The sequence below is a fragment of the Girardinichthys multiradiatus genome, chromosome 23 (genome assembly GCF_021462225.1).
Source record: "Girardinichthys multiradiatus isolate DD_20200921_A chromosome 23, DD_fGirMul_XY1, whole genome shotgun sequence".
Classification (NCBI taxonomy): Eukaryota; Metazoa; Chordata; class Actinopteri; order Cyprinodontiformes; family Goodeidae; genus Girardinichthys; species Girardinichthys multiradiatus.
Window position 1 is genome coordinate 40,288,935 of NC_061815.1, and position 144,179 is coordinate 40,433,113.

General features: G+C 40.0%; 2 protein-coding genes and 2 long non-coding RNA genes across 6 annotated transcripts; 1 reads left to right on the forward strand and 3 right to left on the reverse strand.

Annotated features, from left to right (window-relative positions):
- Positions 1-25,952: 25,952 nt before the first annotated feature.
- Positions 25,953-107,090, reverse strand: LOC124860457. Of its 3 annotated transcripts, XR_007036361.1 has the most exons (7): positions 106,844-107,090; positions 61,179-61,234; positions 55,390-58,140; positions 34,470-34,618; positions 31,732-31,788; positions 31,416-31,554; positions 25,953-30,474 (listed from the first exon to the last, which is right to left on the reverse strand). It is a non-coding gene; the product is annotated as an uncharacterized LOC124860457 (long non-coding RNA). The 3 variants fall into 3 exon arrangements; XR_007036360.1 differs by lacking the exon at positions 31,416-31,554; XR_007036362.1 differs by lacking the exons at positions 31,416-31,554; positions 106,844-107,090 and adding an exon at positions 74,732-74,953.
- Positions 31,541-36,330, forward strand: LOC124860458. Its single transcript, XR_007036363.1, has 3 exons — positions 31,541-31,682; positions 32,030-32,180; positions 35,348-36,330. It is a non-coding gene; the product is annotated as an uncharacterized LOC124860458 (long non-coding RNA).
- Positions 95,237-97,086, reverse strand: sox3 (SRY-box transcription factor 3). The gene has a single exon (XM_047353801.1). The coding sequence runs from the start codon at positions 96,888-96,890 to the stop codon at positions 95,985-95,987; it is 906 nt and encodes a 301-aa protein (XP_047209757.1). The 5' UTR covers positions 96,891-97,086; the 3' UTR covers positions 95,237-95,984.
- Positions 107,091-133,304: 26,214 nt separating the features above from the next.
- Positions 133,305-138,120, reverse strand: p2ry4 (pyrimidinergic receptor P2Y4). The gene is made up of 2 exons (XM_047354538.1): positions 137,571-138,120; positions 133,305-135,194 (listed from the first exon to the last, which is right to left on the reverse strand). The coding sequence occupies exon 2, from the start codon at positions 135,168-135,170 to the stop codon at positions 134,103-134,105; it is 1,068 nt and encodes a 355-aa protein (XP_047210494.1). The 5' UTR covers positions 135,171-135,194; positions 137,571-138,120; the 3' UTR covers positions 133,305-134,102.
- Between the last annotated feature and the right edge of the window lie 6,059 nt (positions 138,121-144,179).

Sequence of the window (144,179 nt, forward strand, 5' to 3'; positions counted from 1 at the left end):
AACATTTAGAAGGAAGTTGTTTCTTTTTCATGTGGTGCTAGTTTAATTTAAAAAAATACTGTTCAAAATAGTTGTATCTTATCAATATGTTGGGGTCATTGTTACATGAAATTACATAAAGTCTCACATTGTAATGTTTCTGTATTAAATATTAATATAAATTGAGGTTTTATTTGTATCAAGTCTTGTTCTTTCCCTTTAGTTCCTGCTCATGAGATTTGTAGTATGCATAAGAATACATTTGTTTAAGATGTTTTTTAAAAATACCTTTTGCCTTGAAAAGTAATGTCTCAGATGAGGAACAAGAATACACTGACTGCATAACGTGGTGTAATATTACACACCTTCCACTGAAATATGCACACTTTAAAGTTGAACTATATCTCCACTTTGTGGCTAGATTAAGCATTGCATTTGCAATTGACTGAGCTTTTACTGTGACTAACTCTATGTGCTCTCTTTCAGACTCTAACGTTGAAAACTGGCTCAGAGTTTATTTGTTCTTTCTTTCAAGGTGAAACGACTAAAGGAACTACATCCATTAACATTTACTTTTCCTTCCCATAGAAAGTACTCCTGGATCAGTGCTTCTTTGTTCTCTTTGTGTCTCTGCTCTGTTCTCTCTAACCCCCAGTCGGTCGTGGCAGATGGCCGCTCACACTGAGCCTGGTTCTGCTGGAGGTTTCTTCCTGTTAAAAGGGGGTTTTTCCTCTCCACTGTCGCTACATGCATGCTCAGTATGAGGGATTGCTTCAAAGTCAACGCCAGTGACTGTCCACTGTCTCTACATGCTCATCCAGGAGGAGTGAATGCTGCAAATCTCTGACTTGATGCAATCTGCTGGGTTTCCTTAGACAGAAAAACATTTTATCCAATTTGAATAAATAACTGAATCTGACTGCACTGTTCAATGGTTAGGATTAATTGGAATGTATGTACCTGACTGTTGTGAAGTGCCTTGAGACGACATGTGTTGTGAATTGGCGCTATATAAATAAACTGAACTGAATTGAATTGTATATGGCACAATTATTAAAAATATATAATCTTTAATCCTAATAGGTGAAGCCAAGGATACAATGTTAACGTATCTAGACACGATCGTATGTTGAGACAGAGTCCCATTTCTTTTGGAACCTCTTCAAAGTGGGACAGACAAGAGAACAGGCCACTCAAGTAAGGCAAAAAATTTGTTGATCTTCATTAGTCAAGAAGAAACACGGAAATATCTTCTTGACTAAACTTTCCTTCTGTCAGAACAATAATTAGGTTTAAAACATTCTGAACTGTGACAAACATGAGTAAGTGAGAAATCAAGTTTGTCTTGTCAGTCAGAAGGATGGTAAACGATCAGTAAAATCTCCAAAGTTCACTGCCGGAGAACTATAGCAAAGGATGACATCTTTTGGTCACCAAGTCTCCATAACAGCTGTTTATTTTAAGGCTTTTCCCAGAAAACTTTACCAGTGGTGTCATTGTCAATATTACTGGAAGGCCCTGTAAATCTGTTTCAACTACAAATATATACAATACTGGAACATGTGCCAAAACCTGACACCATAGCATTTTCAAATTTTCTGAAATGGTCAATATTTGTTTCAAATATCACGCATCAGAGCCCAAAGAAGTCTTACTGGCTCTAATAAAACCCCCAAAGAACAGGGTTTCTTCTGTACGGATTTTAAATACGTTACTCTTGGATAAGCACTGCAGAGAGAGAAATGTTCAAATCATTTCCAATATTTTTTAAACTATACATGATGTCCTTTAAACATATAAATGTTTTTTTCAGGCGTATTTTTCCAACTAAATATCCCAGTTCGGCTCAACAAGTCTCTCTTCAAGTAACTCTATTTCTCTTTCTTTTGTGCAAAATGCTTTGTATCAAATCCTGATTATTGACATGTTCAGTTCTAAAGAACGTTCTGCTTTAGGCTTAAATGCATGTACCCCAACTATTCTTAAAACACACTGCAACAAATGCATACATTTTAGAATCCCAGTGTAAAACATCAAAAATATCTACTGGCAGAAATGTCTTAATTAGCATACAGTTATTTGAAAAAAAATACTTGTAATAACACATGGTGTTTACATTTACAGACAACACAAGCATCATTCACCGGAATCTACAAGACTGTGGTGCCATTTTAATGATAATTATTTGTGACACTAGAAACTACGGAGAGACTTTGGGCTATGAAGGAACACACGTTTAATCAAAGTTGGGTTGAAATCAATAGCAAAAGTCAAACAGGTTGTACCTTTCTTATACACTAACCTTACACATAAAATACTTTATTTCTATAACCATTTGCTTTTTAATTAAATGGCACTATTTCAATTATTTGAGATAGTAGAGCTTTCTAAGGGCGGTACTGCTTTGACATGAAATGTAATTAAACAGAAAGAACATAAAAGTAATATAGAAATAAATGTTCATACCAACTGCCATGTTTGGCCATATTAAAGGAAGAAATTGTCATATTTTTAGTTTTACACAATAATTATCTTAGTTGCAGTGTGATGTTTGACCAGCAGATGTCACTAAATCTTTTACATTGCTCATTTGGCCCCACATTACGTAAATGTAAATACAGTTATATAAAAATAAATTTTAAATAAATTATTTGTGTTTTTTACAGATTTTCGAAATTGAGTAGAGATTATTCATTTGATTTCAGCAAAAACAGACATAAATGTCGGTTTTTAGCATGAGATTGAAAATATTAAGCACTTTATGGTGGCAAAGTGCTTTCACTGTGATCCGTGGTATGCATGTATCAACAAGCATAAATGCTATATTTATGCCAAAGTAGCCACAATACTCTGCAAGCATTTAACCCATTGAGTGAAAGTGAAAAATCTAAATTTAAAGTATCTCAGGTCAACCTTGCACCATAATAAAAATTAGTTCTATTTTTCTGTTCCAAAGGGTAAATGTTATCATAGGTGAATTATTTTAAATGTACATAGTACTGTTTAAACCAAATGTTTTTCAAACCACATTGTAAGCATTAACAATTTCTACAGACATACTCACAGCTATCCAAATAATAATCTGCCCTCTTTAAATAGTGCAAATGTTCACAGATATCATTTTGTTTAATTGTACATGATGTTACCATTCAACCTGGATTGGATGCATTTTATTGGCTGGTTCCAATGAATGCAGTGCCAAAGAGTTCAACAAGTACTGACATCATACTTATGAACCTGGTTAAAAGTCGAAAAAAAGGAAATTAAAAAACAATGTAAAGTATTGTTTTATTTAAAACTTTTTTTAATGTTTAAAATTAAAAATGCATATCAGTTTATTGTTTTCTCTTTCTCTGCAGAGCAAAGGTGTGAACAACTGCTTGTAGCCCAGTTTAAACGTATGTCCACATGGTGGCACCCCTGGAACATCTATGAGAAATCACACACTTGCTGCACAGAAAATAAGACTGAAAGTAAAGTGCTGATTACTCCTTGTCCACAGGTAAATTTTCATTTACGGTTAAATATAAATGTGCAATTTGGAGTAAATGAAAGATTTGTCTGAACAGATTGCAACTAAGTAAATGATGAAGGTTACACAACATCAACAACAAACTAACAAGTCTATGATTAGATCTCTGAGGTCCAGTTTGGCTATTATTTGCATGGAAAATTTTCAGGTGAATCATAGAAACAACTAATGACTGAAAGTAAAATATAATAGTTAGATTTTTCCAATTTTTCTAAGGCGCCTTCCTCGGGAGGTGTTCCAGGCACGTCCCAAGGGACGGCCCAGGACACGCTGGAGGGACTATGTCTCTCGGCTGGCCTGGGAACGCCTTGGGCTCCCCCTGGAGGAACTGGAGGAGGTGTCTGGAGAGATGGACGTCTGGGCGTCTCTGCTGAGTCTGCTGCTCCCGCGACCCGGTCCTGGATAAGCGGAAGACGATAAGTACGAGTACGAGTACGAGTACAATTTTTCTACTGTTACAGTAAATGTTACAATGAATAAATTTAAGACAACAGCTAGTTTTTCATGAACATCTCAGATTTATTTGAAGATTCAGCATTCATATGCTGAGACACCTGAGCAAATAACCATATTTCTCACTGTCTGAGTTTTTTTAAAATAATTTTTTATTACTTTCTTCAAGTTCATAGCTTTACATAATTGAGAAGATTTGAGTTAATTACAGGCAGACCAGTGGATGTACTTTAGGCACATTTGATACAGTGCTTCCTTGAGTGACGTCGTGGGAAAATCAATAGAAATCTGGTGAGATATCAGTGATATCAGTGTGGACTTCCACAAGTCTGGGTCAATCTTGGGTACAATTTTCATATGCTTGAAGGTGCTACATTCATTTGATGAAGCAATTTTACAAGTATAAACACAATGTGATTGTCTAGTCAACAAATTGATCAGGAGGGACTCTGTTTATGTGTAATTTTCTGTCACCTAGAAATTCACACATTTTGGTGTGAAATGTGTGAGTCAACTTCAGAACAAAAGCAAAATGCCTTGTGGAGATGTTGACTGCATCCAAAAGCAGATAACAGTTTGCAGATCCACTCAAGACCTTAATTTTTGGAGACATGTACTGTGTGCCGATGACACTAAAATAGTTTGGCCATAATTTTGAGAAAAAAATGACACTTGCAAAGCTTGAGAACATCATCCTGACTGTGGAGTTCGAGGGTAATAGCATCATTTTGTGTGGTTGTTTTACTAAAGGAGGCACTTATGCACTTAATAAAATAGATGGCCTCATGAGGAAAGAACGTTATGTGGAAATATTGATGCAATATATCAAGCATCAGCTAGGAAGTAAAAACCTGGTCACAAATTGGTTTTAAAATGGATAATTAAGCCAAATTTGTAACAAAGTGAATTAAGGACATCAAAATCAAAGTTTTGGAGTGGCCACAACAAAGCACTGATCTCAGTTCATAAATATTTGTGGGATGTTCAGAAAAGATGTGTGAACAATCCAACCTCCACACCTGATCCAATGACAGCAGTTCTGTCAGGAGGAATGGGCCAAAATTCCAGGAAACTGCCAACATGATTGACCCAGACATTTGACCCTGGTCATGCAGTTTCAGATGCCCCAAATTTCTAACAAATACTAAGAAAATGTATGTGAACTTCTGAATTGTAAGAAAGCGCTAATAAATAAAAATGTCTCACTCAATTTTCTGGCGTTTGGCAAATATAAATAATGTTGGTAATCCTAACTGACTTAAAACAGGAAAAATTCAATCTGATTTAATGTCAGTTAAGGAGAAAAATATGAATTTTTATACAATGTATGTAAATATCTGGTGTAAAATGTAAGGATTTTTCCACCAGCTGATCATAGACAGCTGGAGATCTACCTCTCTTCCTCTCTGACATTCAGAGCATCACCCCAGGGTGCTCTTCACCCGTGCCTTTTATCACCAACCCAGAGCAGAAGCCCTTTCTCTAAGTTTGCAAATGACTGTTGAAGTTGAACTAATCTAAAACAAGGACAGAGTCTGCAGACAAACAGAATGGTGTTCCACCAACAACCTGAAACTGGAACATCTTCAGAAAAAAAGGAAGCGATAATTAGCTTTTGGAAAATACTTCAACAAACATACTTCTGTGTTGGAACCCCTTACTTTTAAATGTTATTCTCAGGCTCTAAGCTCCACAAATATAGAAAGCACACACAACTTCCTTAAGACGTTAAAACCAGCTGGTCCCAGCAGGTCTTTCTGTATTTATAAAGTTGTTTTCTTGGAGGTATTCCTGTAACATTCCTGCTGTTGTGGTTTTTTGAGGTGGACAGACCCACAGGGGACAGGAAAGAGTGGGATCATTACTGGCTCACCTTGCCCTGCCCTTTTTAACCCCAAAAAGGCCACTTAAAAGCTGCTATCAATGCCGCACTAAGAAATTTCTGCAGAGTGATAATTGTTATATTTAAACATCTACAATATGTATATAGGTACTTATATGTTCTGTGTAGTTTCTTTTATTTTATTGTGGGGTCTTTTTATGTTTTATTGGTGAGTTTCCATGTTCTTTATAAGGAGACTTCTATTTTTGTTGTCCAGCTTTGGCTTTGAAATGTTTTCTTTTCTTCATCTTATAAAATAATTTTAAAAACTTTGAGTTACAAAACGTATATACAATACGAAATTCAGTGAAAGCATCAGGATGTGTTTTCTTATTGGCCAGAAGTTCTGAGTGTAATGTACAGTTGCTGCTGAGTTTAGTGGGCATTCCTCTAGTGGTTCTAGCCCTGGTTGTCTCATTCGTAGATCTGAATTCAAACTGACAGCCCCTGCAGAGGAGTCGGGAGACTTCCCCAGCCATCTGTCTTAGAGCGGCCCCCCTCTTCACTCCCTCCACACATCCCTCATTCCCACACTGGGTCTTTGTCAGCAGTTCCTGTCCCTGGACTAGGCGTGGCGTGCGCTGAGGCCAGGGCGACCGTGGGTGCTTTCAGAGGCACCTGCAGATGGGACAAAGGGCCAAGGGTGCTGGGGCTGAAGACAGATTGATGCTTTGTGCGCTGAGGATGGAGAGAGCCCGAGTGGGAGAGAGGGGGGATAGTTAGATGAGAAGTTTTCAGGGAGAGGATTTTAGGGGGAACAGGGGGTGAAGGAGGGGGAGGTCTGTCACTCCGGTCTGTGTGAGTCCAGGCTTTGGAGGACCCGGCAGAGATTGACAGCTTTTGTGGACTGCATCCCTGCACAATGGTTGCGCTTTAATGGGCGGTAAAGCTGGAGCAGGGCTTTGGGGAAGTTCGGAGGGGAGGTGGTGCTCAGTTGTGGTTGTGATGGTGGCGGTGCAGGGAGGCTAAGAGATGGGGGGCAAAGGCTTTACTGCTTTGCTTGGTGGGGACCAATTCATGGGTATTGAGTCCAAGGCTCGTTATTCACTGAATGCATCCAGTGGAGGAATGCAGTAGCATCAATTAGAATGTGTTAGCAGATAGCAAAGCAGAGAAGAAAAACCTTTCTTTCCCTTTTGCTCGCAGGACAACACAGTTCCACTATAGGAGGTGTCAGAGCCACAAAGCCTTTTTTTTAGGTCTCTCTCCATTACACTACCACCGCAATATGTAAGGTGGGGACTCTTTTGATTTAAATTAAGTGGAAAAAACACTAAATCCCATTTTTATTCAGCAAGGATAATGGTGTTATACTCTATAAAGGTCTTTAACTACTTATGTGTGGCTTAAAATCTTCCCCAGCTCCCTTTTCACTCCACCTCAGTGTCTTATTCTCATTGAGGGCATTATATTTATTCAGTGGTGGAGGGTCAAAGACAGACTGTTAAACAAAGTTGCTTGTAGCCTTAACTGCCGCATCACTTCTAATTGTGTATCAGTGGGTCAGCGGTTTGTTGTGTTGTCCCTTGGTAAGAAAGGAAGAGCGGATATGAATTTAAACAGTGTCTTGTAAGGTATTGTTTGGAGTGGGCACAGGCCGCCACTTAAGAAGCAGAGGGCCTTTTAAAGGAGAATTTTCTTTAACCTTTAGGACAGTGATATAAAAGAAGAGGATGAAGAGGAAAACTGTTTGATGGTGATCACGTTAGGACTGACACACCATCCAGGTTTACGACTGTAAAAATGGTCGCTCGCACATATCGTCCTCATTATGGTGCATTTAAATTAATGATTTTTCAGTAACACGTTATAGATTTGTAAACAATAAAAGTGGTTTGAAAAGTATTCATATCTTTTAAGCTTTTGTTTTTATTACATTTTGGAACATTACACCCACAAACTGTAATTTCTTTTATTGGGAATTTATGTAACAGAGTAGCACATAATTATGAAATAGAAGAAAAGAGATAAATGGATTTCTAAAATGTTTCAAATAAAAATCCGGAAACTGTAGCATTCATTTGTATAAAGCCCCTTTTACTTTGATACCCAAAATAAAATTGAGGGCAATCAACTGCATGCAGAATTCACCTAATTAATAAAGGAAGTGAATCTTGTGTGTAATTCAATCTTGCTATAAAATACAGCTTTTCTGTGAAGACTTCAGAGGTGTGTTAGAGAACATTTGTGAACAAACAGCATAATGAAGATCAAGGAACACAGCAGACAGGTCAGGGAGAAAGTAGCAGAGAAGGTTTAGGTTAGAAAACAATATCCCAAGCTTTGGACATCTCATAGAGCACTGATCAATTCATAATGAAACAAGTAGAGAGAGTATAACAGGCTGGGCAGGGAGAACATCAGTCAAGGATGAGGAGGGCCAAGGTAACTGTGGTGGAGCTGCAGAGATCCACTGCTAAGTTGTCAAACAGTGACCATTTGCACACTCCACAAATCTGGCCTATTTGAAAAAGTGGCCAGAAGAAAGCCATCAAAAGCCATAAGGGGTAGTGTTCACAGTTTCCCACTAGTCATATAGGTGGAACAGCATGTGGAAGAACGTGCTCTGGCCAGATGAACCCAAAATATCATCCTGAACACCACATTCCTATGGTTGAACATGGTGGTGTTAGCAGCATCATGCTGTGGGGGTGCTTTTCTATAGGAGGTTAGGAAAGCTGGTCAGGGTTAATAGGAAGATAACGAGCTAAATAAAGGACAATCCTCTGTTAGCGGCTGCAAGAGACTTGGTACCGGGTTGGAGGTTCCTCTTCCAGCAGGACAACGACCCTAAACATAAAACCAGAGCTCCAAATAAATTATTTAGATCAAAGCATGTTGACATATTAGGATGGCCCAGTCAAAGTCTAAACATAAATCCAATTTAAATCTGTGGAAAGATTTTAAAACAGCAGTTTTAATGGCAAAAAGTCCAGTCTCTAGATGTGAAGTCTGCTAGAGACATGCCCTGAATTATTTAATAAGGATATTGGCTGAAAAGGATGAATACTAATGCATGCTACACTTCTATTCGTAAGAAATTCAGTAAATAATGAGTTATTTTTATTTGTTTAAAATCAAAGTAAATACATTTAGGTTTGTAGTTGTAACACGGCAAAATGTGAAAAAATTCTAAAGATATGGATACTTTTGCACAGCACTTAGTAGTATTTGTCACGAAGTTTAATTGTGAGAGATTTGCACAACAGGCATCACTGTGGAGAAGGTTACTCTTAACTGACTAACTTGTGCAAATTGATTTTTCCATTTTCCATTCCTTCACTCTGCGTCCATTTAGTCTCAGATTTCCTAGCTTTACCAAAAGAAGATACAGATGGCATGTGTGCTGAAATGAAACTGAGTTTTTGTTCTCCTTCAGTTTAATGAGAACTAACTGGAAGGAACCTCTCATAGAAAGGTGTGGATTTCAATGTGAGCAATTATGGTTCATTTGAAGCCAAACGAGCCAAATTTGCATCCTCTGAAAAGACAACCAGAGTTAAACTGTATGAAAAGTGCAGTAAATTGGGGCAAACATCGCAACATGCAGAAATGCATCTCCGCTGTAATTGTGTAATTGTAGAAGAGCTCTAAATGCACAGCCCAATTAAACTTGCTTCTTCTGCAAGGCAAAGAATTGGCAGGTTATTATGTAGGAAAGTATCAGCACGTTTAAATAGCTGCCTCCTTCATGGGTGGGGATGGAGGGTGAGATCATTTGCAGCAAAATGGAATATCTGATCAAATATGGACAGATGTCTTCATACATGTCGAGCGGCAGTGAATTGGATGGAAGAGGCAAGATAGATGGATGGCCTCCTCTAAGAGATAGAGCTTCCTGCCCTGAGTGCCGAGAGGGCACAAGAGGAAGAGGGTGAGAGAGGGGGAAGGTTAGGCTTTCAGTGGGGGGAGACATTTCTCTGAAACACCAGTTGATGGGTTTCTCCTACAAAGGGTGGAGTGACGCAGTCTGCACTGCTGCATAACAGCCTGGTCTCTGTCTGGATTAGGCCCTGCATCACACAAAGGAGAGCTCAAGTAAACGGTTCATGAATGTTGATTAATTGATGCCATTTTTTGCAGCGTGCCATGGAGATTCAGAGTACAGGGTGCACAAGGCCTTGAAATGGGGGTTTTATGTAAATGTATTTTATAAAGATGCACATCTGAAATGGTTACTAAAGATCATGAACTGACATGAGTTTGATTCACAAAGATTGAGGAATTTCCTCAATCCTTTTGACTTTGATAAGAATGATGGTTTGCGGGTAAAAAGTTCAAAAAGTTACGGCTTTCTTTGATGGCATTGACTCCCGCAGATGCCTGTCAGATGTGCCCAGCTGGCATGGAGAGCAGCTCAGGTGGCGGAGGCAGCGAGGAGGTTCCCACGATGAGGTTTAGGGGTACAGGTGTCCTGGGAGAGTGAGGGTGGCCCACGGCAAGGAGGGGGGAAGCACTGGCCCATAGCCCACCTCAATGGAAGGATCCCAGGGGCCAGCTCAATAGCTTAGGTTCCACTTGATGGAGAGAGAAAGGAACGTTTCAGCCGCTGCCCAGCAGGAAAGATCTGGTTGTGGGAGACCTCTTTCAGGACTTACTGTTTGTCTGAAGGCTGTCACAGCAGATGAGTACTCAGCAAACAGCGTGAACAAGGATTTGAACCAGAAAACCAACAGAGCCTTGACAATATTGTGATTGGGCCTTGTCTCTTTAGAGGGGGCTGAAAGCCGAATTGAGAGCGGTAACAAGTGCACATTCAGCTCCGGACGGGGATGCCTATGGGTTGTGTTTTATGGTTTTGTGGCATGTATGTGGTGGCTAAAGCAAAATCATGTTAATCTCTCTTTTCAGCCACGTGAAAGCAAAAGGAGTAAACCTGTGGCACTTTAATGGTCAAACCAAAGTTTTACAAAGTCATTCTTCAGTCAAACTTGAACGAGACCTCTGTAATCTCTTGACCCAAAGCAATGGCACTTTTTATTGATGTAAATATGAGAAACAGGTTTTTTTTTTTTTTACCTTTTCCTCAACTCAACCTTTTCATGAGTTTTAAAACTCTGCAGCTTGCAACTCTCCTGATATAGCTGAGAGATTACAAAGGGGACATAAAACTGAATGGGGTTTTCATACATTTTTGTAGGCACATTTTAGAGATATGCATGCAATTACTTTGTTACTAAGGCAGACACATACACATACAGTTATTTGCTTTCTAAATTGTTGCAACTTTTTTAGCCACTGTTGCTCCTTATTTTGTCCAAAAAGAGTTTGGAAGGTAAGGAAACTGGTCTTCCAGCAATGAAAACAACCATTCAAATTTTAATGCAACATCTCAAGACACTTTCTTTCTAAATGTTTTCTCTGTTAATATCCATCCATCTCCTCCTGGGGAATCGGTGAAATCCAACCAAACTTAAAACAAACCAATTATATGCTTTGGTTTTGTTTCCCATGTGACTTTGTATACATTTATTGACCTATTTATCCATCAAATGGCAAGTGAAAAGGGGGCGCAACAAAGAGCGATGTTGTCTTTTGGAGGAGTTTGGGCTAACTCGCAAGGTTTCTGAAGAGAGAGGGGCTTGTGATGGAATGGGCCGGGAAGGACTGTGACTTCTCCATTGAGAGCAGAGGGGCACGGTGGATTAGCTTGATTTGCTTGTGAATGGGCACTTTCCATTATTCTTGTTAGGGAGCTGTCACATCGAATTGAGAAAGTGAAAACCTCCCTTTATCAACCTTTTCCAAGTGAAACTGAACAGGCAATCAATAACTGAATTCAGACCCAGGAGAAAGTCAAGCAGAATGATATGGGACTATTATAAAGGGGGGATTTGTCATATTGCTAATGTGGAAAGAGGATAACTGATGTAAATTTGGCTCCAAATGCTTGTATTTAGGACATAATAAGTTAAATTGCTTGGTTCTGAGCAGCAGTTTGCGCTATTTAACTCTTATCAAAACAGCGACTGCTACACATCTACCAACTGGCATTAGTAAAAATTAATAGCATTGATATTTAATATTTTCATACAGTATTATTATCAAAATGTAGCCTTAAGTCAGAAAAAAGAGGAAAACAAAAAGGAAAAGGAAAAAAAAAGCTATTTCAGACATTCAGATTGTTCCCCTAAATGTATTTTTCAATAAAAACATTTAAAATAGTTTTACTGCATAACCCAAACAACATTACAAGGCTAAACAAATCAAGAGCGTCTTGCATTTTATTGTACAAATGGCACCATATTGTTTTGGAGTTTCATTATATTGACCTTATTGTGCCATTGTACTTGTTCTGACACCATGATAATGCTTGAATACAGAGGGAATTATGCCCTGTATAAATAGATCCCATAGTCAAAGATCGCTTCAATTATCCCTCTACACATTGACAACACGAACAGAATAAAAACTAAAGCCTCAGACCAAGCTGGTCTCAAGGCGCTCTTCAAACATTGTTTGGCCCATTGTTGGAGGGTAGAGGAACATCATCAGCATCAATAGCAGGAGAGAAAAGAATTATATTCATCTGATACATTAACCTGTTTTATGCAATGCAATGAATTGAAAAGATAAATGCAACAAAAATATGTATATTACTCCACTTTAACAACATAAACTCTTATTTGCGGTGCATGCATGATGATTATAAACCTATAAACTTATTCAAGGTATAGGTGGGTATAGATAGAGGATGGATGAATGGGCCACTTAAAAAACAGTTTAACTGTATGCTTTTTCACTGTAAAGAACATATTTTATTCTGGAGCTCTTGCTACACATTCGAACTATTAATCAATAAATTTCCTCATATTGCAGCTCCTCGTTTTTTCCGCTGGATGAAGAAAATGAATTGGATCATTTAGCCTCATCAATCAAAGTGGTAATTGATGTCTTAATAATTATACACTTAACTGAACCGAACTCAACACTTAACTAATCCTTTTCAAGGATTATTAAGGAAGTGCAAAATATATTACCTATCCCACATTTAATAAACTGAGAAAAAGTTTAAATTCAACACAATTCACAATTCTGGTGGACTGCTGTTGTTTTTAAAAACTAATGGTGACAATAATTTTGTTGAGTGTGCGAACCCTACCCATGTGAGGTTGTTATCAACATAATTGTCATCCATCCATCATCTGTGCACAGTGAAGTGATAACAGCCTATGAAAAATGTCTCATGACTGTAATGAGTATCTCACCTCTTACCTCTAAGTAGGTTCACAGCCCTCCATGGAGCACCGATTCCCCATTTATTCCACTTCACTGTCTATACTTCACCTCATATATATTCTTACCCGTAATTTTTCATATGAGAACAAAAAAAAATTGCTCTTTTTTAGCATAACCATTCCTAACATTAGTGAAACACCAAATGCCTGGGTGATTTAGGAGTCAGCTTTCATACAAACAGACTCTATGTTACAGATCGCAGTTAGAGCTTTTGAAGAAGCATAATCCTTAACTGAATCACAGAATACTTTAATTATGACTGTTTCCAACCTTCCCGCACTGTAACACAATATGAGCAAGCAAGGAAGAAGGAAAAACCCTCCCAGTTTAAGCCCTGGAGTGCAGCTGCAAGGTAATTATCATCAAGCACCCCTGCATCTGTGTACAAACAATCTCACAGCTGCTGCCTTTGATACTGTACATGCAAAAGAGAGCAGGCTGACCCCCGGGTCTCTAGCGCCGCCTTGGAGACCTGTGAGACCATTCATTTGGGAAGAATCTGTGACACCTTCAAACCACTCAACCTGTGTGTTATTTTAAACGGGCTGGCATCTGTGATTTACCACAATATTTGCTGCTGTTTGTTGCTATAGAACAAGAACAGTAGCAGGTTTATGTTCTGAAGAATGATGGTATCGCTAATTATATGGTACCTACTAAGGAGCAGGTTTAACGTGCGAAAAATCCATCTGTGCAAAATGTTACCTTTACACAGGACTAATTTGGAAAACATCTTTGAAATGTGGAGAAGTAAGAGAATCACTAGCTACATATAGTGACATATTTAAAAATCAATGTTCGTTTCCTTTAAAGCGATAATTCAGACTTTCTGAAGGGACGTTCTTGAACGGTTCCCTACTCGTTGGAGACAGATGCCATATTGTCGTGAGTTTGGTGAAAACTTTTAAAGCCAATAAGACTGATCCACTGTTTCCACTGTGTGATTGGGGCACAAATGGCAGCCATTGACTCGCTAATGTTAAACGGTATAGTTATATCTATGGAAGTATATTAAAATGTAATTGAAGGTCTACACTTATTTATGAAGCTTGTTGCCATTTTCCCAGCTAAACAACTACTGTGTTATTACGTTAAAGTTTCGTGGATGTTCCTGATTGTCCGCATCAGCTGGTCAACCTGATCAGCTCATCTTGGGCACTGACATTGTTCAACTCATAAAACTCATAACAAATCTAACAACGGTCTCTTGTGAAAGAGTAGTTTAGTAAAATCCACAAACAAATAACAGTACATAAACATTTTCAGTTGAGTCATTTGAAACTGCTAAAATACGCTAAAATAGAAGATTTGTCTTATTAGTTTTAAAAGTCACCCAAACAGGATAATAGTCTACACAATGGTTCAATTATGCCTTTACACTTCCAGACATTTCTATATTTTGTCATCAGGTTCATAAACATTAAAAAACATTTAATCACTGCTCTGGGATTCTTTGTTCACCGCCAGGGTGGGCAAATGTGTGTCCAAGATGGATGAATGTGTGTGACCAAGAATGTGAGTGGGTCAGTGAGAGTGCTTGAGCTGTGAGGAGAACGCTGTGGGATAGAAGAGAGACGGAGGATGACTTTATGACACGGAGGGGACACAATCTGAGGCAGCAACATAGACAGCTCGGTGGAGGCATTGGTAGTTTGGGGAGAGGGTCTGCCCAACCTGTCAGCTCTGAGGGGCTGCTGGAAGGCTCAGCGGGAGCCCAGCTTGGCCCCCAGGATGCCTTGTCACCACGGCGAGGCCCTGGAATGTGCTGGCACACAATGAGCTCCCGGGGCTTAGAGGGCACTCTGATTTGATAACCACATTAAAGTCCTAGCAACATCTGTTGGGGTGCCGGAGAAAGGACTACTGGCATGCTTTAACCCCCGAAACTGGAATCATTAACCCTCACCCCTGTGAGAGAAGGGGGACAACAGCCCCCTATTTGTCAGCAGCTCTGCACAAGGGCCGTGGGGGTTAATATTTTACCAAAAACAGCGTGAGAAGAGAAGCAGCCCTGGGTACCATGAGGAGTGCTTCTACAAAGTGTTTACACACAAAATACAGTCTGTCTTGTTTCAAGCAAACATTTGCCTCATCTTTAGAAACAATGCTCTCGGAGCATATTTTGGATTTATAAGATGGACAAATAAAGAAGTTTTACATCCTGTTGTGATTTTGTTTGTTGAATGTGTCTAAAATGCCATTATGATTTAACGGTGTAGGGGAGTGCAAGCAAAGTTGATGGAGGATAGAGAAATAACAGGTGTCCTGTCACAAAGACGAGTCTTAGGCTGCATGATGCTCTGTGTTTCACGGGTCAGTCCCGAACCCCATCCACCTCCACAGGTTTCAAAGCAAAGGCCACCTCTTAGTAATGAATAATTAAGAAAACAAAAGCCACTCCCCGAAAGGGTTAGAGCTCAGAAGAGGAGATGGAAGCATTGGAGGGCCTAATGCAACTAGACCAGATGTGATGAGGAGAGCTGAGGTTTTTGGCCCCTGCGCTTCATGAAAAACATCAACCTAAATGTATTCCCTGGAGATGAGAGCCTGCAGGAGGTGCCCCAATGTGCAGGGTCTTCAAGTACCTCCACACAAGTAATTCCATTCACTGCAGCTCATTACATGGGCAATTAAGTGCTGGGGTGGAGGAGGGAGAAAGGGTGGAAGGGGCAATGGCAGGGAAGTATGTATGTGCGCATGTTTAAATGTAAGTGTATTAGGGATGGGTTTAAGGATCCAAACCCCCTACTGATCTTGTTCCCATCATCTGGTGTTGTCTTGCACACCAACCCCCTCCCTGCTCCTTCACCTGGGCTGAATCTCTGTGGACACCTGCCTCTCCTAATGAAGATCCATGTCTTCATTTCCATTTCTGGAGTCATATCAGAGGCTGCCAAGCACAAAACAGGCCTGTTTCCTCAGAGGCCTGGAGAGCCGGATAGAATGACACCGCTAAGTGCTCTGGCAGAGCAGGGCAGCTGCAGAGCCTGAAATGGGATTTGGTTGAGGGTTCTGAAGTGGGGGGCTTGGATGGAGAGAATCCGATGTTTGGATTGGCCACAATGGCAGCCGTGTGCTACCTCAGCAGCTCCTTGGTACTAATGAGGCTTACTGGGGAGATGGAAAGAGGAGAGGAGAGGGCGTGAGGAGGTGGAGATAAGGAGAAAACAGAAGGAGTGTACCATGCCCGTACCTCCCACACCTTCTTCACCTCGTCTGCTGATATACGCTAACTCTTGAGAACAAACACCAAAGATCCTCTCTTTGACACAGAGAAATGTATTCACTCGCTCATAAACACTTAAAGGTGTCAAGACTCATGTATTCTCTGGAGCACCTGGTTTGCCCCTGTGTTGATAAACGTTCTTTGGCAGAGTCGCTGATAAAATTTTGAAAGATTAGGATTTGTACTAACAGTTAAATTGAATGAAAACAGCTGAGATTTTAGATAAATTATTAATTACTAAAAACATATTAGTAGTTGGATAACCATGGGAACTTTAGGCCACAAAGCATTGCAAAAATATTTATACCCCTTCAGCAGTTTCATTTTTGTGATGGTATAACTACAAACTTCAGCCTACTTAGAGAACAACACAAAGTGGCAAATAATTGTTCGTTCGTTCGTCATCTTCCGCTTATCCAGGACCGGGTCGCGGGGGCAGCAGACTCAGCAGAGACGCCCAGACGTCCCTCTCCCCAGACACCTCCTCCAGTTCCTCCAGGGGGAGCCCAAGGCGTTCCCAGGCCAGCCGAGAGACATAGTCCCTCCAGCGTGTCCTGGGCCGTCCCCTGGGCCTCCTCCCGGTGGGACGTGCCTGGAAGGCGTCCAGGAGGCATCCGGTATAGATGCCCGAGCCACCTCAACTGGCTCCTCTCGATGTGGAGGAGCAGCGGCTCTACTCCGAGCCCCTCCCGGATGGCCGAGCTCCTCACCCTATCTCTAAGGGAGTGCCCGGCCACCCTACGGAGGAAGCTCATTTCAGCCGCTTGTATCCGTGATCTCGTTCTTTCGGTCATGACCCAAAGTTCATGGCCATAGGTGAGGGTAGGAACGCAGACCGACCAGTAAATTGAGAGCTTTGCTTTTCGGCTCAGCTCTCTCTTCACCACAATGGACCGGCACAGCGCCCCCATTACTGTGGCAGCCGCACCGATCCGTCTGTCGATCTCCCGCTCCATTCTTCCCTCACTCGTGAACAAGACCCCGAGATTCTTAAACTCCTCCACTTGAGGCAGGAACTCCCCTCCAACCTGAAGAGGACAAGCCACCCTTTTCCGGTCGAGTACCATGGCCTCGGACTTGGAGGAGCTGATCCTCATCCCAGCCGCTTCACACTCGGCTGCGAACCGCCCCAGCGCATGCTGTAGGTCTTGGCTAGAGGGGGCCAGCAGGACCACGTCATCCGCAAAAAGAAGAGACGAAATCCAATAATTGTAAAGAGTCAATATGTCATAGAGACACTTTTTGTTGCATTTACAGCTGCAAGTCTTTTGCGGCATGTCTCTACCAGCAATGTAAGTCTCGAGACTGAAATTTATGCCCATTCTTCTTCTTCGTAGCTAAAACGCAGGGAGATTTGATGGGAAGCATCACATTCACAAGTTTGTAAATCTTGCCACAGATTGTCATTTGGATTTAGGTCTGGACTTTTACTGGACCATGAGCTTGGATATAAACCCTTTCATTGCAATTTTGACTGTATGTTTAGGATCTTTGTCCTGCTGGAAGGACCTAGTCTCAGCTCTAACAGGTATGTTCTAGGTTTCCCTGAGTTTAGCTCAATCCATCTGTCCTGCTGTTAACCTTGAACAGGTTCCTGTCCCTGCTGAAGAAAAGTGTTGACACAGCAAAATACAGCCACAATTATCATCATGAGGGTGGTGTGTTTAAGCATTAGTTCTTCAACACACGTAGAATTTCACTAGCAAGAGCCATGCCACAAAGGTATGAGTTTAAAGGTCTGAACCATCAAGATAATTGTTTTATCTTGAAGATTTGGGAGATAAAACAATGACATATTGTTGAGATAATGTTTCATAACCTAAAATCGCTTCAGACTTCACCACAACATTCTTCCTCACCTGTCTGCCGTGTTTGTGGTCCTCGTGATGCCTCTGAGGACGTCACATAACTGCATGGAAGGTTTTTCTAATTTTAAAGAAAACCTTGTATTTTTCCCTTCTATTTAATATTTATGTACTACTTTGTGTGTTAAGGTGTTATACATTGATACATTAAAGCTTGAAGTTGTAGCATGACAAAATGTGAAAAAGGAAACCAATATAGCAACTTTTTCCAAGCACTCTACATATTCCAGTTCAGCCTATGAAGAGGTCACTAATCACAAAAACATAATTCTGCTACAGAAATCCAAACAAAACACATCAGTGCATGAGCTACATGTTTTCATAATTTAAAATGATTGTAAGCCTGTAGTTCTCCTATCACTGCCTTGTGTCCCCCCTCCCTTATACAGCCAGCAAGTGTGTCTTTCAATACAGTGGTTAAGGTTGGGCTTGTTAACATGTTCTAGCTCACTGATTCCTCTCAGCACCCCGGGGTAGGGACGCAGAGCAGAGCCAGGTGAGGAAGAGGAAGAAAGGAAAAACAAACAAGGTGACACCTTAGTCATATCACAGCTGCTTGCTTCAGCGACACACTTTAATGAAGTTTGTTCAGAATGTACAGTTAAATTTAACCCAAAATAAATATTTAAAAAGAGAGCAAAAGCAACAGCTTAATAAAGAAGTTGTTTGTTGATCTTGTTTTTGATCTTGTGTTTTTAATCACAGTTACTTCTGATTGGCTAAATACTAATCAAACTTAAAATAAACTTATATCCAAATTTAAATATGCATTTTTAAACCACACATATATGTGAATATCTATCTATCTATCTATCTATCTATCTATCTATCTATCTATCTATCTATCTATCTATCTATCTATCTATCTATCTATCTATCTATCTATCTATCTATCTATCTATCTATCTATCTATCTATCTATCTATCTATCTATCTATCTATCTATCTATCTATCTATCTATCTATCTATCTATCTATCTATCTATCTATCTATCTATCTATATATATATATATATACATATATATATATATATATACACATATACCAGGTCATTCATGAAGCATAAAGGTGACCTGTTTGTGGCTATATAGGGCGGAGCCTGAAATGGAGGGAGGGGGTTTTAGGGAAGGATTGTATATGGTGTCATTTTGCAGGCCCCTCTGCACTCACCTGGAACAGAACACTTCCCCTCCCTGAGTCTTATCAGTTCCCAGAGGAAATACCTGCTTCAGGTAAACACGACCCTTCGACCTCGCTTCCATCCACTTTATCTGACTCTGAGTGGACCAACGTCCATGTCTGGGAGCCCATCTAAGTCCAAATGTAGGGATTAGCTCTTCGACAACCTTTAACACCCAGCTCAGAGACACATGTCCGTGTTCAGAGCAGGTCTGCTGACAACCTCTTGTCCCCATGCCCAATCCACCTTAGATGTTGTTCTTCATGCACGAGTGAGAAAACCCATTTTTACCAGTTCTACCCTAACCCATCCTCCAACCCTTCATCCCTCTGTCTCAAATTTAATCTTATCTGCATATCAGCAGGTGTAACTGAATATCCCTGTTATCAACCATGGTCTGCTCAGCTCTGTTTAGCATTGTCAGAGGAGTGATTTATTCAGGAGGAAACTGAATTAAATACTACATCATGTGTCAAAGGAGTGGTTGTGTTTGTGATGGAAGTTAGCTTCATTAGAGTGTGAGGATTGTGATAAACTTTCAAAGTGAACACATTAAAGAATGAATGTAATTAAAGCAGAGACGTACTCTACTTTTAATGACTTTAGAGTATAATTAATTCTCCTCCAGTATCGCTAACAGATTTTTCTAATAAATGTGTGGGTGGTGATTTATATTTAATTACTTTCCAAAGAATTCTGAAATAAGAGTTGATCTATGAAATTGGACAGATGTGATGGGACAAACGCCTCACCATCATTACTTCAAGGATGACATGCATGCAGAACATGCAGGCAGACGTTTGCACCCATGTGATTCAACATTGTTTAACACAGTGATCAGGAATGCTGGCAGAAGCAGTATTGGTAAAAAGAGAGTACAGCCACTTTTAATTGTAACATTTTACTTTTCAAGGCATAACTAGAATGATCTGGACTTTACAAGGGTTCAAAAAATATTTAAATCTAACCTTAATTGCATGAAAACGCACAAAGTATTCTACACTGGCAGTTTTTATGAACAAAAAATTAAGCTAAAGTGGAGAAGATGCATGTGGAAAAACACAGTACCCCCTTGCTGTTTGCATTGGACTGGCAAGGAGGATATGAAGCATATAGAGGTGTGTTACCACAATGCCAGGAGGGAAGGCATCAGCAATGACCTTTGAGAAGTAATTGTTGGTTTCCATCAATCTGGGAAAGATTGTAAGGTAATTTTCATTTCCAAACTTATCTTCATCTTTCTACAGGGGAGAACAATCACAAGATTAAAAAAGTTACAGACAGTTCTTAATCTTAGGTGAGTGCTTAGATGTAGATTTTTATTCAGAGAAAATACAAAGAAACTGAGCATGTTAAATGTTAAAGTTCCTGACAGCAAAATCCAAAAAAGAGCAAACCTGTTTGGGTTGCCAAGAGAAATTGCTTTTTTTCTCAAAAGAGTTTATGGCAGCACCACTTAGGTTTCCAAGTTATGCCTGAATGAACTGCAAGACTTCAGAAGAATATTCTGTGGACAGATGTAGAGCTGTTTGGTTAAAATCTTCAGTGCCATGTTTGATAAAAAAAAAAAAAACAAACCACAGGAAATCAGAAAATACAAATCAGTCCAATGATAGTGGAAGGGTGATGATTTGGGATTGTCTCTGGGCCACAGGAACCGGCCACTTTGCAGTCATTGGAACTACTAAAGAATTCTAGATATGAGGCCATCTGTCTGACAGTTGAAGTCTGGGCCAAACTGGGTCAACAACAGGATAGTGATGGCAAACACTGCAGCAACTTCCCAACAAAATGGCTAGACAGGAAAAGAATCAAAGTGTTGCAATGGTCCTGTCCAAACTTAGACTCAACCTGAATAAAATGCAGTGAGAGATGCAATGTGAGCTACTGATTAATCATACAGAAAGCAACTATCTCATGAGTCATGGGCTTTAGGATGTTAGGTTAAAATTATTTCAGAACCTGGTAAAGGATATATCATTTTCATTATATCATGATATAATAAGACATTCAAATCAAATCTGAAATTTTCCTGCACATGATGCGTTTAAATGGGTTGAATTTATGTAGCACCTTTATAGTCATGTATCAAAGCAATTTAAACCAGAGTCATATTCACTCATTCACACTCACAAACGTGCACATAGTCATACACTGAAATGCAGATTGGTAGGCAACTTGGGGTTAAGGGCCTTACCCAAGGGCACGTCAACAAGTGGACCCAGGAAGCTGGAGTCTAACCAACAACTTTTAAGATTACAACAAACTACTTTTACCATTGAGCCATCAATCCAATCCTGCGATGCTGTCAACTAGAAAAGGAGAATAAGGTGAGTTTAGTGGGCTTTGTTGATGCCAACAAGATAAGGTTTGTGGATCCGTTAGCAAGTAAAATTGTCTCAATCACCTGACTGCTCCTATAACAGCCACGCAGGACAGAGGGGGCAACCCGCCAGCCCATTATGACGAGGTCCTCACCCACCACCCAGCACTACTGTAACACGGGTCAGGGTTACTTTCTCACCATTCGGTCAACCAACATAACTCAACATTCCAGTCCCCGGCCCCTCCTCCACTGTCACCTGAGCCACACAGGTAAATGCTTGACTTTATTTGATGGATGTGGCTTCCCATGGTGACAGTGATGTATGCAGGCACATTGTCTCCCCCCGTATTGGAGAGGTGATTTCAAGATGATAATCCCCTTGGCGCACCCGTTCGCCAGCAGAGGCGAAGGAAACCGGAGAGGACAAGACGTCCTGTGTGAAGCACCTGAGTGTATGGCTCATCAGGCTAAGACAAAGCGATCTCTTATCTTAAAGACACAAACAAACATGAAAAATAACTAATTTAGGTCATGGTGGTGCAGTTGGTAGCACTGTTGCCTTGCAGCAAGAAGGTCCTGGGTTCGACTCCCAGCCAGGGGTCTTTCTGCATGGAGTTTGCATGTTCTCACTGTGCATGTGTGGGTTCTCACCGTGTTCTCCGGATTCCTCCCAGAGTCCAAAAACATGACTGTTAGGTAAATTGGTCTCTCTAAATTGCCCTTAGGTGTAAATGGAAGTGTGCAGTGAATTTGTCTCTCATGTCTTCTTATTTTGCCTCCTAGAAACCAGACATTGCTGTAATCCTTTAAAATTCTTCTTGAGCAATAAGGCCCCTCTTCTCTATTTAAGTCAGGACTCTGGCTCCAAAACATTACATTTACTCTTAGTTAGAAGAAACATGGTAAAATGAAAAGATCAGTTTAAACCCAAATCTGCCAGGGGTATAAAGAATTTTTGCCTTTTGGAAAGAAATTGCACACCTGAGATGTAATATAGTCATAACAGAAACAATCAGGTTGCAACATAATATTTAACCTATTAGAAAGATAATTTAATGCATGTTTATTTTTTGCAGGTATGAGCTGTACAGTCTAATGATCACAGGCAGAAAGGATTTCCTGTGGTGCTAAGTGGTGTTACAGTCTGTTGTTAAAAGACCTTCTGCAACCAACCCTACATGTAACAGAGAGAGTGAGAGGTGTTTCGCATTATTGTTCTGAGCTTGAACCGCATCCTTCTCTCTAATCTATCAGAGAGTTGAGTTCCACCGTAGCAACATTACTGACCTTTGGGAACAGTTTATTAAGCCTGTCAGCATCTTCTACCTTCTGCTAAGGGGACGATATAAACAACATGAAAATGTGGTCAAGCTAAAGATTTGGTTTATGTTTAGGTCATTTTTTAGGATGGGTAGGTTAAAAAGGTCAATTCTCACTGCAATTTTCTGGGCTAAAAAAAATTTAATGGTCTGGTCAATCCATAAGAAAAGATCTCCATGGATGTCCAGTGTGTGAAGGGAACTGAAGAATTATGCATCTCTCCAGTCCTGTGTCAGCTCTTTGCTGGATTGAATACTACTTCTCCCTTTTCTGCACTTCTTTTGTCTTTAACCTGTCGACTTTACTAATTTTTAAATAGCGCATTATAATGGCTGTTATGGTCAAATATGAGGACTGGACAGAAAACAAGTTAAAAAAACAGCCAAAGTCCAAAGAAAAACTTTGAAAGACCTTCACAAAGCCGTGAGCATTTCAAAGTATTCCAAGAAAGCCTTGATTCTTGAAAGAAAAGTGAAGAGGACTGAAAACCTGTTGAACAGGACTGTAAATGTGTATGTGCTGATATTTACGAACAAATTACGATTTCTAATGAGTTCACACTTTCTTTGGGGCGTACAGTGCTCAAACTATAGCTTAATTAACGAAAGAAATGTGTTTTGTTCGCTATCGGAGACAAACTCTCCCTCTATCTCCACCTCTCTACTCTTTGTCATTAGCAGAAAGCCTCCCATTAGAGATAAGCAGCCACAATGGCTGGTGTGAAGGCCTAGATCACAGTTGTTTTTATCTCTCACTTCATCTGCAGCCTGTGGTGTCTCTGTCAGAGGATGTTGTTTAACCAAGTCAAACATTCAAACATCCTGTGGCATCATCCTGCCTATATAGCCGTGCCCCAGTGTGTCAAACACACACTTTGACACAACCCTCGTTTGCTGAGGTCTGGCTCTGTGGATAGTTCACAGGCTTGGGAATACTGTTGGGCACATAAAATGGGATTATTATTATTTGGAATGAATGTGTTTGTTTTATGTTTATCTGTTTACTTTATTTGTACATAATTCAACCAGGAAAAAAACCCATAAGGTTTTAAATCTCACTTATGAGAGTGTCTTGGCCAAGATAGCAGCAGCTCAAAAAAACAATAAAATACAACACACACACAAAACAATGCAAATTACAAATAAGAAAAGGTCATTAAAATGTAAACAATAAACACTAAAAGGTATGTTTCTAGTTTAATCATAAGCTAAATAATCCTCCAAACATTTACCTCTAGATAACTGATATCGGTGATAATGCTTGAAAGCTGTTCACTAAGACTTCAAATTCAGTTATTCTGGATCTGATTCCAGCAGGGGAGGAAAGAAAATCCGAATGCTTTTTTTAAACTCAGTATAAATCCTCGACATGGTTAATAAAAACAGGATATGTGAAAGAATGGGGTAACTTATGTTGGAGGATCTAAGGTGCCTGAACTGAAGGTAGAATGTCAATAATAGTTTCATTAACAAGGATATATAGGTTGATCTTTGCACTGACAAAGCAGATCAACTTTTAATATAAAATATTTGATGAGTTTTAGTTTGTGAGGAATCACAAAGCTTCGTGGTCAGTATCAAATAAGCACTCTGAAGAGGCATTCATAAACGTTGGAGAACAGCACAAAATTAGTTTTATTTTAACATTCACAGCTAGATTAAAACAGCAAAAGTGCCAACAGGTCATAAAATCCATAAAGATATGTGAATCTAATAGAATACATCACAGTATTCTCAACATCAAAAAAGCAGAAATCAGTGTTTTATACTCTTTGACCAACATTGCTAATGCATAAAATGAATGAGACCAACCCCAGGACAGATCCCTGGGGAACACCTTTGGATACGCAGTATTTCTTTAGCTTGATGTCCTTTCTCCCTGAGCAAGAGTATATTTGCAAGTTTCTCTCTTTTTTTTTTTATTAAAAACTCAGTTTTCACCTCAGGCAGTCTTTGTTCTTGGGTCCTTCACAACCTAATCATGACAGATTGAAACAAACAAGAAGTTTGCCTTACAAGATTTAATGAATAAACAAAGAATATAAATAAAGTCATATTTTATAAAAACCTTTCAAAATTTTATCTGTGGATATGTGTGTTAATTCTGTTTTTGCAAAGCATTAATTTGAGGTCTGCAATGTCTTCTTTTGCTTTTGGAGAAAATATGTGTGCTTTTATTTGATGATGAAAATCGATTAAAATGTTGAACTGACCCAAAGCAGTATTCCCACAGCATTATGCTGCCGCCACCATATTTCTTTGTGAGAATGAGGTATTTAGTGTTGTGTGCAGTGGTATTTTTGTTACATTTTGCATGTAAGGTATATTGTAGATGCTCTATAACAGAATGTAGAAATAATAATAATAATATTCAATGAAACCCATTGGCAGTCTAAATATGAAAGAAATTACAGCATTAAAAAACACAAATTGCTCATTTTAAGTTGGTTATCGGTTAAATTAAAATTCAAAGTTTGGCCAGTTTTTGGCAACTTTCATCTATGTTTTCTCCAAAAATGCTTACAACATTGCACTTGCTCACACACACACACACACACACACGCACACACACGCACACACACACACACACACACACACACACACACACACACACACACACACACACACACACACACACACTCTTGTTTTGCTATATGTAGTGAGGACCATGTGTTGACTCCCATTGACTTCCATTGATTTTCAGTCATTTTCAACCTTTTCTATGCCCTAACCCTGACAATAACCCTAAACCTAACCATTACCAGTGCATGCCTAACCCTAACCTTAACCTAAACTCAATTCACATCTTAGTCCTAAACCTAACCGTTAGCAAAATAGGTAGTGAGGACCAGCAAAATGTCCTCACTTTGGTACAAACGGTCCTCAATTTGATGGTGAAATCGGGAAAATGGTTCTCACTCTGATGCCAAGACAGGAACACACACACACAGACACACACACACACACACACACACACACACACACTTCCAGCATGAAGGGAGGAAGCCCATGAGCAAGCAGGTTAATATCAGGAGCACTTGACAACAATGGTGTGTTATGAGGTGCTGCAGTGGTAATAAGGTCTTTGTTGGGACTTTAAAGCAGAGCCACATCACATCATTACTCATCCTGGGAGACCGGTCGCAAGTAGGCATGGCAACCGGGACTTGGCAGAAACCTGAAGCAAGACCAGAATCTCAATGCAGAGCGAACACAGTCACACAAACAAACACAACAATATCTGGTGGAAGGAAAAAGTTCAGAAGCAGCCACAGTGACCACAGACCAGAACCTTGAAAATGAGAATTTATCAAGTCAAAATAAAATTACTTTTTCTAATAAAATGTGTCAGGTCAGTTGCAGTTAAAATTGTACCCCTCCACCACACTTCGATTGTAGAATATTTGAAATAGTAAACTTGATTTAGTTTGGATGAATCAGACTAAACGGATCATCTAGTTTGACAGGAAATGGAATCAGTTAGTCCACACTGAGTGTGTGAATGGAGAGATTAGGAGTGGACAGTGCGGTGCACAGAGGTATGCAGCGGTGTGAGAGCTTCCTCCTGCAGGTTGCTGGGAGTGTTGGGTCAGCGCGGAGCGGTCAGCAGCTGCTGCCTGGCCTAGGTCCCACAGTTCCCAGGCTGGGGGGATTGACAGGCCAGTAATAAAATCAGGCGCCCTGGTTGGGCTGTGTGCGGCCCATTGTTCCCCCAGCAAGGCCCACGGCTGCTGTTTACTTTCTCCCATATGCATTATTCAACGGCACAGGAGCTCCCGGAGAAAGGGGCCCTATTCAGGGATCCTCTTGCCCTTGTTTTGTTTAGCTAATTTTCAATTAAAATAAACCTCTCTTGCCAGTGCCATGGCTGAGTGGGGAAACAGAGTGGGACACTGTCCCTGCCATTTGGGCCGTCTGAGGAGATTAGACAGAACGTGTAAATGGGAAGAAAGTGGGATGTATCACTTATACTGTCAGTGATATGTTTTCTATAGAAGGATTTAAATAGAGACAGTGAATAAGGTTGCTGTTAAAGATTGGAGCATACTTGCCCCCTGTGCATGCTATTGTATTTGAACCTGTTGTGTGGTGTGACCTAATTATTTTGTAAAAGATTATTATACATGCAAACAAACTGGAACATCTTCAGATTTTCAATAAGTAAAGAAGTGAACACGTCTTCAATTGAGGCAGGTTATAAATCTCACCCTTAAGGTTGCAACAGGAGGATTCCCATATGGTAAGGAAAAGTGTGAACTGATCATAAAGACAATAATGACTCCCAGAGGTCATTAAATGAAGCTGGCCAGGGCAAGCTGGACTAATCAATATGTCAAGTGATAGTTCCCTCTTTAGCTAGATATTATTCTCACAGGAGGGGCTGGGTCATCCTCACAGAGAGTGGAGACAGATGCAGTGACAGTGGGGAGTTAGAGGAGTTAAAGATTCACCACACATCTGTCACTTCAACCAGAGCAGCAGCTCAAAGTCTGCCCCTGCTGACTGCCTGCCTCATGCCATGCCTACCTGTGGCTTAGGTTTACCATATGTCTTCTCTGAGCTCTCTGTCTGTCTGAAATCCCCACAGGGCCCACTTATATTTTGCTTTAACTAGGTAAACAGTTTAATAAATCCCCAACCATGTACTGACACAAAAACACTTGCCACGGTGCGCTGCAAAAGTATTCAAACCTTCCAATAATTCAACCTCAACCTTCAATTTATGTTTTTTGGGATTTTGTGCAATTGACCAACATAAACTGATTCGAAACGGAACCAGTTTATGTTGGAACCACCTCCTGATCAACACAGGGAAAACTAAGGAGCTGGTGGCAGATTTCTGCAAGCGTAGACCCAGCACACTGACAGCGGTTAACATCCAGGAAACTGACACTGAATATAAGTTAGCTCTCATAAGTAGGTGGGTGTTCAGCTGAACAATAAACTGGACTGAAATCACAACATTGATGCTCTTTACAGGAAGGATTAGAGAAGATTCTACTACTTTGCTGAGGAGACTGAGGTCTTTTGGAGTACATCAGCCATCTTCCATGTTGTAGTATGTTGGCGCATTAGCTTAACTACAGCTTAGAGAGAGAGGTTGGATCAGCTCATCAGGAAGGCCAGTGGTGTCCTAAGATGCCCCCTTGACCCAGTGCAGGTGGTGGGAGACAGAAGGACTAGCAAAAATAGCATCATTGTTGGACAAGGTCCCCCACCTCATGCATGAAGCTGTTGCAGAACTGGAGAGCTCCTTTAGTGACAGACTGTTGCATCCTAGGTGGACAAAGGAGAGTTATTGCAGATCCTTCCTCCCAGCAGCTGTTAGACTTAATAACCATCACCTCTCCCAACCAACTCAATGAGTTTACATCCCTGCTGTCATTTGCACAGGTTTCCACTTCTAATTACACTATTTTTAATAATCGTACAGTATTTTTTTTCCAAAGTTATAAATTATCCTTTACTGTACAGTCAAAATTATTCTGTAAAGATAGTGACTCTCCACAATCGGCTGAGTTTTACATTTTACCAATTGGCATACTGGTAGAAATGGGAATGTTTCTTCCAGATTGACACATCTAGAGATTGAAATTTTTGCCAATTCTGTTTTATAACAAAGCTCAAGCTCTGATTAATTGGATTAGGAGCCTGTGTAAACATTTATTTTCAAGTCCTGCCTCACATTTTTAGGATTTTGTGCAGCCCCCGACAGAGGTTCACAAACGGCACAAGTTTTGCTAATGCACATGGACACCTTTTATTCTATAGGGTCTCCTTTTCATTGATGCAAGGCCTTTCAAACAAGATGCAACATTCAAATCTTAAATTGAAAAATGTTAGGTAAGACTCAAAATATTTCTTAATTTCAGTTTCATTGTATGACTTTTTTTTAATAAGACCCTTTTTATGTTCACAAATCCCTTTTGTATGAAAATTGGACCATTTATTTGTGTCATTATAATATTGGGTGCTTATTTTTATGTTGAATGGGTTAAAAAATTCACAAAGGAAATTATTCTTGTGTTTTTAATTTTTAAAAATATATTTTTTGTGACCCATAAGTAATTTTAACTGAATGATTTTAGGCTATGGGGCACCATCTGAACCACTCTATTGTAGCTTTAGCTGTATTTTAGGGTGATGGTCCTGCTGGGAGGTAAACCTTCATCCCAGTCTCACATCTTTTGCAGCCTCTAACATGTTTTCATGTGGGATTGTCCTGTATTTAGCTCCATCCATCTTGCCATCAACTCTTCCCTGTCCCTGTTGAAGAAATGCATGATGCCACCACCATGTTTCTCAGTGCTTTCTGCCACACAGAGCATTTTGTATCCAGCCAAAAAATAATAATTTGGCCTAATGTGACCAGATTACATTCTTGCACTTATTTGCTCTGTCCATTAAATTCTTGTGGTAAAGTGGAAATCTGACATTTTAAGGCTTTTTTCAATGATAGTTTTCTTCACACCACCAAGAAAGTTGTCAAGGTTTGTGACAGAGTTGGACCAGTGCAGACTCTGAGACACCAAGGAAACTGGAGACTAATGGCAAACAGGTGAGACAATGGGAGCTGATTAGCGACATGGGAACCAGGTGTGTATAATTAACCGAATACAGAGAAGCTTGGTGAGGACCTGAACTAAGGAGCTAAGGGAAAATGTCTCATTAACACAGAAGTAAACACAGGACACATAAGGATCTACTGAATTAAAAACTAAAGATTCACACTAAAATAAGAATCCAAATCAATGCACAAAGAACAGAATACAACAAAGACAATACAGTCTTACTAAATCATTATTTTTAACAAAGTTGTATAAAAGTATAAGTTTCCTTCCACTTTGCAATTATGTGCTCTCCTGTGTTGGCCTATGAAATAAGATCCTAATAAAATACATTCTTTGGTATTGGTACTTTTGCAAGAAAATCAATGTTAATCTTTCTTTTTTTAAAAGGAAACACAAATCTGCGTAGCAGGTCCAAGAGTCGACCACCATCACTATCAATTTTCAAAGGTTGATAATTACACAATTTAGCAGCAACTTGTTACAGGATGTTTTACATATTGCAGAAGCCAAGTTTGTTCGAACAAAACATTGCCTACATGTACTGTCATATTTGACGCCGCTGGCGGATGATTTGCTTCAGTCTAGAAAGAGAAATAATTTCTCTTTGGCTTGCCATCTTAGCCCATTAGTGCCTGGTGAGTGGGGTTGTGAATGTGGAGGGCCTCTTGGCATGGCTGGACGCACTATATTCCCCTGCTGGGTGCAGGTGAGCACTCAATGCAGTCCTCAGCACCTGCCCTCTTTGTTCCCCTTGTTGATGGCTTTACGGCGTGAAGGGGATCCGTCTGTCTGGCTCTCGTAAAAGCAGCAGTACAAGGCCCAGTAAAAGCCACACTGCTGCCACGGCATTGTGTGGGGCCTGCGTAGCTCCCAGAGTGACCCCACCAGCGATGGAGGGAGCTTGACATAAATGATACAAAGAATTTAACAAATATCACAAAAAATGCAGATACACAGATTTACACTTTGACATATATTATGGACAAATATATGGAAGAAAAAAACTAACATCTTACCTAATAGATAACTGGCTTAAAGGGCATTCATTGAAAAATAATGTAGTCACACGGGTATTTCCCGGTATTATAATGCCACTTATATTGCACATTACAGTACCAGTCCTGCTTAAAAAACTTAACAATGATTTAAGAAATATGGATTTTAAACTATGTTTATGTTTTTGAAAGTGAAAGCTTTTTTTAAATTTGTTCTATATAATGCAGGTTATTAATAGATATTTAAATTTAGCTAAAACATCACAGTTCTGTTGACAAATAATTAAAAAAACAAGGCAAAACAATTATCAAAGTAAACAAAACGACCATGTAGTAAGTATGAACACAAAGATCTGAAGTACACATCACATATTTTAACCACTTCCCCCAATTAACCTTTGAAAAGATTCTTGGTTGTAGCCATAGCAACCTCTTATCTTTAGCCAGTGGTATGTTAAATCTTTTAAATATTAGATTGTTTTATGATATATAGCGCTATACGAAATCCTCATTAATGTCTGTCAATATCTCAAACTTCTCCGGTATTGTCAGGTTCTGGGTGTTGCTGACTTTATTTTGTGCCTGCTATTAACTGTGCTTCACCCCTCGGTGCCGCGTGTGCTCTGTTGGGTTAAGGACAGGTGTTTTCCATCTCCGTGATCAGCTGGGAGGTTTAAAAGGAGCATGCTGCCAGCACTTCGACACCTGAGTGTTTTGTCTCTGCAGTACATTCAATTGGCCAAAGTAAACGAACTCCATGTTTATGCTCAGCCTAGACTTATTGATCTTGTCCTTACTTTCCAGGTTCAGTTTTGGACACAGCTCAAGTTCCTTTGAAGAACCTACCTGCCTTCACCTTTTTATGCCAAGAATTCGAGTTTGGATATTCCATCAAGCTCCGCTGGCAGCAACCGGACTTCATAACCTCATCTTCCTCCGAGTGAACCCTGTCCACCATCAAACAAGTGGCACCTCTGGACTCCATCTGAAAGAACGCACCGAACCTAAGTTCTGATCCTTGGGAAGGATCAGTCAAACCTACGTAACCAGGCTTACCAAGCTTACCAGGCCCAGAACCTTATCTCCTCCAGTGAACCATCCACACCTACGACTGTAAGATACATTACACAACAAATCCTAACTGTTACAATCCTCCACTTACCTGTTACTTCTCCATGCAGCCAAGGAGTTCCTGTCCCGGACCATGCCTTCCACGATCCTGTGATAAAATAATCGCTTTACACTTTATAATCTTTTTGAGTGTTTTCTGCATGTGGGTCAAATCAGCAACAAACAAAATGACAGAACACTCAGGTCAAAAGCAACTCAGCAGACACACTTAAAAGAACTCTTTCCGAACATAGTCACCAAATTCAGGCTCAAGGTTCATCTCTCCGCTCACTCCACGAACAACAGAAACAAACTAACTGGCAGCTTGAACAAATCTCTCTCTCTTGCAGCATATCCTCAGTACCAAGGACTCCCCTTCGCCTGGTGGCGCTACCGAAACTCCGCTGTCTCAACAATTACTTCCTGGACGTGACGTAACTTCCCCTAATCCGGAGACATTTTCTGGAGAAATCAGAGACTGTGGAGGGTTTCTGCTAAGGTGTAAGTTGGTGTTCAACTGGTCACCTCAATCTTTTCCTCACGATGATGTCAAGATTTTATTCAGTGCCTTGCGAAAGTATTTGGCCCCCTTGAACTGTTCAACTTCTTCCCACATTTCAAGCTTCAAACATAAAGATATAAAATTCAAATTTTTTGTGAAGAATCAACAACAAGTGGGGCACAATCGTGAAGTGGAATGAAATTTATTGGATGTATCAAACTTTTTTAACAAATAAAAAACTGAAAAGTGGGGCGTGGAATATTATTCGGCCCCCTTGCATTAATACTTTGTAGCGCCACCCTTTGCTGCAATTACAGCTGCAAGTCACTTGGGGTATTTCTCTATCAGTTTTGCACATCGAGAGACTGAAATTCTTGCCCATTCTTCCTTGCAAAACAGCTCGAGCTCAGTGAGGTTGGATGGAGAGCGTTCGTGAACAGCAGTCTTCAGCTCTTTCCACAGATTCTCGATTGGATTCAGGTCTGGACTTTGACTTGGCCATTCCAACACCTGGATACGTTTATTTGTGAACCATTCCATTGTAGATTTGGCTTTATGTTTTGGATCATTGTCTTGTTGGAAGATAAATCTCCGTCCCAGTCTCAGGTCTCTTGCAGACTCCAACAGGTTTTCTTCCAGAATGGTCCTGTATTTGGCCCCATCCATCTTCCCATCAATTTTGACCATCTTCCCTGTCCCTCCTGACGAAAAGCAGGCCCAGACCATGATGCTGCCACCAGGGGATTGTGTGTTCAGGGTGATGAGCTGTGTTGCTTTTACACCAAACATATCGTTTTGCATTGTGGCCAAACAGTTGGATTTTGGTTTCATCTGACCAGAGCACCTTCTTCCACATGTTTGGTGTGTCTCCCAGGTGGCTTGTGGCAAACTTTAAACGAGACTTTTTATGGATATCTTTGAGAAATGGCTTTCTTCTTGCCACTCTTCCATAAAGGCCAGATTTGTGCAGTGTACGACTGATTGTTGTCCTATGGACAGACTCTCCCACCTCAGTTGTAGATCTCTGCAGTTCATCCAGAGTGATCATGGGCCTCTTGGCTGCATCTCTGATCAGTTTTCTCCTTGTTCAAGATGAAAGTTTAGAGAGACGGCCGGGTCTTGGTAGATTTGCAGTGGTCTGATACTCCTTCCATTTCAATATGATTGCTTGCACAGTGCTCCTTGGGATGTTTAAAGCTTGGGAAATCTTTTTGTATCCAAATCTGGCTTTAAACTTCTCCACAACAGTATCTTGGACCTGCCTGGTGTGTTCCTTGGTCTTCATGATGCTCTCCGCGGTTTGAACAGAACCCTGAGACTATCACAGAGCAGGTGCATTTGTACGGAGACTTGATTGCACACAGGTTGATTCTATTTATCATCATCAGTCATTTGGGACAACATTGGATCATTCAGAGATCCTCACTGAACTACTGGAGTGAGTTTGCTGCACTGAAAGTAAAGAGGCCGAATAATATTGCACGCCCCACTTTTCAGTTTTTAATTTGTTAAACAAGTTTGACACATCCAATAAATTTCATTCCACTTCACGATTGTGTCCCACTTGTTGTTGATTCTTCACAAAAAATTAAAAATTTATATCTTTATGTTTGAAGCCTGAAATGTGGCAAAAGGTTGAAAAGTTCAAGAGGGCCGAATACTTTTGCAAGATACTGTAGTTGAGGAATGTTGGAAAATATTTAATTTCACCATGTTTGGAGAAAACTAAACACTAGATACTAGCCTAAAGATGTCAAAACAGTTGACAAGAGCAATAGTTTCGTAGTGAAAGGACTTGAAGACTTTGCAGTCAACAAGTCAACCAAAACATTTCTGAGTCTGTATAAAAATAATCTAGATTCAGATTTAATGCTAATACTGATGTCCAACAGCTAAGGCTTGGCTTACACTTGCTTATCAACAGGACAATGAAACCAAACATACATCTAAAACAGAATAGTGGAAAAGGAAGCAAGGCGTTGCAATGGCCCAGGCAAAGTCCAGAGATCTACATGACTGAAAACTGAGATGGTTCCTTAATCAAGCCATACAGACACAAATGCCTACAAAGCTCTGTGAGGTAAAGCAGCATTGGAAGAAAGAGTTTAGACTGATAAAGTCATACAGAAAACAAAAGCTTTTTCTGCTAAACTAGTTGGATGATCTCTCACAGCTTTTCCGTGTTTGCTTCATCTTTGTTTAACAAATATTGATAGTGTGGAATGTGTTGTGTGTCACAGGTTACACAGTATTTATAAAAAAAAACTAAACGGGAGTGGTTCACTCACGCTCTTTGATGCCGAAGCAGGAGGCCCACTCCTCCAGGGCGATGTATTTGTCGCTGTCAGCGTCACACGCCTCGAAGAATCGGGTGGTGCAGTGCTCCATGGGAATGAGGGGAGCGCGCAGGGGGGCGAGCTCTGAGTGGGCCAGGTATCTGATGAAAAAACAAAAGCAAACCTAGTCAATAAGATAAGAAACAGAAGCAGCATTCATGATCAAAGGTTTTGATTTCTGGTTAATCATGCTCTATAGTGTAAGGCCAAGACTCAACAGAACTAGGGCAGATACTGTATTTGGACTCATATTTTTCCCTCCAATACATACATTATCATTTGTTTATCTAAAATCGGGAAACAGAATCCGGAATCGTCCAAAGACACTGAAGTACTCCCACATGGTGGTAAAAATGTCAATATTAACACACAAGGGGGGATCCTGATCTGAAAGACAGCATGGCTGCTTATTGTCCTAAAACAACTCCAGTTTTATTTTTTATACAAAGTTTATAATAATTTTAGCTCAATAATTAAGCTTTTAAGTCTGGATTAAGCAAGCCAGAGAGGAGAATAAAAGTAAAAACTACATCATTATTGCAGCTGCAGATTTAGCTGTCATTTGGGCAAAAACAGTGACATCAAAACAAATTTTAGCCAAATCAATATGGATGCATTTATTTTTTCCTCCAAACTCTCTGATGACATATGGATGAGAGGAGCCGAATACTTTCGCAAGGCACTGTATATTTCGCTTCTTGTTTTTCCCATTTCTCAAGAGTTCTGTAGTCCTAGGCTTTCCCTGCCTGCAGATTCATAATCCCCATCTTAACTGGGCAGAAGTTCAAGTCGAATCCTGGTCATCTAAATGTTTGTCTCTTTGTTTACAGTCAGCTGTTTCACCTAACATCCCGGTTATAGACCATAAGGGGGAGGAGCCTTCAGATCTCACTCAAGTTCCCTCTGAATATCATGACCTGAAAATTGTTTTCAGCAAATCCAGGGCCCTCTCTCTCCCTCCTCACCGGCCCTATGACTGTGCAATTGATCTTCTTCCTGGAGCACCTTTACCATCAAGTCGGCTATAAAATATTTCTCACCCTGAACAGATTACCATGGAGAAATATATTTCTGAGTCTCTGGCAGCTGGAATCATCCGCCCATCATCCTCTCAACTTGGTGCTGGTTTTTTCTTTGTCGGCAAAAAGGATGGATCATTACACCCATGTATTAATTACCGTGGACTTAATCAAATCACAGTTAAGAATAAACATCCCTTACCATTACTCTCATCTGCTTTTGAACCAGTCCAATTGTGTTCAATGGACTTTGTTAAGTTGGACTTACGAAATGCTTACCACCTCGTCCGGATTCGCAAGGAAGACAAGTGGAAGACAGCACTAATGATGCCCCTAGGGCATTTTGAATATTTGGTTGTGTCATTTGGACTTAGCAATGCGCCTGCAGTGTTTCAGGCGTTAGTGAACAATGTGCTGAGAGATTTTTTGAATATATTTGTTTTTGTTTACTTAGATGACATTTTCATTTATTCTAAGAACATCATCGAACATCGCCACCATGTCCGTCAAGTTCTGCAACGTCTCTTGGAAAATCGGCTTTTCATTAAAGCAGAAAAATGCAAGTTCCGTAAGAGTTCAGTCACCTTCCTGGAGTTCATTCTAGAGGGTGGACAGGTTCGCTCAGATCCGGACAAAATCAAAGCAGTCCTGGAATGGCCACTCCCAGATTCACGCAAACAGCTCCAGAGATTCCTTTGATTTGCAAATTTCTACCGGAGATTTATCCGCAACTACTGTTATGATTTGGTGTTTGTTTGGTTTCGGGGTTTTTCTTTATGTTTTTCACAGTTAAGGTTTTGAATTGTTCTTCTGTTTATTATTATTATTATTATTATTATTATTATTATTATTATTATTGTTGTTGTTAGATTTTTTAATCATGTTTCTGTTTGTTTTTCTGGTCATGCCTTAGTTTTGTCGTCTTGTTCATGTTTTGTCAAGTTTGGTTTTCAGATCTGGTTATGCTTTTGTTTCATGTTTTTCTAGTTTCTGTTAGTTTGTGTTCAAGAGTCTCTGTTTTGCTCCAGCCACGTCTTGTTCTTCTGTCAATCAACATTATCCGGTTCACCTGCACCTAGTTAATCTGTCTTCTTGTTTCACCTGGTCAGACTCCATATATACACACCTGTCGTGTTTATTCCTTGCGGAAACATTCCCAGATCATGCTCATTCCTTGTTTTGTGGATCATGCCAAGCCTGTCCTGCCTGTCCGTTTATTGTTTTGTTCCTGCCTCTTCTGAGAGTGAGTTTTTGTTTTTTATTAAATTTTGTTAAATTGTGTACCATCATGCTGCCTGCTAGTCTGCATTCCGGGGTCCTCTATCTCGCTAGTCCTAACAACTACAGCCAAACTGCTGCTCCTCTAACTGCATTAACTTCTTCCAAGATTCAATTCAAGTGGAATCCAGAGGCCAATCGAGCTTTTCATCTATTGAAGCAAAAATTCTCACAAGCGGCCATTCTGATCCACCCTAACTCAGCCAAGCAGTTAATTTTAGAAGTAGATGCCTCAAAAATGGGAGCGGGTCGGGTACTCTCTTGAACTCTGACCTTGATGAACGGCTTCATCCTTGTGCATTTTTCTCCCACAGATTAACAAACGCTGAACGAAACTATGATGTGGGGGGCAGATAACTACTAGCCATCAAACTGGCGCTGGAGGAGGGGCGACATTGGCTGGAGGATGCCGTGCATCCTATTTTGGTATGGACGGATCATAAAAATCAGCTAAGCGGCTTAATTTACGTCAGTCCCGTTGGTCTCTTTTTTCCCCCGATTTAACCTCTGCATTTCTTACAGACCTGGCTCTGAAAATCAGAAGCTTGATGCCCTTTCCTGTCAGTTTTCACTCCAGAGATTTGTTCTGTGTGAATTGGTGTTGCCCAGCAATGGACTGGTGACCTGTCCAGGGTGTATCCCTCCTCTTGCCCATAAACCACTGGAGAAAGGCACCCCCCACAGCTCCCCCCTGGTATAGAATGAATGGATGGATGGTTAATGTGTATTAAACTCTGAATGGTACATTAAGTGTCTCTTTGTCTAATCGAATGATTACATGTTTAAAACCAGGAGATGTTGCTTTCTTTCTAGTGACAGTTCATTGCATTCTTGGTCTCTCTCTAGTCTGAAGAATGTGATAAAAAAGAAAAATAATTTTACAGACTGCGTGTGACATGAGATAACCTGCACATTATCCACAGCCTGCTTCTGATTGGTTGATCTGCACCCTATGACAGCTCTTGAGGTAGCTGAGACAGACAAAGATGATACAGAACCAGCAAGAATGTTTTGCTCTACCAAGTAAGCCTGATCAGCTTTTTGAGATTCAGTTGCAATAATTGTTCTGTTTGCTATGGTGCGTTTGTCTAAGTTGGTGTAAAGTTCCTGCAAAGAATTTTGGTTTACTTTTTCTCAGTATCTTCTAGTTACAAAGTTACAAAGTGAGGAACCATCTGGCAATCCAATGAAGTGAACAAGAACCAACAGTTTTCCAGTGTGAGTGACCTTTCGGCTGGAACATCAGCTCTTGGGCCAAGATTTCCGCTCAGCCACACTCAGAGACACGAGCCACACACCCAGTTTGTTCAATAAGTGAGCTATCAGCCCGATTTCTGGTTGAAAGTAGGCACTAGTTTTTTGTTCCATTGTAGCTGTTCCGGTGTTAGAAGCTGAGAGATAAAAGGTGACTCACAAACTTGAAACTCCTGTCTTTAAACTCCCGAGAAGCAATTCAAAAGTACATCTTTAATCATTTTAAATAATATTCAGAATGATTAGTTTCTTATTTATAAAGCTTTACTTCTTAGCTTAGAGTTTATATTAGTTAGCTTTGTTTTCTTTTTACCTAATGAAAAAAAAATAAGAATAATGCTTGATGACATTAATTACTACTTCCTGGTAGGTCTCCTCATCATTATTTGAAGTTTAATTATCCTTGTTTGATGTAAAATAAATCTTAATCTTCCTAATACCAAAAATTCTCTGTGCTGCTTCAAATTTAGGAAAAATATCTTTCATTGGAAAGGTAAACAATTAATCCTTCAGAAACTCTTTCAATGAGTTATGATAAAGATAATGAGACCAATTGGTTTATGTACATTAACATAGGTTAGCGTAGCTTATCAACACTACAAGAAGATGGTTTAGATTTCTGAAAGGAATTTAAATTTGTGTAAAGTCCTTATGAGCAGTCAAAATCATATATGCAGCAGAAAGTGTGAAGAGCGATTTCAATTTGGGGAATCAAGGAGAATTTCTCATGAGCAAGTAAAGCTCACCACTCAGAAGACAGTCCATGACAGAACAATTCAATCTAATATAACTGAAGAAGCAATGTTGGAGTCATATTTTTATGAAGTGTGGGAGGAAGTCTGAATACCCGGAGAGAACCCACAAATGCACAGGAAGAACATGGAAACTCAGAAAGATCCCAGAGGAGGATTCAAATACTGAACGCTCTTGCTGCAAGGCAACAATGTTTCCAACTGCCTCAGCATAGAGCCTATTAAACTGAACATTTTCTGGGATATTTTTAACCCAACAGTTTTTAGAGTGCAAGTGAATTGTTTCCAATGCCTAGACCTAACCGGATGGGTTAGGTGTATAATTATTTTTCATTGTTTATTATTTCATTGTTATATTTTCTTGTAGGGCTGCATGGTAACACAGTTGGGAGCCCTGTTACCTTGCAGCAGGAAGGTCCTGGGTTCGACTCCCGGATGGAGTTTGCAAGTTCTGCCCGTGCATGCATGGGTTCCCTCCGGGTACTACGGCTTCCTCCCACAGGAAGGTGTGAATAGATGTGTACATGGTTGTTTGTTCTGTGTGTTGCCCTGTGATGGACTGGTGACCTGTCCAGGGTGTTCCCCGCCTTTGGCCCGTAGATTGTGGGAGATAGGCACCAGCTCCCCTACGACCCTGTACAGGAGAAGCAGGTATAGAAAATGGATGGATGGATATTTTCTTGTTCGAACATTTAATTAAAATGGTTTATGTTACTTTGAGAACTGAATTACTCAGCAATGTAAGAGCAGGTAACATTTTTTTTTACTTGTTGGACCACTTGTTTGCTGAGTATTGGATTATCTGCCCGTTGTTGGACGTCACTGTGCCCCTCCAATGGCATCGGCCATTTTGTACCCAGGACAGCCCGCTCCTACATATCCCATCAAGCATTGCGACTGATATGACTGGGCGTCCCCAGTCTGACGTCACAGGATGCTATATAGGAGGCGCTCATGTTTGAAACACTGCCTTCAGCTGGAACCCCACATCCAGGGATCGAAGAGCGTCACTTTAAGAGAAGAACTCTGTCCAGAGTTTCATTCATTCTCTCTCGTTGGACAACGAACTATTCATAACTGAAGTTTTTGGACTAGGAAGGCCAGAGATTTCACTTTTGCCGATCGAAGACGTGAGTTAACACGTAACTGGAGACACGGAGTTTCGGAGAGACGAACCGCTACCGTGTTTCATTTTCAAGTCGACTTTGGTGGTCAGATCATATTTTTCCTTTTTGTCAAGAAGACCAAAGGACAAAGACTGACCGTTCCCCTGAAGTTAATTGTGGACGCACATTAACTTAACCCCACGTTTCCTCGCTCGAATTCCCTCGCTCAGGAAGAAGACGACACAAGTAAAATCGATTTCTTTTTTTTTTATTTCTTTATTCAAGTCCTGGGCAGGGTCAGAGGTTGTAGAAGCGATCAGAATCGCTGGTTAGGATCTCACGTGTTCTGAATAATATGTGCATGTAACCTTGCTTGTTGAAACTTTGATGTGTTATGTAATATCGGGATCCGCCGTGTTCCCCAGAGCTGTCTATGTTTACTATCTGAACGCAGGTGCGTTGCAAAACTGGACTGTTAAAATGACCTCATGGTAAAATTCTCCATTTTACCTTTGTCTTCAATCTCACTGTGCTAGCTTGCCGCCAAAAGTTATCAATCCTTTGTTTCAGGAGTAAAGGGGGGAAGTTTTATGATCAGAAGATCATAAAAGACACTCTAAGCTGCGCTCCAAACCCCCACCAGTCATCACCACACCCCCCTTTTCATATCTTCTCCTTTCCTCTGTTGTGCCATAAACTGCTGGTTGACTCAATACATACCCACTACCGTTTTGTTGATTTTGGTTTATTTAGATGTGTTTACCCCTGTGTATGTAGAATTTTGCATGTTGAGTAGGTGAAAATTAATAAATATTCACATAGATAAAGAGAGAGCGTTTGGTGTTTCATTGTGTGCAAAAAGTGATGTGTCAGTCAAAATAAGGTTCAAGTTCCACACGTTTCGGCAGAAACGGTCGATTAAACAGTGACATCTCCGGCAATAGTTATTAACTATTACGGAGTATTTAACGGTTGTAATTGTCAGAGGCGTCGAGCCACAATTACAACACCAGAAACCTCTCTGGTCTCGATTCGTAAATGAGGATTTATGGTTAAGAAATTGATTTTGTCAGATTATGATTTGTAATTATAATTATTGATCAAGATTATCCAATCAATAATCATACTCCCAACATATGGCGTCCCTGGGTGGGCCTTAAAAAGACAGACATCAAATCACTGTTGCACAGAATGAACGAACAGTTGTGATCTCCGTTAACAAGACGTTATTGGGAGACTTGAGTTTCGCACAGAACGTTTGTGAATTAGGGGATTTCGATTAGGTTGTGCTCAGTTCTACTGCAAAGGATAACATTAGCTTTCAGAGGTGTTTGTTGTGGATGCAAGGTGAAAGTTGGTTTAACTTGTGGAAAAGTTAAAGTTAATTTCCAGTCGCCAGCCTGCTGCTGCAGCTGTAAAAACCTGCGCTGATAAGCAGCAGACCTGCCCCAGTGGCCACTGAGCGTAATTACAGTTGTGACCAACATTCTCCCAGTCAGTTAGAGAACAACACCTACATCTGGTGGCCATTTAATAGATTACAGATTGCAGCTGGATTTCCCAAACCGCAGACCTGCACTCAGTACCATCTGGTGGTCACTAGTGCGAATTGCATTTCCTATGTTGATTTTTTTTTTTAAATCACTCAATTCATTAACACAGGCAGATTATTCCATCACCTATGATCAAAAGGGCATAACTTAAAGTTGAAAGTTGAAGTTAGAGATCATTCATTACCACTTTTGAAAAATTTTAAGCATTTTTGCTGGGTTTTTTTAGTGTGTGAAGCATGTTTTGACCTGACTCATAAAACTAACTTAGTTGTTTAACAGGAAGGTAGGTGATTCATATTAGAGAACACTAACATTTATTTGAAGCTAAGAACAGCATTGAATGTTTAGTTTCGTTTCCCATTTTTAAAATTTTATTTTGAACTTGGTTTCTGGGTTATTTCAAAAAAAAAATTCTTTCCTTTTTCTTTTTTTTTTTTTTGCATGTTTGCTTGATTAACCCCATTAAAGCATAGACTTGGGTAAGCCACAGTTTGAACGGTCAAACCTGTGTGCCCATTTTAAGCAAACCCATACACCTGGACGAGACAGGTATGAATCAGACAGCTAGCTGAATAGCTTAGCCTGTTGTGTGCAGCTAATTAAGTTTAGCAATCCTTAATCACTGAACAGCTTAGCCTGTTGTGTGCAGCTAATTAAGTTTAGCAATCCTTAATCACTGAACAGCTTAGCCTGTTGTGTGCAGCTAATTAAGTTTAGCAATCCTTAATCACTGAACAGCTTAGCCTGTTGTGTGCAGCTAATTAAGTTTAGCAATCCCTAATCACTGAACAGCTTAGCCTGTTGTGTGCAGCTAATTAAGTTTAGCAATCCTTAATGACTGAACAGCTTAGCCTGTTGTGTGCAGCTAATTAAGTTTAGCAATCCCTAATCACTGAATAGCTTAGCCTGTTGAATTGGTGCTAATTTCTTTAGTGGTGGTTCATAAATAAACAGTTTGTGTGTTTGCATTGTGCATTTTGGGCCAAAGATGGAGGGAACATCCCAGACTGCAGCTGGAGATGTGTGTATGGTGGAGGACCCCATAGGAATGCAGGCACAAGAGGTGATAGGGTCATTGATTCTGCTGTCCCCCGAGGAGCGTAAAGGCCTCAATGATTATGGCATTGAGCAATGTGAAGCCAGGATTCAGGAGTTGCTCCAAGTCATTAGAAACCCACCGAAAGACAGACGGGTCTCAGATGTGTTAGGACAGCTCACTCTGTTGTATCAGCGAAGGTTAATGTTGGAAGTTGACCAGCGCGTTAAACTGCAGTTCGAGCTGAATGATACGTTGCAGACGGTGGATGTCCTTCGAGGGGAAATAACAGAAGTGGGAAATAGATTAGAAGCAATAGAGGGTAGCCATGCCACTCCGCCCCCCCTGGAAGAATGGAGGGACGAACCGAAACCCACCTCACAGGTTGAAACCTTGAGAGGTGAGCCACACCTGCGAAACCCTGAGAGAACTTGCAGGTCAGATCTGGAGGATGTAGAAGCTGCTCTCCAGAGATTACCTTTCCAGGCTCATGGGGTTCCCCAGACATCCACCGAGATAAGAACGGGGATAAGTAGTCAGAATAGGTTCAGTGGTGCGGTGCCCCGCCCCACTGCAATCAGCAGCCATGAACGGTACCTAGCTGGGGACCCAGCAGGTGTAAATAGTTCACGGTTCAGATGCGAGCAGCCGTCAAACGTGACTCGCAGTACGGTCCTCTACGATCCCTCACCTCCGCCACGGCGACAGGAGTGCCGCCCCTGGGATTCAGGTAGCTCCTACCGCCCTCAACCGCTGCCCAGGACCCGAGTCCGGGAAGCACAGGGCCCACAGTTATACCGGGAGCAGCCTCCACTGCCTCCTCCGAGGATGAGGCGTGATGCACCGATACCCTCTGAGTGCAACCGGAGTGAACTCTCCGATGATTACTCAGATGGGCCGGGACCAATCCCTGAAAGTGGATTGCGCACCCGCCAGCTTGAGTCCCTTGCTAAAGACATAGAGCGTTTCGACCCTAATAAGGCAGAATCAAACATTGATGATTACCTTAGGGAAGTGGAACGCTGTCTTCTAGATTTGTACTGCCCATCAGCACGGGAGAAACTGAAGCTCATCTGGAAGACAACGTCCAGGAGCGTCCATGTTTTCATGGAGAGCCTGACACCCGCAGTCCGAGACCGTTATTCAACCCTTTGCGAAGCTTTAAGGGAGGAATATTCTGTGTACACGGACCGGGCCTCAGCCACACTTGGTGCTTTCGCGATCCAGCAAAAGAAAAGCGAAGCACCCAGGGAGTATTACCGGCGCTTGAGAGCCGTTTACTTCCAAGGACGCAATGCGCCAGGCATTGAGGAGGAACATGCTTTTAAATCCCTGTTCCTCCACAACCTTCATGAAAGTGTGCGATACGAAGTTACTATGTATTGCAGGACCAAGGCCATGAGCATGCAAGAGATCCGCAAATATGCTCAGATGGCGTGGGAAACACGTGCTCGCCCGACCAAGGGATCGGAGAGCGAAGCTAGGGTTTTACAGGCCCAGACTGAAAGAACCAGCCATGCATTAGAAGGTCAGGAAAGGCCTTCAACCAGAACCTATGCGAAGAACAGGTTCAGGGAACAACATAGGTTTGGTCAGCTGGACTGGGGGGGTGGTACTGAATACCAACCACAGTCAAAGTTGCCAGACCATTTCCGGTCAAACAGACGACCTGACCATCACGTGAAGCCTAAAGGTAAACCTGATGGAAGAGGGTGGAACCCACACGCAGAAGGGATTATGGGGAAAGAGATGCAGGAGGCCCTGCGTAAGATGGTGATGGAAGCAGTGCGTCAGGCCACCATGCCCCCACAACCCTTGAAACAGGAAGCGGACCTAGTTAAACCAGACCCAAACTTCCCGTCAGCATGACTAGGCGTGGACCCAGTCTCCACAGTCATCAGAGTCTACCTGATCGGATGGGGAGACAAACCTGGGAAACTCCAAGAACCCCTTGGGACGTCTCCAGGAGAAACACCACAAATCATTGCTCCAAGGTTCTTAGGTAAACTGAACCATAATGAACATATAGGTCACCTATACTATCTCACTAGTATAGGGGGACAGGTCAAACTGAGGTTCCATTTTAAAACAGGATCAGAGATCAGCCTGTGGTTCTCGGTCTCGTTTGAGGAGGCGAGTAGAGCCATGCTCTCCCTCAGTAAACCACTTCAGGCTGAATTTCGTGATGTAAGTATCACCAGCTGCACCCAAAACCGATCATGCATCACTAATTGGGTGGAGCTGGACATTACACCCGAAGACACGGCTCTGGTGCACCCCATCTATAGGTGCACATTAAACAAAGACCTTTGTCTTGGTGGCCAGGACCTGCTGGACAGGCTGGCCCCACTCATTGACGGCCACCAGGACCAACTCTGGGTCCAGGCGGAGGTGCAAAACCCACGGGGTGCACGCAGCGAACGAGTCGTTGTGACCAATCAGGTCAGCAGCTTAGAGGAGCCCGAAGGACCTCTCAGGCCCTCATCAGAGCCGGTCATGTGCACCTCCGAGACACAGCTGCACCCAGCCATCCAGGAAACTCCTGCCAGAGGCGGTCATGCATTGCTTGGCTCTTTAAAGAACCCAGGTGTGGACACTTACAACCCCAAAGTGGTGGAAGATGTACACCTGGAAACCATGTTCATACCAGAAGTGCTACTAGCATTCTGGCTGGGACATCCATCAACCATTAGAGAGCTGTATGACCGTTTGTGCCAAAAAGACCCCTTTGTAACTGAGGCACAACACAGCCTCACACTCCTTTTAGTAGACGGACTCCGCCCTCTCCTCAAGACAGCCAGTGTGCAGATTGGCATCAAACAGCTCTCCCATGCTGTGGACATTGTTCCAACAGACCAAAGGGGGGTCACGTTATCCGACGCCCATTACTCTCCTGTTAGGTGCCATAGGAGCTACAAAGCCACACTCCACACCCTCCAGCAGATGGCGCACTGGCCTCCAAGGTCTCACGACACCCAGGTCTACATCAAAGGATGTTTAACCTGCCGCCAGTTTCAGCCATCCCAGCCAACCAGTAAACCTCCGCTTCAGCGAAGGGGGGTTAACAGGAGGTAACAAATTCCTCCTAACTGCGACATGCAGCTTCATCAAGTGGGTTGGATGCTTGTCAGAAAAGGTTGACACCATCATCCCAGCTGCTGCTCTTTAGCTGAACCAGATGAAGTCCTACATCAAACTCTCCTCCCCAAGAACAGAGCTTGTCTCAATGTCCGGGAAAGGAGAGGCCAGTGCGTAGGACTAGTTAAATAGGTGCATGTTTCATTAACTCACACTAACATGCACTAATCACTAACAACTTTCTTCAACAGAAACAGTTAAACATATAACTACCTCCTAGGACACAGTCTTAAGCTGTAAGTTGACACGATAATTTTCCATAACACTGTATGCACAGCAGACCTCACAAAAGTGTTTAAGAATGATGTAATGGACACACCCATGCTGCCCGAGATTTCATGCAAAATCGTGGTAAAGGAGGTTGGTTCATCTATAGACAGTCCCACCGAGGCACAGATACCCATTGACCTAGTTCTGCTGAACTTAGTAGAGAAATCCTAAGTCCACCACGACAGACACCTTGCAACCTCCACAAACACACCTGGCTTATAGCCTAAATACTGCAATTCGTTTATTCTTTTCTCCCTCTTTCCACATCTAGATAGTTTAGAGACAGGAGTCCTATTAAAACCCATCATCATCCGGAAGAGCCAATGGTTTAAGCCTAAACCTGTTTTAACCATTCGTTTTAGATTACACACCGCATACCAGCAGGTTAAGCGTTTACAGGTCAGGATTGATTCCCTCACATTCATTCCCTCACGGTTCATAGCACCACCTTTGCCAACGACACAGCCAGGGTCCAGTGCCTAATAGAAGTTGGATGAATAAGCTATGAACCATGATTTTGTTTGTTCCTTTAATTCTTATATATGCATATATATGTACGATATCTGTTATTGTTTCACTTTGTCTCAGGATTACCAAAGCTGATGACCAAAGAATGTAATGATAATGTGAATGTATTGTCCTGTATTTGTCTCATTGAACAATGTAGAAAGGGATGAGTTTAGTCAGAGTTAGTCCTGCCCAGGCTAACCTCTATCCTGCCCAGTCGTAGGTTTTGTCCTTTGCTGATTGCTCAGCAAAGGACAGAATGGTCCCAGTAGCTTCAAAGACTGCGATTCATCTCACCCTTTGAACCTAGGGGGGAATGTTGGACCACTTGTTTGCTGAGTATTGGATTATCTGCCCGTTGTTGGACGTCACTGTGCCCCTCCAATGGCATCGGCCATTTTGTACCCAGGACAGCCCGCTCCTACATATCCCATCAAGCATTGCGACTGATATGACTGGGCGTCCCCAGTCTGACGTCACAGGATGCTATATAGGAGGCGCTCATGTTTGAAACACTGCCTTCAGCTGGAACCCCACATCCAGGGATCGAAGAGCGTCACTTTAAGAGAAGAACTCTGTCCAGAGTTTCATTCATTCTCTCTCGTTGGACAACGAACTATTCATAACTGAAGTTTTTGGACTAGGAAGGCCAGAGATTTCACTTTTGCCGATCGAAGACGTGAGTTAACACGTAACTGGAGACACGGAGTTTCGGAGAGACGAACCGCTACCGTGTTTCATTTTCAAGTCGACTTTGATGGTCAGATCATATTTTTCCTTTTTGTCAAGAAGACCAAAGGACAAAGACTGACCGTTCCCCTGAAGTTAATTGTGGACGCACATTAACTTAACCCCACGTTTCCTCGCTCGAATTCCCTCGCTCAGGAAGAAGACGACACAAGTAAAATCCATTTCTTTTTTTTAAATTTCTTTATTCAAGTCCTGGGCAGGGTCAGAGGTTGTAGAAGCGATCAGAATCGCTGGTTAGGATCTCACGTGTTCTGAATAATATGTGCATGTAACCTTGCTTGTTGAAACTTTGATGTGTTATGTAATATCGGGATCCGCCGTGTTCCCCAGAGCTGTCTGTGTTTACTATCTGAACGCAGGTGCGTTGCAAAACTGGACTGTTAAAACGACCTCATGGTAAAATTCTCCATTTTACCTTTGTCTTCAATCTCACTGTGCTAGCTTGCCGCCAAAAGTTATCAATCCTTTGTTTCAGGAGTAAAGGGGGGAAGTTTTATGATCAGAAGATCATAAAAGACACTCTAAGCTGCGCTCCAAACCCCCACCAGTCATCACCACACCCCCCTTTTCATATCTTCTCCTTTCCTCTGTTGTGCCATAAACTGCTGGTTGACTCTATACATACCCACTACCGTTTTGTTGATTTTGGTTTATTTAGATGTGTTTACCCCTGTGTATGTAGAATTTTGCATGTTGAGTAGGTGAAAATTAATAAATATTCACATAGATAAAGAGAGAGCGTTTGGTGTTTCATTGTGTGCAAAAAGTGATGTGTCAGTCAAAATAAGGTTCAAGTTCCACACGTTTCGGCAGAAACGGTCGATTAAACAGTGACATCTCCGGCAATAGTTATTAACTATTACGGAGTATTTAACGGTTGTAATTGTCAGAGGCGTCGAGCCACAATTACAACACCAGAAACCTCTCTGGTCTCGATTCGTAAATGAGGATTTATGGTTAAGAAATTGATTTTGTCAGATTATGATTTGTAATTATAATTATTGATCAAGATTATCCAATCAATAATCATACTCCCAACATACTTTTTTTTTTTTTTTTTCAAACAATACTGAAATACTGTGAAAAACCCCTTTCCAGTCTGATTCCACCAGGATGAAGAAAAAACATATCCTCTGCATTTCAAAACGAAATCTCAATCATAGCCTGAGCAGAAAACTGAAACCTTGGATTATACATCCTGGATTTTACTTAACATTGTTTGTTAATCTTGGCTCATGTTTTTAATCCTCAGTGAAAGTACTGTTTATTAGGTTGAGATGATGCAATGCTCACTATTTTTCTTTTTTTTAAATACTGAAATGCTGTGAAACTTCAGTTGCACAATAAAAAAAAAGAATCTTTATGATAAAATCTAACCAATTATGATTTCCTCACAGTCAGCATTAAAGCCGTTATATCTGACAAATACAAAGCACCAAACTCGATAAAGTGGGTCAATGCGTAGTGGAGGTCAATGATCACACCGAAATAAGCTGGCATTAATGTTTCATTTATATGATTTTCCAGGATACGAAATCTTACTGATAAGCTAAAGCAAATGAAGTGGCTGAAAGGAGGGTCATGAGCAGCTTGGTATTTAAGATCCGGCCTTTGAGTGGGAGCAACATAGAAACCAATTACCAGACAAGAAATAGATCATTATTTTTTCTTAAAAGGTTGCAGGGTTTGTGGGGTGGGGGCAAAGGTGGTGGCTAAAAGGAAAGGAGGGCTTTCTAGATTGAGGAGAGAGACCACAATAAAGACATAATCATCTACCCTCAACTTTTCCTATCCAACTTTCAGATTTTAATTTGCCGTCTGTGAAGTGGTACCTAATTTACTTTCGCCTCATCCCTTCAATGCACCATTGTTGCAGGCGCTGAGATTCAGAGCTTCCTCTCTTAGCTCACCTCGGCGTGAAATTGGTTTAATGAAGCTGAAAGGTATGGAGCTCTCACAACACTGTGGATTCCAGTGACACTGCTTGATCCACCCATCCCACCCCTCCGCTCCACGCCAACCCCAGCTTCAATGCGTCTTTCCGCGCACTCACTCACATTATGCTACAATTTATAACGCAGCCACAAAAGATCCCTATCTAGCACATTACATCAGAGCATATTACTGTCCCTTTGAGGCCCCAGACCTCGGGCAAATACTGATACGGAAAAAACAGTGACTCATGGGGCATGCCTGAGACACTTTCTGCATTCAAAATGTATCTTTCATTTGTGGAAGTTTAAGTGTGTCTTAAAGTGAAAATGAAAGATTTGAAAAAAAACATGCAAATGAACCAGAGAAACCAGATATATACTGCGGAATATAATCAGAGAGTAACCTCACCTGTTTTTCCCACCTCTTCCAATCTGACCCTGTGAAAGGTGCTCTCGTGTTACCTGTCATCCTGGGTGTGGCTTTTAATGGGAATGGGAAGGAAGTCCTGTGGGATTAAGGTGTGTGTTAGTTACATTAATATGATCCCCTCAACTCATATCGCTTACTTCTACTCGCCCTCCTTTAGGACAATCAAATGGAAATGCATCCGTAACCGAATATCCCAGCATTTACTACTTCTTTCTGAACTAAGACAAAGTTTGGAGCTGGTAAATTTCTAACCAAAAATCAATTGCAAAAAGAGGAACAGAAATCTGGTCACATGAAAGTTTAGAGACCATGAGGAAGCCGAGATTTTAACAGTAGTGATCTCCAATGTCAGAGGTGGGAAAAGACAGAGATCTGCAGTTACAAATGAGATGTTTTCACATTTTTGGAAACAGGTGCAGAAGCTCAGAGAGTTGGGAGGGGCAAGACCATTTAAAGACTTAAAAACAAATAAAAGAGTTTTAACATGAACTTTAAAAAGGACAGGCAACCAGTGCAGAGTATAAAACGGGAGTATGATGTTCTCTCCGTGTTCCATTTAAAAATCATGTAGCAGCGTTTTGTACCAACTGAAGGCGCGACTTACTAACTCCCAGGTACAAAGAAAGCAAACAAGTGAAAGAAAGTGCTCTGGTTAGATTAAGCAGAGCTCTAACTATGCACAACATGGCCACAGTGAAACATGCTGGTGGCAGTGGGTTGGATACAGTGGGGGATGCTTTTTTTCAGCAGAGAAAGGGAAGCTGATTAGAACTGATGGGAATTTGGTTGGAGCTAAATTCAGGGCAATCCTGGGCTAAAACCTGTTAGAGGGCAGAAAAGACTTGAAACAGGGATGGAAGTTCACCTTCCAGCAGGACTACAACCTGAAACAAAGCTGCAATGGAATGGTTTAGATAAAAGCAAATTCATATGGTCCAGTCAAAGTCCAGGCCTAAACCAATTTATGATTTAAATTTAAAATTTAAATTTGCAAAGAAGAATGGGCAAAACTTTTAGTCTCTGGATGTGCAAAGCTGTTTCAGACATGAAAAAAAGACTTGAAGCTATAATTTGGGCAAAACATGGTTCTCCAAATGTATTGTTTCTCAGGGTTAAAAATAAACACACACCACACTTATTATTTGTAAAAACATTTGCAAAATATGTTTAATTATTCTCCCACTATGGATACACCGAATTTTCTTGAAGAAAAGGTTGATCAGTGTGAATTCTGTCCAATAACAATATCTTACACTGGCTGTAAAACATTTAGAGCCAGTGGTTCTAATAATTCCTTCTGACGAAAGAGTAAATGATGAAAATACCTGTCTGATTCCACCAGGATGAAGCACAAAAATATCCTCTGCGTTACAAAAAGAAAGCTCAATCACAGCCTGAGCAGAAAACTGAAAGCATGGATTATACATCCTTGATTTTACTTTACATATTTTTTTAAACTTGGATCATGTGTAATGGATCTTTTGAATCCTCACTGAAAGCACTGTTTATTAGGTCGATGCAATGCTCACTATTTGATATATGAGTGAATAGTTACTTTTATTTACTTACAAAACAGTTTAAGACTGACTGTTTTCACACATTTTGGGACAATGGTTGTTTTCCGTATTTCTATCTTGTATCTACTTACAAATTAATTCAATATCTCATTTAATTGCATAAAAAACCTGATATCCCAGACTGTGTTACAAAAAAAGCACCGACATTGATTGCACAATACAGAGCAATGTTTATTCAAACAGTATTACACAGAGCAGCTGAAAGGAAAGAAAGAGGATGAGCAGATTTAAACACTCTAAGGCATGGAGGGACGGGACAGGTCTGTCTTACAAAGGTTCCTTCACACTGTAATGACACGGGCATTATGCTGAACTTTGGCTGCCGTATGTCAGAAAGAATGAACACTTTCACCTCTGTGGCGCTCAGACCAGCAGCACGCACTGCTGTTTGTCTTTCAAATGCCATTGTGGTTGAGGCTACTAGGGTACACACAAAGTGCCTGTTACAACTTTCCATTCACCGTGGGATTCTGAAACCCACAAAGGAACGTCAAATTATTATCCTGCGATTTTGTGCAATTTTGAATGAGCAACCGTCATCTAGTCAGAGTTGGCAAATGATTTCCTTTAGACTCTGTCTTGTTTCCTGTGATTTCACTGCCGACGAGGCCCATTTAGAGGCAGTACGAAGGTGGTTATGCAGAACAGTAGCTCACTCACATCAAGTGAGACTGTTGTATTTTTTTTGTTCCAAAGTAAAATATCTCATCCTCAGGGGATTCAAATGAGAAAATTACTGCTGGGTAGAACTACAGGAGTGCTATCTTTTACAGGTAATTACTCCATTATCTGTAAACACTGTTTCAGGAGAAACAGTACAGTAAAGTGGGTCACACAAACTGTTGAGTGATCCACAAAACCTGCACTCTCAAAGAGGAGAGGCATTTAAAAATAGAAAAAGCAAAAGAAAATAAATAATAACTTAAACAAGATAAATCCCATGTTTTCTTATTAGAAATTTTTGAGAGTTAACGTACAAATTAATTCTATTAAACACATCCTATCACCTGACCTTAATACTTTTAATGACAAACCGAGCACATACTCCTTAATCATCATTCTCTGTGACAGTACTGCTTTGCTACCACTAGTGGGAGCTATCAAGCAGAAAGGGATCCAAGGATTCCCCTGCAGGCTCCAATCTGAGAAAAAAAAGTCAAGTTTGAACAGTGTTGGGAACCAACAGTGATTTTATAGGTTTGTTTAAAGACACAGGTTAAGCCTTAGGGCAGCCAGGTAGTCAAACAGATGACTGTAGAGAAGCTGGGTGTTAGATTACACTGATGCAGGCTAAAAGGATGAGTCTGTAAACATTTACTGACAGAGCAGATGAGATATAACACTTGTCCTGAAATACTGAGCTGTCACCCATCTGACTCAGAGAAGCAGAGGAGACAGATTAGAGGTTTTTAACCCCTCAGGTTTGAATTTTTTCTATTTTAGGTTCCTGCTGCCATCTCTTACCTGCAGCACGAAACCACACACATACACATACACACATAATCAAGGATGAAAGCTGCATATGGTGAAACACACTTGTGGTCGGCGGTCACACACCTTGCCTGAAGCGGTGGGCGACTGCAAGGCTCTCCCTGTGGTCCTGCTCTAACCACAGTTAACACACATGGTGAGTAAAACCGCTTTTCCCCACCGGAGCAGCCCTGCAGGCCTTCTAACCATTGCCTTACATGAGGTAATGAGGAATTAGAGGGAAGGAAGGAGGTTTCCTGAAGATTTACAGGGTTTAAATCCCCGATACTGTCACCCTGACAGAGCCACAGGTCCTGCAGGTATTAGTAACACCAGCAGCTGCTTCCTAACCAAGATAACAACACGACAATGCCTCACAGCTAATGGAAGACCTTTTATTGGGCACGTAGAACACAAATCCAACTTATAGTCAGATGTTGTCTTTTCAGTTTGTCATAACCTGTCAGTGGTCTATTTAAACCTAATATGTAAGTATGTTCTATATTCAGCGTCACTCTGTAACTTCAAATATCCAGATGTCACACTGATAGAGAGCAACATCTGGCCTGATGGACACATGTGCAGTAAAATGAAGTTGTTGCCTATGGAACATGTGCATCTTAAACATGGAAAGTTGAAGATCCACAGTTCAGTAACCAGTTTGGCTACTCCGGGCACTAATATATCAATGTTTGGTGGGAAAACTTTGTATATGCACCAATAAAGGTTTGCATTACACTAAAGCGGTGGCACACTCGGTACAATCTCTATTTCTGAGCATTTTCTTTACTGTTTGAATTAATAATATGGAGATAAATGTGGTATTATTGGCTGGTATTGTTAATAGCAGAACACCTGGTTACATGGAACAACAATGAACAAGTCCTACTTTCTTTCCAGTTTGTAACTAGAATGTCAAAGTCAAAGATAATCTTAATAAATACAAAATGCAGTTTTCAAATGATAATTTACTACGAGGGCGGGGGAAAGCTATCCATACCTGTGCCTAAGTTTAAATTGTGCTTGTACGACCTCCAAGAATTAATTGCAAATAGCCACACTTTTGGGTTCAAGCTGTAACGAAGCCTGAATACTGTCTAACCTGAAGAATCAAGAGCTACCTTAAACAAAACCTGTCTGACAACTTAAAATAGTTGTCACAAAGGAGATCCCAAGAAAAATCCATTACTGAGCAAAAAGAACACAATCTTATTTCACAAACGTATTTCACTTTTGCTGAACAACATCTTGATGACCCCTTGAGAATGACTTTTGGGAGAATATTCTGTGGACCGATGACTGATCTGGTTACTGTTGCATCTGGTTTGAAACTTAACACAGCACTTCAGAAAGGAACCTTATCAACAGTGAAACATGGTGATGGTTGTCTGATGGTCTGGGGCTACTTTGATGCTTCTGTACCTGGAAAACTTGTTATTACTGATGAAACCAATTATCCTGCTAACAGAAAGTCAGACCATCCGTTTGTAACCTGAACCTCAAGCTCTCTTGGGTTATGCAACACGCCAAGGATCTAAAGCACACCAGCAAGTACATCTTTGAATGGCTAAAAAAAACCAACAAAATTGAGTTTTTGGAGTGTCCTATTCAAAGCCCAGACTTAAATCTGTTTGAAAAGCTCAAGCGTGTCCTTAAAAGTGTGGGCTAAAAATCTTCCACAGTGATTTAAAAGACTCATTGCCAGGTATTGCTAACACTGAAAGACACTTAAACACATCGCAAACACTCACTACCAAGAATGGCACAGCTACTTATTAGGCTTGTTTGTTTTTACTCAGGTAGTCTTTGTCTGTTCAGGCATGATAATATGACTAATTGACAGGAGAAGCGAAAAACAGTTGATTTCTTCACCTGTTAGTAGGTGAAATATATATGGGAGCACGTTAACATTTTGTCCTCAAAGGTGATGTATTAGAATGAGACAAAATTGGTAAACATAAGGATTTGAGTGAGTTTGACAAGTCCCAAATGCTCTAATGGGGACTTCCCAGTCTGCAGAGGTCAGTGAGATTTTAAAAGTGGAAGAACCTGTGGCGAACTGTTGACACGGTCATAGACAGCCATGGCTAATTAGATGCAGATTGAGAGCAATGCTTAACGCTGAAAGCACCAACAACAGACACCTAAGCATCAGAACTAGACCACAGAGCAATGGAAGAAAGCAGGCCAGTCTAAAGAATCACCTTTTCTTTTGCATCATATAGATGGGACCAGGACGCGGTGTGTTGCTTTGGGCAAATTTTCACTGCCTACCTAAGCATTGATGCAGACAATGTGCATCTTCCCATAGAAACTGTATTCCCTGATGACTGTGAACTCTTTCAGCAGGATGATGTACTCCACCACAAAGCAAAAATAGTTCAGGAATGGTTTGAGGAGCAAAATATTTTTTGAGGGGTGTTGACTTGGCTTCCAGTTTTCTCAAATCTCATTTAATCCCAACTAAGCATCTCTAGGATGTGTTTGACAGATTAGTGTGATTCATGGAAGGCCCCCTCATAACTTAAAGGACTTAAATACCTTCTTAACAATAACCAGCCACTTTGACGTCTTCCAGTCAGGTTTCCATGCTCACCACAGTACCAAAACTGCCCTTGTCAAGTTGTTCAATGGCATCCAAATAAATGCAGACAGTTGAAGAACAACAATGCTGGTATTATTGGACCTCAGCACAGCATTCAACGCTATTGATCATGGTATATTACTGGAGAGACTAGAGAACCGGGTCGGTGTTTCTGGTACAGCACATGACTGGTTTGAGTCTTACTTGAACTTACTTGAACAGCCAACTCCCGCTGAAGCCGGCGTCTGATGTAGGCCTTTAGGTCTCTGAAACCGCCACAGTGAATCTAAAAGCAGGCTCATTTTGGACTGAATCAATATATGGCATTTAAAGGTCATATTTCTTATCAAAAACTTCCCAAAACATCTTTTATAACCAGACTTATAGATTTTTAAACATAATATAACTTAATGGACTCACATTCACCTAGCTGGCTGTGCCACCCCTTTTATGAACAGAAGGGGAATTTAAAAAGTACACAATGAGACACAATATTTTTTATTAGTTGCCTTTCCGGGCTTTAGACAAAAAAAATTAAACTTAGAAAAATTAAGCGAGAATGTTTTTCCTACTCTGTTAACTGAGGTAAAAAAAAATAGTTTACTTCTCCCAATGAGTTCTTATTCAGCTGTTGTCATTAATATATTAAATAGAAAAATATAATTAAATAAATACATACATATATAAATCATTAAAGGGATCATATTTTAATTTTTGCCTAGTGATTTATCATATCCCTTTCTAATTTACTGTGTGAAGGTATGGTAAGCATGTACTGACAGCAGGTTTTCAGCCAATTAGCAAAATAGAGTCTTGGTCCCAATAAAGAGCAGTCATGGTGGGCGGTTGGAATTTGTCCTACAGATATCCTTGATCAATGCTTTAGTTAATTCAACGTCGCACATGAATATACAAACTTGGTATTATAACAACATTGCATGGCCAACAAATACACTATTTACCTGCTTTTACTGTATTTTATTTTGCTTTACGAGAATCTCATTTAGAACATGAGACATTGGTTATTGGGAACCAGCCATTTGACTATCTATTTGAACAATAAAGCTGTTAGTGAAGGCTGGTGGATTCACTCTAGTGCCTCTACTGGCGGAGCAAGGTGTTGCAAGACCAAACATTTAAAAAAGCTACTAAAATTTATTTTACTTGCAGCTAACCTTTAAGGTATTGAGAAAAAAGTAATTTAGCCAGACTAAAAAAATTATTCTATAATTCTTTTTTTGTTTTTACTTGCCTTTTAGGGCTTCAGTACTTTTCTTATGCGTTCATTGTGTAAAGCACTTTGAATTGTCTTGTTGCTGAAATGTGAAATGCAAATAAACTTGCCTTGCCTAAACTCTAAAAATGTGCAAATTTTATATGGTCAGAAACAACTTAGATGCAATAATACACTAAAGCAGGAGTAGTTATCCATAATATAAATGCATTTACACAATTTTTCATCAGGCATGCAAGGGTTGAATTAAAGGCTTAGTGTTTGAAAAAATTAGCAAAGCAAACAATAACTACTTGTGTGACACATAGGAAAAATAAAATGGACTTGCATTTCTGCCATGCAGGTATCTTATAATCTGCTGTGTTTAATCAGTAATATGGTTAAATTTGCTAGCATAGGTTTAATTCTGTGTTTTGTTTTGTTTTGTTTTTTGACAGACCTTGTGTGACAACCTTCTGTAGCCACTCCTCATTCCAATTTGCTTCTCTGCAGAACAGCCAGGTAAATACTAGGCAGCTTAATCTCCTTTTCAGCCTTTGTTTGCTCCCACTTTCTCTCACTCTCTTCCAGTTTTTTTTTACATAAAGACCTAAATATTTCTCCTTTTCATCCATTTCCTCAAAATGATGAAATTAGCTTATATCACACAGCCATGATAATTTTTGTGTGATGTTTAGATGCCTTCTAGCTGCACTATGCCCTCCTTAAAGGCGACATTGTTGGCCAAACACATGCACGCGGCCTGACTCATGCAGATGCCATGAAAATAATCGCAGGATTAAAATCTCTACTGATTCACATGGCAACTGACAACTCAAAACCGTCATCACTTAACCTTTGATGCTCTGATCTCATGTCTAAGTGTTATTTTAAGCATTTAAGAACTAGCTCCTTGACATTTAGGGTTTTGATTTGAGAAAAAATAAACATCTGGATATGAGCTAACCTTTACATCTATGGGACACATGCACAGCAGAATGAGTTGCATAAAAATAACATCTGATATAGAAAAGGTAAATGCATCGTTTTACCCATCTAGTAGAGGGGCCCAATGTTCAGTAGATGGGATAACGCCCTGGACAGGTATGTGCTACGCAATTACAAGACTAGCTCAGAGCATGCAATTATCAGTCGGTGCTGTAGCATTAAGTGTACGGGCAGCGGTGAAAACAACTTCAAAGAGAGATGGCAAGTTTTAGGTGTCGAGATTTACTTCACCTGACTAATTATTCTCCCTTATAGTCGAGCTGAGTGTCCTCGGCTATGAGGGCCGACCCACTGTGTGGCCTGTGCTGCAGTGGGTGTGACCAAGCATGGGAGAATGTGTGTAGGTGTGTTTACCTTTTTAAAACTAGGGCATGCCTGACAGACAACCGACAACTCAAATTTGTATGTTTACGGTTGACTCTAGAGAGGGACCTTGTGAATGTGGCTCTGATCGTGACTAAGTGTGCACATGTGGTATGACAGTCCCATTATCAGAGATAAACTGACTGCAGAAATGGTAAGAATATCAAAATATGATCGCATATTTCCAAGGAGGTACAAGTGAGTTCAGTGTTTTTTGCAATCAGAAAACACCAATAATAGATTCACGTTTATCCCAAGTTGTACATATATATAAGTGTCAGTGAATGCTTGCATATATGCGTGTGTGTACAGCCATGTCTGCAGGGTGAGGTGGAGGCCAAGGCTTTGGCAGCAGGTCTGGCACGTCTTTCAGGCCCAAACCTGCAGAGAAGAGAGGGGAAAAAACTAAAGAGGCAGAAAGCAAATAGGTGTGAGTCTACCTGCCTTCATGTGACAAGCTTCACTTATTCCTCACCATCATTATAAGCTCCTAACACTGTTTAAGCAACCTAACAGGGTCTCTGGATTTACTCTGCAACCATTAAAAGAGCTAATCAGCAAAGCAAAAAACATGTTTTAATTTCATGTAATCAGGGTACACAAACTATAATCTCCAGTTAAACCTTTGTGCATCTTCTTTACTTGTTGTTTGCATCTTGCTGGGTGGCCATAGTTTCCACTTGTTACACTTTTATTATGTTCTCCCCTTCATGTTTTGAGTTCAGATTGGTATCTGTACATATCTTCCACCACAGAGCAGGCAGCAGGCATGTGGGGCATACTTGTTTTTGACTCGCCATGTCAGCCAGGCGCATCGCGGCTGATGAATTCATTGTATTTCAGTAGTCACGCATTCTAGGAATGCGTTTAAAGCCTATTTGCGGTTCTCATGTAGTTTGTCTCTCCTCCAGCTGTCCACACAATTTGACTTTATTTTCATTTGAGCTTCCTGAGGTTTAGTTGGTTTGGGTGTCAGTTTATTAAACATCATTGGAATAGGAAGTACTTAGATCCCTTATTTAAGCAAGGGAATATATAAACTGTGAATGTTTCCTTTCTGCTGCAGTTAAGATATAGCCAAAAAAGGGTTTTTGGAGAATTAAGTACAGAGCACAAAATCATCTTCTGTGGCTGTAATATGATATTTTCTTCATTAATTTTTTAATTCATCATTAAAATGCTCACAATAAAGGAAACTGTTGTCAGAATCTGATTAAGCAAATTAAATTTGCTCAATTAATGGTTTGCATACATTCATCATGGGCAGAAATGTATTAATTTTGGTTTTTATTTTAGCAATTCAATTGAAAAAGTAAAACAAATAGATTTATCACACAAGGTGCAATATTTCAAGTGGCTATTCCTGTTAAGTTTAATGATTATGGCTTAGTTCTCATGAAATCCCTAAATTCCACTCAAGCACAGTGATTTCACAGTTATTAAAGCAGATGTTGGTACTTTTGGCTGCATAGGCAGGTACCATGTCCTGTTGGAAATTTAAAATCAGCATCTTCTAAAGCATGTCAGCAGAAGGAGTCATGAAGTGCTCTAAAATGATGACTTTGGACTTGAGAAAACACGGTGGACCAACATCGGCAGATGACATGGTACACCAAATCATCACTGGGTGTGGAAACTTCCCAGTGGACCTTAAATAACCTGGATTTTGTGACTTTCCGCTTATCCGCCAGACTTTACTTGGATTGGAAACAGGACTTTGGACCACAGAGCACCAGTTTAGTCCATTTTTCCTCAGTCCAGTTAAGACTCTGCTGACATTGTCCCTGGTTTATGTGCCATTTATAGCCCATGTCCTGGATCCATCTGTGTGTAGTAGCTCTTGAAGCTCTAACTCCAGCTTCAGACCAAACCTTGTAAATCTTTTCTAAACTTTTGAATCAGCCTACCTTAATAAAGTTGTACAAACTTTCTTGTTGCTTGTGCACCTCTTACTGCCACACTTTTTCTTCCACTCAACTTCCTCTTAATATACATGCATACAGAAGTCTGTGAACAGCCCGACTCTTTAGCAATGACCTCTTGGCTTTACCCTCCTTGTATAAGGTGTCAGTGACACTGTTGGACAGCTGTCGAGTCTACAGTATTCTCCATGATTGTCTCAGCCATGGCAATCTTACGTAGTTGCTCAAAGTGGATTGAGAAATAAAAATGGAGGCCTTCATCGGGACAAAATTATACCAACTTTTTTTATAAATTATTTTACTATTTTAAGCATTTTAGAACCACTTCTCATTTCGAACATTGGACCACGAATGAAAGCAAGGCCTATTTCAGGAAAAAAAAAAAAAACAATCTGAATATACTCTACCATTTCTTAATGCAAGAGTGGTCATCAAATATCTAACCAAAATGATACCAGAAGCTTGGTAATGTCTGCAAAAAGTGTCTAGGTCCTCTGCAACGTGCTGGGAGACATGAATATTATGGAGATTGAATGTATAATTCTGACCCTGTGTGATTTCAGGAAACTCCCCAGTAAATTTCACACGTGTTCACCCAATTCATGTTGTTTCGTGTGGGATCATTTCACTTTGAAGAAAGAATGTTTCAAATAAAATATTAAAGCTTTTAATTTATCTGACTTTCCATGGTAGGTGTAAAAACCTTTTACTGGCACTGTATTTCACAAATACTGGAGATGCTCTGCAGCTACTGCTTGTAGATAAATGTAGTGCTGGACAACACAAAATTAACCACAGAACCTGAGGAGATTAGAATACATTTGAAAGAATAGTAAAGAATGAATAAATGTATTCAGTTTAGCATGCCACCATCTAGGCTCCTTACCAGCTGGACTTGTTGGTCCTAAATTTGATTTATTTACAATGATAGCCATTGTGGGTTGCATTTTAAATTCAGTTGAGACTCCACGGATACTGGTAGATAAAAGGATTTCCTTTATAATATCCAGCTAATTCCTACACCTACACGGAAACACTTTTGAAGAGAGGATGTGTCCCCTGAGGGAGAAAGTAAATCACTGTCCATTGTGACCACGACATAAAAGTGGCATTACGGAGTGTATCATCTCCATAACCTCAAAGGAAATCTCTATTCAGCAACTATAAAAGAAAGCCTTTGCTCTCTATTGCTGTCGGGCCAGTTATGAAAAGAAAGAATGGATTAAGAGAGAAAACAGTCAGAAGAAAAGTGGAGAGCACACAGGTGAAGTCCTATGGCGGTGGAGGTTTGCTCAGCTGTGCTGTATTCTTTTCTGCGCCCCACCCTGCAACCAAAGACTGGGATATCTTTCCATTTCACTCCTCCCCACCCTCCCTGCCTTGCTATATCGTTCTCCCGCTTTCGTATTTGCACAGGTGAAAGGACAGCAGTCCAATGAGTGTGGGTGGAAGACCTGAAAGTCTGGTTTGCCTGGCTGGTTGGTTGAAGGAGTTTACCTGCAGACTTGTGGATTGATGGAGATCTGATCACAGGGGCCCAGCCAGTCTTTTGTCTGGAGAGACAGACAGCAAACATACAAACATGAAAAAATAAACAATCCAGAGTTAATTAGTCACGAACCACAGTGAAACATTAACATATAGGATATGAACTGCATGAAATTAAATATAAGGGGCTAGCTATTCTAGTAGCAGAGAATGGAGGCAGGTGGAGCAATACAGGAGTCATAATGGGTGGGGAGGTTTTGCCACCAGTGCTGAAAGTTCAGAGCAAGAAAAGGTAACTCAAGCCACCATGTGCCAGAGTCTCACGTGTTTCCATCCCTGTCTTAACAGACTGGAGCTCGGGTTTCTGGCTCATCCAGGGCTCCTTACTGCCCCACTCACCCCCTCCTACCCCCATACCCCCATGTTGATCGTTAACCTCTTGAGCCCTTTGCCACGCCCTCCAATACTAAACACATAGACTATAGGCAAACACATACATAATGCATCAACTCCATGGATGAATTTGCAAACACAGGAGTGCAGGCTTAATCCTGACAAACTCCACATTACTGCACTTTCACAAGCAAAGCAAGGATTTACTCAAGTCCAATAGGATGAACCATTTGTGCAAATCATAGTGGTTCCCTTTCTTATCACGCTACTCTTGAAGGTTTTTTCCAGGTCTGTTAAAAATATATAGTCCATGTAATGTAATAAAACCAGCCAGAGGAACAAGTTGTAAATCACCTTACTATCACTGCACCCTAGTCAAGAGTGTTGCTCAGACGCATGAGGTGGGATTATCTGACATATGTAGACCTGAGGCCATTCTCTCTCTTTCTACCTCCCTCCCTCCCTTCTCCTCCGTGTTTGTGTAATTCCTCCAAGGGAACTTTATCTGATTCATAACTTTCTCAGTGAGACCTAAATTATTAATGAGTAACAGAAAAAATATAGTTCAAGGTTCTTTTCAGCAGCCATTTTTACAAACTTAGGTTTTAAACTGTATGTGGATTATAAGCGTAATTACAGTATAGGTACAGTTGAAACCACGTATTTACATACACTGTATAAAAAAACAAACTTTTTTTCCTCAGTGTCTGACATGAAATCATGTTTCCTGTTTTATCCCAGATAGGATAACAAAAATTATTTATATTTGCTAAAATGCCAGAATAACAAGGAAGTGAATGTTTTAGAGATTTTTCTATTGCTTTTTTAAAATTCTGAAATGTACATACAGTACAATTACTTTGCTTTTAAACAATTTCTAAAAGCTCAGACCCATGGATTTTGGGAACTTCTGGTTAATGCACAATGCTTGATTGAAATGGGAGAACACCTGTAGATATATTTTAGGGCAACATCCCCAACAAACTGCTTCCTTAAGTGACATCAAGGGAAAATAATAAGAAAAGCACCAAGATATGAGGAAGAGAATTGTAGACCTACTCAAGTGAGTTCTGTGTCCCAGAGATGAGCGTTTTTCTGTTGTAAAATGTGCAAATCAACCCCAGACTTTTGGTCTGGATTTCTGAATTAACCCCAGAACAAAAGTGCCTCGTGAAGGCACTGGCTGAGGCTATTATCCACAGCGAAACAAGTCGTGTTCTGACATGGGCAAAAAGTCCTCTCAATGAGGAAGAAAACATTATTCCAAAAGTAGCATAAAAGTCCAGAGGACAGTATGAAAATGCACACCGGGGCACTGACCGGTCATTTTTGAAGACCTGTACTGTTGGCAGTTTAAAATGGAAGTGCTTGGCTACAATAACCGACCTGTCCAGGGTGTACCCCGCCTCTCGCCCGTAGACAGCTAGAGATAGACATCAGCTCCCTGTGAGCCAGTATGGAAGGAGCAGGTATAGAAAATGGATGGATGGATGGCTACAATAATAAAGAAAGATTGCAAGTCTGAGAACACCATCCAAGCTGTGAAGTACACAAGTGTTTGCTTCATGTTATCCCCAATAGCATAATGCTCACAGGAGGGACTGCAGGAGGGACTGGTGCACTTCACAAAGTAGATGGCATCATGAGATAAAACCTTCATGAAAAGATACTAAAGCAACATCTCAAGACATTAGCCAGAAAGTTAAAGCTTGGGCACAAATAGGTCTTAATATAGACAATGACCCTTAGTATACACCCATCTTAGTTACAAAATGGCTTAAAAACAACAAAGTCAATGTCTTGGAGGGGTCTTAACAAAGCCCTGATTTCAGCCCCATAGACAATTTGTGGGCAGAACTGAAAGGATGCTTGTGAAAAAAGGTTGCCATCAAACCTGAGTTGGTTACAGCAGTTCTGTCAGCAGAAATGAGCCAAAGAAATGTTTGACCCAAGTCATAATGATTAAAAAGCAAGTCTATCAAATCATATTGAAATGTGTGTAAATTTTGAAGAAAGTTAAAAACAAATTCTCTCCCATTATTCTTGCAATCAGCATCAAGAAATACTTTAGGTAACTGAACTGAAACAGGAAATTACGTGTCTTTTTTGTATTTTATGCACCTTTTTAGATAACTTTAGACTGCAGTTTTTTGGGGTTTTTTGCCTTACGAATTAAAACTCTTCACCATTCATCTGAATAAATAGAAGCAAGTAAAAGTTATGCAAATGATGCTCCCTTTTTGTTGATGAATAAACAGACCTGTGCTAGCACTCTGTTTCTGTGAGGGTAATTTGGTTTGACTAACTGTAAATGCTGAGCTTGCAAAGGCACTATATTTGCATTAAAAAGGTTTCATAAGACAAAAAAGGCTCACCGATTTTCAGGGTTTGCATTAGTGTGTGGAAGTAAGGTTAGACTAAAGGAAGAGTTTTTTGCTCAGAACAAAGAACAAAACAGTAAAACATACTTCTTCATTGAGTTTCAGACCAGACATTTCAGATACCAATATCTATAGGATTTATTCATTAAATCTGCCATCGAGATATTACTGATTAAATGAACAACATTTTTGTGTACGGTTGATTTAGTAATTGATTTTTTGCATGTTTTATTTTGTCTGTGTATATTGATTGTTCCGCATTGTGCAGGACACATTTCCCACTTGGACAATAAAGGATCTTTTGTTTAAATTCTGTTGAATATTTTATTATTCAGGGCTGCACTGTGGTGCAGTTGGTAGCACTGTTGCCTTGCAGCAAGAAGGTCCTTGGTTCAATTCCCTGCTGGGGGTCTTTCTGCATGGAGTTTGCATGTTCTCCCCGTGCATGCATGGCTTCTCACCAGGTACTCTGGCTTCCTCCCACAGTCCACAGACATGCCTGTTAGGTTAATTGGTCACTCTAAATTGCCCTTAGGTGTATGAATGAGTGTGTGCTTGGTTGTTTGTGTGTTGGACTGGTGACCTGTCCAGGGTGTACCCGCCTCTCGCCCATAACCTGCTAGAGATAGGCACTGGCTTCTCCGCAACCCACAATGGAATAAGCAGAAGAAAATGACTGACTGATTTATTGACTAACCGATAGTAAATTGGTGATATATAAATAAATTGAATTAAAATTTAATAAACCATATTTTTTAAAAGATTTTTTTAAAGATTTTAAACTTTCCTGTCTTTCTGCAGCAAGAAGCTTCGACAAAGTAGACTTTAGTTTTGTTATGCGTCTGATCACTGAAAGCCTGAAATAACTCTGATGTCATCAGGAATTCCTGACGCATGGACAATGAATATCTTTATAATGACATACCTCAGGTTACACAGGACTAGCATTTTTGTGAGCCAGGATTTCTTTATACTTTGAAATTAAATGGCTTCACCTCCTTGTATTAAAAGCGGTTCAATTAGGAATTGGTCTGTTCGTAGTCAGTTAGGAGAAACCTGTTTAGTGCCAAATTAAACTCTTCACAACAACATGAAGGCTGCTGATTCAGTCAAGTATTTCTTTCATTTAACAATACCAAGCTGTGTTGCATTTAATATTGCTGGAAAGCCTGATTAGTCACCTTTTGAGAAACAACCTGTAAGACTGGGATCTGATTGGCAGCTAAGTGACAGCAATCGGGCACAACCTGTGAGTGCTCTTTGCAGTAGTTTTCCTGCACAACACTTTTACTTCTACGAGTAATATTATTTTGAAGTAACACTACTCTTACTATGATACACTTTGGGGTTTCTCTACCTACCTCTGATTATTTAGCTGATTAGGATCAAACAAGTTTTAACTAAACATGCACAGACCCACACAGGTAATAGTGAAGGGAAACTTTATTTAAACTTTTATTTATACAAGCTTCTTTTTTCTATTTTTACTTTGTATTTGCTGAGTCTGCAGTGCTATTTAGAGATGTACAGTACAGACCAAATGTTTGGACACACCTTCTCATTCAAAGAGTTTTCTTTATTTTCATGACTATGAATATTGTAGCTTCACACTGAAGGCATCAAAACTATGAATTAACACATGTGGAATTATATACTGAACAAAAAAGTGTGAAACAACTGAAAATATGTCTTATATTCTAGGTTCTTCAAAGTAGCCACCTTTTGCGTTGATTACTGCTACGCACACTCTTGGCATTCTGTTGATGAGCTTCAAGAGGTAGTCACCTGAAATGATTTTCCAACAGTCTTGAAGGAGTTCCCAGAGATGCTTAGCACTTGTTGGCCCTTTTGCCTTCACTCTGCAGTCCAGTTCACCTCAAACCATCTCGATTGGGTTCAGGTCAGGTGACTGTGGAGGCCAGGTCATCTGGCGCAGCACCCCATTACTCTCCTTCTTGGTCAAATAGGCCTTACACAGCTTGGAGGTGTGTTTGGGGTCATTGTCCTGTTGAAAAATAAATGATGGTCCAACTAAACGCAAATCGGATGGAATAGCATGCCGCTGCAAGATGCTGTGGTAGCCATGCTGGTTCAGTATACCTTCAATTTTGAATAAATCCCCAACAGTGTCACCAGCAAAGCACCTCCACCCCATCACACCTCCTCCTCCATGTTTCACGGTGGGAACCAGGCATGTAGAGTCCATCCGTTCACCTCTTCTGTGCCGCACAAAGACACGGTGGTTGGAACCAAAGATCTCAAACTTGGACTCATCAGACCAAAGCATAGATTTCCACTGGTCTAATGTCCATTCCTTGTGTTCTTTAGCCCAAACAAGTCTCTTCTGCTTGTTGCCTGTCCTCAGCAGTGGTTTCCTAGCAGCTATTTTACCATGCATTTTACCATTTTCTTTAATTTCTCCAGTGCATGTAATGCAATCCAACCTGATTTGCTTTGTCAGAAACTCCAGAAGACTCAGGTGGAGGCCTCAACAATCTCCTGGATCAAAGACTACCTGATAAACAGACCACAGTTTGTGAGACTGAAGGGTAATGAGTCTAACCAGGTAGTCAGCAGCACAGGAACACCACAGGGGACTGTACTCTCACCATTCCTTTTCACTCTGTACACCTCAGACTTCCAGTACAAGACAGACTCCTGTCATCTGCAGAAAACTCGGATGATTCTGCAGTCGTGGGGTGGATGAGAGATGGACAAGAAGCTGAGTACAGGAAGGTGGTGGACCGCTTTGTGGCATGGTGTGGAAACAATCATCTCATTTTGAATGTGACTAAAACAAAGGAGATGATTGTAGATTTTAAGAGAAACAGGAATAAGTCAAAAACTATTTTTATCATGGGAGAAGAAGTGGAGGTGGTGGAGGAGTATAAATACCTCGGTGTTCACCTGGACAACAGACTAGAGTGGAGATGCAACTGTGAAGCCATCTATAAGAAGGGACAGAGCAGACTGTACTTCTTGAGGAAGCTTAGGTCCTTTGGTGTTTGCAGCAAGATGCTGCATATCTTCTATACGTCTGTTGTGGAGAGTGTGATCTCTTCTGCCATCATCTGCTGGGGAAGCAGCATCAGAACCAGGAACTTAAAAAAGCTCAACAAGCTGATAAAGAAGGCTGGCTCTGTTCTGGGGACTCCTCTGGAACCTCTGGAGATCATTGTGGAAAGACGGATTCTTCATAAAATGAAGAACATTATGGAGAACCCTGAGCATCCTCTTCATGAGACTGTCCTACAACAACAGAGTGTCTTCAGTCAGAGGCTTCTTCAGATCTGCTGTAAGACGGAGCGCTACAGGAGATCCTTCCTGCCCACAGCCATCAGCATCTACAACGGCTCTTTGAGGAAACCTTCATAATATGAGCTATAACAACATTTAATTTCCCTTTGGGATTAATAAAGTATTTTTGAATTTGAATTGAATTGAATGAAGGCCTGATTCACACAGTCTCCTCTTAACAGTTGTTCTAGAGATGTGTCTGCTGCTAGAACTCTGTGGCATTGACCTGTTCTCTAATCTGAGCTGCTGTTAACCAGCGATTTCTGAGGCTGGTGACTCGGATGAACTTATCGTCCGCAGCAGAGGTGACTCTTGGTCTTCCTTTCCTGGGGCGGTCCTCATGTGAGCCAGTTTCTTTGTAGCGCTTGATGGTTTTTGCGACTGCACTTGGGGACACTTTCAAAGTTTTCACAATTGTTCGGACTGACGGACCTTTATTTCTTAAAGTAATGATGGCCACTCGTTTTTCTTTACTTAGCTGCCTTTTTCTTGCCATAATACAAATTCTAACAGTCTATTCAGTAGGACTATCAGATGTGTACTGTATCCACCTCCTGCACAACACAACTGATGGTCCCAACCCCACTTATAACGTTTGAAATCCCACTTATTAAACCTGACAGGGCTCACCTGTGAAGTGAAAACCATTTCAGGTGACTACCTCTTGATGCTCATCAACAGAATGCCAAGAGCAATAATCAAAGCAAAAGGTGGCTACTTTGAAGAACCTAGAATATAAGTCATACTTTCAGTTGTTTCACACTTTTTTGTTCAGTATATAATTCCACATGTGTTAATTCATAGTTTTGATGCCTTCAATGTGAAGCAACAATATTCATAGTCATGAAAACAAGGAAAACTCTTTGAATGAGAAGGTGTGTCCAAACTTTTGGTCTGTACTGTAAATACACAGTATATTTGGTCACTAGAAGTAGTTTACACTGTTAAATCATACATATGTTAGGCTGCCTACCTGCTATAAAAATTTATTAAAATTTTTATATTTTGATCAAGGTTTTGCCTGTTTTATTGTTTGTATTTTTTAACACATTTACTTTATTTTTTGAACACAATTTTATACCGCTGTATTTCTGATCACATTTAAAAAAAAATAAGTTACGCAGTAGTTTAGCAACAAATATTTGTATATTGTTGAGTTATTTCTTTCAAGTCTACTTTCCACTTCTACTTGTTTTGAAGTAAGAAGTCAAGATTCTCTAGACTAGAACCATGAAAGAAGCATTGATCAAGCCTATTTTAAAATGTCACATGGAAATCTGTCTCCTTGAAGCAAAATATACAACAAACAGATGATCTAATTCTGTACTGTAGATTAGAGTGCTTGGATAACATCAAACACCCAGCTAAGGATTGCTTTCTATAGACTCAATTTTATAAACATTATAGTGAGATTTTTACCAAACTGCTGACCGAAATCCAAACTTTATTTAATGCCAGCCATGGCACTATGTCACAGAATACTGTAAATCTCTGAGAACTGCATAGACACACTGATCCATGGGGGGCCATGGCTATCATGTCCCAGACATTGGTCTCTCCTAAGTTCCTGCTGACAAGGTGATCAGGCTAATGGTCCCCCACTGGTAGAACAAAAGACCCCAAGATTTATGTCTGCATAAGCGGCTGTAGGTGGGGCTTTCTGCAGGTACATGCAGTCCAAGCTGATTAGCTCATAAGTGTAGGTCAAAGATACATTAAAAAATAGACAAATGATGAGGGCGACTGACTTGTGTGCCCTGCCAAACTGAATTAAATGAAATGAAACATGATTTTTAAAGGTTGTTCTGTGGCTTTTTAAATTGCAATAAATTGCTTTAACTGAACAAATTAAATAACATATTTATTGTAACTCAGGGCCCAAAGACAAACAGGACACAGATATTCTTGATCCCTGCTTCAAATATCCCCTTTGCACTTAATGGCACTTAAAGAGCGGATTATAGTATATGGTTTATATATATTCTAATGAGGTTTTTCATGTATACCTTATACAAGGGAAATATTGTAATTTTTATGCAATTTAAGCAGTTTACAGATTAGGCTACAAACCCCTCTTATAATAAATATTGGCACAATTGGTGTCGATGTGTAAAAACCTTGAAAATAATTCATATTTTATTACAGTGGTATTATCTCACACTAAAGAAATGATGAAAAAACACATTTTAACCGGAGTACATTCATTCAAAGATGAAAAATGTTAATGATAAGAAATAATCGCTCTTTCCTAAAAATAACTGGCTCAACAATTGTTTGCACACTTAACAATTCCATAAAATAAACTAAAGCATTTTTAATTCATACTTCACGCAATTCATACATACGTATCTTCAAACTTTTGTTTGGTAATCCATGACTTCCTGTGTTCATAAGTAATAGTTATTTCTTTTAGCCACTGGCCTGCAGGCTCATGTTCATTTAGCCACACAGTAATCTGGACACCAAGAGAGGTTAAGATTAACCTTGTTAGCAACAAACCTCCCCCCAGGTAAATATGCTGAGAAATACAAGATGAATAAGTGGAAAACCCCATTATGGTCCCTCTTTAGCATGGTGGAGGATCCACAATGCTGTGGATCTGTTTCTCTTTAATGACTTTGGGAACCTTGGTAGAGTTCATAAAATTGTAGACTCCTTGAAATAGCAAAACATTGCCCATCATACAATCTTTTAGGTGGATATGTACACCAAATGTGGCCAAATCAACATAATAATGGCTTAGCAGACACAAAATAACCTTTCTTCCATCTTAGTCCTCAGGCCGGAGTCCTAAAGAAAACCTGTGGGATGAGCAGAAAGGAGGAGAGCACAAAATAAGTTTTGACTGTGAGATGCAGAAGTGTCAAAACCGGGTCATTCAAGTGAATTATGTCAGCAAACACTGAGCATGCAATTAGTCAGTAAAACAGAATTATCTGTTTTACTGATTCTGAACACTAACAATTTATGACTTATGTAGAGTCAATACATATGACATGAAACAAATTTAAAGCATTTTCGCTGAAGCAGACTTCCAGGTTCTCTCTTTTAAAGCAAGAGAAGAAGACACTGCTCCAGTTGGAATAATACTGTGTTTTAGCCATAACTTTTGATAATTTTACAGCGTTTACATTGTGAAACTTAAACTGTTAAAAACTCTAAAATATTATTTTGACTGAAGGATTTATCCCCCTTACTCCGCAGATCGCTCAAAGAAGATATCAGTGATTTACAATCTATTACAGTTAATATTAACAGAACAAATGCCCTGGAGATTAATTTAATATGATATGAATCAATTATAATATTTTACAAATTTGACCAATTCAAATTCTTAGGATGTAATTTTTCTTCCACTAGATAAATGTACTTAATTTAAAGGTTGAATTTTTCCCATTTTTGTCAGTGTGAGATTAGACTTCTGCTTAAAAAGATTAAACAACTTTGAGGGCTATTTTACAAATATTCACCAGGGGTGCCATTAAGTCAGGAGGTGGTTGTGGATGTCGTAATGCAACTTCACTCCCTAGGTTATCATTGGACAAACAACAACGCAAAGATTTTTGCCACTTAACTATAATATATATTATGAGACATAAAAAAGGCATGTTATAGATGTTATTCTTTGTATTTCTTATGCCTTTTTGAAAGTAAAAATCATCCACTAAGCCTAGTTTCCCTCTGAATTTTCAAGCCTCCCAAGAGCTTTGGATGTGAAGGTGTGAATGTTAAGAAGGCCCAATCTGTGTGCCACAGAAGAAAAAACAATTCATGCTAATCTGCTGCCACAGACAGGAGTCCAGTTAGGCCAATCAGGAGAAGAATCATCTGGAGTGGAGAGGTCTCACAGAAGCCCAGATCAGGACCCTGATTGCAGCAGGGTGAATTACAGCTCGAGAACGATGATGGCTGCCTGGGTCAGCTCTGATGGAGCTCTAACTGCAATGACATAGACATCTTAAACTCACCTGATGTTCCTGCACCGATGTGCATAAATGCATGATTTCAAACTCAAACATTGACATATCCACCGACACCACCAGAATACCTAAAAAAAATTTCTATTAGTCTAAAGGTACCGAGGTCAATCCTTGCCTGGTTTACTTGGTCTTCAAAGCCTCCCCTCAAGGCTCGCATTTGACCCTTTGCGTCTTACTAACAACAAATAAACCAAAACAATTCAGCAAGCAACTTCCTATCAACTCAGTACAGATAAAACCGGAAACTACCTTTGCCCTGCAGCAGCGCATGTAAATGTATCAGGGGAAGGCTAATGTTTGCATGAATGAAAGGAGGGAGTTTAAATCTGAGGAGTTCATGGGGGGTTGGGGCATACTGGAGCCAGACTGGGGGAGCGTGATTTAGAGCATACAATTTGATGTGATACTTAGTGGAGATGAACTAACCCGTTCCAGCCTAGGTGAATGGTTTTATTCAAGATGAAGGGAGCATATGTCGGCCTGGGCAGTGGCTCTACTGGGAACGGACTGAGCCTCCCTACTCTGAGTAGGTAGTTCTAGTAGGGATGATGTGAGCATCCCAGCCTGGGATTGTTGTGCAGATACACCAACTATCTCCAGCCTTGGTTGGTGGTTCTGAGTTGGGATGAACTGGCCATCTGAAGCCAGGGTACTTGGTTCTTAGTGGGGATGGACTAAGCATGTCCAGCCTGGGTGAATGGTTGTAATTGAGATGAACCGATGCTTTTCAAGCCTGAATCAGCAGCTTTGGTAGGGATAAATACTGAATTCCAAGTCCATATTGATCATTGTGGTGGGGATGGACTAATTATCTCCAGCATGGGTTGATGGTTTGAGTGGGGATGAACCAAGCATCTGCAACCTGGGCTGGTATTAGCAGGGATGAATGAATTGTGTCCATCTTGGATAAGAAATTCTATGGGTATGAATTGAGCATCTCCAGCCTCAGTCAGTGGTTCTACCAGCTATGGACCGACCATCCCTAGCCTGAAAAGGTAACCCTGAGGAATATGGAGTGACCAAACACTGATGTGTTTGGTCACTCCAGTGTTCATCTGATCAGTGTATAGAATCCAAAAATGAGAAATAGTTTTTTTTACTGGGGTTTTTCTGCACTCTTTGTGGATAACTTAAAGAGATAATTACACATGAATAAACACTGAAATTAATCAGTCAGATTAGATCTGCTTCTACTTGCAGTGAATAGTGATTAAGAAATAGTTATTTCAAGATTAGTTTTCTTAATTTTGAAGTGGTTGCCCTTTTGCCCTGGGTTGTTTGTGGGAGCCGAGGGCCTGGCAGTGATGTACAATACTACCCAGGCGAGACTGCTCTCAGCTTCTAGAATAGACAGGCAAGTACAAGCACATGCATGTGCCCCCTGTTCTGTCATGCTGACCCGCTAAAAACACGGATACAAAGCCACATGGATAATCAGGGTCATGTAACCATGAAGGGATCTGTGCATTGTGAAAGCTGAACAACACTGAGGGGAGATTTACTTGTTTAAAGAATATTTGATTCGTTTATTAACCTGAAAAGTTTGAATTTAAGATTTGTCAGTAGCAAATCGTCTTGAGGACACATCACCAAGTCCTGGCAGTTAAACATTTTAGGACAACCCTGACTTACGACAGCCTGGAAACCATGACTACAGTTACCAAACGGATCCTGTTTTGGACCTTCAGGGCATGACTCACAACACCTAACCCAACACTTAATAGTGTGAAGGTTTCATTGTTGTTGATTCTCTTCTTTCATGCTGCTGGGAATAGACGAGCAGCTTCCAGTAAGAAATTGTACTGTACACCCCAGAACTAAGAGAGGCACCTCTGCTGAGGGTGAAGAGGCAACGGGGGAGGTGGGAAAAGATTTTGAGGGTGCCTAGAGTTTTGGGGGCTGAGTGGGTCTATTTAGCCCCCAGCAGATTGCCCCCTCTCTCCTTCCAACCCCCCTTCTCCTCCTCTACCCCCTCCTCCTCCTCCCCTCTCCTCCCCTGGCTTTGTGTGCCTTGAGCCCACTCCTCCCCCTTTTGTCACCCGGGCATTCCGCTTTGGTTAGCACACACAATGGGCGCTCAGTGCTCACCCTCCTGACACTGCATTCTGCCTGTGCACTAGGGAGTGGGCACGGGAGGGAGAGGAAAAGGGGTCCAGGGGGGAAGGTTAAAGGATGACAGCAACTCACCCCATGTGACCAAAATGCCATCAAGTACCAACCACCACCCCCAGCTCTCCGCATCTTTCAAAGACCGCCGTCCAACTTCACCCATCCGTACAGATGGGCAGTAAAAGTAGAGCCAGTGGGCCTGTTGGCACGGTGAAAAACAAAAACCTCGACCTTACCAGCCAAACAAATGAACAGGTGTTTCTTATGGCTGACTTGAAATGCAGAGCCCTGCCTTCATTGGCTTGCGTTTCTGCCCACACAGCTACATGTGTGTTCCCTTCTTTTCGCTGCTGCTGGGCACACATCCTAAATGGAATTTTAAGACCTGGCTTCAGATCATTTTTGTCTGAGAAATAATCCCCCTACATCATCAACGGTAAAAGTGGATCTGGCATACTTACAGAGCCAGGCATTGCTGCTTTGTTTATCAGAGATTAGGTATTCTTCCTGGCCTCCAGCAGGTTACCCTGCCTATACTGTATAATGATTCCCTTTATTTGGAGATGTAATGGAATATAGTATTTTGCAAACAGATGCATTTACAAAACAGATAAAGATAAGTCACTACATATCTGGAGTGATAAAAGCAGAAATTCCCAAAGCAAATGAGTAATAATGCTGTGCTGCTTCAAATGAGACTGAAGCCACAGAACTTGTATGACTTTGCATAGACTTAAAATTTAATGCCAGTATAAGGAAGTAACTAGTTGTGAAAGAGAGGATTATTGTGTGTGTGTGTGTGTGTGTGTGTGTGTGTGTGTGTGTGTGTGTGTGTGTGTGTGTGTGTGTGTGTGTGTGTGTGTGTGTGTGCGCGGCGGGTGTGGGTGTGTGTTTGTGTGGCAGAAGCTTGGAGGCAGGTGGGGGGTTAGTTTGGGTTTCAAAGACCCTGCTTGTTCGCCCATATTTCACACCACGGTGACATCTTAAAGCCTAGACAGGCCTGGTTGCTTCACCCTCTCTTTCACTTTCTGAGAAAAAAAGGGGGGAATTGGGATGAGAGGGAGGGGGCACTGAAATATATGCAAATGGTTCCCCAGAGGGGATACGAATTTTATGGGTTTAGAATGTAGTTCAGCCAACCTGAATAATCAAATGTGGGAACAAAAAACAAGCCCCCATCATTCCACCATCATAGTTCCATATACCTCGAGATTAAACAGATACCACCTCCCTGCAACTTTAAGGCCTGGTCTCAGTTCCCTCCGGCCAGGCCTTTGCATGGGAAGAGCACAGAGCATCCAAACTTTTATTAGGATCTTACGGGGCAAGACTTAGAGAGAAAAATTACAGGGGGGGAAAGAGGAGGAGGGGAATGAGGAAACAAGAAGAGAGGCTAGTGTACCTGATCAGGCAGAACTGCCGGCTTCTGATTACGACACCATTTTCTCAGCAGGCTTCTCAGCCTCATCCTGCTTTTGTGAATATGGAGCGCAGGGCCAGCCAATCCCCACAGCGCTCGCTCTCGTCTAATGGCAGAATTAAGACCGTTTAGAGTGATTTCCTCTGCCTTCATGGCCGCTCCCTGAAAGAGCTGAATCTTTTTTCCCCTAGCGCCGATTTACAATGTGGGGGGTCTGGCATGCAACTGGTGAGAGAAAAGTTCTACATGACTGAACATAACATTACAACAGGTGGGGAAATGAACAGAGACTGCAGAACATTTTACTATCATTTATACATCGTTAAAAAACCAACGTTTTATACTTACTTTTTTTTTTGTTTAGTTTTTTAGCAAACTAGCAATTCAATTTAATTCAGTTTATTTATATAGCACGAATTCACAACACATATCGTCTCAAGGCACTTCACAAAAGTCAGGTTCATACATTCCAATTAATCTTAATCATTGAACAGTGCAGTCAGAGTTAGTTATTTATTCAAATTGGATAAAAAGTTTTTCTGTCTAACGAAACCAGATTGCATCCAGTCAGTGACTTGCAGCATTCCCTCCTCCCGGATGAGCATGTAGAGACAGTGGACAGTCACTGGTGTTGACTTTGCAGCAATCCCTCATACTGAGCATGCATGTAGCGACAGTGGAGAGGAAAAACTCCCTTTTAACAGGAAGAAACCTCCAGCAGAACCAGGCTCAGTGTGAGCGGCCATCTGCCATGACCGACTGGGGGTTTGAGAGAACAGAGCAAAGACACAAGGAGAACAAAGAAGCACTGATCCAGAAGTACTTTCTATGGGAAGGAAAAGTAAATGTTAATGGATGTAGCTCCTTTAGTCGTTTCACCTAGAAAGAAAGAACAGATAAACTCTGAGCCAGTTTTCAAGGTTAGAGTCTGAAAGAGAGCACATAGAGTTAGTAACAGTTAAGCTCAGTCAATCGCCATGTCTAGGAGAGAGAAAGGGTTAAACACTAAAAGACAGGGCCATATGGATCATCAGTAGAGGGTGAGCATTAAGTGGTTGCCAGCAGAAGCTCGGACGGTTCCCCTCTCCAGAAAGGTGTCACAGGTAGACACTGAGTCAGGCCAGGTGTAGCTTCTAGGAAGAGAAAAGAGGGAGAACAAAGTTAAAAGCTGAAATAACAACAAATAATCCAAAATTGGAGAGTAGTGTGAGAATGTAGCGAAGAGGGTGAAAGTGGTCATTATGTCCTCCAGCAGCATAAGCCTATAGCAGCATAACTACAGAGATAGCTCAGGATAACCTAAGCCACTCTAACTATAAGCTTTATTAAAAAGGAAAGTTTTAAGCCTAGCCTTAAAAGTAGACAGTTTGTCCATCTAGAGCCCACTGATAGCCATTGTTATACTAAAAACCACAAGGATTGGGATACCTCCCTCTGTCAGACTGATTATAACCATTGGAAAAGAGAAGGGGTCATACAGGTAGCAGAAATGGAGGGTGTGTTTGCACCTCAACCATAACTGAGCCGGTTTAGGCTAAACCTGACTCCCCCTTACTCCATCCAACAGGGAGGGAAGAAGACGGAGGTAAAAAAATAAGGAAGATAGTTCAGGATAACCTAAGCCACTCTAACTATAAGCTTTATCAAAAAGGAAAGTTTTTGCCATTAAATTGAAGAAAAAGAAGAAGAAGAAGCAGCAGCACTAGCGCCAAGATGATGGACCAAGAAACTACGGTACAAAGCCAGGTAATGTTAAAAAGTTTATATATGTCTTAATGTCGTTAATACATGCTCTTGGTCCGTCATCTTGGCTGCTGCTTCTTCTTCTTCTGCTGGCGGTTCGCAACAAATTCTGAGGTGCTTACCGCCACCTACTGTACATCATTGTATAACTCCACCGACTATATTCTATGTTTTAGTTTTGTATTTCATAAAAATAAGAACCATGCTTTATTTATAATACTCTTGATTCCCCCCTATCCCCCCTCTGTTCCTAATAGTCCTTTTAGACTGAATTATCTCCCATTCTGGCACTACGTTTACTGGTGGTGAGGAGTGTGACAGCGCATGCGCAACGCAAATCGACTAACTCTGTGCCCCACTAACCAGCCTGAGATCACGTGATGCCAAGTCGCTGATGTAAATTCGTATTCTCATAGAAAAAAATTCGTATTCACAAACTGTTATAGCATATTGTATTCATAAAGAATAAACCACAACTGTAAACTTGAACTTTGTGTTTGTAATTTCTTGAAGCTGTAACATTTTAGTCTGTATTCTTATAGAGAAAATATACAATACCTCTTTTGGATTTTACTTATGCACAACTATTGACTAATATGCACACATTTCCGTCTTTACATACACATTGTTTTTGACAGCGTTCTGTCAACACATTGTAATGCATAATTGGAGAATGTAAAGAAAAGGACACAAAGTTTTTAAAAATGATTAAAAATAAAAAGTGTGGCATACATTTGCATTCTACCACTCAGTCAATATTTAGTTGAACCACCTTTACTGCAGTTAGATCTTTTGAGGTATGTCTATACTATCTAGGAACAAAAAAATTGCAAATTCTGCAAAATTGCTCAAGCTTAATTCAATACAGTTCAGTTGATTTCTTTATTTAGTTACAGTGTTTAGTCAACTAAGTTACCCTGACCCTAACCCCAAGACTAAGTTTTCACCAAGTTTGCTAAATTGTAATGGATGCCATAGGGAAGAAGTATAACACCCTACATATGAGAGATACACCATAAAAGAGTTGTTCAAGGACTTGAAATGTTTGTGAAATAATGCAACAAAATTACTAAGTTGGAAACACTGCTTTGAATATTTAGAGACTATACTTTTTAAACATCCTTCTCTGCAAAATGGCTTAAGATGAGTCAGATTGGTTGGGGAGTGTCAGTGACTTTTAAACCGTGCCACAGATTCTCATTTGGAATGGGCCATTCTAACACATTAATTAGCTTTGATGTAAAACATTCCCTTGTAGGTCTCACTGCAATTCGTCGTTGTCCAGCTGGCAAGTGAACCTCTGCCCCAATTTCAAGTCGTTTAAAGCATCAAACGGGTATTCTTCCAGAAGTACTTTGTGTTTACCTGTCTCCATCTTTTCATCAACTCTGATCAGCTTCCCCTATCCCACCACCATGTTTCACAGTGGAGATGGTATGTTCAGGGTTATGTTAGTTTGGCATGTAGATGAAGAAGTTCATTTTTGGTCCTATCTGGCCAAACATGTTTATTCTACATGTTTGCTGTGTCGCCTACATGACTTATGGCAAACTGACAAAAAAAAAAAAAAAAATCTTTTACTGGCTTTTAAAGAAAAATGATTCCCTTCTTGCAAATATGCAATAGAGGTTCGGATTTAAGAAGTGCAAGACTAAAAGTTAGTCAACAGATTTTTTCAACTAACACGTGAATCTCTGCAGCTCCTCCAAAGTTGTAACTTACCTGTGTCCATGTTTGGTTAATAAAATGGACAATGCTCTTTGAGGTTGTCGAAATTTGTAACAACTTTATTCCCAAAGAATGTTTAATAGACAAATGAAACCTTCACAGAACTGTTGTATTATAAGAAGATAACGATATACACAAGTCGACCCTACTTAGTAATGAGGTGACTTCTGAAGGCAATGGTTTGCATGTCTTTTTTTTTTTTTTTAGGGGCATCAGCATGAACAGGGGTGACTGTAAATACACCGCACAATTTTTTTAGATTTATTTGAATAAAACAACCCTGGATACATTTTCCTCCACTTGGTGGCTACTTTGTGCTGATCTATCAAATAAAATCTCAACAAAATACAGTGAATTCTGAGGTTATAACATAACAAAATGAGGAAGATGTCAAGGGGTACGAATACTTTTATGGGGCACTCTAATTGATGGCATGTTTAATATTTAGTCCTATAGAAAAAAAAAGAAAACATCTCTGAAAATCTTTCAATCTCTTCTTTCACTCATGGTTCTAATCCCTAAATTGTTAAAAGAAAAAAAGTGTTCCTCAGCAGTTTCAGTTTTGGTTGTCGATGGCTGTAAAACATCGAAGGAAACAAAGGAGGACCTGAAACCAAACCTAACAGAGAACAGCAGACATTAGTATTTAGTAGCCGCAGAAACAGTCTACAGTTGTTCCCGAGAGGTTGCAGGAACCTTTATGGATTAAAATTAGACACTTGTTTTATTTTGATTGCCGTACTTACATTTTTATTCTCTCCCCCATCTCCTACAAGACCATTTCAAAATGATTTCTTGGACTTAAGCAAACAGAAAAAACAGTTGACTTCTTTTACAAAAAAATTGCAAAAGTTACATTTAATAAATTCTAAGTGAAAAGGTTATTATTAAGTAGTCCTGCAGCCTTTGCAGAATGGAAGCCATTTGCACGTTTTACATATATGAGGCCCCTTTAATAGTATTGGATCATGACCCATTATGATCAAACTGATTCCTTTTGACACAACACCAAACAGAGTGTAAATCTGGACTCAAATCTGCTTAAATGTGCTCTTATTCTGTCAAACAGCATTATGTCAAGACCATCATTTTGAATTTTGCATGGAACCATATTAAACTGCCACAGTTTGAACCTTTTGCTTCTATGTTTCCTATGCTGTCTAATGAACCCCCCCACCACCCCCTACAAATCCTTCAGCTTTATTACTCAGACTCAAGGGCTGCAGGTGCATGGACCACAAAAGGGAATGCAGGGGAGCAGTGGAGGAGGAGAGGGTGGGTTTGGAAAGAGAATGGTCTGTCGGAAGATAAGAGGGAAAGGAAAAGAGACCCCGCCACTCTCCCACCCTGGGTTAACCTCTACAACCATGTATCCTTCCCCCTGACCCCCTGGTTCCCCACCAAAGTCCTATATGCGCCTCTAAATGCATCTGTTAGCTCTGCCACATGTAAGATGAGTGCCAACTGTGAGTGGTGCTTCCTGGCACTGCCAGGGCTGCAGGAGAGTGTGTGCCTGGAAACAGGAGAGGCAAGCTGGCCATGTGGCGGGAGCGACACTTTTCTTCTGAAGCACCAGAGAAGCAGTAATGACTTAGCCTTACAGCTGTGCCTACTGAGGCTTACCATCCTTTGCAGTGCAGAGGCCCCACAACCTTCAAATCAAATAAAGAAACTCCTGATAGGTGATCAAAGAACAGGTACAGTTTTTTATAATCCAAGTGCCAATGCATAGAAATTCCTTCTTCATCTGAAGGAGCCATCAGTTCTCTTTCTAAACAGCTTATTATGAAAAGCCATGGAGATTCAGAGCATAATAGTTAAGTGGGGCGTAAATTTATTTACTTGTAGTAAGAATAACAATGATGAAATCATTTTCTTAAAGCATGTAGATATTTTTGACATAGGAATTTTGCACAAGATACAATGATCCCTGAGAGTATGCTAACATTAATTTCAAAAGGAAGCCATTGTCTACCCAATCTGCTGTCCAAAGTGTGCCCAGATTTTATTTACAAATGATTTACAAATAAGAGAATATCTTTTCAAAGCTTATTGATTCAATGCCAAGCAACAAAACAGCAGGGCGAATCTTCCCATTATCAAGGAAAAAACCATAAGGTAATATCCAAAGAATATGTAGTCCGTTAATTTGCAATAATTCTTGCTCAAAATTGGGAAATATTCAACAGCCTTGGCCACGCTGATCCAAAATTCTAATCTTCCATCCATGAAACCATTTTTTGGTTGATCTGGGTGCTTGGCTTCACTGAGATGCTGCAAAGTGAAAAACATCTCCATCTTAATCTTTGTAGCAAAAACATGAAGGTTTTAGGCCACAATTGACTGGTTTTTGGAATTATTTGTTACTTCATTGACCATGACAAAAACCTCAGCTCCATCTAAAGAAATGCAACTCCAGATTGTGATGCTGCCACCACCATCTTTCACTGTGTGTGTAGTGTTATTTCAGTGAGGTCCAGCAGAGTTTTTGTGCCAAAGATATCATGGAAAGTTTAAGTTTGGCTTCCTGAGATGATAACACATTGTTCCAGAAGGTTTTGGGAAATTTTAGCCAAACTGGATGTTTTCTTTGGAAGAAAACGATTGTAAAGGAGATTGTGGTCACACGTAGAGCACAACTAGTATTAGCTTAAAATTCCTGCAGCTCATTAAGTGTTGCGGCGAGCCAATGGTAGCCTCCCTGACCAGTTTCAGTCTCATCTTTTCATCAAATTTGCAGACATTTCCAGTTTTTGCAATATCCTCGTTCTCCAATAATTTCTCCAGTTATTCATGAAAGCCTTCTTAGTGCTATGGTGGTATATGTATGTTTATACAATATATACAGGACTATATACCTAACCTGATTATGGATTATGGCTAAAGGATGCAAATAAGTCAATGTCTGGAAAATCAAAGTAGGACAGCTGAAATTCATTTCAAGACTATCCAATTCAACATACTTGACGGCAGGTGCAGACTCAAGGAGACTGAATGCTAAAATTAAATCAAAATTTGCCTAAACCAAAATATTAGTTTAAAAGTGTGTACACTTATGCAACACGGTCATTGTAGCTGTTAATTTTATGTTTCTCCTATGATATTTTCTCCTTAATTGTACAGGATAAGGAATAATACTGAACAATTAATCCTTATAGTCTCCTTTGTTACACAATGAAAGCTGGCATTGTGACCCGAATGTGTACACATTTAAGAGCTACTTTACATTCATTACGTTGCGTTTGCAGAAATATATATCCAAAGCAAATTTAAAACAAAAGACAGAGACGGGAAACTTTGGGGCAACATGGCATGAATAGTTTGGCATTAAGAGTCACGCAGATGGAATCTGAAAGAGCAATTTTAATTCCTGAACAATCTAAGTCACACTGACATTCAGAAAAATATTATTGTTTGTAGTACTACATTTCATAGCATGGACTGTTGAACAAGTAGGGCCAGTTGGGCTGGGGGTTATACCTATTTTTAAACATCATGCGATAAAACAGCAGGACAGAAAGAAACACACAAGATAAAATGAATCAAAAGGTCCCTATTCTGTCATAAAATGAAACAGTGTCCCTAAACAGCCAAACAAAATCAACAAATAATATCATCAAGGAAATGTTTTGATTATTATTAATTATGAATAGAGTCATGTGATATTATTCAAGTTTCCACATACCAATCAATGCATGTCTTTCACTTTCAAATTAAATAGCTTGTTTACAAATTGGTTTAATTTGCTTTACCTTAATAAACTAAACTGGAAAATTAGAGATTTAAATATAACTTGTTTGGTGAAGGTTGAAAAGCAAATTTTTAAGCCAGCAGCAAAATCATTGAAGAATCACAAATACACATATGCTGCTACTCCATGTGTGCAGTCTGCCTGCTATATACTTCGAATGGGCAACTCTGTGTGTGGCACCTTATATCTCTAGCCACCCAGATCCATTCTGAAGTCAGTGCTGAGATTAACTGTACTGTTCCTGCCTTGTTTTAACTGACACCATCTCTTCTGCCTGCTGAGTAGCTTGTGCGCACATCTGAGTCACATTTTCACTTTGTCAAGTCAGGTTATGGTGTCTGGATGCAGTTCTGTAGTTGTAGAATCATCAGTAATGAATACAACAAGGCTGCTTCCAGAAAGTGCTCAATTTTGTGAAGCTTTTCTTAGACGTTTTTAAAATCCTTCTTAGTTATAACACTTACCCATGATGCACCCAGCTGTTTTCGCCAGAACTACAATTATCAGTTTCGTCCTCATGTACGTACCATCATTTTACTCAAATATTTTGATAACTATGCAATAAAAAACTGTTCAACTCAAACTGCACTTTCATTTTATAGATCTCTGTTTGAGAGAGTTGATTCTTGTTAAACATGACATATGATGACCCCTAATGAAACCAAAAAAAATAATTTTATTGACCTCCTGCTGGTAGAAATTTAGGGTGCTATCATTGAGCTGCCTCTATATTTTGTATCTTTGCAGTTCTGGTCATTTTGGTTTTTGGGTATCAAATGGTGCCATCTACCATAACATGTTTGATACCAGCCATGCAGGAGTTAATACCTGTCATTTCATACCCCCTCTGACCATGGTTTAAACTCATTTTAAGAAGGTCAATCAGAGTTATTCTGGTTTGATCTGGGTCATAAATTGAAAAACTAGACTTTTCAAACCTTTCTGTCTGGCACGAAGAGTTATGTAACAGCGACATATTATGATTTATAGTAATTTTCACAGTCTTCTGTATGAAAATGTTTTTTTTTTTTTATCAATACTATCTAAAAATCATGGAGATAAATTCATAAATATCATCAAATCTTATGTATAAATTGTATAAAAGGTATACATTGATTTTACTGGGTGTTCAAGTTTCTGCATTCAGCTCTTCTTGGCAGGAGGCCATCAGCATCCCGCATCATGAATTGATAGTATTTATCCACTCTGCCCTGTATAAGTTCTTCAAATCTCTCATATTGTGTGGACTTCTTTTGTCCACAGCCCTTACTTGTTACAGATTTTATGTGAAATTTAGTTCTGGACTCCGGTTCGACCTTTTCAGAACTTTAACACTTTTGATGACGATCAGTTTTGGATTTGTTGTCCCAGATGCTAGGTGTAGCTTCAACAGACCATAACACATTGTCCTAATAGGTTTCAGAAGATTTTAGCAATGCCTGGGTGTTTTTAATTTGCAAGAAAAGGCTTCTGTCCCACAACCCAACTCCTTAGCAGGAGTAGGGTGTGTCACACATACAGTAAAGCCCACAATTGTTCATAACCCTGACCAATTTAAGTTTAAGGTACATTTCTTTTATCAACATGTTTCTTCCGATTGGAAGTAGTGTTAATATCTTGGAGTGATGCAGTTGTTATCCTGACTTGAATGTTAAAGAATCTGTGGAGGGAGTTAAAGATTGGGGTGATGCCAATGGAAACATGCTAAAAGCTGGTCAGCAATTAAAAGAAGTGTCAAATAAAGATTTTCCACTGAAGGGTATAAATAATTTTACATATACAGGCAGATAAGTTATTTCCCTCATAAGCGATACTTATCTTACATTGTTTTATAATCCTTTGAGAGTTGCCTTTTTAATTTCCTATCAGAAACATACTTCTTTGTTGAATGAAAATAATTTTGAATCAAAATCTGCCAGGGGTATGAATAATTTAGGGCTTATTGTCCTTAACACAAAACGTCCTTGATGGGAATTCCCACAGCTATGTTTTTGCGGTTGACCTCTTGGCAGCCTCCCTGACTAGAGTCTATCTTGTCTTTTCAATAGTTTGAGTGAGATGTTGTCCCTGTTGTCCCACAGCTTCCCCAGTTATTGATGGTGGTTTTCATTGTGCAGAGGTATATAAATAATGCTGCAGATCTTTCGGTGCCCTTCTTTTGACGGACACCTTTGCACAATGAGATCCTTCTGATTCTTTGTTTTCTCTCTGCAAACTATAACTTTAGCTAAAGGATGCAAGTGGACAAAAGTCAGGAAAATCCAACTAGCACAATTAAACTTCATTTTAGGGTAATTAGGTTGAATATAATTAATGGTAGGTTTAAAGTCAAAAAGACTGAAATGAATTAATCAGAGGGTGCTTTAGAAAATTATTTATTTAAGTATAAGCAGAGATTTTTGTGGATAATGTTTCAAAATAATCTATGGGCTCAATTTCTTTCTGCCACAAAAACCTTGCCTTTGGTGTACAGGTTTGTGAGCCACTGTATGACAGATTATGACCCAGCTCAAACCAAAAGTACTGTTAGCGACATCCTGCTGGTAGTATTGTTTAGTGTCTCCTAATCACATTTCCTCACTGAGTTGAGAACATTTTAAGAAATTGCTTAAAAATTAATCATCGGTTCAAAGTAGGTAAGACCATTAATCAATCTGGTTGTATTTTATGTTTTCTAAATTAGTTGAGGCATTTACTGCAGCATTTTTTCTTTTACAAAATATCAGTTTCCTGTGTTGTTTTTAACCTCAGCGCTTCCATAGAAAATAAATAACAGCAACCTTTTAATGAAACTTGCTGTGTAAATAAAATTAAGCTTAATTTAGATTTTTTTTTTTATTAAGATAAGTTAATTGAATGGTTGGAGTTACAATACACCTCTTTAACATGTGGTGTGACACTGAAGAAAAACTAAGCAACATTGAATATATTGCAGGTTAAATCTGTTTTGTGCATCTCCATTTTTCAATCACCTGATGACAACCCCCACCCCCAACCTGCACACATAGTACAGCAGACCACATCCATCCAGCTGGTTCTCTGTCATACATACACAAACACTCAAAACTCCCTATGTTACTCGAGCTGCAGAGCTGGGAACACACCCTTAGGGACAGGAATAACAGGGCACTCAAGAGTATGAGGACATCTGAGACACTGTGGCACCATACTAACATGAGGACTCTTTAATGTCTCCTTTATCTCCATTCCTGGGACTCATCCGACTCACCAGCAGCTACTGTTTACACCAAGCACAAGTCAAGAGTAAAAGCAGAAAATTGACTTTCTTAATTCCGAGTGGCTAAAGTCCACTAGAAAGCCAGAGAGGAAGGTCTCATATTGAATAAGGATTGAAATTTACATGACAACTTAGGAAAAATGCTTTTTCATTACTAATTCATTCCCTAAATCAGTTTGCTCCCCCACTCTTTACCTCTGCCTGAGCTATTAAATCACCATCTTGACCCTGCGACCTAGAGCTGCAACCATAAAGAGCCCCCTGTGGGTCAGAGGCCTGATTGTAACATTTGAATATGAAATAAAACTTGGTCGGGCCTGGAAACAGCCCCATGCGCTCAGACACAGGCTGACCCCCAAGAGGGACAGGCCTTCCTCAGCAGCCTCAGGCCCGAAGGCTCCCTCTCTTCTTTCCGAGGGGATTTACTTGGACTTGAGAAGAAGGGAGAGAGAGAGAGGGGCTGAAGTTGGGAGAGGTGGAGGGGTACAGGGGATGAGAGAGTGAGGGAGAGAAGAAAAAGAGAGGGCAGACATTTGAATAAGACAAGAAGCAAGGAGTGTTTGCATGACAAAGGAGCCCGCCATCTCCCCTGATTGGTGTCATAGTGCGGCACTAAAGCCATGTAGGCCCCCCGGGGTGGGGTGATGTGTGGAGCGCAGGCATGTTTATGCGTCCAAGGTGTTATCTCGGGGAGGGGGGGGGTCTTCAAGTTTCAACCATAAGAAGTTTCTGCGCATATCCTTGAAAGGGGCGACAGGGTTTGCAGACTTGTGAAGTCATTAAAACTTTAATTTACTGTGAAGAAATAATGGTATATTATTGCTGGATAGGGATGTTTTAATGAGTATGGAGTAGTTTCTAATAATAGCAGCAAAAGTGGAAATACAGCAATATTTTTACTCAACATCTCAACATCTTTTAATTGTTTACAAAGAATAGTTAAGGGGACAACTTTTACTGTTACAGTTTGTTTTTGCTTAATTCAGCAACAGTTCCTAAACTTCCTGTTCAAATGTCCAAACTGGACTTCTGGATACCGTATTTTCCGCACTATAAGACGCACTTAAAAACCTTTAATTTTCTCAAAAAATGACAGTGCGCCTTGTAATCCGGAGCGCCTTATATATGGATCAATTGGTTAATTGGTTGATCCATACTGGTTGTACACGGCGCTCTGTCAAAATGTTTCAGTACGACTGGTAAACTACAAAGCCGCACCGCTTGCAGCATTACGGCTACCGTAGTCAGGGGCGTCGCCGAAGTAATAGCGGTAAACACCTGTACTGTGCTTACTCCTAGTCCAACACCACTTGTGTGTGTATAACGTTTGAATGTACTGTTGCAGGAATTGCCTGAACTATATGTGATTAGAAGCTCAGTGTGTGGGGTGTATGTTTCGTGTGTGTGTATGGAAGATGTTGACATTACTCCTCCGGACAGAGGTGGCGCTGTGTGCTGCCGTAGCTGAGAATCAAGAGTGAAGGAGTGACGTCGGTATTATTGTGTGTGTGTGGGGTGGGTAGAGACGGCGACCGGAGCAGCGGTGTATGAGTCTGTAAGCCCTGTGTTTTTACGTGCTGCAAAGTCATTAAAAAGAACCCCGAATCTCGTCAACAACTCAGTGTTTTGATGCTGTTTCTTCATGCTCAACTCAGCAACGTATGAGTGAGGGAGTTAACCCCGAGGAAACTAGTAACTTCGGCCCTGGAGAAAGCGTCTCCCCTGTGTCATCAGACTACGGTCAGGGGACAGAAACAGGAAAGGTTAACAGTACTAACGTTTGATTTAGTGCATCAAACTGTTTCTTTTACGTGTTTACTGAATCAGGGAAAAGTTCCCTTTCACGTTTTAACTAACGTTTGATTTCAACTTCAACTTCATAGACTCCAATGCATTCCTAACGTGCGGTTGGCTCTATTCAATAGAATTCTATGTAGAGGAGACCTTACCATGAGAGTGAATGGAGTTATCAGAACGATGGTTTGTAGTGTATTAATAAAGTTTGACTGACTGACTTATCTGTTTTGTTGACATTCTCTTTAGCACAGCTCCATCTAGTGGATGCATAACGCAACCCCAGTCAAACGTTTGACTGCAGTAGCTTCTATTCTATGCGCCTTATAATCCGGTGCGCCCTATATATGAAAACAGTTCTAAAATAGGCCATTCATTGAAGGTGCGCCTTATAATCCGGTGCGCCTTATAGTGCGGAAAATACGGTAAATTACGCTTTACGCATACAATTATTTGATTGTGATCATTTTGTTTTACACTAAAGCCTAGTGAAGACTAATTTTATAGGAAGTTTAAGCATAGCCTCTTGAAGCCTAATACAAGAAACAATAGTGCAATAAATACCTATCTGTTTAATCGATACTTTTAACAATAAAAATAATATCACATTGATTTCTGTTTTCCTTTTTGGTTTTCAAAGGCCATACATTAGGCGTTTACGGTGATGCAGTTATTGTATTTTCTCAACAAATACGATCTTGACTGTATGCTGTATGGCAGAAGTCTTCTACAAGATTCACTGAAACATTAAGTATACCTGAATACCTTAATTAAATTAATGTTAGAAAGGTACTGACTCAACATGAATGGCTACAAAAAGTCTTCAGTAAATGCCCATCTCGCACTGCTGAGGATCTTTTCACAGAGAGATGTTAGCTGAAGTGCTAGGCTAAGGTCTGCTTGCTTCCTCCCTGTTTTGATAGAACTTGTTGATTATTCAGCATGCTACATGTTTTCTTATTAAGAAAACTCCTAAAAAGTACTTATGTATAAATAATGTAATAATTGATGAATAGTGTAGCAGTGTGAGTGCTCTTCCACAGAGCTGTGATTGAACTTCAGCTACCTGTGCCTTGAAACAAGACATGGATTGGGTTCGGATTCACTTGCTCAGGATCGGGATCTAAGTCTGGACAGCAGAATCACCCCTCAATCACTGTTTCGACACTCTGGGGGCTGGATGACAAACCACTGCTGTCTTGTGCGATTCCTAATCCCAACAAAGTAGAGTGCACGGTTTTACCATCATTAAAGCAAATTAACGTTTAAACCTTTCCTAAATGTTGCCAAGCAAAAGTTTTTTTTTATTATGAATTAGGTTATTTTGATAAAAATCCGTGTTGACATTATTAGAGATGGTGAAGAGAGAGAAGGATTACACTTAGTCATTAATAATACTATATTACTTGGGCCTCCTTATCTTTAACAGTTCAATTTGTCGTTTAACTTGTTCTCTGCCTGTTTTGTCAATTTGAATGTTAGGTGTGAAGTTCAGCACCATCACTATCTCTTCCTGCTGGGCTGTTACCAGAGTCGTAAGCTACTGCAAGTGGATCGCTGGCACCAAGAAGTCCTCTCCGTCCATTTCCACCTCCCTCTTTCTTCCTAAACCTTAATAGGAATAATAAAAACAGAGATGACTGGGGATCACAGAAGCAGGCAAATCCAGGGGATATGAGGTGGATTTCACACCTCAATAAGTTTGGACAATTTGTTTACAATCCTCTTTACTGCAGATCCTCTTGAAGGAGGGGAGGCCAGAAACACGGATGTTTTTCTCTGAAATTTTGTAAACTGGACTAGAGGTAGAAAGAGGAAGCAAAACTAGTTTATACATGTAATATGAGGTCATAACAAGAAGGAAGATAAAGGAAGTGTGAGTGAGAGTTAGTGAGGGTGCGAGCACACACACACACACACACACACACACACACACACACTAAACCCCTTCTAGACAAAGCCTCCACAGGCTCATCTGGACACCGCCACTGGCCCTTGGGGACACACCTCCAAGAGAGATGGCCCGACTAACTCTCCATGGCAACTAATCAATAAGTGACAGAGTCAGTCACGACTGACCCATAGCCGAGCATCTTCCACCTCCCCCCATGTTCCCAGGGTTACGATCCCCAAAAACCACACACACACACTCAGGCAAAAGTTCAGAAAAGTGCCCCAAACTTAGCCAAAAACATAAATCTTCTCTCAGATTAGAACTCCGATCGTACACTTTTTTCAACTCGCCAAGCATTTGATGTGCGTGTTTTCAGTGAACTGGGGTCAGATGTGGGTACAGGTTGCAGAATGACTAGACTCTGACAATAAGATATGATCGGAGGGCCTCTGATGGGCAACAGTCACCACACGACCATTGTTTATCCGTCAATCCATGTCCCCTTTCACTGTCCTCAGCATACACTAATCAATATCTGTGGCCTAGATGAGAGGCCTAATCTTCCCCCTTGTCACCCCCTAAGTCCTTATCCCCCTCGGCTCTGCATTGTCTCACAGAGGTCCCATGTACTCTTCACAACGCCTAAAGAATAGCACATACATCAGCTCACATACACTTGGCCTATTTTTTACAGGATACCCTAGAAGGATCAAAAATGTATAGCTTAGCAAATGAGAAGCAGCTCTACATGCTCCAGTGTTCATAAATAAATTTGGGGTACAGAAAGAGACCATCTGCAGCAAATAGACTGAGTCAATCGGTTTCGGCGCTTTGCACGTCAGATCCAAATGTTACCATCTATTTGTCATCACGACTTACTTGGAAAGAAGTCTTTTAATCCTGCTGCGAACCACCAATACATGTCCTTGTATGGTTTTCTCCAACCACAATTACAAGCGAAAACAAGTTTAAGAAAAGCTTAGTGATGTTTAACTGAACAAGAAGTCAGAGGAACCAGAGAAAGAAAGAGAAATAAATCATATTCGTCCTATGTCAGTGGTTCGTGCGATTTGTATTTGCACTGTTTGGGACAAAAGCCACGGTAATCCTGAGTCATATTTGACAAGTCTCATATTCACACACACCTGCTGTGGCAAAGTAAATACACCTTCAGAGTCAAACACCTTAATGGATGACCTTAGCATTAAAAGCTGAGCTGGGATACATCTAAAAGCAGGCATGGTATAAAACAAAGACATGTCCAAGGATGTGATTGATGAGGAGAAGCCACATCATAGGTAACTTGTGTACAGTATGTTTAGTCTGTACATGGGTCGAACAATAAAATAGCCATCAGACTTCTCCATAAAAACAATTATTATTACACAAATACTGCCTATTTCCTGGTTCCTTGAAAGTTTTTACTTTATGTCATTGTTAGAGGGCAACTTTACTATCTTAAAGAAATTGAAAATGTTATTTTGGCCATGCTCTTCATAGAATTTATCCTGATAGGTTTTTTTCTATCTAGAGTGTAAACACATTTCACAGATTTCTATAATACCTTGGTCACATTTTGTGACTTAACCACAAACCTCAATCCATTTTATTTGGGATTTAATGTGATAAAGCAAAAATGTTATAACCCTTAAGTGGTGGGAAAATGCTAAATAGTTTTTAATGCTTTGTGTGGCACGCATTTGTTTTCTGCCTCCTTTTTTTCTGACACTCCTAAATAAAAATCTAGTGACTTCAGAAGAACCCAAATTAGTAAATAGTAAGTGAATTTGTTTGTGATTTAATCTAATCACAGCTTTTCTATGAAGGCCTCAGAGGTTTGTTGGAGAAAAAAAACAGCATGATCAAAACCATTGAATACAGCCGACAGGTCAGAGAGAAAGTTGTGGAGTAGTTTAAAGCAGCATTAGGATATAAAACAATATTCCAAACTGTGAAAATCTCATGGACCACTGTTCAAACAATCTACCAGACCAAGATAGATGGTATTAATCAGAGAAGCAGCCCAGAGGTCCATTGCAACTCTGGAGGAGCTGCAGAGAGCCACGGGTAAGGTGAAGAATCTGTTGACAGGACAATTATTAGTCTTGCACTTCACAAATCTGGCTTTTAATGAAGAATAGCCAGAAGAAAGCCAATGTTGAATGAAAATCAAAAGAAGTCATGTATACAGTTTGCTACAAGACATGTAGGGACACAACAAACATGTGGAAGGAGTTGTTCTGGCATGAAGCTAACATTGCTCCCTGATGCTTTTCAGTCAGAGTTTATGGGATGAGGATGAAGATCAATGCAGGCCCCTCAAAAGCCCAGCCTGTTAAAGACACTAAACATACAGGCAGAGCTACAAATTAGAGATTTAGATCTGAGCATACTCATGTGTTAGAATGGTCCAAACAAAGTCCAGACCTACTTCCAATTAAGAATATGTGGCAGTGCTTGAAAAGGTGATGTACACAGCCACTCTCCATTCAATCTGACTGAGATGGAGCTATTTTGCAACAAATGGAAAGAGATTTCAGTATGTAGAAGCACAAAGCTGGTAGAAATGTACCTTAAAAAATTACAGCTGTATTTGATCTAAAAGGATCTTCAACAAAGTGTTGAGTCAGACTTAATATAAACACACGCCACACTTTTCTGATTATTTTTTTATGGTTTGAAAACAATGAATTATTTTCCTTCCACTTCACAATGTGCTACTTTGTTTTACTCTATTGCATAAACTCTTATTTAAATACATAAACATTTGTGGTAATAATGAGACAGATTAGGAAAACAAAAAAGAGGTATAAATACTACCAGTACAGATCAAACATATAGATTAAAATCTATAAAAAATGTTTTGATTATAGCAGTTGCTTAATACTTTGAGCAGATCATTTAACTAATAAACTGTATTTTATCTAAGAAATTATGCAGTTTCTCTTAAAGCTCTACTTTGGTTTAATATGTGCATCGGAGATTATTATTATTGAGAAGCAGCTTGTATCATACTAAAGCTCATCAAACATGAGTCCTACATTTCCTTCAGTAGCTGTGTGCTGTTTGATCTTATCTTTGCCCATTGAACCCTGCTGGTTTCAGTGGGAATTGGCCTAGCCTGAAACCACCACTCCACACTGTTCCAGGTCAGCCTAGAGCTCTTTAGATGGTTTTTGTTGCATTTGTTCAATCGGTTCCAACCTAAAACCAACTTTAACTTTTCTCAAAAAGTTTAAACTTAAGAGTTTTAATATTTCAATGACTCTTAAACTTCTTAGAATTGTAAACTTTGAAAATACAAACAATTTAGGAAAGAATTTTGTGAATGGCTTTCTTGGTATCATTATTGTGGAAATGTTAATCAACTGTTAAAAAAGCTGAATATTTAGAGCCTGATACTGCTTTATTTCACAAAATCTAAACTATTTTAAAACAATTTGACAGTACAAAATAGTTGAAGTTCACTTTTCTTTCTAAAAGATACCTGAGTGTGCATAATTAGTTTTTGTTCAGTCTTTTACACATAAATGTAAAAGCTGGGCGGATGCGTTTTGCTGAACAGCGGCATGCTTGTCTTTGAAGCATTTCCCACTCAGCATTCCTTGTGGTTGTGTCAGTGATTGTGATGCAGCCACAGCTATCATTAATGAGACATTAACATCAGGTAACAAGCCTTGTCTCTGCCTACATAAGTTCAGGCAAGGACATGAAACTTCTAAATGCACTTAGAGTTTCAAAGACAGTCAGATGTGATGTTCTAGTGTCTGTGGTGAGTGGTGCCAGTGAATGAAGAGGGATGGAGAGGATGGTGCAATGAAGAGGGATGGCTCTCAGTGGGTCAGTCCAAAAGCCCTGACCCCAGAAGGATTTGATGCCATTTTCCCACGCAGGGAGTCGACCTGAGAGGAGCTCGTTAACAACATCTGCCCCAGTTCAGAGAGATTAACCCCCATCCCCAACCCCCGCACCTCAACAGCCTCGTACACTCACACACCACTCTGCTGTCAATCCAAGAACCTCACACAGGTCTCTCCGCTCAGGACAGGCCTTCCCGAGCCGAACGGGAAATCCCTTCCAGGTCCATATCGAGGATCCCAGCCAAAGAAAGCAATCTGAATCTGTCATAGGTGGAATCCTTACCTGCACTCAAGCATTTATCCGTTACACCCAAACCACGCCGATTTCTGTTCTGCGTGTCAGGGGAGTAACTAGATCACACTGTGATTAAATTGAGAATTTGAGGATGGAAGGTGCGCTCCGGCTGCAGAGTCGCCCAGCCGGTTGGGGTAGGTGAATTAGTGATGTCACAAACGTCCTTCTGTCAGCCAGATTTGTGTAATGAGTTTTTCCACTCATCACACTGACGTAAACGAGGACACTTGGAGAACACTGCGTCTGCTTTTTTCAGCTTTTTTTCTGTGTACTCGCACAAGATGTGCAACTGGCAGGACATGTTCTGACATAATATGAGGAGAGTGTTAAAAACAAGACTGACTGAAACATGGCCCGTGGCTAGAGCCCTCCATGGTATAGGTAGACGCATAGTGCCGAAATCCACTGGGAATCTCCTGAATCTGTGTTCTACAGGGCTATAATTAGGTTAGTTTTTGGAGAGAGGGTTAAACAAACGGGGGCTGTGAGGTCATAGGCAGATGGAAGTGGGATATGCCTGCACTTGCTGAGTGGGCACAGAGCTCCACAGGACAGGGGAGAGAGGCCCTCTGGGCACTCAGCAGGAGGGGGAGCAAGGGGTGGGGTGGTTCTAAGCCAAACTCAGATGGTGTAACTGCCAGAATATTCAAACACAATCCATACATATTCACAATACCGCCTCGCACCTTTTCCGTAAACATTGCCTTTAGTCCTAATCTAGTGTCACAGAGAACCCAGAGAAACAAGCAGGATTTCTCTGCACATTTCAAGCAGAAACTTCAAACTTTTTACCCCAAATTTATTCCCATAGTCTGGTAATACTTTCCTGCAGTTTGATAACTGACTGCTAACCTTTGCTCTGTCCACACACTTCTCAGGAGCACCAGCAGAAAAGCTGCTTAATTTCAACAAAAAAAAAAAAAGGAGTTTGAGAGTGTGATTAGTTGACGGGTGGCTGCTGGCACGCTAGAGTGACTTAAACCCTGTCAGTGAATGCAGGGAGGTCTGGATAATCTTTCCCTCCACAAAGGTACGTGGGGTCTAATCCGGGCGGCTGCACTGAGCTATATGGATCCAGTTCTGCAGGGAGTGTGGGAAGGCCGGCAGGACCATGCTGCTTCAGCCCTCTTTGTGGCTACAGCTTATTTATCCTTAGGTACACTCCAATAGCAGGCTAACCCATTCTTCCATGCACCTGTGTATAATAGTAACAGCAGTAATGAATGTGGCTATAGGTTAATGCACTCTGATAATTAAATTAAATTCATTATAGATTATAATATGTTATAGCTTTACCCCGTTTTATGGGATGTTTCTCTTTAAAAGCAGATGTGTTCAGATCTTAAGGATACAAACAAAATTCTGCATGATAATTGACTTTTTTCATCAAAATATTTTGAGCAACACAGACACTTAAAAGGTGTCTGCACTGAAATACATAAACAGAACCTTTCAGAAACAACTTTTCTACTTTAATATTTTATGTGCACCTTAAAGACTCAAGAGACAATGGATCCTTTTTGGATATTTTAAAATGTGAAATGAAAAAATACATTTCTGTTTTAAAAATTTGTAAAAAAAAAAACAAAAAAACATTACAAGTCAGTCTTAAGAGTCAACCTACATAAAGAGCGCAATAAAGCACTAAAGTTCAGCATTCACCTCTGATAAATGCTACATTTTGGTTTTAAACAGGTTGAATTTGAAAGGTAAAAGTTGCCAACAGTAGCACTTTGTGCAACGTTTTCGAAATTATTAATATTCAAACTAATAAAGCAGAGGGATGTGCAGCTTGCAAATAAAGTACTCTGGAATTAAAAAACTACATTTATTTTAGAAATATTAGATAAAATTGTCCTGACAAAAAGTAAAATTCCCTTTCTCTAAAAAATTTTATGAAACTGTGGGGTGTTTCTCATTTTGGAAAACCATATTATTTGTACGACATTTAATGTCATATATGTTAAAATATACAATTCTTCACACATTTGTTTTAAGAGAGATAACCTTTAAAATGTGAAAAATTTGAATGGTATAGTTTTATTTTTATGTACATTTTACAAGTTTAATTAATATTTCAAGACTGTAGCATTTTATATAAGTATACTATACTGATATTCTAAACCCGTTAAAATAATTTTAACATCTCTCCTTATTTTGCACACAAAACACTGACTCACAAAATTACGTTTCGTAGAAATTTATTCAGCATTTAAGAATAGAGGATGGTCTTAAAATGTGTAGAAACGTCAGTTTAAATAAACCATTTTTTTCGTTCGGGATAAATGAGGAAACATGACAGTCAAAAAAAACAAAAAACATCACAGAACAAAACCAATTTACAAAAAATACAAACAAAAATGAAAAGTTCTTGAATATTTTCACGTGACAAAACATCGGGCTGCACAAGCTAAATAAGAAAAGAAACTGAAATATTGCTATAAATAAAACTTGCGTTTGCGACCGGCACAGTCTTTTCATTTCATTTACCCTAGTTCATGTTGGGGAGGAAATAAAAATAAAGCAGAAAGGGACTACAAAGTTGGTGAACACAGTGGAGACGACTGACATTCTACAAATTAAGTGTAAACATTTATGAACAGACTGTCCATCCAACTTTTTTTCTGAAATACGCCAGCCCCTTCATGAGGCCACATGCCTTTTCAAAGAGAGAAAATATGGCATTTATTGAAAATATAGAAGTCCAGTTCTTCTACACAGGCTGATTGCTTCTACTTGTGATGAAAAGCCTCTGCGGAGCTGGTGCTCAGCGTTCAGTTTCGGTCCATTTAAAGTTCATGAAACGGACGAGTTAGGATTTTCAGACACAACTGTTGAACGAATCTGCTGAACGTTCTTTCTGCAGCAACCAAAACAAAAAAAGTTCAAGTATCCGAAGTACATTTTTAAGGTCTTTATTCATTAATTATTTTCAGATGTGGGTGAGAGGTAGCGTCCCGTTGACGCCAGTCCCTGCGGTCTGATAGTGCGGATGGACGCTGTGTAACCGGCTGCTCTGCAGGGAGGAATGCTCCGCGCTGTCCCCGCCGGGAGGCAGGTACATGCTGATCATGTCCCTCAGGTCACCCAGGCACGCCCGCTGAGAGTGGGACGTGATGGCCGGCGGCGGTGAGCTCGGCTCCGTCTTGCACACGTTCGCCATGGAGCTCAGCCCCATGGCGCTGGTGGTCTGCTGCGTGTACGCCGGAGACATGCTGCTGTAGGTGGACGCCGCGTTCATGTAGGTCTGCGCCGAGGACATCATCGGGTACTGCAGGCCGGCCATCTCGTACCGGTGCATCTGCTGGATCTGGGGGCTGTTCATGCTGTGATGCTGAGGGTAGGCCAGCTGGTCCTGCATCAGGGAGTACGCACTGTTGGTCCAGCCGTTCATATGCGCGTAACCGTCCATCCGCTGGCCCACCGACACCGAGTTGTTCACGGCGTTGGCTCCTGGCGCCAGCAACCCTCCAGGCAGAGAATACTTGTCTTTCTTGAGCAACGTCTTGGTCTTCCTGCGGGGCCGGTATTTATAATCCGGGTGTTCCTTCATGTGCATCGCCCGTAGACGCTTGGCCTCGTCAATGAACGGCCTTTTTTCGGCGTCGGTCAGAAGTTTCCAGTCAGCACCGAGCCGCTTGCTTATTTCAGAGTTGTGCATTTTGGGGTTTTCTTGGGCCATCTTCCTCCGCTGGCCCCTGGACCACACCATGAAGGCGTTCATCGGCCGTTTCACCCGCTCCTGGTCGCTGGCACTGTTGTTCTTTGCGCCCGGCGCCGAGCCCGAGTTGGACTGCGGGAGCGGGGTCTTGATCTCGGTTTCCATCATGTTATACATTCGGGCGACTTTTAGCGATCTCTCAAACGCACATGAATGGAAGATGAAATAAAAGTTCAAAAAACCCTCGCCAAAAAAGTCAATGAGGTCGCCAAAAAGTTCTGCTTGAAGCGCAAATGTGTGTGCAGGTGCCTCTGGTTTGTGTCCGCTCAGAGAGGGCTGCTCCGTTCCTCTAGACTCTCAAAGACAAGTCTGTAAACTTGTTCGCCAAGCTCATGTGTTAATAGGCCCAGAGGCCGGACCATGTGATGTGGATTGACAGACTGACAATGAGAGACAGCCGACCAATCAGCGGCAGCTCCAACCAGATAACGCATCGCTGCGTTTTGGGTCGGAGGAGGAGGAGGGAAGGAGGTGAAGATTTAACACTGCAGCGCAGTTCAGCAACAAGAGCGCAGAAAAAAAAAAAAACAGCATTTAGAAGCTGAGGATGGAGAAAACAGAGTGGAAATGCAGGGATTTGTTTTCTTATACTTTCTTTTGGGGAAAATACTGGAGATTTTTATTTAGGGTTCCTTTTTTATTATTTTTATTACTACTACTACTACTACTACTATTATTATTATTAAGTGCACTTTCATTATATAGTTTTGGTGAAATAAGACAAATTGTAGATTTGGGATAGGAAGATAAACAATAGCTGGGATTTGTGTCAGTAGGCTAAATTTGTTGAAGAAATGAATTGATATAAAATCTGAATTGACATAATGAGTCAAAAGACAAGCTAGAAAATCAAATTAAGTGTACAATTTGAAATTTAAAAAATATTCTGACCTTTTAATACAATTAAAAATTACTTTTGTCAGATTCTATCAGAACTGTCAGTTTATGTATTTGTTTATTTTTACACTAATTTCAACAAACCTATCAACTCATTTATTTTATTCTAGGCCAGTTTAAACCAATTAAAATTATTTATTTATTTATTCATACATTTTCTGTAGGACGACACTTTCTACATTTTAATGATTGTAGTGCTGTTATTTATTTATTTATTTATTTATTTTGCATTAGTTAATATAGAATTTCCTATCAACATTTGAAACCCTTGCGGTGAAATTACTAAAGTTTTTCTAAGGGCAAGGGGAGTGTGAAACACTTTTTAAAGTTTAAATTGTTAGAGGTTTTACTTATCTTGTTTTTATTAAGTTCGCCTTAATAGAAATAAACATTTTTTTTTAATGAAATTTAGGTTAAATGAATGTTAGCTGTGCTGCGTTCAGGGACCGTTTATTTGGAACTTTAATACATTAACGACCTCTTGTGGAGGAGAAGGGCTCTTTGTTTCTTTGGTCCCACGAGAAAAAGTTGAGTTGAGCACTTTTAAACCTTGTCATCTGATGTTTGCAGGCTTGTTTTTCCACAAAACGATCAGTGTGGAAAGCCCCCCTTTGCTTTTTTTTTATTTGCATGTGTCGCCTGTAAATACGACCATCGCCACTGAAACCAAACCCCCACTTGCTAATGACCCTGAAGCGAATCGACCATCAAGAATGAACACCTGAGTATCTGCGGGAGCTCCTCTGCTTGGCGCGTTTTCGAGCGAAATCACCTCCTGGGGGGTTTACAAGATAAAAATGTAGCTACTGGTGGGCCCTCTGGAGCGCGGCGGCACGGGAAGATAGCATAAACAAATAAAATGCTCATTTCTGTTAGAGAAAAGAACAATTAAACGAAGAATCAAGCCTAGACTTCTTTCTGATTTAAATCGGAATTAATTTGAATTTAATATATAACAACAAAACATGCATGTTATTTTTTTTTTTCCTTTACAAATTTTCAAAGGTAAAGAAAACCCAAGCCTTGTTATTGAAATCACTAAAAAATGCAATTTGGCAATACCCTAATATGCAATGAGGTTTTAAAAAGATAGGCAAAATCAAACAAAAATAAAGTAGGCTCATGCACGAATGGTTTTTGCAAAAAAATGGGTTCTGTTGCAGAACTGGGCAGATATTTCCTATGTGTCCGGAGCCATATAGTCGTTATAAATCCGCTCAAAAAGAGACATCACCGCATGAATTCAATTTCCCCGTTCAATGGGGCGTGACAAACAGCACGGGAGCAATAAAACTAACGTCCAATTAGTAGTCATCTAATTCTCAGGGACCGGTTATTTGTTTATCTGCGCAAATCTCAATGCTGATCCGCTTGTAATCTCCTTATGGAAATTGACCGGTAGCAGAGAAGGAGAGAGAGGGAGAGAAAAAAAAAACAGTCAGGAGTAACCCGGAGTTTGATAATGAGGGCCTCTGTGCAGCTAATTTCCTAATTAAGGAACGGAGGGACCACCAGCACAGTCTGCTCCGATTCATACTCAACAAGCCCTAACAGCCCTGAGGGGGCTCTCAGGGTGCACTGCTGCTGAATGTTGGGACATATGTGGAAATCTAGACGTAAACCTCAGTCCTGGTTGATTTTGCATTTTAATATTTAAAATTAAGAGCGCTCGCAGTGTAAAACCCACATGTAATCCCAATCCATCCCAAAGTATAAATAAGAATTTACTTTAGGATGGAGTTTGATCGAGTTTGTCCAAAATTATTTGGACAAACTCGATTTAGAATATAACCTCCACATGTTTGAAGCTTATCAATAAAGCTGTTCAATAAGTAAACGTCGCACACCTGAAACTCAGCTCTTAAAATGCACTAAATATTGACTGTAATGCTTTCATTTCATTTTGTGTTTTTTATAGGTTGCGTAAACATTTTGTCCGTTTAATTAGCAGATATATCCAAAAACAGCACCACACCTACACTAATCGATAGTCGATTCTCAGATTAACGATAAACATACTTTTTCACATTTTCTGTCTGGAATCAGTAAGTTTTTCCTGTTTTGTTTTCAGCTCAGTGACCGGTGGACGGGGCCCCTTTGAGAAACAGTAATTAACAAAGAATGGCTTTTCAATTACAGCCACAATGGAGACTGTCTCATTAAGATTTGCATGATTTTTTGGGGGACCGGGAATGCAAATGAAGATGCAATTTACGCACGGTCCGCTGTTCCCTTTGTGCTGCGTGAATGGCTGCGTCCTCCCACATCAGCGCAGGTAAAAATAATATTCACGGGTCATTTAAAAGAATAAAAGTGTTGGTCTTATCGCCTCTTTGTCGCACAAAGCTGCGCTGGTAGTCCTAATGATGACTGGACTTATCTGGCCAGTAAGAGCTGCGGGTTGGTTATACAAAATGATGCATTTTAATGCTTATGATGTCTAATGCCATAATGCAGAGTCATTTTAACTCGAGTCCCTGCAATGTGTCATTTCATCGTTTTAGTTGCTGATCTACTAAACGAAGGCGAAGTCAACAGGTACTTACTGTCAGATCTGTGATATGAACATTTCTATGAGTTCTTTTATTTCATCCAGTCACAGCTTTTAAAACCAAAGCATTTCACTTCAAAACGTGCTTTGTTTAGGAAAATGCCAATTATACAATTAGGCTTTAATATTTAACGTTTTAATCAAATTATGTTCCATTTTCTTATCCAGTTAAATATTTATGTATGCAGAATGTGCCTAAATTTATTGTACATTAAATGGGGCCAATATAAAAAGGCAATGGGTTCAAAAATTGGGATGAAGACCCCACTGGGACACAAAAAAACACCAAGTAATGGATCTTGACATAATCTTCAGAATTTAATTAAGTATACAAATATAAAAACAATGTAATGACAATCACAATTATTCTTTTCAAGTCTTAGATCAAAATTGTATCATGGTTATTGCTTTTTGTAGCATTTCTATACTTCAGCCACCGATAGTAGGGATCAAAGGTCTCTGCCTAGTTTTTTAGGTGAGCACTGAAAGTACCTGTCAGTTTCACCCTGCATGACTTTTCTATTGCTTGATAATCTGTCCAGTCAATGGGGATTAGGGATCCCCCTGTCTTGAGCAGAGTGTAAGCACTGTAAGCAAATATTGCAGTGCACCGTGGCTTTTTAACGACACCGAAGAAGAAAATGTCTGATTAACAGCTATTGACATGGTGCTAAATTAAAGGGCTACTTTGCTGATTTTTTCTTTAAGGAATCTTGAGTGCATTTGATCAACTTATGTTCAAAATCTAAAATACTTACACTAATACTAACACTAATCAAACCTTGACTGAATTATTCCCCCATGCGCAGTAATTTGTCACAATTTGAGATTTATGAAATTTTTATTCTAATTGTTAATAAACACACAAAAATAACATTAAGCAGACTTGTTTTTTTTATCACTGAGATCACCTTAGATTGAGATAAGTCTGCAATGTTTAGACTAGTCAAACCTGAACTGAATTATATATAAATATATCTGTATGTTTATATATTAAGAAAATTCAAGGAAGCGGTCCCCCAGGGGTCCAATTATGCATAGTCCCCCACTGGTCATTGGGTCCTTGTATAACCGGCTTATTATCCATACAAGTAATTATTAAATAAATGCATTGTTTATGTTATTAGATTATGAGACATATATTAATTAGAATAGAATCAAAATGTAATTTATTTCAATAATTTAATTAAAAAAGTAAAACATATATATTCTATAGATTAATTGCACACAAAGTGATATTACCACTTTTTACTTATATTTCAAGTGTTTATATCCTCTATTTTGAGGAGGACAAAAAAATTGTATCTCAAGAATTTAACATATAACATCAGACCAGAACTGCTGAGCCACTGCTGTAGAGAACAGGCAATCAATCCTTGGTTGGTTACTGCATTAGTGTGGTGTAGCATGGAGGCAATCAGTTGTTGGGTCTGTTGAGGTGAAATGGAAATCCAAGATACTTTAATAGCAGGCTTCAGGTCATCTGCACTGTCGGCTCTGGGGTCTCTTCCTCTTACTCCACAGATTCTCTGCATGGAATATCTTGCTCAATCAGGCATAGTTATGCCATGGTCATTAAACCAGTTATTGGTACTTTATACTTCCAAATACAGAGCACATTTTGCTTAAATTTGAAAATAGATCTTTGGACCCATGAACAGCAGCCCTTTCCATAATATTAAAATCTACTTAGATTTTTTTCTGGGGGTTATTTTAGTAGATGTAAGCCCTAATCTGAAACATCTCACTCTGTGTCTAATGAATCTATATAATAAAAGTGTCACCTTTTTAATTGAATTACTGAAATAAATTAACGTTTTGATTATAAAGACTCATATTTATGGAGCAGAATATGTGCATTTTTTTTAAATTACTGGCATTAAATTGTATTTTATTTCAATGCTCATCATGAAATAAATGGTCAATTATTAAGCAGGTTAAGCTGTAGAAATTCCCCTCATGCCTGATAAAATGCAGGTGACCATCCCTGACTCCAGGTCCATCTGAAGTAGTGAAGTTTCATCCATCAACAAAATAAGCTGTCACTCAGACCTTCAAACATAAAAGCAAAATACACACTCAGAGGACAGATGCATTGATTTTTAGAGCTATAGTGGAGTGTGCACATCTGTCTGGAGGACTAATGGAGCACACTGCATTCTTTCCCCTAGCTATAAGAGATTTATTTGTGCTTTGTTTGCAGCATTGGCCACAAGTGTCATCCCCCACACTCAAATGCTCACCTTGAACCACTATGAGGAATGCAACAACTTACTTATCGACCTCTTCCCTTCTGAAACAACACGCAGGAAAGCTGCTTCAAACTTCAGCTTCTTTTATTTTTCCTCCCTCAGCAGCCAAGCATGTCCTTTCTCATTATGTGCCTGTGTGTGAGGCCAAGGCCGCTGACACAGACTCAGTGTAATCTCTTTAACCCGCCACTGTTGCGAGCAGACAAGGCGTGACCACCCAGCGCCGTGCTCCATCTCACTCAGCCAAAAGGGGAACAGTTTTCTCACCTCATCACCTTTGGCTCATAGCTGCTTATCATTTTAGGGATGCACATTTCAAACACAGTCGATCACACACACGTGCACACACACATAGACCCGGGGTTAATCGCTGCGACAAGGCCACTTTAGATAATCATGTGCAGCAGGGTGAAAATCCATTTTCACTGACCCTCCAATTCCCATAATTGCCAAAAGCATTTTTTCCATGTGGTTATTGGCTAATGAAGCCAAATGAAATTATATCACAACAGAGGAAATCAGTGAAGACATTTTTTTCATGAAGACACAATGATTACTGACTCTTTGCTTTGCACATTAGGGGAAACATATTGAAACATTTGGTATATGACGCGTTAAATGAAAAATAAAACATTAAATTACAGTAAATTATACGATCCCATCCATTAAAAACAAATTTTAATTCAGGTTAAATTAAGCTGAAAATTTTGGAAAATGTGCTTTGCCTCATAGCCACTGAGTTAAGGCACTTTTGTGCACAACATGACTTCTGTGTTTGTTTAATCTAACCTGGACACTTTGCATCGAGAATTTTTACATTTATGTGCTGCACATTGTCAAAAATCATAGCTTTAAAAAATTGTTGTTTTGGATATTTTCAACAAAACAACCCAGAAAATAAATATCAAAAGTACTTTTATTTTATTTTTGTATCATATTTGACACATTTTGGCGATTTATAGTCAGACATACATCATATTTTCACAAATAAAAGGACATTAATCGTATGCCTTAAAAAACACAGACAGCAGAAATCCACTTTAAAATGACTGATGCACTAACCCATAAATGTTTGTATAGAAATTGATACAAACAGTTTTTCCATTAAACATTTCACATTTAAGTTATTTTTTGTATGAGTCCATTAAAGATATATTTTTCAAATAATCAACTTTGACATTTTTATTGAGTAACCACTGTGAAAGGATTTTTGTAGTCCATGAAAAATCTGCCTCCCACGAGGTAAGTTTACTTTTATCTGCCACCAGAGGGCAGAAGACAAGTATACGGTTTGATACATAAGGTTTTTGAGAAGACTATCAACTTTGTTGGAGAAGTCTCAGAAACGTATGTTGCAACAAAGGAAATCTGCTCTACAATCTGTAGACACTTCTCTGCTATGGGCACCAAAGTTCTGCTTTCTGATGCAGAGCCGGCCCCAGGTTGTAGGAGTTCCTGAGCAGAATTTTATTAGGGTGGCCAACCAGCTAACTTAGTACCACGGCCCTGGTTTTTGTCTTACCCATTCTTGATTCTTTTCTACATGAAAACAACTTGTTTTGCAGTTAACTTGTGAGCCAACGCTAAATTAAACTGACCGTGTCAAATCAGTCAAAATACAATATAAATGAAATAAATGGCCAAGGAATTCAGTGAATATTTAAAAAAAAAAAAACTTTATCAACATTTAATTTTCACCTTCATTGTTGAAGGTTTTATTTTAAGAGGATAAAAGAGTGCGTAAAATTTGTGGAAAATTATAGTTCTTTAAGGAAACATTCAAGCAATTTTTCTAGTATTGTGTTTTTTGAACAGACTTTCATGAGTTAAGCTGAAGAGAAAAGTGTATAAAGGTAAGATATAATAACATTAAATAGTTCACTCAAACTCTTAAATAAGTTATTTACCTCAGAATATATGCACTGTTAAATTATAACATGTTAAAAAGATGTTTTCCTTTGTAAATTTAAAACAAAACATGACGACCACATATACAGTAGTTAACACAGTAGTTTAAACAGAAGAACTTTTCAGATTACTTGCTGATTTATTTTGAATCCGTTTTACTGCACACAAAATGCTTTCAGAGCTTAGATACAAACTGCAGAAATGATTAAATTCCCCTAAATTATGTCATTCTTGACCAAACTGTGAAACTATGATGGTTTTCCTTTGTATCAGTACAACCAGTAAATTTGTCAACCTGTTTTGTGCAAATTTAAGTTTCTGTTTGGGGAACCCGAGGCCAGCAGGGAGCTTTTAAGCAGCCGCAGAGATTGCTTACATGTTTGGCCAAGCCTAGTCTGATGCCTGAAAACTGAATGGCATTATCAAGTACCTCTATTTGATGATCACTTTAGGTACCGTTATACGCCCGGCCAGTTAATTACAGCGCTCATTATTTCCCCATGTATCGGCCAAATCGTTGCCATGTTCAGTATTTTTATTAAAACAAAGGAAACTTTCTTCGTTTTTTGTTTTGGGGAAAGTGCTGAATGGTCACATTTTACTTTGCACCGTGCCCGAGCACGCGGCCCTCTTTTGTTTTAGCCATAATTGAGATCCCACTAATCTAGCTTCTTCTTCCTTTTTTTCTTAAATGAAACACTCCCTTTGTCAAGGCTTCATTAGTTTAAGATAATATTGTGAGAATCCACAATTAATTTGCAGTGTAACTGTAATTAATTAAATACACCCAATTTTGTAATATGATTAATGCCACCACGTTTGTTATCTGTATTCTTTTCCAGAATGAAAATGTAACAGTAGCACAGCCGCTGAGCATTAATTGCAGAAGCTGGGAGCTTCTCGTAAGCAAAATTATAGGAGGTAATTTATGAAACCCCAAATAAGAAACAAACAAGCATAAATTGATATATAAATCATGAATAACATAATGTGCAATCTGGTTGTGATTTGAGACAAAATGACTAATCTCTGTTGCATGCCAAGCACCTGATAAAGCAGATAGTGGTCATAAATTCAGTCCCAGTCAAGGTCTCATTAAAAGGGGCTTAATTTAATTAAGAGTTAGCCATCGCCCTCTAAATATATTAATTACCTTGAGCATGACGAGATAAGTGTGCCGATTACTGCGCGTTTCATTAAAGCAAGTCTTCTGGGAGGAGAGCAAACTAAGGTGGGAAGCTGGCTGTGTTGACAAGATAATGGATGGGCTGAACTGAGATGAATTTGGTCACCTTGCTTCTGGTTGAGCGCCAAGAGGTGAGGCAGAGGACAACACTGCATGGTCTAAAAAAGCAAGATCTTTTCTTTATTTTAATTTTTATAGCTGTACTACTACTACTACTACTACTACTACTACTACTATTATAAATTTATTTTTAGTTGTTTTGTATCTGATGACAAAAATGTCTAAAATAAAAATTGACAAAATCGTCATTCCTCGCTAAGAAGAGAAAATCACAACATTTTACCTGAGGGTGTTAGAAAAAAAAGTCACAATTTGTATTAAATATTGCTAGTGCAAGATATTTTTTTTTTATTATTTTGTTTGCATGCTTTGTCTTTTTTATTCAGTTGTTTTTATAATTGAATTGAATTATTTTCCCTTCATGCTTGAACTGTTGAAACATAAGAAAAAAATGGAATTGGAATCCCTAACACAAATTTCTTGCTCCATTCTGTGCAGCCCTAAAACTGTCCATTGTGTCACATTCCTCTTACATCAAAATTTGTTTCTCACCAACACCTAAGAGGTAGATTGTCGTGCCGCCTTTTTGCGCTCGCACAAAGACGCCTCCGACAAATACGGAGCAGAAGTGTGCCGTGGGGTGCAGAAGCAACGGCTCATTGCCCCACAGACTGATATGTCAGTGAAACATACAAGACGCTGCTGGTTGCATTGGGGAGATTTCCAGCCTCTGCTCCTCTCCTGGCTGACAGCAGGACAAAGAGCCTAAGCTACTGTTATCTGGAAGCAAGCCTCTCATTCCTGCTTTCATCCTTTTCTTTAAGAGTACAAACATATATATGGAGCTCTGCTTAAAAGTCACTGATGCATCCAGGCTGGATATCAAACGGGATGAGCCTCAAGCAGTGGCGGCAGGTTGGATATTGTTAAAAATGTCAGAATGGTTGTAAGTACAGCTTTTTTAGATGGAAAGGTTTAGTTGCATAGTTTATGATCACAATAACATCATGTCAAACAGGTGAAACATAAAAAATACAATATTTTTACATGTAAAGTCATGCAACACAGTCACAAATTCAGTACATGCGGGCAGAACAGAACTCAGAGAACACAAAGCTCCCCAACGCATTCTTCCTGAATGCCCCCACCCTCTTCTCTCCCCTCTTTCCCACTAACCTCCTCCCACTCTGACCAGAAAAAAATTCAGGACACTCACCTAGATCTCACTGGTGCCGAGGCTGCTGCTGCTTCTGTCTTTTAGTCCCTCTGTTGGACCCCCTTCAACAGCTGACTGTCAGCAGGCCCAGGAGTAGGTCCCTATGGACAGAAAGATGGCAAGGACAAACCTCAGTTCAGACTCTCGCCTCGGCCTTTCAAGCAGCACAACCGAGGTGCAGAAAAGAAATATGAAACGTTAAAAGTGCTGGGCAGTCACTGCTTTGGGCCGTGCACACTGCAGCTGAGCTCTCCCTGCTCTGGGACCCATCTCTTTCAGCCAAGATTGCTTCATACAAAAGTTGACAATGCACCACTGAAAGCCATTGTTGATATTCAACATTTTTTAAATAGCTGAGCAGAATAGACAACATGGCAGGCTGCAAAACTTGGCAAGGACACTGACCTGGAGCTGCCCGTTTGAAAGGCTTGCCTTGCTGGGTGAGAGAAAAGAAGGGTATTGTGTTAAAAAAAGAAATAGGGAGAGCTGGTGTGAAAGAGTTTAAAAAACAAAACATCTCCCATCCCTGGAGAGTGGAGTATTATGCTTTATGTGCAGCAGGAAGAAGACAATCACTTTTCACAGTCACAAGCATATATGCATTACCAAGAGGAAGCAGAACAATGAAATCAATGCAATCAGATCCATTTTAAAACAGGATATTAGGTTTCAGGCTGTTAAAAAATAAACCCGATCATGTAAGAGGTAAATCTTTGTGCCAGCACAACAGAACCAAAAGTTCCAGAAATCTTTTTCATCTCGCAATGCTCTGGCTTGGCTAAGATCTAGTGGAATGACCTGCAGAGAGCCGTCTATCTCTCTAACATTGCATGGATGAGAATGATGCTGCCTGACGCTGGCGGTGGTGTTCTGTTTCCATCATTGTTAGGGTGACAGCTCCGCAGATTGATACGGACATTTAAGATGTCTTTAACTGCACATATGTCAGAGCATCATAGTGTCGCTTGTGTCTGGGGAGATATTAATACATTTGATGCAGGTGTGTGTGTGTGTGTGTGTGTGTGTGTGTGTTCCTGTCTTGGCATCACAGTGAGAACCATTTTCCCGATTTCACCATCAAATTGAGGACCGTTTGTACCAAAGTGAGGACATTTTGCTGGTCCTCACGACCTATTTTGCTAACGGTTAGGTTTAGAACTAAGGTGTGAATTGAGTTTAGGTTAAGGTTAGGGTTAGGCATGCACTGGTAATGGTTAGGCTTAGGTTGAGTTTAGTGTCAGGGTTAGGGCATAGAAAGGGTTGGAAATGACTGAAAATTAATGGAAGTCAATGGGAGTCAACACATGGTCCTCACTACATATAGCAAAACAAGTGTGTGTGTGTGTGTGTGTGTGTGTGTGTGTGTGTGTGTGTGTGTGTGTGTGTGTGTGTGTGTGTGTGTGTGTGTGTGTGGTGTCCCTGAGGGAGGGCCTAATGTTATGTTCTATGCATCCTTGTGTTGTGTTTTATAGTGGGAGCAGGGTGGGAGTGAATAATATGTGACCAAAAGCATTAAATGTGAACCTTTAAATGTGTATTTTATTGGGATTTAATATAATAGACTAAAACATAGTAGTGCATATTGAGAACTGGAAGGAAGAAGATACAAGCTTTTCAAACCATTTTAAATAAAAACCTGAAAAGTTTGCCATGCATTTGTATCCAGTCTTCTTTAATTTAATACCTATAAATAAAACCCACTGTAAACAAATGCCTTAAAATATAATCTAAATTGTAAATAGTAGGAGTCTACCTGTGTGTAATTCAGTCTCAGTAAAAATCATCTTGTTCTGTGAAGGCCTCGGAGGTTTATCTGAGAATATTAGTGAACAAACAGATTCATGAAGACCAAAGAACACACCAGAAAGGTCAGGGAGAGGTTAAAGCAGGGCCCAGTTGCCAAACAATATGCCGAGGTTTGAATATCTAACAGAGCACTCTTCTGAAAATTAATACTGCACATTTCTCCTAAAACACCATACCCACAGTAGTGGTCCCATCATGCGTTTGGAATGCTATTCTACAGCAGGGACAGGGAAGCTGGGGAGACAGAAGAAGCAAAATTCAAGACAGTCCGGAAACAAAAACTATTAGAGGCCTTGTAAAACACTTGAGACCAGGGCAGAGGTTCAACCTCCAACACAACGACTATACTTACAGCCAGAGTTACAATGGAAGGGTTTGGATCAAATATTGTTTTGTTACAGACAGGCCCAGCCCAAGCCCAGACCGTAATTCAATTGAGAATCTGTGAACAGACTTAAACATTGCTGTTCACAGACATTCTCTGTCCAATCTGACTGTGCTTCAGTTATTTTGCACAGAAAATTAGCTAAATTAAATGTGGGAAGTTAGAACAGAAACACCCTAAAAGACTAATACGTGATGTTGACTCTGAATACAATCACCAAACTTTTATTTTCACTGAAAACAAATTGGAATCCCACATCATTTCCTTCCACTTCACAGTTGTGCTTTATTCTGTTTTGGTTTATCACATAAAAGTCCAATTCTATATATTAAAGCTGTCAATGAAATGCAAAAAAATGTGAAAAAACATTAAAGTCACTTGGGAAATAGGTCTTGCCACTCTCTAGAAATGTCTACCCTAATGATTAAGATTTGGACTCGCTGATTTCTTCTAAAAAGCAGCTCAAAACCCATCTTTTCAAACTTGCTTTTATTTAATATCACAGTTTTCTATTTGTGTTATTTATTGTCTTATTGTAAAGCACTCTGTTATATTTTTTTATTTGAAAGGTGCCATGGAAAAAAAGAAACTCAGCTCTTTCTGTGTTCAAATGAAGCTCCCACTTACATGCAAGTGCCCAAAATGGTCAATGACATTACATATAAAGTACAAACAGAAATAAGTGAGGAGAAATCTGCAAAAATGAGAAAAAAAACTAAACAAATGTTCTCAGCATTCTGTAAGGCAGCCTCCACTGTAAAAAAAATTGCTGCTGTAACCAGAGAGTGTTGTACATCGAAGTGATTTATTGCCAAAAAAAGCAAAACCTTCTGTGAAAACATGCCAGGGAGGTAGCTTATGTTGCAGGACCTGATTTTCCCAAATAGTCCACTATTAAGAGCATCACCATGCTTGGCGCTCAAATTTACTCCTGCATCATCATTAATGCTGCATTTTGAGATTTATGCACCAGGAAATGTTTCTTCTTTTCAATGAATGATGCACTGTCTCAGATTTGCACATAGAAAACAAAAATGTGGATTTGTCAAGCCAAAAAAAGCATTTCATATTGGCCCACCCTGAATGGTGTTAAATCCGTTTTTTTTTTATTGGTTTTGCAGATGCAGATTTAAGAATCAAACTTTCAATGATTTGCTCTGTTCAATTGCAAAAGTGTTCATACATATTGAGCTTTTTCACGAAAATAAAATTTTCCTGTTCTTGCCTAAGAAAGCTGACCCCCCACAGCATGCTGCTGCCACCACTGTGTGTCACTGTGGAGACAGTGTTTAGTGTAACATGCAGAGAGCAGAGGTTTCCTCCAAACACAGTGTTTTGTATCCCTGATGCTGTGTTCCTTGGTTGCTCAATAATGTTCTCTAACAAACCTCTGAGGCCTTTACAGAACAGCTGCATTTATACCAAGATTAAGCTACACACAAGAGGACTACTAAGTAAATATGTCATTTCTGAAGGCAGTTGGTTGATCTAGAGCAGGGGTGTCCAACTCCAGTCCTCGACAGCCGGTGTCCTGCCTTCAATCAGGTGTGTTGAAGCAGAGAAACATCTAAAACATGTACTGGTCACAGCTGGAGACGATAGAAACAACAAATAAGGCCTGAACAGACCGTGCTCCTATGCTTTCCTTCCACGTTGTGTTACGCACAGTGTTGATGATGCATGCTTGGTTGCCACAAATGGTGGAAACGCACATCGGTTCTCAACAAAACAACAAAGTTCAAAGGTACCCAAACCAAACAGGGTCAAGAAGGAAAGTTCTTTCGGTGGAAAAGAAGCTGCTGTTTCCTAAGATTAGAAAAAAATTTAATTTTAATAATGAAATCATGTTACTGATTTGTAGCCAACTGAAAAAAATCAGTTGGTAGTTGCTGAGTCAAGAGTTTGTTTTTGCATCAATGAAACTTGCAGGTTTATTGCTATAAATTGTCGAATTCAAAATGAGCACAATTTTCAAGAAAGGATTAGTTCTCTCTGTTCCCTCAAGCACTTTGTGGTCTGTGTACAAGTTTTAAAAAAAGGGTTTAAGGTTGTTGTGAAGAACTTTTAGAAAGTGTCTCAACCTTTTGGGAAAAACAAAAGTGCAAAATCAAACACTTCTATGGCTTATTATATAAATTATTTCTGCTTTGCATTGTCTTTATTTAAAAAAATGTTAGCCCACTCTATCTATAGCAAAAGTACTGTTTCACCTTCTGAAAGGTCAAGTATATATATTTTTATTATGAAAAGTACAAAAAGACAAAATCACTAACAAGGAGGGTGGGCATGACACAGATCAGAACTCAGAGCTAAGCCAACAAATAATGTAATAAAATAAATCTGAATCAGATTCGATTCCACTTTGCTCTCAACACTGAACATCTGTATAACTTCTTGCTTCTATTCATTACTGGAATTTTTTTTTTATTTTTCTCCTACAGACTCCTCTTGCACAAACGCTGCTGTGTGTTTTCGCATGCATGAGTGTGTGTGAAGAGAGAGAAACTGGACCTCTCTGGCCCTTTTCACATGTGCAAGCTTGGAGTTGGACCTGTATAATTACACAGATCAGGGTGAAATCACAGCTCTAAGAGTGGAGGCAGGGCTGGCATAATCTTACAGGTGAGTCAGACCGAGAGAGGCAGAGTACGGGGGGAACCTGTGGAGTCTGTACTGGAAATGCACGTCAGCGCCTCCCATCACACACTATTAGCTGCCATTAAAGCTCTAATTTTACTCTAGCATTACACCCTTCTCTCTGTGCCCCCTCCCTCCCCTGCTGGTCTGGATGGTGCAGCCTGGTGGGAAAACGACATTCAATCCGCTGTCCGCCCCATTCAGGCCAAATTGGCAAATGACAGCTCTCCGCCTCTCAGATTGCTGGAAGAGAAAAGGAGCCTTTACCAGTGTTCGCCCTGAGCCTCGGAGGGGCCGTTGGGGTGGGCAGGGATTAGAGGAAGGGGTTAGCAGAGAGGAAGAACGGGGGACCAGGGAGGCCAAGGAGTGGACTGAGGTGGGTTAACAGCTTCCCTTGTCCTCTTCGGTGGTGATGATGTTGGAAAGAGAACAGAGAAAAGAAAGAGATGAATGCCTACTCAGCAGATCAAAGAAACTTCCCTGTGATCAACAAGAGAAGTTGACCTGAATTCACTAATCGCCCAATTTTTACCACCCCAGGCCAAGAAACCAGTATTTGGTCTCATGCAGGTCAACAGCATCAAGCAGGCAGAGGTAAATCTTACAGAAGCGTGCAGATATGGGAGCTCACAGGTTGGTGTAGATTAACCAGCTCCTCTTGCTTTATTCTAGATGTAATCAAGCAACAAGCAGTGCCATCTTTACCCTGTCATGCTCCAAAAAAGAATAAAAACTATATATATATATAGAAGTAGAACTCCTGCACAGACAAACAACAAGGGGCTTTCAGCAATTTTTCAGCATGAGTCAGAGGGAAAACACACCAACTGGCTGCCCTGCTGAATGGTACTCGTACTGCTAATTAAGTGCTAATGGCAGTTCCCCCTGCAGAGAATACTAATTAATGCTCCATTCTTCTGCAGGCTGAGCGCGCACTCCACCACAGCCTAATGAGGCGAAGCAGGTAAGTCTTCTCCCAGGCCAGGCTAATAAGCACAACACAGTGGGCTCTCACTAGAGAGGGCCATACCGGGGGAGGGGATGGCAATGGTGGGGGGTGCTTCCTGTTCCCTAATCTTAAGAGATCCCCCTAAAACATTTCACAATGAACCATGGAAGTAATGAAAGGAAACTAAGAAAATGGGCCAGCTTGTGTCTGTCTAGTTTTGGTCTGTACTTGGGTAACTACATCAACAAGAAGGAAATTCATCTGAATATCAAGAGAAAATTGTGTTACTAATATATTTCTCTAACTGGCACTTAGTAAAAATAGTTATTTTAGTTATTTGTAGCGCTTGATGGTTTTTGCGACTGCACTTGGGGACACTTTCAAAGTTTTCCCAATTGTTCGGACTGACTGACCTTCATTTCTTAAAGTAATGATAGCCACTCATTTTTCTTTACTTTTTTCTTGCCATAATACAAATTCTAACAGTCTATTCAGTAGGACTATCAGCTGTGTACTGTATCCACCTCCTGCACAACACAACTGATGGTCCCAACCCCATTTATAAGGCTTGAAATCCCACTTATTAAACCTGACAGGGCACACCTGTGAAGTGAAAACCATTTCAGGTGACTACCTCTTGAAGCTCATCAACAGAATGCCAAGAGTGTGCGGAGCAGTAATCAAAGCAAAAGGTGGCTATTTTGAAGAACCTAGAATATAAGACATATTTTCAGTTGTTTCACACTTTTCTGTTCAGTATATAATTCTACATGTGTTAATTCATAGTTTTGATACCTTCAGTGTGAAGCTACAATATTCATAGTCATGAAAATAAAGAAAACTCTTTGAATGAGAAGGTGTGTCCAAACTTTTGGTCTGTACTGTATATCCAGCAAAAACTTTTCTAAAAACACAGTTTCAAGTATGTTTTTCAGAAACTGCTGATGCCAAGAAGAAAACAACTTCTTTTTTAAATAGTTCCCAACCTGCCGAGAGTTTGTCTCTTGCAGAATAAACACATTTCCTGTTTGGATGCAGAAAACCCTGGGAATCAGATTCAAAGTGCTGAAGAATGAATGGATGTGCAACTATGCGGGCCTGCGTGCATGAGCATAAACACAGATTGAGGGTGGTATTGGAATTACCTGAGTGAGATAATGGTGGAGCATTAGATTAACTTTCAGCCCCTAAATGCAACACATTTAGGGCAATCTTGTCCCCCAAAAACATGTCAATGTCTGAAAGGCCTCCCCTCTCGCTATCAGGAGCCTCTGGTCCCCCACGCTGATGCAGCTGGCAAGGCGCTGCCGTTGACTGTCAAAACGCAGCGCCAGATCTAGTTATAAAATAATTGAATTTTCATATCAGAGGGGACCAGAGTCCCAGCAGACAATAGGACTGCTGAGTCCTCTCTGATATTGGCTCGGGCCCTTTGCCATGCGCATGAAATCAGTATGTTAATGTACCGGGGTTTTCTTTTTTTAAGGGCACTTGTGCTCTCGCAATGTACTACCGATGCGGTTTAAAAAAAAAAAAAAAAAAATTGCAACTATTGATAAGTAGGCAGCCAGCAACCCCCTCGACCCCTCCTCCATCCAACAGGCCCACCTCCTCCTACCCCCATGTACTCACCAAGGCTCTAGACGTTCTCGCACCCCTATCCTCCCCCATTATTAAAATTGTAATTTATTTTTCTAAATCAGAATGACAGCTTGCTTTCTTTTCTCTGCAGCAGCCACTGAATCACCGAGCTTTAATTACTTTCGTAACTTCGCTGACCCTGTGAGCGCACTGCTCTGCTGAAGAAAATGGGACCGCCGACAAAGGGCCCTCCACAGCCTCAGCCGCCTTTGCCTCATTCAGAATGCGAAAATTTATCAAACTGTGGATTTTTTTTAATAAGATTTGTGTTAACATTTCACCTCCTATCTGTCTCGCAAAACATGCCGCCTCAGAAAAACAGCTCTACAGTCCCAGTTTTCATGACCCACCTCTTCACGAAGCTCCGCAAATAACTAAACAACCTAATTCCAACTCTCCCTCTTCACTTCTCTCCCTCTGTTTGAGTGTTCTTGTGTTGACTCAACAGGGTCTCTGAGGGTCAAAACAGCCGTAGGTCACGCTATTATCAGTGACCTCTTCGTATCCAGGCCACGGCCTCGACAATACGGCGACAGACAGCACAAGGTCCCGAGGCCACAAAGCGCAGATCAGCGGAGGATGAGCGGTAAATCTGATCACTGCTCAGATCTTTGGCCCACAGAAATCAGGGTCAGGCTGTTTTCAGGGCTGTTGGAGCCCATAATGCAGCTATCAAAGGTGTTTTCCAGCCACAGTACCTGGTAACTAACAGAGGAGAAGCTGCTGTTTGAAAGCAGGAGATGTTTGATGTTTAAATTAAACATAAAGGTCAAACATGCCCCCCCACCCCTCCCCCCCCTTTTTTTGTTTTGTTGCTGCAAAGTTCAGGTATGTTTCATGTTTGCCAAGCGATCCCTGTTTGCTTCGCATGACTCCATTCCTAACTTATTAAAGTAGCTAATATGTTGTAATCCCTGCTATCGCTCTCACCTTCTCACTGGCACATCTCTGTTTTGGGCTGTGCCACTGTGTGAACCGGAGCTGTGCAGGCACGGTTGGTCTTTTGCTGACTGCCTGATAATTGAATGAGCGATTATCCCTCCCATTAATAGACAATGATACAGAAAGCGCTGCCATATGTAGGGAATATTAATGAGTGGCTGCAGCGGCCTAGATAAGGGAAGCACCATGCAGTTGCAGTAATAGGGGTTAAAACAATTTGCCCCACCACCACCAGCACCCCCACATCCATCCTCACACACATCCAGCTTCCATGCCTACCTCGCTAATCCGCCAACCTCTCACCAACTAAGCAAGCTGCAACCAATAAACACACCTACACACATGAATTGGGGTTCAGCTTGGTGCTAACCCCACTGCTACCAAGGCTGACCCATCATTGTGTGAGAAGGTGAGCCAACAAAATGGTATTCTGATCAGATGCATGAAAGGCAATTTATCTAGGCTGGTGGGCAAATTTGAACTAATGTTTCACACAAAAAATGTGACTTATACATACAGTTGAAACCAGTTAGTTATTGACACTATATATAAAAAAACACACCCCTTTTATATCACCTTTGGACCTTAAAATAAACCTTTCCACACAATAAACACACAAGACACACAATAAACCTTTCCTGTTTTGGGTCAGTTAGTAATACAACAATTATTTCTATTTATTAAATGACTTAATTATGACAGAGCTTTTTTACTTTCAATTTCTAAAGTTTAAATACATTTCTGATATCTTTAAAGCTGGGGCTTATGGGAGGTATACAATGTTGCATACTTGAATCAATTTCAGAACTCAACTGGAACACCATCTAAAGGTGGAGATTCAAATTGGAATCACAAAGCTAACCTCAAACTGTTGTAGTTAAATGTCCGCTTGAAATGTATTTAGTTTGAATAACATCAGTCACTCATGTAATACTGTAAATAGACAAATTAACGAATTGTGTAACTAACAGCAGCTTGCCTTGTCACTAATTAAAAGACTTAGCAAATTCCACCTGTTTACTAAATCACTGCTGGAAAACAGTTAGGAAGGGTATGACATTATTTCCCAATTTCAAATTCCATAGCAGGAAGACAGCCTAATATTATTTTGTAGCGGCTAGCTGGAGAAGTGTGTGTGACAAAGAGTGTAACATCAGGCCCTGTCATATATTTGAAGTATGTGTTTTGTTTGTCATCCTTCCATGTTTTGTATACTGAATCTGTATTGGAATGAAGGTTGTACAATTTCCATTGTGATACTGGGTAAGTTGCATTGTCAGTGATGTCAGCATCGCTTTTGTTCTTAATGGTGCCCTAACCATCACGGGCTGGAAAGTTTAAAGCATCATACACAGTCTATGAAAAGTTTTAGATGGTCAAATATTTAAATATCTGAATTACTCAGAAAATGGCTCTGAAGTCGGTGCAGATGAAGCATCTGCATGACGTAGCATGAGATTAAGTAACATGTTAATCTAGTCATTATAACATTTGAATGGCACTTATATTAACTCTGCAGCACTTGCATCTCTAAGTAAAAATGCACATTTCACATAGTTATTTTTTACATTTCTATTACCGGTTTAGCTGGAGATCACAACAAGTAAGCTACAGTATCAAAGTTGCTGAAAATCTAGATCTTAAGGGAGTAAAATGTCCTTCGCACATTCAAGGTATAAGAAAGGGCCCCCAAATGTCAGGGCTATGGAAAGGTAGCAGGCCATCAGAATGTAGCTGAGAGTCTGCAGCCGGATAATAAGGCCTGTCAGTTATTGTGATAACACCAGCCTGTATGCAAACAGGAACAATAAGTAAAGATTAAGTTTCAATTTATATCATCTGTTATCCAGGTCCAAACCAGAGCACACTTTTAAACATAACACTTAGGACTAAATCACTTGTTAAAACAGTGACGCCCCTGAAATATAACACTCAGTGTAATGAACCTCTGAGTGAGATTTTTTTTTAAATTAAAATACTGAAATGAAATAATTGTTTGTTGACATAAAAGTAATGAAAGAAAACTTGATAACTAGTCCGTTTCAGTTTGAGCTTAATCAATGGAGTAATTCAGTTTTATAAAAATTAGGTTGTTTTAAAAGATTATAAACAGTAAATGTGTTATCTGCAATAGACAACTCTCTTCCTTTAGTATCCAGATTAGTTGGTCCTGGGAACTCTCTAATGACTACTCAGTGAGTGGCCAAAGTGGCATTCTACTGTCTTTAAACAACTTGAGTCTTACACATGACATAGTATTTAATGTGAATGATATTTCATGAACCATTAAACCAATGTCATGTTTGGATCAGGCATCTGTTTACCCAGCAGCTGATTATTTACATGGGAGAAGGAGGCAGCATGCCAGCAATGGTCTTTCTAGGTGAAACACATACTGAGAACAACTGCTAACAGGCAGGACAACAGAAGGATTAGGCAAGAGAGCATTTAAGCTGTGGTAGTGATGACTGAATGCAAAACAGGCAGACTAATTGACAACAGTGATAACTGTGGGAAAGCAGTGAGCTAAAGAGAACTGAGCAAAAAATATTAAATTAAATTACTGATAGAAACTAAATGGAAACAACAGTCAACAGAGCATGAACGTATATAAGACTAACTACAAACACATGACCAAAACTGGCAAAGAAAATCACAAATAGGTGTGAAAGAACAAATTTAGAACAAGAGGAAACAGACTGTCAAAATAAATTAGGAACTATGGACTACATGTCAAAAATATACATCAAAGACTGAACCAAATCACAAAATACAAAAGCAAACTCCTAAAGTTCATATCATTTACATGTTCATTTTGCCATACATGTTTTACAGGGCCAGGGCCATGTCACAACAATAGATTTGGCAACCTGCCGCTCAGTTCCTTGGTGCGTTTTCATTTTCCAGAATGACAATATCTCCTACTTGTGATTTCCGTCACAGTCAGTCTGTTGGAGATTTAGTAGAGATTTTCCCGCACCCATCATCGCCAACATTGCTTAGCAAGATACTGTGCCTTTTTCTATTTCTTTTGCAGAAACGAATCTTCTTTGCAGAATTGTCCAGGTGGAGGTAGAAGAATGCATGACTTCTCAATGAGCATGTGGTTTGGAGTGAGTGGTTCTGGGCCAGTAGGATTGTTCATATACTCAACACTAGTGGCTGACTGTTGACTTTGGCCATTGTTTCGTACAAGAATGTTCTAAGTGTTATGATGTCCAACTTGCTACCTGATTTGTCAAATCGTCCCCTTAGGATTCTTCTGATTGTTAGGATTTGGTGCTACCAAATTCCTCCCGTATGACTTGCTACTGAGACATTCATGATAAACTCACAACCAATTTCTTATTACTTTGCATAATTGGCTGAGTGAACATCTCCCGCTCTGTGGGAGAAAGTTAGGTCCCTCTTGCCAGTCAGAATCTTTAAAGATGATCTGCTTTTAGTACCCTAGATGCATAATCAGCAGGGTTGTTTTCTGAGCTGATGCGTCAGCATGGTTCTGGATCAAATAGGTCAGATACAATTGGCTACAAAGCTATGGAACCTGCTGCCTCTTCAATTCAATTCAATTCAATTCAAAAATACTTTATTAATCCCAAAGGGAAATTAAATAATTCTTGGCATCATTGCTAACATGGCAATAAACAACCTGAGTCATTCCAGAAAAACTCTTTAATGTCCTCAATGTCAAGCTCCTTTCTGAAGGCATCAGCTACCCAGACAGAAGCTACAGCCGAAGACAACCCAGGTCTTGAAAAAATAGACAATCTTGCCTTTACCAATAAAAGCAACTGATCTTTCCTGTTTCAATTACTATTCTATAATATGAACAAGCGCCATATCCATTGAGGCTTGCATCTGGAAAGATATAGGCTAATACAATTTAGCCTTTTAAAGGTCTGGTGTTTTATAGCTTCTTGGACTGCCAAGCATGGTAAATCTATGAGCCATAACAGCTATGGAGGTAAAAGGTGTTCAGGAAGGTCTTCCTCCTAGTTCATTTGTCCCTACAAAGCTCATAAAGGATGTGTCTACTGAGTAGTATGAATGAAGCTACAAATCCTAGCGGATCATAGACTGAGGCAGCAGTAGAGAGAATGCCTCTTTGCATCCATGGGTTTAACTTGAATATAATCCTGAATTGTAATTCATTCGCTTCAATGCACCACTGCACACCTAGTGCTCGTTCAATGTGACATTCTCCCAGGGAAATGTCAGAGATTTTTGTTTGGAAAATTCTTTAGGAGGTAGTGTTGCAATAATCTCCTCATTGCTGAACACAAACCTATGCAGTTTAAGGTTTCCAGTTTTGCATTATGCTCTTGACTCCTACAGTAAATGTGTAGAATCAGAATCAGAATCAGAAAAGCTTTATTGCCAAGTACATTTTTGGACATACAAGGAATTTGTTTTGGCGTAGTCGGTGCAATACAGTACAAATTAAACAGTATAAACATATCTACAATATAATATAAATATATGTGCACAGTTTTAAGTGAATGAGAGTAAATATAGAGCAGTATTGGGTGCAAGAGCAGTACAACATTGCAGATGATCAGTGCGCAAGTATGGCAGTGCAAGTAAAGCAGGAGTCCAAGCTGAGCGTTAATGTAACGCATAGAGTTGCAGGTTACAGGTGTCCTGTCAGCAAAAAAGGGGGGGTGTGGGGGAAAGGGAGAGTGTCAGGGTGGTTTCCGGGCTTTGTTAACAAGGCTGATGGCAGATGGGAAAAAACTGTTCTTGTGGCGTGAGGTTTTGGTCCGGATGGACCGCAGCCTCCTGCCAGAGGGGAGAGTTTCAAAGAGTCTGTGACCGGGGTGGGAGGGATCAGCCAGAATCTTCCCTGCCCGCTTCAGGGTCCTGGAGGTGTACAGTTCCTGGAGCGACAGTAGACTGCAGCCAATCACCTTCTCAGCAGACTGAATGACACGCTGCAGCCTGCCCTTATCCTTGGCTGTAGCAGCGGCGTACCAGATGGTGATGGAGGAGGTGAGGATGGACTCAATGATGGCTGTGTAGAAGTGCATCATCATAGTCTTTGGCAGGTTGAATTTCTTCAGCTGCCGCAGGAAGAACATCCTCTGCTGGGCTTTCTTGATGAGGGAGCTGATGTTTGGCTCCCACTTGAGATCCTGGGAGATGATGGTTCCCAGGAAGCAGAAAGATTCCACAGTGTCAATTGTGGAGTCACAGAGGGTGATGGGGGCAGGTGGGGCTGGGTTCTGCCTGAAGTCCACAACCATCTCCACTGTCTTTAGAACGTTGAGCTCAAGATTGTTCTGGCTGCACCAGTCCAACAGATGGTCCACCTCCCATCTGTACGCGGACTCGTCACCATCAGAGATGAGTCCGATCAGGGTGGTGTCGTCCGCAAACTTCAGAAGCTTGACAGACTGGTGACTGGAGGTGCAGCTGTTGGTGTACAGGGAGAAGAGCAGAGGAGAGAGAACACAGCCTTGGGGGGAACCGGTGCTGATGGTCAGGGAGTCAGAGACGTGCTCCTCAACCTCACGCGCTGCTTCCTGTCAGACAGGAAGTCAGTGATCCACCTGCAGGTGGAGTCGGGCACACTCAGCTGGGAGAGCTTCTCCTGGAGCAGAGCTGGGATGATGGTGTTGAAGGCAGAGCTGAAATCCACAAACAGGATCCTGGCATAGGTTCCTGTGGAGTCCAGGTGCCGGAGGATGAAGTGAAGGGCTAGGTTGACTGCATCATCTACAGACCTGTTGGCTCTGTAGGCAAACTGCAGGGGGTCCAGGAGGGGGTTGGTGATGTCTTTTAGGTGTGAGAGCACAAGGCGCTCAAAGGACTTCATCACCACGGAGGTCAGGGCGACGGGTCTGAAGTCATTAAGCCCTGTGGTCCTTGGCTTCTTGGGAACAGAGACGATGGTGGAAGACTTGAAGCAGGCTGGCACATGACATGTCTCCAGTGAGGTGTTAAAAATGTCTGTGAAGACTGGAGACAGCTGATCAGCGCAGGATAGTTGAAGATTGTGAAACCATCATTAGCATAGAGGCCTCACTGAAATAAATTGATGAACACCTCACTAAAAACTCCATGACCATGAGTTGCAAGATATGTTATGGCATAGTTGGAGCAACCAGATGTTGACAATGCTACAAACAGCTGTACCTTCATTCTGTAAACAATATACATTTTGAATCAAAGTTATCTTTGTCCCACCAGAGGAACCTAATCTTGATGTTCCTTCACAAAATGGTATTGATGGAACATCCTTTCAACGACACATGATGGCTATTAAACTCTTTCTAAATTGACTCAGCACTCCAATAGGTGTGTTAGTAAGATCCAGGTCAGTTAACAGATGATCATTTAAGCCATTGTTTTGGAAACATGCTGGGCAATGAAAAAACACATGAATTTTCCCAGGCTTGTGGGATGATAGACTCCATGGTGCTTAATGTACCATGATGGCTGTCCGCCTACTTCAGACCGTGGCACCTTCTCAACATCACATACGGATATTATATAATTCATAAAATGAACACAATCATTGTAGTACTGCTAATTTCTTTCTTAAATGTCTCCCTAATGAATGAGGTCTGTAAACGGTGCGTTGTTTGATATCTTGGAGATCAGGTTTGTCCTTCTTGAAAGGAAGTGGAAGCTCATAGTGTCAATCTTCAGTTTGTTTTATGCCTTCCTTCCCTTTAGACAAAAAGACAATGTCATCTTGTGACATCAAGACATCATCTGTGCTTTGCTCAGTGAAATCATACTCAACGATCTTCATTTTGTCTATTTGGTTGATTTCCTTGATTTAAGTTCTGCTTACATAATGCACTTCTTTCTTTGGGGTGGCTGGTGACTGCATGTCAAGTGTTAATTGTCTCACTATAGCTCTGTAAGTTATTCCTATTGCGACTTCATAACCAATGCTGGGCTGAAACAGCCCACAATTCTTCAGCCACGATCAGTTTGTCAAGCATATGGATGGATTTCATCAATGGAAATAATCTCCCATGGTAAGAGGGCTTGTTTGCAGTTATTGCATATAAAAAGGTCCACTTCACAGTCCAATAGTGGGGGATCTTGTCACTTAGTCATTTGAAGTAAAGGCCATTTCAGACTTGTGTCCGTGGTTGGAATGTGTGACTTGTTTGATAGAATGAATGATCTTGTGAATGCTTGTGTGCAAAGGAATCCTTAATCCCCAGGTTAAATCCTCTTACTTGGAGATTGGTCAGATTCTGAGTTGATATGACAGTAGACTTTGGAGAAAACGACAAAGAAAAAGAAGCTGGGTTGCTAATGCCCATTTTCCACAGGCTTGTTTTAGGCGGCGTGTTTCCGCTCCACTCGGTTTCGCTCTATTTGGTACGGTACCAGTTGTGTTTCCACTGAAGCCCCGTCTCCAGCCATCAGTGCAGTGTGCTGTGCTGCTATTAACATTACTGTTAATAGCTGCTAAGGTACTAGTTTGGGAGCTAACGCTTGCTGACAGTAGAATGACTTGGTGGTGCACAGATGAGTGAGTAAATGAAGATGACTTTGTCAAAAATACATAAAGTGGACTATGAAAATTGCACATTTAAAGATGAATAGACAGAAGTATACGCTTTCCTCTTAACTTCCATAGGGTGTAAGCCCAGTCTGCCTTAGATATTCTGAATCAGTTGGACTTATAAAGAGTGGAAATCTAAAGAGACATTATGAAACCAAACATAAGAACTTCAACCAAACCTATCTGACTGTAGGACAAGGAGAATAAATGAACTGAGGGGACAGCATGAGCGACTAATAACACAGTCTCTTACAGCACAACAGTGAGCATACGACTGTGCCATTTAAAGTGTGTTTAATATTGGTACCTGAATTGGTTTGCACTTTTCTGCCCAGTAGATAATTTCATGGGCATATGAATTATTGATCAGTAGTTAAAAAACAAAAACTCTGGTGTTAATTACATGTTAAATAAAAATGAAAGAAAATATGTTTGTACGTTGATTTAAAATGTTCAGATCCCAAAGTGTTTGCATGGTGGAGGTAGTGGACTTTAAATTACTCCTTTGAATTATCTTCAAATCCTGGTGTTATTGATTTCTTCTGCAAACATGTTGGGTGTCACTATGACATATTTCACAGCCTGTTTTCACAGCATTTTGAATAGTGGGCTGTTTCGACAAATTTCACTTAAAAATGTAATTTCACAAAAATGTCTGCAATTAGTAAGGAGATGTCCACTCCTTTCGCAGAAGTTGCACACTGGGATGCTTCTTTATGATATGCTTGTGGATAGAGTCTTCGCTTGGAAGTTTTCGCTTTGAGGATTCTTTAGTTTTTTAATTTTCTATTTCTCTAAGTGCTTGTTTTGAGGAATAGATGAGCATGTATTGAGCATGCAAAAACTGGCATTTTAAGCTGGATTTTTTGACTTTCTGTACAGTTGTTAAGAATTTCTGAAGCCTTAATATGGGATATTCCTGCCTGACAACTCTTCAGGAAGTCAGCAAACTATCTTAAGTCTCTGAGCTATCTTTTGAATGTACTTTTTGCCATGTTTGGAGCTTGTCTCTAAAAGCCTTTCCAATTACAAATGGATCTCCAAAATGTTTTTCTAGCAATCCCCAGGCTCTGTTATTAGCAGCTTCTTTGCCAAGTAGGAAGAAACCTTCAACAGCTTTCCTTGCTGCACCACTTAAGTACATTCTCAAATTGTACAGTTTTTCATTTTTTGTTGAGTTTTCTGTCAGTGACTCAAAAGAAATCTCCTGTAAACACAGTTGGCTCTGGTGTTGATAGGTGATTTGCCCTTGTAGCTTCGGCCAGCGTACTAACTAGACAGGAGCTGTTCTGTAAAGGTGAATGTAAACAGACAGGGGGATTTTGGGGTGGCAGCATAATAGTACGAAGGTCTTGAGCAGGAGTGTTTTGAGGGTTAGTGAGGGTTATACGTTTGATCTTTCATATGGAGTGCTTGAGTTATGACAGGTAAAGATTGGGGAACAAAAATGCTGTCTTTTAGCTCTTTGGATAATTAAATCTAAGTGAGAGGCATGTACCAACTCTATGCCTTTAATTTGTTTCTGGGGTCTGCTGGCGATGTAGCTCTTCATAGATTAATGTAACTTTAGCACAGGTGTAATCTACATTCTTAATGAGCTCCTTTCATTCGTCTTAAGATGCTCACCTGACAACATCTTTACATAACCTCGCATTGTATCTTGTATCTCTGTTTCTCATAAACCATTCTGGACTGACTTGATTTGCTTCAGATGTTCAGCTTGAAGCTATTTTTCCTCCTCTGTTAAGGTTTGAGTTCTCACACTTCTTTGTATCATTTCACCTTCTTCTGAGTCTGGATTTAAGAGCTCAGCTTGAGAGTGCTCCTTGGAAACTTTACTGGAAGTCTCTGTTCTTACCCCATTGTTCCTATTCTCTAATGCTTTGTTACTGAATTGTAACTCTACTTGTACTACATGTAGATAATATCACAGAGTAGGATTGTAAGTTTTTGTCACTTTACAATCAAGTGTTTTTAGATATAAACCTTACCCTCACATCATATTATAAAGATCTCCAGATCACTGTGATTTGACTATTAAGCATATATGTAAGTCTGACACAACCTTAACACATAAGAAAATGTCAAGTCTACGAAGAAATATTCAACACTTTAAACTGTGACTTTAATTATTGCCTTTTCTTTTTCAGATTACTTTACTTGAAAATAATCAAACAAGGTTAAAAATAAATGAAATCAAAAATAATACTCAAGATCATGAAATTGGCTTTACCATAACTTAAATTGTCTTTTTTACCTGTTTATCTTACTTTAAATGGAAAACTCATAACAAAATGTATTTATTTAAATTATGCATGCATTAATGTTGAGCTTAGATCCATCTTTAAAGATCGTAAATATGCAAATAACCAGCAGACACACTCGTCCCAAACCGTGCACAGTGATAAACCTGAGTTTTACTTGCAGTCTTCAGCCCTATGGAAGAGCTCCTCTTAGATTTGGACTGAAAATACACATCTGACACAGATTAATAGCTGTAACCTTTAATGCTCTCGACAAGGAGTTGCAGACTTACTTATCTGATCTGCCAACTGCAGATGGAGCAGGGCTGTCGTCTCATCTACCCGTGTGGAGCAGTCGGCCTCTAACTGTAACTCTCTTCACAACATCAGACACAGGTTGATATTTTGAAACAGTCATTTATTCACAGGCAAGTCTTCATGAAGCTTCAGCATAACATAACTTCATATCTTCTTGCCATCACCATCATGCCATAACCTCATAAGGATGACACAATGCTGTTAGAACTTAAATTAAAATGCACAGACTACAAAATACATATTTCCAAAACTTACAGCATAACATTACAACTTCAAATCCAACTAGCATTCAGCTGTGATAAACAAAGATAAAACATATACTTTGTTGGCTGCCTGTGATGAAAAGAGGTTCTTAAGTCCTCAAAGATCACTATGGTCCAGTTCTTTAGCCTTAAGCATTCTTAAACTTTACTTTTGTTGGAACGAAAGTGCGTTGCATTCCTCTGTGTTTACAGTCTGGGCACTTTCTGCTGCTTATTCGGGATTTCATGATTTCTAATTCAGGAGTTATTTTAGCAACAACTTCACATGAGATTTCAGTAAGAAGCATTTTAAGGTTTTTAAACAGAACAACTTATATATTTTCATACAAAATGAAATCTAAATGCATTTTAACTATTTGTATATTTACGAACCATGAAATTAACATTTTTATTTAGTTATTCATAGCATGTATTAAATTAAGTAATGCACTGTAAATACTTCACATATAAGGGTGCAAAACAGGAAATCATTTTAAATTGTATCTATTTCTTAAATACCATTCAAAAAGTTACATTTTCCAAGATTTTACTTCTGTTCATTTTTAAGATCTTACAGCTAGTTAAAATCCTAAATTCAGTTTCTCAAAGATTTTAATATTACATTAAACCAATAAAAGCAGGATTTTTAATACGGAAAGCTTATGTTACAGCAATGTTAGGGCTTACATAATCATGTAGTGCTGTATCCAGGAGTATATAATGGAAAGATGAGTGGAAGGAAAAAGTGTGGCAGAAGAAAGAATCGGCCTTATGAAATATTCATATTGAATATTCATATATGTTCATCAAAATACCACAAAATAAATATTTGAGTATTTGACTCTGCATGTAATTAATTTATATGATACTCTAATTATATTCTAATTTACTGAGGTGAACCTGTTTATGTCTACAACTAGCACATTTGTCAACATGTTCCTTTAGAGTTTTAATCTCCCATGGGGCCCCCAGGTCAGCATGGGGGACCTAAGTAGTTTCAAAGCTCGCTAATTTTTCAGACCGGCCCTGTTTAAAACAAACTTTCTTTAAAAACAGGGTGTTTATCACTGTTTGGTGGACAACTGTCAAGTTCAAAGCCTTCCATGTGATTGTGTAGGCCATAACATATAACTTTTGCCTTAAAATATTTTATAACATCCAATTTTCTGAGGAATTTAATCTTAGATATTTACTAGCTGTAAGACATAGTCATTAGAAATCTTTTTTTCTTAGATATCTCTCTGTCTGATATATGCATTTCACTTTTTGAATTTGAGGTGGGCCTGCAAATAATACTTTCTTTGCAACTACTACAACCTTTGACCTCCTCTGCTCACAGGAATAGCTGGCTCACTCCCTCTTTCACTTCCCATGTACAAAATTATTAGCTTCTTTGCATATAACCACCTCATGTAAAAGCAATTATGGTTTAAAGATTTATGAAAAAGTGTTCATAGAAACCTTTATGATATTTTGGACTTTAAAGTTAATGTAAGAGTTGTTGTCTGCTTAAGTCTTGGTACATCCCAAACTAGCTGTTAGCTTTGGCCTTCAGGACCAACTAACCTGGAATTATACTAAACGAAGATGGTAAGAGAGTTAGCGACGGCATGTATATATTACATTCTAACTGAATTTTACATAAAAACCATGTATGGTCAGCTGTTTCGCTTACCTACCATCAGACGTTCTCCACTTTCTGTGCTAATGATGCTAACAGCGGGAAAGCGGTAGGTGTGCAGCATTTGTGTTATGGGACCTTTTGCGGAAAGAGAACTGTGCTATTTAGGGTTTTCCTGAGAAAATATGAATTCCTGCTGCATTTTATTTTATTTATTAATATATTTAAATATACATTTAAAATCTCCAAGCTTATCTTCATCTTGCTGTGAACTCGCAGCTGAAGACCAAGGAGCAACAAAACCCTACCTCAGACTCACCACCCTGGATTTTTCATCTGATGGTGCAGGAAGGTGAAACTGTTGGGGGCAGGGTCCTCTATAATTCGTCTTCCAATCAATATCCAACAATAATCCAACAATAATCGCGCTAAAGGCTGTGAAGTACCTTATCATAGGTCTGGCGGCAAAAGAAAGGCCGGTTTCCCTGGCGACCGTGAAAGCCATTGGTTTCCTTTTCAGCGGAATAATGAACTTCTCTCCTCCGTGTGTCACTCTTCCACCGCACTCTCAGCCTCTTCGATTAAATTCAAGTCCACGCGTCCTTGAGATCCCTGACTGGCTTATAATTTGACAAACAAGAGAAAAACACAGCGAGGAGAAAATATTAAAGGCTCAACAAATCCACCGCTTTAGCCGAGGCATCTTACAGTCAATACAGGGCTCAGTGTTGCTTCTTAATTGAATAAATCCCTTATATTAGGAGGGGAAATATTTGCTCATGTAAAATATATATATATATATATATATATATATCGTTGTTGCGATGTTAAAACTCACTACAATACTCTGGATTGGAGCTGAATAAATTTTTTGAGGTGTAAAGGTTTTTTTTTTTTTCTTTCTTCTGTATCTCAATCTGAATAAGAATAAGAATAAAAAAAAAAAAAAAACGTTTTCTGCTGTCTTGAATCCGGTCATTGATTGCTACAGTGTCCTTGAGCGCACAGACATCCTCTGCAGCGAGGACATCAAGTGCTTCATTCAGCGGTGTTGACCGTGTGATGGTCGATTAAAGAGAAGAAAAGAGACCAGAAAGTAACTCCAAGAAAACTTGGAGAAGCGAGACGCACACAGATCCAAGTGATACTACCAAATAATGAGGTCAAAAAATAAGAAGCGGTCAAATACAGAATTTAGCAAAGGAATGTTATCTGTTTATGGTTTTTTCTCTTCTTTTTTAAAAGCAATCTGAACTTTAACACTGGTTGTTTATAAATTACGTCTAACTTAACGTCTAATTTTAATTTTCAAAAAGCGGTAATTCATTAAATATTTAAATCAATTACTACAGTGGGTGAGTTTAAAGCAACTCTCATTATTTAAAGGTCACTTTTACTTTATAGACTCCCAGAAGGCTTACATTAAAAGAGTAATGCATTTTTCTATCCCTTTCTTAGCAATGCCGCGCTAATCATCAAATCTATATATATATATATATATATATATATATATATATATATATATATATATATATAGGCCTATCACATAAATCACAGGTGATCATCATTACGACCCTTGTCTTTCTGCTTGACCAAAAATTTCCAATTATTTAGATGAATAACTGCTGGAGTGTACCTTTTGAAAAACAAGGACAAATTTAAGAAAAATAATAGGAATATTGGCTATAATTCCTTGAGGAGCGACGGACTTGGAGTAAGCTGGCTATTCTTTATTATTCAGATGGGCATGCCTTGTTATTTAAACATGGGAGGTTCACGAGTCCATGTCAAGAAAGAAGAAATCTGATTTTTCAAAATATATAACTAAATCGTGAAACAAATCTGTGTTAGTGAAAATATTTGATAAAGTTTTAAAACAAATCCGACGGTCAACTTGAAACTGGAGGAAAACCCTACTGAATAAATCACTAAATGTTTACTAAAAAGTGATTTATTTCTAAAATAGCACAACTCGTTTCAAAAGTCAGTTTGATAGTTGTGCTTTTCAGTTGTGCGGCTAAATTGCACCACGAGGTGGCGCTGATAAGCCTTTATTAAACAATCAGGCCTCTTCACTCAGACAGAGCTCACACACAAGTTGAATTTCAACATAAGAGCTTTTCTTCTCTAAGCAATAAGAACACAAAAACAGTTGGACATTGTTAAAAATGCTACCTTAAAAAAAAAAGCATAAATCCCTACATGTACCTTAACTTTTATATCATTGCAGACTGCTTTCCCTTTCTTATATTTTTTCTTACCTTGATTTTATTTATTGTTTAGTATATAGTGGATAACAAAAGTGAACACGCTCCTGTTAAAGTACCTGGTTTCCATGATGCTAACTGTCAAGTCCAGATCTGGGATGCTGACAAACTCTTGTCAAGAAACTGAATCCTGAAACACATTTATGCAACCAGGTACCCCAAATAATTTAGTTTGATGCATTTTGCAATAAAGGTAAAAAACGTTTCATGGTCTTACCATTTTAACAGCCTTGTTTTAACTGAGAGCCCCTGTGCATCAAATTCTGTTTTTATAGCTGCAAAATAGTATAAAAATATTAGTATCCAGGAAATTTAGACCCTACTGGAATAATTTTGCTAAACAACAATGCAATAAGTAATTGTAACCACAGTTGGGTACAAATAATGCATCAAATAATGATAAAAGAGTCTTTGGTGAGCAAGACAGAAAAAAGTAGAATGCATTTTTAATTATTGCCCTAGTAACAGGTGGAGGGGGTCTCTCAAAGATAATTTTGAATTAATGTGTGGATTTCTTTACCAGTACCTGCAATTTTCTCTGAATAGTGCTTCATTCATATATATTGCTCTGGAAAACCTTTAATAAGCAATTCATTTTGAAGCAATATTCAAAACTCTTAAATAAAACATAAACCCTGCAAAATTTTGTTAACATGTTAACCTTGTCCAGACTTGGTGTTGACCTTTCCAGCTTTTTGGACTTTGTTGCAGATTTACACAAACAAATGACATAAAGATGATAAGTAAAACATGAATTCTTTAACAGTTAAATTATGTGATGTGTTTTAACGTATCCTGGTTTAAAGTTATACATGTTTTAACTCTATCTGCATGGTTTCTGACTGAATACCACTCAAATATGCACCATTATCCTTGGTTTTGCACAATCGGCTTTCCTTTTCCAAACAAAACCTGTGTTGTGTCTATTTCTGTTGTTTCAGTTTCGGTTTCCCTTAAAAAGTCACTTTGCAAACCTGAACAAAACCTTGATTTGAGCTGCGTTTTCCTGTAGCAGGACACTGGGTTCTTTGTGGACATTCAGCTTCAGATTCATTCAGTTTATGACACCACAACCATCATATGTTGAATCTTTATGAGTCATATTAAATTGTAATTACTGTAGTAATAGTGCTCACAGTTTAAATCACAAGCATACAATGTGAAAGACAGCTTTATACATTCAAATGGAGGAAACTGCTGCATTAAGTAACAGTCATGAAATCAGCCTAAGTAAAACTATCCCAGGGTTAATAGACCTTGAAATTCCATGCATCATTCCCAGAGGTAAAGGGAGGAAAGGAAAGTCAGTCCTCCCCTATGCTGAGGTGTGGGCGATTTCTGAAACCTTAGAGTCTGAGTTCAGAGTCGGCTCTTAACTTTTCTCCAAAAGTTGAGAGAAAAACTTGGCTGTGAATGTTGAAGGATAAAAACAGCTGCGCTGGAACCCGGGGCAGGGCTGGTTGCAGCTGTTGTTTCCAGGCAACAAGCAAACACTGCTGAGAGGGAGACAACATCCAGACTTTACTCCTGGCTTTAGTTAAATATACACAGCATGTTTAAACTGCATAGGAGAAAGGCTTGTACATAGAATTGTCTATTTAATGAAAGCATTTTAGCCTTTCAGGCAAGTTTGTCTACAAATCATTGCAAATACTGTTTATTCACAGGATAGAGCTATGCAGTAATACCACCAAAGATGTTTAAATGCTCTTCTTTTCAAGTCAAGTCCCGAGTCTTTTAGTTCCAAGTCTAAGTCAAGTCTCAAATGACTGAAATCAACATTCTCACATTAGATGCATGTCATTTAGTCAGCACAAAACACAAAATGCATGTAGGTTATGAACTATCTTTGGCCAATTTTGAAACATAAGCATTTAACAGCTTCATCTTTCCAGAATATTTACTTTAACCCAACCGATTCCCCTTTTCACATAGTTAAAATATGTGATTGGATTTAATCTCCCTCCAACAATTTTATCAATTAGTTTAGTCATTGCTTTATAAATGAGCTTTTATTAAGTTTTCATTTAGTTCAGGGGTGTCCAACTCCAGTCCTCAACAGCTGTCCTTCAAATTTTAGATGCATGCCTTCTCCAACACACCTGAATCAGATGGCCGAATTCCCTCATCAGCCTGCCATTCAGCTCTGCAGAGGCCTGGTAATGAGCAATTCATTTGATTCAAGTTACTTGAAGAAGGGATGCATCTAAAAGTTGCAGGATAGCAGCTCTTGACTGCAGGTGGGCACCCCTGGTCTTGTTGGAGAAAACTTTGATGACACATATTTTTGTCTACAAAATTACTACTGCTGCAAACTGATTTGAACATAAATACAGTATAATATGTATCCCACTAAAAATATGAATGTGCATTTGGATTCAAGGAAACCAATGCTACTGAATGTCAAATTTCAGAATAAATCAAACACAACAATTTTTATTTTGAAGTACTGTTAAGTGTTTTTGTCATGATTCCCCAGTTAATCCCCGTGCTCTAATTGTCCACTCTTTTAGAGTTGAGCCAGAAATTATTTGTATCGCTGATAGATTTTGATTTTAAAATTATTTTTAATTAACCAAGAAGTTTGAATTTTGAAAGGAAATGAGACAGGCATCACTTAAAGGATAATACGACAATGTGAAAGGAGTACACATTTTGAAAAACAAGTATCTGCTTTTATTTACATTTTAATAAAAAATGCAGAGTCAAAAGTTATTTATACCCACCTCAATAACCAATGGAAAAATGTATTGGGATTGCAGAAATCAAACCTTTCTTGTTATTTTTGACCAGCTTCTGAGCATGTTTCCAATGGTAGTTTCACTGTTCATCTTTGGTGATAAGCTCTTTGAGGTTGGAAGGGCTCCTTTTCATCACCCTAATCTTTGGCTGAGCCACTCAAAAGATCGTTCTAAACCTGAATCTGCCGTGGGACAAATAATTATAAGTGTAACGGCATATTGTGCCATATATCAACCATTGAGGATATTATTTTTCTTACTTCGTGTCAGCACAAGAAACAAAAACAAATGAATTTGTAATATGCCATTAGCTTGTTTTGGTGGGGTGTACTGTGTGTAGCATTACCATGACAACCAGCCATGTGTATAAGGGACATTATTCACTTACTCAAATGATCTGCACTTGCAGGGTTTCACTACTGCTTACACAAGAGGAGCATTTGATTCACCAGGTCTCAAGTTCAAGCCCAGTCTCAAGTCTTTAGAGCACAAGTACAAGTCAAGTCTGAAATCTTTTTTTATGTGATTTAAAGGGGACATATCATGCAAAATCCACTTTTAGTCCTTAAATACATTTTGTTGTGTACCTGGAGTCTTTAGGAGGGCAGAAAAGTTGAATTTAGTCTTGCCAGGTGCTGTATGGATATCTTTATATTCTGTTTGGGACATAGTTTTCAGTGCGTTCAGTTTTCTCTATCCTCTGTTACGTTTTTTGAACTGTTATGTCACAGTATTTGCTGCGGAACTACTAAACAAGGTCATGGACTTCCAGCTGACCAATTCACCTATCCACCATTGTTATTTCTCACTGCAATTTAGTAGTCCAATCTCAAGTATCCTGATGCCGCAAGTAGATTAGTATAAATGTTCGGTTGTTGGGTGTATTAACCCACACAATTAATTACACCATTCCCCAGTATTAGAACCTCTATGAAGTGCCTGGTTAAATTTCATTTTTCATGGAAATGTGATAAATGTGAGGGAAATTCCTATTTCCCTACTTCAAGGAAGAGTTCTTCAGCGACCTCCGCCATTATCAAGAAGGTTTTGCTTAAAGACTTCATCTGATTAAGGGGTTAGTTCCTTCTGTCTATGGAAACAATGAACACAGCAAGTGACGTTAAAATGACAACAAACATGATTTTAGACATGAATTTATTGTGTGTTGATATGACGTCCTGACCACCGTTTTGATAGCAGTAGCATCGTGCCTTCTGCTCTCGCTCTGGGTCAGACTCTGGCTTCAACATGTAAGGCTGGATGGACAAGTCTTCCGCTGTTTACATCTTTTAATCTATTTGGGAATTTAAAGTTTCTGCACAGCTAGATAAATGTATCTCTGTTATCAAACTACATAAATGGCCAAATAGGGTGGAGTAGAACACTCTGCAGCCTAGTGGGGGCAGGGTATGAAGTGCCTCGTTAGCATTTAAAGTGACCTCACCAAAATGAGTTGCTCTCAGACGCATCTCAGAAAAGAGGTAAAAGAGAGGCCTGTGGAGCTACAATAACAAGGAATTCACAACGAAGTGTTGCAGTTCCACTTTATATAGACTACAATTGAATGATTTAAGTGTGAAAATGAAGGATTTAAGAGCATGATATGTCCCCTCTAGGTGTGGCACAAGTTTGGGTCCCTGTCTGTGAAAGCCGCTGTGGAAGCATGTTATACACAGAAAAAAGAAACAAACTTTGATTAAAAACAAAAATCACAAACTTCATGTTGTGCAAAGTACTATGAATACAGTAAGAAATGAACGTCTTTGAACCTGGTGAAAAAGATTTTTCACATAAATCTGTAAATAAACCATATACTCACTAAAAGTAAAAGCTTTTGTTAAACAGTAATTGTCCATTTTAAAAAATATATTTTTTAGTCACAAGTAGAAATACATTATTTATAGTTAACACTTTTAATTCTTCACTGTCTCTCAGCTTATTCACTAGCCTTAGGAGTTGAGTTCTTACAGACCAGACCCAAATTGCTGTTCTGCTGACTTTGGTTGTATTTCCTGTTTCTTCCTCTTGTCAGGACGTACATTAGTTTGGAGCGGTAGTGATCTCCGGCCAGGAAGTAAAGGATGGGATCGATGCAGCTGTTGACACTTGCCAGCGGCCTCGTGATTTTATAGGTGAAGTTTACAATGTTTAGGAACTTACAGTTGAGTTTCAGCACACGTGAGGTGTAGTAGAGTGTTCGGGTGATGTGAAATGGGACGAAGCTCACTGCGAACACCACCAACACCACGATGATAAGTTTGATGGACTTCCGCCGCGACCCGGTGGCCTGCTGGCTGGACGATAATCCCCGCCTGGGCTGACAAAGAGTCCGCGCCATCAGACAGTAACAGACCAGAATGACAATGAAGGGGATGCCAAACAGCAGCACCATGACTACAGAACTGTAGTCAACATACTGCTCGAAGGCATCCTGGTGAGTTGTGTCATGGCACAGCGTGTCATTGTCCCTCCTGGAGGTTGTGACGAAGATGAGGTTGGGCACTAGGCACACAGTCACGACACACCACACCGAGCCACATACCAGGTGGGCGTGACGGGGCTTCACCATTGTCAGCACCTTGATGGGGTGGCAGATGCCAAGATACCGATGTACACTGATGCAGGTGAGGAAGAGGATGCTGCAGTAGAGGTTGGCATAGAAGAGGAACCGGATAATTTTGCAGGCAGCCAAGCCGAAAGGCCAGTGACTTCGGTTAGCGTAGTAGTAGATGAGAGTTGGCAGCGAGAGTACGTACAAGAAGTCAGACAGAGCGAGGTGGAACATGTACACGGTACTCGGGTTCCACGGGCGCATCTTTATGAACATCCACAATGCCAAGGCATTGAGAATGAAGCCAATCACAAACACCAGGCTGTAGGACACAGGAAGAAGGATGTATTTAAACTCCTCGTTAAAGCGACAGCTGGAGTTAAAGACTGATGTGAAAACCTCCGACTGGTTGTGTAGACTGGAGTTCCTGATGACCAGCTCCATGTTAGACATCTTAAAGTTCACAGATGACAAAATCTAAACAGGAAAGATAAAAATAGACATATGAGGTTTCCATAGCAAGAATATGTTAAAACATGCAGACTTCAAAAAGTTTTTGAACTACCAAGGTTTAAATAAGTTGGCTGCGGCACCAACTTATGTTGGCTTTAAAGCTTCATAGCGTTCTCTTGTCTTATCTTATATTAACAATATGAGAACCTCTGGTGCCAAAATCCTAGTGAGAAACAGACAGGACTTCAGCACTGCCCAGAAACTGTTTAGTCCTCACTATCTACAGCATAGATTTCACAGCATCCACGTAGTTTATTCCTGAAATATTATTTCATATGCAAACCATACAAATTAAATGGCATCTGATACATATTTATGTCATTCTATGAAACTTGCCTTTATGACTCTGCCTTTATAAATCTGATCAACAAAAAAGTGTAATTTGATGTCATCTGGACAGAAGAAAAAGTTGTTTCCAAACATCTGACTCTCATTCAGCATTTCTAATGTTTTTACAGATGTTCAAGTTGTCCATGGTGTTTAATGCTAATGAATCCCAGATGCTCACTTTTTACATGTGCATATAACAAGGCTTTTCACTAAGGCCTGTAGATAAATGAAAATTTCAAGCAAATTACTTCATTAGTAAAAAGAAGTTGGAACTACGTGGGTGGGTGGGTGGGTAGGTAGATAGGTAAAAACACAGACCAACTGTTATTAAATCTTATAGCAGAAGGAACAAAAAACCTCTTGAAGCACTTTGTTGTGAAGTAAAGGCAGAGGAGCCTGTTGCTGTGGCTACTCTTCAGAGCAGCCACAGCATGACAGTCTTCATCCTTCTCTCCAGCACAGCTCCTACGGAGTCCACCCTCCTCCCCATCACAAAAACACACTTCCTGATCAGCTCATCCACCCGCTTACTGTAGGGTAGGGTGAAAGTAACACTTCTAGTTCAGTGTGGTACCATTTCATCATTTCTGTATCGCTACCCAAATTTGGGAAAAAAAAACAACAAGTTGCTCTCATTTTTCACTTGTAAATGGAAGCTTATACCAGCATGCCACATATAAATGATATGATAATGAAATCTCAGCCTCTCTGGAAGGCTCTTTTAAACCAAATTATACCCTTCACATTTTTGGTGTACTCTGGTAAAGTTTTGTAAAAACCTTTAGAATACATTCAGCCACTATCGCAGTAGCATGATTTCACACAGATCATTTTGAAAAATCCAAGTTTCAATGTGAATGCATTTATGCATGGGCAATAAATGCCACATTAAGAAATAAATGTATTTCAGAAATAACTGATGCCACATTTATTGGCACTCATATGACATCCAATTAGGATATGATTTACTCGATCACTTAATCAGATTGTCTGGGAGAGTTTCAATAGAAATCTTTGGCTTTCTGCTTCCCTGGCATCTAAATATGATGTGACACAGATCCCCATTTCTCTTAGCCACCCTTCAAAATGAGAAAGGAAAGAAAACATGCCATTGTAGAAAGCAGATATGTCTTGATCGTTCCAAGCAATGGAAAAGGCTGCAAAGAATAGCTACTCACCTAAACTTGCTCATATCTCTATAATTAAAAAGTTTTTAAAAAAAACTATTGGAGCTGTTGCAAACAAGGGCCCTTGTTTTTCTTACCACCAGTCACAGTGAGGGTGATGTTGAGGAGTGAAACAAACACAACTGCTGCATTTTTTAAGTGTGAGGGTATGCTCTTGCAGAACGATAATTTTATTTTTAGGTTTTTTACACCTCTTTAACAGGGGTGCCATTAAATGTGGCAGGCGCTCTAACCATATGTGCAATGTTGCACCAGTTTGCTGCCAAACACCACATTCCAGTGTTTTTATGCCACCACACTAAACATTTCTGCAACATATTCCAAGCTGAAAACAATCAAATCCATCATTTTTAACATTTAATTATAATAAGGCTTTATGGTGTTTTTGAATCAAATGTTTATCAGAACAGTTGGTTGTAACATTGCCATTAATCCAAATAAGAGGTGCTGTATGTTGAAATAATGTTCAGCTCCTTACTTTAAAGAAAGCTTGTAGTGAATTTAAACAACATTTTCATATAATGTATGACAATTGCCTTCATTTAAATACGACAGAATGTCACTTTCACTTTATTTCCCTCAATAGTCTAAAGTTGTTCCGCTTCACTGACAGCTTAGACGGAAAAAAAGGAAAAGTTAAATAGAAATAGTAAAAAATGGATGTTTTCGCTTTTGTTACCCTCTATTACAATAATTATATAGACCTATTGCACACACTCCTTTTCTCTTTCTATCTGAAATAACGCAGCATCTGGTTCTCCTGATTATGAACAGTTTAGCTTTTAAAAAACAAAGTTAAGTGAACACGGCTGCCTGCACTCACCAAAACGGGATCTTAATAGCGACGCTGTCAGGCGGATCTGATCCTCGAAAGTCGTGTTTTTTTTCCTCTTCTCCACTTGTTTCAGTTTTCAGAGCCAGGAAATCGCCTCGGTCGTCCCTCTAACCTTCCCCCAGAAGTCCAAACGGTTCCGTCTAGGTTCAGGCTTTCTGTTATTTATCGTAGGAAGCTAGAGGGTTGGAGTCCATGAAAGCGCTGCCAGAAACTTCAGTCTTACGTGAGAGCAGCAGGCATGGGAGTGAGGAGGAAATGGGAGTCACACTGCCGAGTGAACAAAGTATGCCGCGAAACAAAAAACAATAAAACACGCCAGGGTGTCACTAAAACACTCTGCTTTCAGTGTTTGGAAATCCCAATTAGGAATCAATGCCTTTGACAAATATAAAGTACACGATGTAGTGTATCTCAGTTAGTCTGAGGGAGGGAGTGGGGCTACAACTTAGTTAGGTTATGCTTTAAAGGTCTGTAGAGCTGTGGTGACCTAAGGTTGGAGTCAGGACTCTACTGTTGGTCGTGGACTTCTTGGTGGGTGGTCCTAAAAGGTCTCCAAATAAGACTGAAAATGAGATCTCATCCAACCATCCATCTTTATTCAAGGGTGATGGGATGGAGGTGGGGTGGGCTTGTCTACAGAGGACAACTATGCATGCTCTCTCCACACGTAAGAGTCATTTAAAGTAAGAATCAGCATTCATTTACCGGGAACAGTTGGATGGAGTGTGGAGGAAAAGTACTAAGAATGCTGAATTATGGGACTTCAAAATGCTTAGTATGCTCATGACCTGCTCATTTTGGCCAAACACTTCAATTTTAGTTTCATTAGACCACAGGACATGTCTTCAGAAATTATGGATTTTGGCCAATGCTTGCATTTGCAAACTGGAATCCAACTTTTTAATGTAGCTTTGGAAAAACGGCTTCTTCCTTACTGAGCGTAAATTCAAGCAGTTTAGGTCTTGTTTCACTGTGGATAAGCACTCTTTCCTACCAGCTTCAGAGGGCCATCTTCTACCTTTGTTCTAAGGCTGGTATGCCCATTTCACACCAAGACAGGTTAATCTCTGGGACACAGAACCTCTCATCCCTGAACAGTACATTCACTGGTCGAGATGCAAAATATATGAAATCTCAATTGTCTCTAGAAAATCTATTTGTTTAATATTGCAATCATAAACGACTGCTTGGATGCAATATTTAATAGACTATTATATCTCAATCGCTATGCATTCATATTCGGCATGCCAATGATATATTTTGTCTGCTGGATAGAGTTTCAGCATCCATGATGTTCAGTCTAGATGTATTATCTTAGTGGGCGAGATGCTAAAGCTCACAAAGGATGATGGAGATTTGCGAGGAAGGAAAAGAGGAGTGTCAGGAAAATGTGGGACATCATAACAACAATATTCAAGCAATATTCAACAACAGCATAGCAATTACTTGTACTCCTGATCTGGTGTAGCCCTAATCACTGGATACTCTCATGCTGCCTGTGGTTCCATTTAATTGTTTGATCAGATGAACATGCCATCTTCCTTCTAACTGGCCTAAAACAGGAAATGTTTAGTCTGATTTAATCTGAGGCATTGAAAAAAAACCATTGTGTTTTACCATTAGTTCTATCCATTCCCATTGCTGAAGAACTGTCATGGTACTGAAAAACAGGCGCTGTCTTTGAGCCAAGTCCCAACTGGGACAGAGGAAAGAACTGCTTTCATCAGAAACTTAAGGAACTCAAGTAAAATGTTGTGAGAAAATTGTTTAAAAGGATGATTTGGTAGTGGGACTAATTACTTTTGGCAATAGTGTACAACTAAGACAAAAGAGAGGTGAGTTTAATAAACTTTTCATTGAATGTGTTCTACAAAAATTCGGAATCCAGCAGAGAGCAATCAGATTAGTTTAACATTTACAGCAAGAGGCATTTTGGTGACTTCAAAAGTGTTGTTCCTGTTCTGACTTTGTGTAACCAAACTGGTTCTTAATGGTTCTGTTGTATCAGTAAGAACCTTGTTTTGCTCCTCACCTACTTATGACTTGTCTTGACTTGTCTCGATTTTAATTACTCCAAGTTTTCTGTCTAACAGTTAAGGTTTTTCTCTCTCCAGCCTTGTCAGAAAGGAGTTCTGCTGAGTCAAGCAATGGCTGGCATTTGAGCATTTTTGCAATTCTTCTCAAGAAGAAGTTGTGACAGTTTGGGGAAAGCGAAACTGAATATCATACTAAAAATCTAACAGAAAAACACATTTTTCTTCTCTGTTTCCAGTTAATTACACAACATTCTTGCATTCCCACAATGTTAGCTTGTAAAATCACCAAGTTTTAAATCATTTTATTTTTCAAAGTTGAGTACATGTTCTCCTAAATGTGCTTTTGGCAAACCAGAACCACATTTTGATCTGAGCAGAGGCCCCAATCAATCAGTCAATACACGTTCAAATGTTCAGCTGTAGGATCCCACCAATCCCAGGTCTTGGTGCCACATATATCTAAAGATAACAGACGTTCCTATTAAAGTACACTGTCACAAACAACAGTTATGTTTTTATATTGCTGTTAAGATGCATTATAGCCAACTCAACCCTACGAGTATTTTTGGAGAACCAGCATAACAAGATCTTTAAATGTGTGGCAGCAACTACCAGCTAGTTTAAACTACTTTGATATCCGGAAAGTATTAAAATAGTCTTAGTCAGCTTATGAACAAAGTTAATCTATATTTATTAAAAAACAATAAATATGGACAATCCAACAGTTGAGTAAAGGATACAAAGAAATTAATTTTACATTTAATATTAATCCACCAGTGTCTACCTAGAAGATAAAACAAAGCAAGCCTAATTAATAAATCAACAAAGCAAACAATTAACATGACAAACAGCTGCGTTTGAACCCATTTTTTTAGATAATATTTTTTTAGATACTGTATAAAATGAAATATTCCAGTTTTTTATACCAGGCAGTTAAATGGAGGCACACCTTTTATTTTTTTATTTAACCTGGTAAGTTTTAAAGAACAGATTATTTACACTGATGACCTGTAGATGTATTTTAAGGCACCACCTTAAACAAACTGTTTCTAATTTTCCCTCGGGGATCAATAAAGTATCTTTGAATTGAATTGAATTGTGTGACATCATGGAAGAATAAACAAAATCAAGCAAGCAATCAGGAAGAGAACTGCGTACCTCCACAAGTTTGGTTCTTCCTTGGGTACAACTTCTCGATGCCTGAAGGTGCGTCGTACATCTGTTCAAAAAATTATACACAAGTATGGTTAATGTCCAGTCATCATACGGTTTGTTAAGAATACAGGTTCTGTGTCCCAGAGATGAATTGGTTCCAGAACAAAACAAAAGACCTTGTGAGGATTTTGGCTGAAGCTCCAAAGACAATGTTCTGTATTTTCAAGGTCGCTCAGCAGGGAAGAAGCCATTACTCTTTAGGAAAAATATTCCACAACAATCACAAGACACCAGCCAAAAAGTTAAAGCTAAGACACAAAGGGGTCATCCCACCCCAAGGATACTACCAAATTAGTTGCAAACTGGCTTTAGGGCAATAAAGTATGTTTTTTGGAGTGGTCATTACAATGTTTGGATCATGGACCAATAGAAAAATTGTTGGACTGAACTGAAAAGGTGTGTGTGATTAAGGCAACCTACAAACCAAGTCTGCAGAAGGACTTCCAAAATGTTTGATCCAACTCATACAGTGTAAAAGGCAATTCTACAAAATAATGAGAAAATTTAAACTATGTAAAGTTATGTAAAGTGCTGACTTGGAAGAAAGTTAAAATAACTCTAAAAGTTAAAAACAAACCTCTACAAATTATTTTTTCCTTATTATTTTCTCATTATTCTGTCAGTGAGCAGATAACTGGGTAAGATGTTTGAAGATAGTCACTGAGTGATGCTGAGCACATCGGAAGCATGCAGGGAAAGCAAGACACAGCGATTTGCAGGAACTTTAGACACAAATTGAACAAACACAAAGCAAACATCCATCACAACTACAGTGCCAAAGACTGGCCACGTCCTGGTGATTCAGGTGGGTTCAGGGACCTGCTTGAAACAAAGCTTTATTCTGAGGTTCGGTCAAAAACAAACCTTCTGATGTGAAATAGACCCACCGAGGGGTTAGCTTTCCAGGAACGGACTTTTAAGTTACATCAGACAGTTATGGGACATCATACAGCCACAGAGCAACAGGGATTTTAATGTTGGTAAATTGCCATAGTTCTGGCTAAGCTTCAAGATCTCTTGTCTCTTATAAGAGTTTAATAGATAAGGCCTTCTTATAAACTTAAAAATATAACAATAGTTTGGTATGGCGGAAAAACATTAATCATTTTCAGAGAATAGCCTCTTATTTTGAAAAAGCTTTTTCATTTCGGCCAAACTTCGGCCCATATTATTGCTAACTTCAAAACTTTCACAACTTTATTGGTTAAGGTTTGTTCCTTTTCTTGTAAAACGTCTTGTTTAGATAAACTAGCAGAAAGATGAATTTGTCATTGTGTAATTTGCTTTAAAAGTGAAACCATTTGCAAAGAAAATTTGCTTTAGTAGAAAACATAGAATGCTACCCTATTTGTGCCTGATTCAAAGGTATATGAAAGAACATTTACTCTTGTGGCACGTTAACTTCTCTCTGCAGCATTTACTGTATCTCAGGTTTTTATTGAAGATTCACACAACAAGGCGTGGACTGATAAAGTCTGCTCATAAAGAAATAAAAGCAGGTAGGATGTGCACTGCTGCTACAGACAATAAACTCAGAGGAAATCTGGTTTACTTAATAAGTTACCAAAGACTCGAGCTTGAGTGATGACATACAATGAATCTAGCAGATTTTAAATAGAGTTTGAATTTTCTATACTGACAACAGAACAGAAAATACTGTTTGACTCCACTGAAACAGTTGTCATTAATTGTCAATTTTCTTGTTTCATACCGATAGTAGTAATGCATTCAAACCATTAACAGTAGCACTATATTGGATAGAAGTGTTATATATTATGTTAAAATCTTGTAGGCAGTGATGGTGTTACCTGTAGGGGTGTGATTGGTTAGAATTAGTTCCCTGATATGAACCTGTGCGCTGTTTTGTTGTTGGACTTCTGTTTGAGGCATGGAATGTCATTACTGAACAGCTTATTCAAGCACAAGGTGGTCCATAAGTGTACTTGGTATCAGGCCAACTTTCCCAAAGATTGATGACAGACCGGGTAAAGCTAATTGGGTGGTGAAGGTGAGCAGGGAGCATCTGGCGGAGGAACGTGTCTAAGTGATCTTCAGTTCACACCTCCAGGAGAATATCTCTCATGTCCTGAGGGAGGTTGGGGACATGGAATTGGAATGGACCATGTGCAGGGCCTCCATTGCAGATGCAACTTCCTGAAGCTGTGGCCTGAAGGTTATCGGTGCCTATAGCAGTGGCAACCAGAGGACCCACTGGTGGATACCAGTGATGATGGAAGCCGTCAGGCTGAAGAAGTAGGCCTTTAGGACTTGGTTTTCCATGGGGACTTCTGAAACAGTTGACAGGTACCAGGTGGTCAGAAGGAGTGTGGGTTCTGTAGTTACGGAATAAAAAACCCAGGCATGGGATGAATTCAGAGAGGCTCTGGAGAGAGACTTTTGTTTGGCTTCACGGAAGTTCTGGAGATACCGTTCAGTGAGTCAGAAAAGGGGAAACAGGGACCTTCCCAAGATGTGTATGCTTTAGGGAGGGGAACTGCGGACCCGGACTGAGGACATCATCGGGCGGTGGAAGGTGCACTTTGATGATGTCAATCCAGTCACCATGATCTTTGTGGAGTAGGCAGAGCCTAACGACTCGGAAGAATGCAATTTCATCACTGTGGCAGAAGACGTCACGATAATAAAAAAGCTTTCCATCAGGAAGGAGCCAGGTTTGTATGAGATTCAACCTGAGTTTCTGAATGCTCTGGACATTGTGGGGCTGTCTTGGTTGACACGCCTCATCAATGTCGCATGGAGGACCAGAACAACACCGCTGGAGTGGCAGACTGGGGTGGTGGTCCCGTTTTTAAGAAAGGGCACTGGAGAGTGTGTTCCAATTATTGAGGCATCACACTTCTCAGCCTCCCTGGGAAAGCTTACTCTGGGGTGTTGGAGAGGAGGCTCCGACTGACAGTTGAACCTCGGATCCAGGAAGAGCAATGTGGCTTTTGTCCTGACCATGGAACAGTGAACCAGAGGTTGGCTGGACTCAGACTTAGAGAATAGCGGGAGGAGCACATCCCACTTGGAGGAGACCCTATAGGGAACACCCAGAGCTTCCTGGAGGGACTATAGGTCCCATCTGGCCTGGAAGCACCTTGGGATCCCCTAGAATGAGTTGGAGGTTGTCACTGGGTAGAGGGAAGTCTGGAGATCCCACCTGGACCTCTTGTCCCTGCGACCCGATCTTGCATAGGCAGGGGATGATGGATGGATGGATGGACAAAATGATATTGAGTAGCTAAAAAGGTGATTTCTTACTTGAAAACACAACTTGTATTTAGCTTATGAGAAGAAAAAATACTCAACATAGTTTATTATTTGCTTCAGACTTTATTTATGG

Excerpts from the sequence above, each read along its gene's own strand:
- sox3 (XM_047353801.1), bottom strand. The coding sequence starts at position 96,890 with ATGTATAACATGATGGAAACCGAGATCAAGACCCCGCTCCCGCAGTCC.
- p2ry4 (XM_047354538.1), bottom strand. The coding sequence starts at position 135,170 with ATGTCTAACATGGAGCTGGTCATCAGGAACTCCAGTCTACACAACCAG.